Source organism: Myotis nattereri, assembly GCF_964212035.1.
Source record: "Myotis nattereri genome assembly, chromosome: 7".
Classification (NCBI taxonomy): domain Eukaryota; kingdom Metazoa; phylum Chordata; class Mammalia; order Chiroptera; family Vespertilionidae; genus Myotis; species Myotis nattereri.
Window position 1 is genome coordinate 93,894,497 of NC_138082.1, and position 144,179 is coordinate 94,038,675.

At 44.8% G+C, this 144,179-nt stretch overlaps 1 protein-coding gene across 1 annotated transcript; it reads right to left on the reverse strand.

The window, feature by feature from the left end:
* Positions 1-17,110: 17,110 nt before the first annotated feature.
* SAP130 (Sin3A associated protein 130) lies at positions 17,111-114,020 on the reverse strand (the record flags this gene model as incomplete). The annotated part of the gene is given in 22 exon segments (XM_081096303.1): positions 17,111-19,081; positions 19,310-19,423; positions 20,831-20,934; positions 38,492-38,617; positions 39,158-39,406; positions 43,757-44,112; positions 63,086-63,190; positions 64,014-64,191; positions 64,895-65,197; positions 71,786-71,907; positions 79,863-80,004; positions 84,729-84,833; positions 85,008-85,098; positions 85,261-85,408; positions 98,022-98,146; positions 100,071-100,195; positions 101,233-101,344; positions 103,175-103,333; positions 104,524-104,759; positions 113,141-113,258; positions 113,956-113,982; positions 113,985-114,020. Coding segments are annotated over 22 exon segments (3,240 nt in total). The 3' UTR covers positions 17,111-18,922.
* Between the last annotated feature and the right edge of the window lie 30,159 nt (positions 114,021-144,179).

The window sequence follows — 144,179 nt, forward strand, 5'->3', positions numbered from 1 at the left end:
TTATTCTTTATTTCAGTCAGTGTATGCTTAATTTCTAGTTGGTCCTTTTTCATGTCCTCCATGGTCTCACTATACTTATTGAGGGATTCATTAAATTTATCGGCGGTTTCCATAAAATTCTTGAAAAACCTTATAAAAGTGGCCTTGAATTCTATATCCAGTCATTTGCTTTCCTCCATTTCTGCTATTTGTGACCTGTTTCTTTGTCTCCGCATTTTGGCTGCTTCCCTGTGTTGATAGAGTGGCCCTGCGCGCCAGGTGTCCTGTAGGGCCCAGTGGCTCAGCCTCCCCAGTTACCTGCGGTGGACACTCTTGGTGCACTCTTGGTGCCTTGGTTGTTGTAGGATCACTGGGAGGAATTGACCTCCAGGCCAATTGGCTGTGAGAATCAGCTGTGTCTGAAGTGGGAGAACTTCTGTGCTGAAGACACCCTTCTGGGGCAAGACTTGCTTCAGTGGGGCTTTGGTGCTCACTGAGTCTGCTCCCTGAGTGTGTCCCTTATGGATCTGAGGAGTTGCAATCTGTATGGTCCCCCTCTGACCACTGGGTACAGTGGCTCCTGGATCTAAGGAGGTGCTAATTCAGCCTCTGCCTGAGTCCACACAGCAGGAGCCACGAAGAGGCTCAGCTGTGAAGCAGTGCAAGCCGCTGCGCGGCCTTGGGCCTTCTCTTGGAAGATCTGGGTCTGCCTGGCTCGGCTGCAGTTAGGTACATTCACATGCAAAAGCCTCTGCCGCAGCCTGGGTGGGGCGGGGTCTCAGGGAGTCAAAGGGCAGAGAAAGCAGCTATGGCTGATTCTCCTAAGGAGTCGCACGTCTCAGTGACCCGATAATTGCTGCAAGCACCTCTGAGGGAAAGCCGCACTCAAGTTTGCCTGCTGCCCGACAGACCAGCTTCTCCCCGTATGAGTCCTGGGTTCCCAGAGACTTCCCGGAACCGGAGTTCAGAGCAGTGGGGAGCTTGTGATTCAAAAAAAACAGCCGTGTCCTCAGGTGCCACCCCCTTTCCGCGAGCGCACGAGCCGCCGTACCTCTGCACTTCACCTCCGCAGCTCCTCTGGCTCTCAGCGTGCTTTTCTTTCCTTCTAGTTGTAGAATTTACACTCAGCCAGGCTTCCTGTTGGTCTGGGTGATGCCGCTCTGTCCTTTGTGGTATTTTTCAATTGTTGTGGGAGGCGACAGTTTCCCGGTGTTTATCTATGCCGCCATCTTAGTTTTCTCTTAAAAATTTTTTTTAGAATGGATAACATTGAACATAATTTTAAAAATTATTGATTCTGTAATTTGTGTTATTGTAATTTGTATAAAGCGTGCCATGTGATAGATCAGTGTTATCTTTGATGCAGAAAGGAAAAAAATCATTTTTTAGACATTATCCACAACATGGTACTCATGTCCACAACTCTTAGAAGGTGTACAGAGGATATAGGAAAGAATGAAACCTGACTTATTTATTTATTTATTTATCTATCTATCTATTTATTTTTATTGATTTTAGAGAGGAAGGGAGAGGGAGAGAGAGATAGAAACATCAGTGATGAGAGGAAATCATTGATCAGCTGCCTCCTGAAAGCTGCACACTGGGGATTGAGCCCGAAACCCAGGGAATGTGAACTGTGACCTCCTGGCTCTTTGGTCGATGCTCAACCACTAAGACACGTTGGCAGGGCCGAACTTTCATTATAAAAGGTGGTCTTCCCCTTTGTTTCACTGTCTGATGCTTTGTCTCCTGGCGACAGCTACTTTTTACTTAAATGATTTTTGTTTTTTTATTACTAAAATAATTTTGGTTTACATGTTCCAAAAGGTGGGAAAAACCCTTAATCCTGGTACCATGCACTGTATCAATTAGGGTCTAGGAAATAGAAACCACATGAGTCACTTCAAACCAAAGGGCTTTAATATGAGGAAGTGATTACACAGATGTTGTAAGCCTAAAGGAATGAAGCCGATGGCCCCCAAATTAGCAACTCCAGTGTGGGAACCATGCCAGAGTCGCCAGACAGCCAAGGCCAACTAGAGTGTGGAGGCCTTGTTGGTAGTATGCCGGATGGCCAAGGTCACTCTGAACATGAGACTCTTAATCAGGGTGTCCAAGGACTACACAGCTGCAAGGCCAAAGTGATCACACGGTACACTGTACCCTTCTGTAGCCCAAATGATTGTGTCACTGTTGGCAACCAGCCTCTGCAGTCTATGCAATATAACATGTTACTGACCAGCCAGTGTGCTGGTGCTGCTGCTGCGAGGACTGCAGGCAAGGCTGGAGAGGGGAGAGGCCAGAGGCCAGAGCAGAGCTCAGGGGCTGCTGCCATGTGAGAGTGGGTCTGGGGCAGGTGCGGTGGCCTGTTTTATGGACTGCTTGAAAAACCGTTTCATCCCATGGCTCAATGGCCATTGGCTTCTGCACTAAAGACTCATCCTTATACACCCACTTCTCATGGCTTCTCTAAGACCCAGCGTCCAAGGAGGCCCAGCCCTGGCAGAGGGGCTCTGCCCTGACAGTTGGTGCCATGGGCAGGGTTCGAGAAGGAACCTGGCCTGACGGTTAGTGTAGTGAGCAGAATCCAGAAGATACGGACTCAGAGCAGCTTTGCGTTGGCCGCTCTGACATCTAGCTGGCAGCTCTCACAGATAGGTTTCAAAAACAAAAGGGAAGACAATGTTACCAGAATCCAGGAACTGGAAGGATGGGCCTTGCTGGTGCTGGATGGAGTGACTGGTACATCTTGTGCTGGGATGTCGAAGAGGCTGCTGTGCCGCTGGTGCTGGGCGCTTTGAGGGGAGCCCTGGGCTGGCGCTCAGAGAGCCGGAGCAGTGGGGAGGGGCTTCCTGCAGCGCCTGAAATGGGAAGAGATGTTCTTATCTCTTTCCACCTTCCAGTCTTTCACCAGAACCTTCCATTGGGAGAACTTGAAAGGGAATCAGATGGCAAAGGCGTTTGGGAAAGTAGTTTGCAGACTCCCAGACCAGAAACCACAAAGCAGACTGGAGGAGGGCAGGCTTGGCCCTGGCAAGGATAGGTAAATAATGGCACGACCATCACTTCGAAGTTTTACCAAAGAAAGAAATTGCCCTCTGGTTTCACTGGGAACATGCCCCTAGCAACTTCTTAGGGTCTTGGTTGAAACCTTAAAAGTTCTGTGCCTTCGCCCAATGATGCTGAAAGCGGCCAGCACCTCTGAACTGTCTACACCCTAGAATTTGCTGAGCTCCTGCACTTTTAACTCCTAAAGCAATTTCAATTAGATACACACTGTTAGGTCGCTGAAGGAGGAATGCACGAGGCCGGAATGGTGAGGGATTACGATTTTATTTGGTCATCTGCACACCAGGTGGCTGAGCCAGGAAGGCTCCAGCCCCCAGTGACAGTTTTCTGAGTAGAGGTCTTTTACCTCTTTAGTTAAGTTTATTCCTAGGTATCTTAATTTTTTTGGTGCGATGGTAAATGGGATTTTTTTTTAGTCTTTTTTTAAAAAAAAACATATTTTATTGATTTTTTTACAGAGAGGAAGGGAGAGGAATAGAGAGTTAGAAACATTGATGAGAGAGAAACATCGATCAGCTGCCTCCTGCACACTCCCTACTGGGGATGTGCCCACAACCAAGGTACATACCCTTGACCAGAATCGAACCTGGGACCCTTTGGTCCGCAGGCCGAGGCTCTATCCACTGAGCCAAACCGGTTTCGGCAATTGGTATTTTTTTAATTCCATTGGTATTTTGATATGGATTGCATTGAATCTGTAGATCTCTTTGTGTAGGATGGACATTTTAATGATATTAATTCTACCAATCCATGAACACAATACTAGTATATTCTTCCACTTGTTTATATCTTCCTCTATCTCTTCTTTCAGTGTCCTATAGTTTTCCAAGTACAGGTCTTTTTCCTACTTGGTTAAGTTTATTCCTAAGTATTTTATTTTTTTGGTGCAATGGTAAATGAGATTTTGAAAAAGTTTCTCTGAGAGTTCATTATTGGTATATAAAAATGCCATCAATTTCTGGGTGATAATTTTGTATCCTACTAGAATGCTGAATTAGTTTATTAAATCTAGTAGTTTTAGGTGGTCTTTAGCATTTTCTATGTACAATATTATATCATTTGCAAATAATAACAGTTTTACTTTCTACTTGCCAATTTAGATGCCTTTTATTTTTTTTTCTTGTCTGATCACTGTTGCTAGGACTTCCAGTACTATATCGAACAGGAGTGGTGAGAGTAGGCATCCCTGTCTTGTTCCTGTTCTTAGGGGAATGGTGTTAGTTTTTGCCCATTGAGTGTGATGTTGGCTGTGGGTTTGTCACATGTGGCTTTTATTATGTTGAGGTATGATCCCTCTATTCCAGTGGTTCTCAACCTTCCGAATGCCGCGACCCTTTAATACAGTTCCTCATGTTGTGATGACCCCCAACCATAAAGTTATTTTCGTTGCTACTTCATAACTGTAATTTTGCTGTTATGAATCGTAATGTAAATATCTGATATGCAGGATGTATTTTCATTGTTACTAATTGAACATAATTAAAGCATAGTGATTAATCACAAAAACAATATGTAATTATATACGTGTTTTCCGATGGTCTTAGGCGACCCCTGTGAAAGGGTCCTTCGACCCCCAAAGGAGTTGTGACCCACAGGTTGAGAACCGCTGCTCTATTCCCACTTTGCTGAGAGTTTTTATAAAATGTCAGTGTTGGATTTTGTTGAGCGCTTTTTCTGTGTCTATTAATATAATCCTGTGATTTTTCTTTAAGTTTATGTGATGTAGCACATTTGTTGATTTTCAGATATTGTACCAGCCTTGCATCCCTGGAATAAATCCCACTTGAGCATGGTGTATGATCTTTTTAATATACTGCTGGATCCAATTTGCTAATATTTTATTGAGGATTTCAGCATCAGGGATATTGGCCTGAATTTTCTTTGTAGCATCTTTATCTGTTTTTAGAATTAGGTAATGCTGGCCTTGTAAAAGGAGCTTGGAAGTGTTCCTCTACCATTTTTTCTTGTTTTTTGAAATAGGCCTGTAGAGCTATAAACTTCCCCCTCAGGACTGCTTTCACTGTGTCCCATAGGTTTTGGATTGTTGTGTTTTCTTTGTCATTAGTTTCCAGGATGTTTTTAATTTCTTCTTTGATCTCATTGTTAACCCAATCAATATTTAATAACATGCTATTCAGCTTCCAAGTGTTTGAGTATTTGGGGTTGTTTTTATTGTAGTTTATTTCTAATATTATGCCATCGTGGTCTGAGAAGATGCTTGGTATTTCAATCTTCTTGAATTTGGGGAGACTTTGCTTGTGGCCCAATATGTGGTCTATTTTTGAATTGTCCCATGAGCATCTGAGTGGAATGTATATTCCGTGGCTTTGGGGTGAAGTGTTCTGAAGATGTCAATTAAGTCCATCTGATCTAGTGAGTCATTTGGGATTGCTGTTTCTTTGCTGATTGTTTGTCTAGAGGATTTATCCAGTGATGTCAATGGTGTATTAAGGTTCCCTACTATGATTGTATTGTTGTCGATCTCTCCTTTGATATCTTCCAGGAGTTTTTTAATGAATTTTGGTGCTCCTGCATTGGGTGCATATATGTTTACCAGAATTATATCTTCTTGTTGTATTGATCCCTTTAATATTATGAAGTGGCCTTCCTTATCTCTTGTTATGGCCTTCACTTTGAGGTCTATTTTGTCTGATATAAGTATTGCTACCCCAGCCTTCTTTTCATTTCCATTTGCCTGAAAGATATTTTTCCATCTCTTCACTTTCAGTTTGTGTGAGTCCCTTCTAATGAGGTGGGTCTCTTGTAGACAGCAAATGTATGGGTCATGATTTTTTATCGATTCAGCCACTCGATGTCTTTTGGTTGGAGCATTTAGTCCGTTTGCATTTAAAGTTATTATTGAAAGGTACTTGTTTGTAGCCATTTCTTTTTGTGTGTGGCTGTTTTCTTTCTGAGCTTTTTATTTCTTCTTTTTACACCAGTCCCTTTAGCATGTCTTGCATTGCTGGCTTGGTGGTGATAAACTCCCTTAGCCTTTTTTTGTCTGTGAAGCTTCTTATTTCCCCTTCAATTTTGAATGCTAGCCCTGGCTGGATAGAGTATTCTTCGATTCAGTCCTTTGCTTTGCATCACTTTGTAAATTTCTGTCCATTCTTTTCTGGCTTGATGTGTTTCTGTTGAGAAATCATTTGATAATCTAAAGGGAGATCCCTTGTATGTAACTTTCTGTCTCTCTCTTGCAGCCTGTAAGATTCTCTCTTTGTCCTGAACATTTGCCATGGTAATTATGATGTGTCTTGGTGTGGGTCTTTTCGGGTTCACCTTGTTTGGGACTCTCTGGGCTTGTGTGACTTTTTTCTTCCCCACCTCAGGGAAGTTTTCTGATATTATTTCTTCGAATAGGTTTTCTAATCCTTGTTCCTCTTTCTGTTGTTCTGGCACCCCTATTATTCGTATGTTGTTTCGTTTCATGTTGTCCCAAAGCTCCCTTAGACTCTCCTCCTGTCTTTTAATTTTTTTTCTCCAATTGCAGTACATTTTGGGTGTGTTTTGCTTCCTTGTCTTCTAATTCACCAATTCGGTCCTCCGCTTCTCCTAGTCTACTGTTGATACTTTCAATGGTGTTTTTTATTGCAGCTATATCGCTCTTCATTTCTTCTTGGGTCTTACTTAAGTTGTTGATTTTTTCACCTGTTTCTTCTTGCTTCTTGTATATGTTGTTGATTTTTTCCTCCATCCGGTTTATGCACTCTAGGACCCTTATTCTGAATTCTTTTTCTGTCATGTTGCGTGCCTCTGTATCACTTAGCTGCTTTTCTGGCGAGTCCTCCTTTTCATTCCTTTGGGGGTTTCTTTGTCTACCCATGTTTGATCTCTCCGACATATATAGATATTGAGTCATTCAGTGGCTGCTCCCTGGGTGGCAGTGGCTCCTCGGGCTGTGGTTGCTCCTTGGGCGGTTGTGTTAGCAGCTGCTCCTCCGTTGGTAGCAGGTCCTCTGGTGGGTGCTGTTCACAGCTGTGGTTGCTCTTCTGGCTGGTTGGGCGAGGCTTCACACACAGCAACTGTTCCTCAGACAGAGTGTGTGGTGATCAGGAGGCTGCTGTTGCTTGGATCTGCTGCGTTGATTTAAAGGCACAAAATACAACACAACAAGGCACAACGTACCAGGCACTGAACACAAATGTATTTACGGTATTAATAACCCCAAATAAAGGTGGCCACCCGAGCTAAGAGAGTTGGGGGATAAGGAAGAAAGAAGAGAAAAAGAAGAGAAAACAGAAAAAAAAAGTAAGAGCGAAAAGAGAATGAAGTAGAAGAGGGGAGGAGACTATTCATATGAGGTGAAAACTCCGATAGAACCTCCACTAATCCCAACAAATTCCAGCAACGGATCCCTGGAGATGAATACAAAGTACAAACAACCAATAATATCAAGTGAGGCAAGGGAAAACAGAAGCACAAAAATAACCAGGGGGTGGGGGTGGGAAACAGAAAAAGAAAAAGCAGAACCACCTCACAAACAATCCTTTAAAAAAACCCCAATATACTCAACAATCAAGCAAACAACAACAAAACAATAGAGAAAAGAAGAAAAAAAATTTGGATAGTGAAGAAAGATAAGGGAGAGGTATATAAGGATTTAGAGCAGGTGATTGGAAATAGGATATATAAATAGGGTGAAATTTAGACGGGGCGTAAAAAGAATAGGGAAAATCTAAAGCAGGAATAGGGTAAGAGAAACAGGACAGCAAAAGGGGAAAAGTGGGGAAGAGGGTTTTAGCACAGAGGCAAATTGAGGTAGAGAAAAATGATGCTAAAGGAACGATGAAAATAGAATGGAGAACACTAGTCCCAAAATAAAATAAAGAGAAAATAAAATGACACTTTAAAAAATGGTAAAATGGTAGCAGTAATAATACTGGTTAAAAATAAAAATGTAGTAATTAAAAGGGTAAAATCAGGTAATGAAAAAAGAAAAAAATGATTTCTTAGTTAAAAGGTGAAAAAATAATAAAAAAATAATTAAAAATGTGCAGTAATGAAGGTGCTTCAGATCTTCTACTCTTCTTTTTGGCACGCCAGGTATTCAGGAGAATGTTGAATTTCCCTCTGATACACTGTTCCTCCTGTTGTAAGCCACAGTCCTGATTTTAAGGCAGGCTGTATTGGTTTCCCAGACAGCCTTTATCTGTATTTACAGAAGAGTCAGTTCGTGGCTCTGCCTCTGTGTGGCAGTGTGTCGGGATTGACCTCTGAGGCTATAAGTCCTCTCTGACCAGGTGTTCGCTATTGTACCTGAAACTGGCTTGGGAAAGTCCTCCGCCCAGAGCTGGTTCCCCAGTCGTCACTCCCCGCTCTGTTTCCCAGGCTCCCCCAAAACAACCTTCCCTTACAGGCTCTGCAAGTGACCCCAACTGGGTAATCCCATGCACTGGGTTCAACAATCAAACACACAGATTTAAGAGTAAGTGTAAAAACAAGAGCCTGGGAAGCTGTGGGAACTCGCAGGGCTCCACCTTCCAGATCTGTGTGGAGTCTCTGCGCGCACTCTGGCCCCTGGCACCAAGTAGCTGGCAGACTGGCAAAATCTGAGCCTGCCGGTTTGCATCCAGTCCAACTGTGTGCTTATTTATAGCGTTCCCTTCTGCCAGCAGCCCTTCCACACTTGTGGGTCACGCTGGCCCCAACGGCCACGGACTTTTTGGGGCACAGAGTTCCCCCCTGCGCGCATTCCACTCTCCAACCTGAATTGCAAACCGCACCTTTGGGGGAAGTCTAACCTTTCTGTGGGGAGAAGCAGGGCTCCTCTGAGTTCACGTAGTCGCACTGCTTGAGAGCCGTTGTTTCCAGGTTAGTAGCCGATCTCTGGATGCCGGTAACAGCCACTCAAGATGGCGTGGTCTCTGTGGCTGAGCCGGCGCACCGGGAGAGGTTTCAGCCTCAGTCTCTAACCGTTCCCTTTTTCTAGGAGTTCTCTGTCTTTCCTGGCTGCAGACTGTCTCTCAGCTGAATCTTCTTTGCTTATTCGGGTTGTATGTTACCCGTTTCAACTGCTCGCTCTTATCTGCTCCAGGACAAGGCACCAACACGTCCATCTAAACCTCCACCATTTTTTTCTCCTGGGTTTCTGATCCCTTTAGCCTCCCAGCATTGCCTACCTTTATTTCTTTCTTGATCTCATTGGTAACCCACTCATTATGTAATAACATGCTATTTAACCTTCATGTGTTTAAATGTTTTGGGGTGTTTTTATTGTAGTTGATTTCTAGTTTCATGCCACTGTGATCTGAGAAGATGCTGGATATAATTTGAATGCTCTTGAACTTGTAGAGACTTAATTTGTATCCTAACATGTGTTGTATCCTTGAGAATGTCCCCTGTGCACTTGAGAGAAGAATGTATATTCTGTAGCTTTGGGTGGAAATGTTCTGTACATGTCAATTAAATCCAGGAGATATAGTGTGTCATTTAGGGTTGTTTCCTGTTTGCTTTTTTTGTCTAGAACTGTGGTCAGCAAACCGCGGCTTGTGAGCCACATGTGGCTCTTTGGCCCCTTGAGTGTGGCTCTTCCACAAAATACCATGTGCGGGCACGCACATACAGTGTGACTGAAACTTCGAGGCCCATGCGCAGAAGTTGGTTTTCGGCCTGGGCGAGTCTATTTTGAAGTGGCATTAGAAGAAGTGGGGGGTGTCGGTCAGTTGGGCAACGCGGTGAAGGCGGGCCGCAGGATATGCAGCGCGGGGGAGGCGCGTGTGATTCATGCACAAGTTGAGTGAGCCCGTCAGTCAGCAGTCGCATTGTGCAGTGGTTAGTGCTAATCACATCCGCAAATCGCGCGGGTGACAAGAGATAGACGAAACAAGTATACAAGATGAGTGTGGATGGGAGAGTTGGAAGGGGTTGACCTCAGCGAACGTACCTCAATCAGATTGAGGATGTTTTATTTTTTATTAAATATATATTTTATTTTTTACAGAGAGGAAGGGAGAGGGATAGAGAGCCAGAAACATCAAAGAGAGAGAAACATCGATCAGCCGCCCCCTGTACACCCCCCACTGGGGATGTGCCCGCAACCAAGGCACATGCCCCTGACCAGAATCGAACCTGGGACCCCTGAGTCTGCAGGCCGACGCTCTATCCACTGAGCCAAACTGGCCAGGGCTTGAGGATGTTTTTAGCAAAGGCCAGTTTAGGAGTACCCTAATTAAGTTAATAACAGTGTACCTACCTATATAGTTTAAGTTTAAAAAATTTGGCTCTCAAAATAAATTTCAATCGTTGTACTGTTGATATTTGGCTCTGCTGATTAATGAGTTTGTCGACCACTGGTCTAGAAGATCTATTTAGTGATGTCAGTCTATAGTATACAATAGCCAAAAGGTAAAAACAATCAAAGTGTCTATGAATTGATAAATGGATAAAATAAAAAGTGATACATACATGCATATAAGGAATTTATTAAGACAGAAAAGGGAATAAAGTTCTGATTCATGTTACAACCTGGATAAACCTAATAAAATCTTATGCAAAATGAAATAATACAGACATAAATGGACAAATATCGCATGAATCTACCTATATAAGTTACCTAAATTAGGCAAATACATAGAGACAGGAAATAGTTTAGAGATTATCAGGGGTTGGGTTAGGGAGAATGAGGAATTATTGCTCAATGATTACACAGGGGCAATAAAAACACTTTGGATATAGATACTGGTGATGTTTGCATAATGTAATTAATGCCACAAAATTGTATACTTAACGTGGTTAAAATGGCAAATTTTGTGTTATATATTTTTTACAATTTCAAAATTAATAATCTACACTAATAAAAGAGAAAAATGGTAATTGGCGTATGGCGCTACCCTTTTCATTGGCTAATCAGGGCTAAATGCAAATTAACTGCCAACTAAGATGGCAGTTAACTGCCAACAAAGATGGCGGCTAATTTGCATATGTAGGCACAATGCAGGGAGGCGAAAGGGAAAGCAGGAAGAAGCCCCCTGCCACTGACAGTGATCGGAAACCCAGGGGGGAGCTAAGAGCTGGGGGGCAGGGCAAAGGTGGCCCTGGGGCTGCCTTTGCCCTGCCCCCAGCCATGATCAGAGAATCAGGTGCCTTTGCCGCCCTGGCCAGTGATAGCAGGAAGTAGGGGTGGAGCCAGCGATGGGAGCTGGGCACGGTAGAAGCTGGCAGTCCCGGGAGCTAGGGGTCCCTTGCCTGGGCCTAAAGCGGAGCCCACGATCGTGGGGCCGCTGCCGCTGCGGGTCCCCGCTGCCCGGGCCGGACTCCTAGGCCAGAGGCGTTAGGCCTGGGCAGGGGCAGAGCGGGAGATCACGGAGCCTGCAACCGCGGGGAGCTGGGGATCCCCTGCCCAGGCCTGACACCTCTGCCGGAGGCCTCAGGCCTGGTCAAGGGGCTGATCCGGTGATTGGTGATTGGAGGGTGATGAGGGTCAACTCCTCTGGTCGAGGCATTAGGCCTGGGTGGGGGGCTAGGGGTCCCCTGCCCAGGCCTGGTGCCTGGGCCAGAGGCATCAGGCCTGGGTGGGGGTGGAGCCGGGGATTGGAGGGATATGATGGTCCCCTTGCCCAGGCCTGAAGCCTGGGTCAGAGGCGTCAGGCTTGGGCGGGGGGTGGAGCAAGCGATCAGAGGGAGATGGGGGTCCCCTGCCCAGGCATGATTCCTGGGCCAGAGGCCTCAGGCCTGGGTGGGGGTCAGAGCCAGTGATCGGGGGGAGATGGGGGTCCCCTGTCCAAGCCTGACACCTCTGGCGGAGGCGTCAGGCCTGGGCAAGGGGCCGATCAGGTGATCGGAGGATGATGGGGGTCTACGCCTCTGGCCGAGGCATCAGGCCTGGGCAAGGGGCAGAGCCAGCAATCAGAGGGGTCTGGGAGTCCCCTGCCCAGGCCTGACGCCTGGGCCAGAGGCATCAGGCCTGGGCTGGGGGCAGAACCAGTGATGGGGGGAAATGAGGGTTCCCTGCCCAGGCCTGACGCCTCTGTTAGAGGCGTCAGGCCTGGGCAAGGGGCCAATCCTGCAATTGGAGGGTGATGGGGGTCAACTCCTGAGGGCTCCCAGTATGTGAGAGGGGGCAGACTGGGCTGGGGGACACTCCCCCCCCAACCCAGTGCACGAATTTCGTGCACCGGGCCCCTAGTTTAATATATAAAAAAACATTAAATTATATACTTTAAATAGGTGAATTGTATTGGTTGTAAATTATATTTCAAACTGTTTCAAATAAATAAAAAATACAGTATTAAAAAATCAATTGTATGTGTACAGTAGTAATGAGTAAACAAAAATGAAATTAAGAAAACAATTTCAGTTACACCAGCATCAAAATAATAAAGTGAGGCCCTGGCCGGGCTCAGCTGATGACGGCGTCGTCCAAACATCAAGATTATGGAGTGACCCCGGTCAGGACACACACAACCAGCAACCAATGAAGGCATGACTAGGGAGAAAAACAAATCGATGTTTCTCTCTCTCTCCCTTCCTCTGTATCTAAAAATCAATCAATAAAAAAATAATAAAATTTAGGAATGAGTTGAACAAAAAGCTTTTACTCTGAATACTACAGAACCCTATTGAAAGGAATTAAATTAGTACTAAATTAGTAGAAAAACAAGCTATGATCATGGCCAGAAGACTATAATAAGGTGGAAAAATTTCCAAAATTTATAGACTCAATATATCTTCAGAATTTCCAATGACATTTTTGCAGAAATTGACAGGCAGATCCTAAAATTTGCCTGGAAATCTAAGGAATGCAGAACAGAACCATCTTTTAAAAAGTAACAAAATGGAGGGCTCACACTTCCAGTTTCACAACTAACTTAAAAGTTTCAGTAGATACGGTAGTGTGTGGTAGTGGAGGCTAGACATAGATGAGTGGAATATAATTGAGAGTCCAGACACAAGCTTTCACATAAATAGATTGCTGGGATAATTTACTGCAGAAAAGACTTTCCAACAGATTCTCATAGCAAAAAATAAATAAATCTTAACACAGACTTATCCTTTAACAAAAATTACCTCAAAGTGATGATCCATTTTGTAAATCACAAAACTATAAAAAAGCCTATAAGCCCTGGCTGTTGTGCTCAATGGTTAGAGCACCGTCAAGTGCACGGAAGGGTCACGGATTCCATTTCTGTTCAAGGACATGTACCTGGGTTGCGGGTTTGCTCCTGGGAGCATGCAGGAGGCAACCAGTCATTGTGTGTCTCTCTCACATTGATGTTTCTCTCTCTTCTCTCTCTCCCTCCCTCTCTCCGTCTCTCCTCACTCTCTCTGAAAAGCAATGGAAAAGTGTCCTCGGGTGAGGACTAACAACAACAAAGCCTGTAACAAAACACAGGTGATCATCTTGGTTTTGGTGATGAGTCATTAGGTGTAACTCAAAAGCACAACCCATGAAAGAAAAAACCTGATGTTGTAATTTATTAAAATAAAAAACTTATGCTCTTCAGAAGATAAGCCACAGACAATGAGCAAATATTTGCAAAACGCATCTGAAGGAGGACTGATATCCAAAATATATAAAGTACTCTCTTCAAACACAATCAGAAAACAAATATATAAAGAAACAATATAAAATTGGCCAAGGAACATATAAAATGCTTAACATCATATATCATTAGGGAATTACAAATAGAATCAGTGAGATGCCACTACACACCTTTAAAATGGATGAGCTACAAATCAAGGACAACACTAAACGTTGGCCAATGTGAGCAACAGAAACTCCTTACTGCTGGTGGGAAAGCAAAATGGGGCCGTCACTTTGGAAGGCAGTTTCTTTTCACCTATGACCCACAGTCCGGTTTTTACCCAACTGACTTGAAAATTTATTTCCACACAAGAACCTGCATGCAAATGTTTATAACAGCTTTATTCATAATAGTCGATACCTGGAAACAGTAGGTCCTTTAATAGGGAAATGAATAAACACATGGTTGCATAGTCTCACTCAGCAGTAAAAGGAAATTATAATACATAAAACAAATGTTTGAATCTCAGGTTATGTTGAGTATAAAAGCCAGACACAAATAAGTATGGATGGGATAATTCCATTTACATGAAGTGCAAGGACAGACAAACCCGTGAGAGACCAGTGTTGCCCTTGGGTGGGGCAGAGGTGTACTGACTACAAAGGGGCACTTCCTGGAGTTTTGGTGATGTCATGCGTCTTCACGCAGATGTTGGCTATGGGTATATATATTTGTCAAAATACATAAAGTGGTATACTTAAGACTTAGGTATTTTACTTCATGCAATATTATACCACAGTAAAATTGATTACTTAAAAAATGTCAAGATACTGGCTATTTTGGAGGGTCATAGGGGTTGTGATTGGGGTAGAGCAGTTTCAGGGCTTCTGAGGTGACTAATGTTGGCTGCGAAAAGACATCTGTGGTTAATTGGGCTCAAATTTGTAGCCAGATCTGGCAGCCATTGTTTACAGCGGTCCCTCGCCCAGGCTGCATTCCAGGGAAAACCCAGACTGGGCTGCCAGCCTCCTGGCCGCCTGCATGTGCTCCTGCGCTAGGAGTTGACCCTTAGAAAGCAGTTCCTAGGATAGAATTTGACCAATAGAACTTGGTCTGTCCTGTCCAATTGGTGCTGCACAGCTATATCCTTATTTGCATCTTCACCATCCAATCAGAGCAGTTCCATTCCTACCAATCAGGACAGTGCTATTTGGATTAATCAAGCTGTGAAGACTTGGAGTCCTCATTTGCATAGAAGTGGGCCAATCAGGGATGGGGGCAGGCACTCTGTGCTAGGTAAGTCAGTTTCACCTGGGTCTCAGCAGAGCACACTTCCAGTTCTGGCTGAGCTGGGCATGCCACTGGGTGCTGGAGCTGCCCCACCCGCGTGGGCAGGGCTGGCTCACTGGAGCTAAACTGTGACCCTCCCCAACCTTGGGCCCCTGGCCAGGCTGCTTCCCTGAGCTGCCCCACAGCCCTGCTACTAAACAGTGTGCTAATCCACAGTTAAGCCATTTTCACTGGAGTCTCCAATCACCACCCCCAAACTGGGGACTCCTCAGTACTGCATCCACAACGGTGGCTTTCCATGGACACCAGCAAAGTTCTGTCTTACGTTGGGGAGTAATTTCAAAATTGTTCTTTTAAGAATTTATGAAGCTATACATTTGTTTCATTTAGTTTTGTGGATCTGTGCTATACAACAAAAAAGTACAGAAAATGCCTTTCAAAGGTGTCAATTTCACCCCAGGCTCAGCTGGGTCAGATAGCCTCTAAATAATTTTTAAACTCTAAGTGGTGTCTACATTACTCTGACAAAGTAGCTGAAAATGAAATAGCATTTTAAAAACGAGCTTCTGAAATTCCTAGGTTTAAAAAAAATACAATTTTCTAATCCAAGCAGATGGATTAACACTTTTTTCCAGGTTTATTTTTCTTTTTCACTATAAACAGATGCCAAATCCAAGTCTTATCTCAAATACATTTCCAATTCTTTCTAATCTTCAAATAAGTATATGAGTGGTAGTTTTCTGGACCAACAGCCCTTAATATCTGGACTTCTCAGCACTACCTCCTGGTCATAAATTCCTGGAGAGCACAACTAACAGAATCACCAACTAAAAGCTTAGCTGGTGGCTACCATGAAGGAAGCTGCAGAGGATGTCGATGTTACTTTTGAAGATCAACAGAAGGTAAACAAGTCTGCACAGAATACAAATGGAATCAGAGCTGAAGGGAGAAATAGATGCATAAAAGATACAACCCCAAACGTGGAAGGTGCTTGTGAGGACATCCTGCAATGCTCAATGCCATCTTACCACATTGGTGGCTTCATAGCCATTCTCCAAAAGAAGCACAAGAAATGTTAGAAGATGCAAAGAAAATGTTCAAGAACCTGACACCTTAGAAGCCAGCTCAGCGGGTGTTGCAGTTTTGAAAGTTCAGTTTATATGAAAAATTTGGGGAACAACATAGACTTTGCAGCTGATGAAAGTTAAACATTTTGCCTGGCTGGTGTGGCTCAGGGGTTGAGCGTTGACCTATAAACCAGGTTACGGTTCAATCCTGTCAGGGCACATGCCCAGGGTTGCGGGCTCAATCCCCAATAGGAGGTGTGCAGGAGGCAGCTGATCAATGATTCTCATTATTGATGTTTCAATCTCTCCCTCTCTGAAATAAATTAAAAAATAAATACATATAAAAAGTTAAATATTGCCGAAACCGGTTTGGCTCGGTGGATAGAGCATCAGCCTGTGGACTGAAGGGTCCCGGGTTCGATTCCGGTCAAGGGCATGTACCTGGTTTACAGGCACATCCCCAGTGGGAGGTGTGCAGGAGGCGGCTGATCGATGTTTCTCTCTCATCGATGTTTCTAGCTCTCTATCTCTCTCCCTTCCTCTCTGTAAAAAATCAATAAAAATATATTTAAAAAAAAAAGTTAAATATTTTATAATACTTAAAAAACTTGCTTAACAAACTTGAATATTGTTTAAATGATTTCTCTTCTTCAAAGGATATGAAGCAAAATTTCCTTTTGTAAAAAAATTTTCATTTATTTTAATGGAAACCTGCCTATTTTCATGTCTTGCTTATTTATTTTATATTTTAAGACTATTCATCTGTGTATTTTGCATAATGATTATATCAAGTGTAGGGGTTTTAAGTCATACTATTAAAATCAGTTAAGGAAAAAAAAAGGCTATATGCAAGTCCTACCTGGTTTGGCTCAGCAGTTAGATCGACAGCCCTCAGACCAAAGGGTTGTAGGTTCGATTCTTGGTCAAGGGCACATATTCCCGTTGCTGGCTTGATCCTTGGCCCAGGTCTGGGTGCATGTGGAAGGTAACCAATTGATGTGTCTCTCCTAGATGTTTCTCTCTCTCCCTTCCTCCTCCCTCCCTTCCACTTTCTCTAAAAGTCAATAGGAAAATAACCTCGGGTGAAGGTTAAAACAGAGCAAAACGCGTGGACGGCTGAATCTGCAGTGACAACCACCGCCACAAGAGGGCCTTTCACTGGTGACGGGGAACCAAGCTGTGGGACAGCCATAAGATGGAATGCTCGCTAATCAGCAATAAAAAGCAATGAACAACGTCACCTCTATAAATTTAATTAAAAAAAGCAATGAGCTCTTGAAACTAGCAACATGAATATAACTCAGTAGAGCTTTCCATTACACTGTGTAAAAAAAGCCAGACTACTTCCCATAAAAAATAATATACTGGATGATCTCATTCATACTTCCCAGAAAATGCACACTAGAGCGACAGAAAGCACATTAGCCGAAATTGGGGAGGAAGGTAAGGGCGAGAGGAGTCACAGGTACAAGGAAACTTATGGGTCTCATAGACACGTTGACTATTTTGCTTTTGGTGCTTTCATGGGTATAAACAAATATCAAACCGAATTTCATAGCTTAAAATGTTTAGTTTATTGTATACCAGTTAGTTTTCAACAAAACTGTTTAATAACGTTGTGCACAAAGGCAAGACGCACCCCCGCTCTCCCAGCTTCTGACTGTGCTCCCTCAAAAGGTGGAGGCGAATGGACACTTGTTCTACCTGCGCTGACAGCGAGGCCTGCGCTGCCGGGCGTCCTTTGACAGGTGACCCAAGTCTTGTTTAAATGAAGGGGCTGATCCTTTGGAGGACAGGCTTGTGAAGCAGGGTCCCTAATACCCGAGACTGCCCTTCACTGGCCAGCACCCCCACCAGCCACAGGGCAATGTGCATGGAGCCGAGCCGAGCCGGGGAGCGCTCCTCAGCAGGCACACCAGCCGGTGCCGTAACAAGCAGCAGTGTTTTCCACGTGGGCTCCACGCCCCACAGAGCCCCAGGGGGGGCAGCTCGCCTGCTCCAAGGACTTCTCCCCAAGGTTGTGCAGGCCTGTGTCCGAACCAGAAGCCAAAAGCCTCTCTTTCAGCCCTCCTCAGGTGAGACCTTCCGGCTCCAGGTCTAGGAAGGCTGCTCAGGGAGGCCTGTCAGCATCGGCACCCGCGGTCTCAAGTCTGCTGAGATCAGGGCAAAGGGAGGAGTGCCAGCCCCAAGGCGGCAACTGGGACTACAGGTGTAGCCAGCAGAAACCAGGCTGGGCGGGAGACAGGGTGCTGGTGCCCAGGGAGGCCTGGGCTACCACACCCATCGAGCTAGTTACCAGGAAGCAGGTAACTATGACCACAAGACCAGGGGGTCAGCATGCCAGTGGCGTTCAGCGCAGCACTGACTCTAAAACCACTCAGATGCTCATGTACAAAACCCCGCGAGTCCTTTATTGACCTTGGGAGATGTGTGGTACATACAGCTGATGGCGTCACACCGGCCACAGCAGCACAGACAACCAAGAGCCACTTCAGAACGGGGCCATTCGTGGTGCTGCCTGCTCCGAGCCTCCACAAAACCCAATGGACACACACAGGACAGAATAGAATAGTTTCACTTTGAAATGGTTCTTAAAAATGACAATAATTGATAGTTCAAACCCCTTTGAGTGTGAGATGTGCCGTTCTCAGTGCCATGGCGCAGCTGAGAAAGGTGGACAGAATCAAGACAGTGGGAGGGGGGCTTCTGTGTGGATGAGAACAGCGGTCCAGGGGCTACTCCCAGCCCAGGCTCAGTACCGGCCGACAGGACTCGTCAGGTAAACAGTTTTAAACCGGAAAGCTGACAAAACCAGCCATCACCGTCCACTGATTCCAGTGGGCAGCCCTGGGCCCAGGAGTCCCTGATGACAGTGCACTGAGGAGTCAGATCAGCTCTGAGCCTCCGTGACACCGACGCCGGGCCCTCTGCCTGCGCGTGGGCATTAGGAACGCTGCCTTCATCTCAATGCTCCACCTGGAGATAGCCAAACCCTCCGCCGCCCCGCACCTTTCTTCACCAACTCCGTCTCTGCAGCCCTGACTCCTGGGTCTAGACTTTTTCCTTTCGCTTCAGTTTCGATACCTTCTTGACAGTCCCATTCTTGTTGAGAAGCTTCAGGACACGGTCTTTATGATCTAGAACCTTCAGCATGGAGTCTCTGGCCTCGCTGATCTGATCCATCACCAGCTTACACCTCTGCATGTTCCCCTGGAACAAAAGACAGGCCACTGTCAGTCAGTCATCGTGAGGTGCCTCGGCTTTAAAGCACGTCTCCATCTGTGGACTGAGACACTTTGAGGCTTTCACACAGAAAATGTCTGAGTGTTTCTTGGTAATGCAGGCTGAAGTGAATAAGCTTTTGATAAACTAAGGAGTGGCTGGAGGAGAGAAAGGAAGAAGCAAGCGGGTGAGGAGGAAGGAAGAGCTCGCTCCAACCTGGATGAGTTCGTTGATGCGGTGCAGGTCGTCGTCAGTCGCCGCTTTCTTCTTGGGGATGATCCCTTCCTGGAGGGTGGTGAGCCTTTCATAAACGTCGTGCTCTAGATTCGTCTGTAACACACAAGGCGGTGACAGTGCGACCTCAGAAATGCTTTTGCCTGAAAAGCTCAAGGAACACCGCCACGGCAAATAAACCACCTTGAACCACCTTTTTAAACTGGTGTGAGCTGTTTTCTCAATGACGAAAGTGATCAGTAACAACTTACAATACAATCTGCTATAATTCAGAGTTCATATTCAAGGGTAATTTTTTTTGGTTAATCCTCGCCCAGGGATACTTTACCCATTGATTTTTTGAGAGAGTGTGGAAGGGAGGAGGAGAGACAGAGAGAGAAACACTGATGTGAGAGACACATGGATTGGTTGCCTCTGCACAGGGATCAAGCCTGCAACAGAGGTACGTGCCATTGACCCAAATCGAACCCGGGACCCTTCTGTCCAAAGGCTCATGCTCTATCCACTGAACCAAACTGGCTAGGGTAAGGATAACTTTAAAAAAAAAAAAAGATATTTTTATTGATTTCAGAGAAGGAGAAAGAGATAGAAACATTAATAAGAGAGAATCACTGACTGGCTGCCTCCTGCACGCCCCCCATGGGGGATCGAGCCCCAAACCCGGGCATGCGCCCTGACTGGGAATCAAACTGTGACCTCCTGGTTTGTAGGTCACAGCTCACCCACTGATCCCTGTGGGCCGGCAAGGATTACACACTGCCCTGGATAAACTCTGGGAAACAAGTCCACATGGTGCACAGACACATGCTTCTCTGTGAAGTACAGAACTAGCCCCGCCCCATTTACACACAAAACCACAGTCGGGTCCCAGCTACTCCAGCGACGGAGAGACTCCTGAGACGGTTGCTTCCCTGCGCCCTTCCCTTGCTGGTGAAGAGGAGACCCCCGCCCCAGGGTTCTGGAAATGGCTGAAACTGCGACCCTCACCAACACCGGAGAGATGGGATCAAGAGCAGTTTACTAGCCAATACACTCCCAGCTCAGGGGGGAGGGCACCGCACCTCGCGGGGCCGCAGGGCCAGGAGGGTTGTCCTCAGGACCCAGTGTGCACGCAGCGGCTGCAGCAGGCAGGCTCTGTAGTGTCAGAAGGCTAGGGAGCTAGGGCTCCCACAGGGCAGTGAGCAGGGGGACCGTGCCTGGTGGCAGGGGAAGAGCAGAGCGGGGAGGGTGCACAGTGGGCTGTCTGAGGCCGTTTCAGGTCACTGAGCTGAACTGCAGGTCTCACACCAGAGGTGTGCATAGGCTTTGGTTCTGCGAACCAGAACTAAGATATAGTTAGAACATAATTACACGTATGAAGCAGACACAGGAATGGGCACGCCCTACCAATTATCTCAGCGCCATGCGATTGGAGACGCTTCGGATCGCTCAGGAGAACCTCGGCGGGAACACGCACCTGCAGCACCACACCCTCCTCGAAGGCCCAGCCCCACCCCCACCTACCAGCTGTAGCAACTGGGCAGCACAGAGGTGGACTTTCCAGCCTTGGGCACGACAGGACACTCCCTTTTGGCTGGCGATTTCCTGCAGCATGGCTTTCTTCTCCTCTGGAACATGAAAAAACAGAGCACAATCAATTTCCAGAAAGTAAAATCCTTAAGTGCAACTATTTTATCAAGAATTTCCTTGGGGGAGGGTTAGAGATCACCCAAAGGACTTGTATGCATGCAACTAGCAGAACCAAAGGACACAGACACTGGGTGGTGGGGGCTTGCCCTCCGGGATGGGAGTGGATGGGGGAGGCGGTCAATGGGAAGAAAAAAAAAGACATATGTAAAACTTTAGACAATAAGAAACAAAATAATTCCTTTACTTAAATGTCTTTAAATATAAATCCTTTGCATTTAAGCCATTAGGAATAGAGGTCACAACATGAGTAAGAGCTCTTTGTCCATCACTAAGAATGCTTGAAAGACAGGCTCTGCTGATCTAGTGAGTTCAAAATATGGCAAGTGATTATTCTACTTTCTTAAAAGAGGGAAATGGTCCTCAGTGGGCAGAAGCCTCGCTCATGTGTGATGCTCGCAAGCAGGTGGGGAGCTGGGCAAGATGTCCTCAGAGGCTCCACGGTGCTACCAGGTCTTGGAGAAATCACAGGAATCAAATCTGTATGACACTTAAATTCGGGTAGAAAAGTCCAGTAATCAGAATTGTGAAGTATGAAAAAAAGTATTTTTTAAAAATTTAAAATTTATTTAAAAAATTATTTAAAGAATTCCTAAAAAAACCCAAACACCCACTATGTGTTTGTCAAAACCCAAAGGATGCACACCACGAGCACTGAGCCCCGATGCACACAGTGAGCTGTGGTGACGACGGTGCCATGCAGGCCCCTCAGGCGAGCTGACGACGGTGCCGGTGCAGGCCACTCCGGGGAGCTGATGACGGTGCCGGTGCAGGCCCCTCTGGCGAGCTGACTACGGTGCCGGTGCAGGCCCCTCTGGCGAGCTGACAATGGTGCCAGTGCAGGCCGTCTGGCGAGCTGACGACGGTGCCAGTGCAGGCCCGCCTGGTGAGCTGTGGTGACAACGGTGCCCACGGTGGGGCTGCTAGTGGGAGGCTCTGCGTGGGGGGAAGGGGTGCATGGGAAATCTCTGCACTTTCTGTTTTTGTTGTGAACCTAAAACTGCTCTAGAAAGTTCGTCAATTAAAAAAAACCCAAAACCCTATGTAGCAGGCAAATATTAGCATGAATATGATTAAACAATTTTTAAACTTTTTGAGGTAATTGTAGATTCACATGCAGCTGTACGGAGTAACAGAGATACTGTGTCGTCTCACCCAGTTTTCCCCAATGCTTCGGAATTACCCAAAAGAATACTGTGCTGCAGTTTTGTACATCACAACCATAACGCTGACACAGAACTGACCCATAGGCACCACATTTGAGATGTGTTTATGGATCCCACTGTAAGCGTTTAAATACATTTTCAGTCTGAAATGAAGATTCACAGGAAATTGCAAAGATAGTAGAGATATATTTGATAAGGGACTTTTATGTAGAACACATGAAGAATTACAATTCAGAAATAAAATGACAAACCAATAAAAAAGGGCAAAAAAGAAGAGAAAAACCAAGATGGTGGCATAGGTAAACACCGGAGATTACTGCCTCGCATAACCACTTTAAGAATACAACTAAAAGACGGAACGGACATCGTCTAGAACCACAGGAAGGCTGGCTGAGTGGAAATTCTACAACTAGAAGGAAAGAGAAAAGCATACTGAGACTCAGAGGAGGTGCGGTGCGGAAGTAAAATACAGAGGTACGGAGGCGCACGCGGAGAGGGCTGGTGGCTGAGGACACGGTTGTCTTTTTCAACCGGTAGGGAGTCTCAAGCTCTGAGCTCCAGATCCGGGCGAGTCTCTGGGGACCCAGACTCATACGGGAGAAACTGGACTGTCTGGCATTGGTCGGAACTCGAGGGCAGCTTTCTCTCGGAGGTGCTGGCAGCAATTGCCGGGAGACTGAGAAGCGGGGCCTCTGAGGGCAGCCATAGCTGCTTGATCCGCCCTGTGGATCCCCTGGGACCCCCGCCCCACCCAAGCTGTGAGCCAGCTTTTGCATATGAAAGGCCTGGCCCTTTTCAATCTGAAAATTACCTAACAAACTTGCAGCTGGCCCAAGGCCCCAGGGCAACTTGCATTGCTTCATAGCTGAGCTCCTGCTGGGTAGCCTCAGGCAGAGGCTAGATTAGCACCTCCTTAGAGATCCAGGAGCCAGTGTGCCCAGTGGTCAGAGTGGGACCATCCAGATTGCAGCTCCTCGGACCCATAAAGGACACACTCAGGGGGCAGACTCAGTGAGCACCAAAGCCCCACTGAAGCAAGTCTTGTCCCGGAGGGGTGTCTCCAGCACAGAAGTTCTCCCACTGCAGACACAGCTGATTCTCACAGCCAATTGGCCTGGAGGTCAATTCCTTCCAGTGATACCTACAACAATCAAGGCTTAACTACAACAAGACTGTACACAAAGACCACAGGAGGTGCACCAAGAGTGTCCACCTCAGGTAATGGGGAGGCTGAGCCACTGGGCCCTATAAGACACCTAGCACACAAAGCCACCCTACCAACACAGGGAAGCAGCCAAAATGTGGAGTCAAAGAAACAGGTCACAAATGACAGAAATGGAGGAAAGCAAACTACTGGATATAGAGTTCAAAACCACACTTTTAAGGTTTTTCAAGAACTTTCTTGAAACCGCCAATAAATTTAGTAAGACCCTCAAAAAGTCTGGTGAGACCGCCGATAAATGTAGTGAGACCCTCAAGAAATCTAGTGAGACCCTCAAGGTTATGAAAAAGAACCAACTAGAAATTAAGCATACACTGACTGAAATAAAGGATATTATGCAGAGTTCCAACAACAGACTAGAGGATCGCAAGAATCAAGTCAAAGATTTGAAATACGAAGAAGCAAAAAACAACCAACCGGAAAGGCAAAATGAAAAAAGAATCCAAAAATACGAAGATAGTGTAAGGAGCCTCTGGGACAGCTTTAAGCGTACCAACATCCAAATTATAGGGGTGCCAGAAGAAGAGAGAGAGCAAGATATTGAAAACCTATTTAAAGAAATAATGACAGAAAACTTCCCTTACCTGGTGAAAGAAATAGCCGAAACCGGTTTGGCTCAGTGGATAGAGCGTCGGCCTGCGGACTGGAAGGTCCCAGGTTCGATTCCGGTCAAGGGCATGTACCTGGGAAGCGGGCACATCCCCGGTGGGGGATGTGCAGGAGGCGGCTGATCGATGTTTCTCTCTCATCGATGTTTCTGACTCTCTATCTCTCTCCCTTCCTCTCTGTAAAAAATCAATAAAATATACTTAAAAAAAAAACAACCAGAAAAAAGGAAATAGACTTACAAGTTAAAAGGAATCCAAAGCGTACCACTCCAAGACACATCATAATTAAAATGCCAAGAGCAAAAGACAAAGAGAGAATCTTAAAAGCAGCAAGAGAAAGAAAGTCAGTTACCTACAAGGGAGTACCCATATGACTGTCAGCTGATTTCTCAACAGAAACTTTGCAGGCCAGAAGGGAGTGGCAAGAAATATTCAAAGTGATGAATGCCAAGAACATACAACCAAGATTACTTTATCCAGCAAAGCTCTCATTCAGAATTGAAGGTCAGATAAAGAGCTTCACAGATAAGAAAAAGCTAAAGGAGTTCACCACCACCAAACCAGGATTATATGAAATGCTGAAAGGTACCCTTAAAGAAGAGGAAGAAGAAGGTAAAGGTAAAGATACAAATTATGAACAACAAATACACATCTATCAACAAGTGAATCTAAAAATCAAGTGAATAAATAATCTGATGAACAGAATAAACTGGTGATTATAATAGAATCAGGGGCATAGAAAGGGAGTGGACTGACTATTCTTGGGGGGGAAAGGGGTGAGGGGGATGCGGGAAGAGACTGGACAAAAATCGTGCACCTATGTATTAGGACAGTGGGGTGGGGGGGAGGTTGGTGGGTTGGGTGGGAACCAGGTGGAGGGGAGCTATGGGGGTTAAAAAGAGGAACAACTGTAATAATCTGAACAATAAAGACTTAATTAAAAAAAAAATAAAAAGGGCAAAAACATCCAAAAGGACATCTCTCCAGAAGAACACAAACGGTCAACAACTATATGATGTTCAACGTCACTAGGGAAATAGCAATCGGAACCACCCTGAGGGGCCCTGGCCGGGCGCAGTCACTGGAATGTTGTGGTGCACACCAGAAGGTTTTGAGTCCAATCCCCAGTCAAGGCACATGTGGGAGGCAACCGATTGATGCTTCTCACATCAATGTTTCTCTAAGCGATAAAAATATATCCTTGGGCGAGGATTAAAAAACACACAAAATCAAAACCAAGAAGCCCCAGTGCCCACCCACCAGCATGCCGCAATAAACAAGTCAGTAAGTTATGATAGGATATGGAGAAATCGGAAGGGCTCACACATATCTGATGGAAAAATAAAGTGTATTCACTTTGGAAAACAGTCTAGCAGTTATTAGAATGTTAAATACAAAGTTACTAAACAACCTAGAAATTCTATTCCTAATTATATAACCAAGCAAAATGAAAGGATACCCCACAAATTGGACCAATGTTCATAGCATCATTTTCATAATAAACAGTGGAAACAGCCCAAATGCCCACCAAGTGATGATGGATAAAACATGGTACATAAGGAATGAAATACTGATACATGCTACATGGATGACAGAAGATGGCATATTGTATGATTCCATGCATCTGACATGTGCAGCATTGGGAAACCTATAGAGGCGGAAAGTAGATCAGAGGTGGCCTTGGCGGAGGGGCAGGGAGTGAAGATGGCAGGACTGGGGGTGATGGCGAGCCAACAGCATGGCGTCTCTCTTTTTTTAAAAATATATTTTATTGCTGAAACTGGTTTGGCTCAGTGGATAGAGCGTCGGCCTGCGGACTGAAAGGTCCCAGGTTCGATTCCGGTCGAGGGCATGTACCTGGGTTGTGGGCACATCCCCAGTAGGAGATGTGCAGGAGGCAGCTGATCGATGTTTCTCTCTCATCGATGTTTCTAACTCTCTATCTCTCTCCTTTCCTCTCTGTAAAAAAAAAACCTCAATAAAATATATTAAAAAAATATTTTATTGATTTTTTACAGAGAGGAAGGGAGAGGGATAGAGTTAGAAACATCGATGAGAGAGAAACATTGATCAGCTGCCTCCAGCACGCCCTCTACTGGGGATGTGCCCACAACCAAGGTACATGCCCTCGACCAGAATGGAACCTGGGACCCTTCAGTCCGCAGGCCGACGCTCTATCCACTGAGCCAAACTGGTTAGGGCAAGCATGGAGTCTCTTACTGGCGTAAAGAAAATGTTTAAAGACTAACTGTAGTGATGGAGGCACAACTTTGTGGATATATGAAAAATCACTAAATTGTCCATTTTAATATGTGAATTATATCTCAATAAAGCTAATGAAAAATAGTAAAGAGGTCAAGTTCACCCCACTGGTTGCATGTGACGTCACCAGAGAACAGTATTAAACCCAGGAAATCACCGTGGACGGAAAGGGTGCACCTGCCGCTTCACAGGCCGGCGACTCCCGTGGCGCCCGCCCCTCCCCAAGACTCCAAACGGAGAGCCCCTCCTGCCGCACCGTGGGGTCACCCCCCTGCCCCACCGACTGCAAACACTGTCTGCACGACTGTCACTTTGAGAAGGTGACATAGATAGGAGTCCCTTCCACACGTCACACCACATGTGTCCCTTTAAAATCGGCATGACTGAGTCTTCCCTTTTCATTCCTATCTATCTAATAAGCCACAGCTTGTGTGACCACTGCCCACGGACATCGTCCGCCTTGTCTCCAGTTTTTGGTTATTACAAAACAGTTGCTATGAATATCTGGGCACAGATTTTTGTGTGGATATAGGTTTTCATTCTTCTGGGGTAAATGCTTAGAAGTGCAACTGTTGGGTCATACCAATGTTTATTTCATGTTTATGAAATTGCTCATTTATTTTCAGAGCAGCTCAGCATGTACGAGTGTGCTCTGCTAATCTGCTCCCGAGTGAGACTGGCAAACCGTGTTAAAATAACCATTGAACCCTCTGGAAAAGGTCCTGCCAATGTGGCAGGAAGAGCAGGTCTGCAGCCTCCGAACGACACCCCCGCCCCCTCGCTGCCACAAGCAGGCCCCACCCTGGGCAGGGCACCAGCACTCCCTGCCTGCCCTGCACCTGTTGCGGAGGTTAAGTCACAGGTGAGAACTGAGCTTTGGGGCTTCCTTGGGCTCAACCCCACCGTGGAACGGACTGTGCCTGGGAACGACGTGCTGAGGACAGCGGGAGGGGCCCCTCCCCGCGAGTGTGTGGTCCTGTGAGGTGAGGTGAGCCGAGGACCTACAGCTGCTCGGGCCTTCCCCCCACAGAGCGCACCGCCCAGAAAGCAGGTGTTCCTCTGGGTGCCCCCCACCCCCCGCCCCCAGCCCTCAGGAGAAAAAGTCTCTAAAGCAGGGAGCTGCTACTCTCTACCAAAAAGGAACTGACTCCATTTGTAAAGGGATAAGTTCTGACATAAAGGTGCCCCAGAAGGGGGTGTAGGGAAGGGCAGGGAGAGAACCCTGTAGGTCTAAGGGAGACGCAGCCGAGACCGTGGGCTCACTGTGGGCAGGAGAGACAGTGGCAGCCAACACTGACCTCAGACGCGATTCTGACATGAAGCTGCCAGTTCACTGGATTTGTTTGCAGAGGAATTGACCTTGTGCCGCAGGACAAATTCCAGCACGCCCTGTGTCCTAGCAGAGCAAAGGCAGGCGACCGTGGGCTTACCAGCTGGTGTCATCAGGAAGAGCAGAGAGCCCTAGCAGTGCTGCTCTCCTAGGAGCATGGGCACCCCAGAGCAGTGCCTCCCTGAGGAGCAGCAGCGGAGGCTCGACTCTGGGCAGCGGTGGTGGGGTAGGGGCAGCAGTTAGAGGTCACGAGAATAACCAGCCACCACACAGATAAGGAGCCAATAGCAGTAACACGGGTGGGGATGCAGTGCCCCAGGTGCTGCGTGATGGCATCTAAAAGCCCACTTTTCCACAAGGAACGATGCGTCATGCAAGAGAAACGGGAGAGTGTGACCTATCATGGGAGCGGGGGAGGCAGCAAACTGCTTTTTGAGAATGACCAGTGTCACTGACCAGAAAGAGATTCCAGAGCAGGGATTACACGTAAGCCCAGGAACTGAAAGAAGAGCGCGAGTGAAGCAGGACGGTATGATGAGCACGTCAGAGAGAAAGAAATTAAAAGAGAAAAGAAACAAGATAAAATCCTGGAGTTGAAAAGTACAAAAAATGAACATTTTAAAATCCACTAGTGGGAGCAACAGTAGATCTGAACTGTACAACAGAGAATCAGATCAAAATAGTATCCACGTTGTTGAGAGAAAAAAGAAGAGAGTGAGCAGTGCGTTGGAGAAGGTCTGTGTAAGGAGGCACAAGGGAAGGGGGAGGAGGAGGAGGAAGGCGCCAAGGAAAAGATGGCTGAAAGCTTCCAGGGGAAAAACATGTCAAACCCACAAAACCCCTCTATGCCCAGGAAGCTCAAGGAACACCACCAACAGGCACATTGCAGGAAAAACATTAAAAGTCAAAGTTTAGAAAATCTTCAAAGTAGCAAGAGAAAAACGAGGTGCCATTCTCCAGACAATCCGTCAGGTCAAAGCCACGGCCCAGGCAACAGGCAGCAGGCCACGCAGTGCAGGGGGGACAGGTCCTCGGCTCCCCGCACTTAGCACCCCACGACTCCCACGTCAGCTGTTCTGAAGGGTGTGTAGTGACATCTCAATGTACATTTCGCTAATGGCTAGTGATTGAACGTTTAAAAAAGTTGTTTTCTGTTCCAGGATCTAATCAGGATACCACATTCCACTCACTCATGTCTCCCTAGACGCCTCCTGGCTGATGGCTCCTGCTCCCCATGACCCCAGGCTGCCGATTCTGGCCAGAGCTGCAGGGTGCCCTTCCCTGCCAACAGGCCTGGCTCACAGGCTAGACGGGGTTCTGGGATTCTGAGGGGCCGTCACAGTCTACAGAGAACATACTATTAACCTGACTCAGTCGTGTTGCCACGGCCTTGGCCACCTCACTGAGGGGTGTTTGGCAGGTTCCTTTTCTGTGAAGCCACCTGCCCCGCCACTGCACCCCGTGGAGGTCTGTGACCTTACCCAACCTCCACCCACTCCCCGGCACAGCACCCTGGGGAAGCCTGTGACGTTACCCCCTCCCCCGTGGGCACAGCACCCTGTGGAGGTCTGTGACCTTATCCAATCCCCCTTCCCTGGCACAGCACCCTGGGGAAGTCCACACAGCCAACACTTAAGGACCTTCAGCATCTCCTGTGCTGGATCCTCTTTGGGGAAATGTATCTTCACGCTTGTGTTCTTTACGAGGTTTGTTAACATTCCCTCCCAGCTTATGGCTTGTCTTTTCATCTTCCTAAAGGGTCTTCACAGATATCAAGTTCTTATGAAGCTCAATTTCTTCAGTTTTCTTAATACACTAGAGGCCCGGTGCATAAAATTCCTGCACAGGTAGGGTCCCTAGGCCTGAATGGCGATCAGGGACGATCTGTGGGATGACCGGTGGGGCGATTGGGGGGGGGGGGGCGGTCTTCCGCTGGCACACACCTTGGCTGGCGGCCTAGCACTGCTGCTCGCCGGCCTGTCCCTTACTGCCGCCGCCACGGGTTGGAGCCTGTGGGCAGCTCCTGCATTGAGCATCTGCTCCCTGGTGGTCAGTGTGCATCATAGCGACCGGTCGTTCTGCTGTTCAGTCAATTTGCATATTAGGCTTTTATTATGTAGGATGGTGTTTTTACAATAGAGGCTGAAGGTAGCATATCTAAAATGTTCACAGGGATGTGCATCAGTCAGTCCTAAGAAGTGTTCACCACGCTCTAGGTGCAAAAGAATGTCTACCAGGTATTCTTCTAAAAGTTTTACATTTCAATGTTAAATCCATTTTGAGTAAATTCTTGTATAAATTAGGTTGAGGTTGTGTTTTTTTTAACTTATGAATGTCTAGGACTGTCTGTTAAAAAGACTTTACTTCCTCCACTGAATTGGTATTGCACTTCAGTAAAAAACAAAACAAAACAGCTGAGCATATCTGCGTGGACTTATTTCTGTGTTTTCTATACCATTACAGCATCTATATGTCTAGTCCTCTGCAAATACCACTGCTATAATTACTGTAGCTAAATTATAGGCTTTTTTCCCCAAGATTATTATTATTTTTTGAAATATATTTTATTGATTTTTTACAGAGAGGAAGGGAGAGGGATAGAGAGTTAGAAACATCACTGAGAGAGAGAAACATTGATCAGCTGCCTCCTGCACACCCCCAACTGGGGATGTGCCTGCAACCCCTGACCGGAATCAAACCTGGGACCTTTCAGTCCACAGGCTGATGCTCTATCCACTGAGCAAAACCAGTCAGGGCTTCAAGATTCTTTTAGCTATTCTACCTCCTATGCTTTTCAATGTCAAGTTTAAAATATCCTTTATTATGTCTATAAAAGCCTTTGTGTGATTTTGATAGGAACTATATTAAACCTATTGATCAACCCAGGGAGAACTGACATCTTTATAGAGCTTTCTAACCCATGAACATTGTATGTCCTCTCAAAATTCTCATAAGTTCATTACAAGTATCTAAAATTGTTGTGTGTGGATATTGGACCCTGTGATTTTGCTGAACTCATTGACTTAGGTCCAGGAGTTTTTGCAAAGAATCCTTTGAGATTTTCTACGCAGATGATGTCATCTGCAAATAGGGTTCATTTATTTCTCTCGAACCTGTATAGCTGTTTATTCTTTTTCTTGTCTTGAAGTGTGGCTATAACTTCCAGTTCTCTGTGGAGTAGTGCGACAGAACAGCATTGTCATTTTGCTCATCTCAGGTAAGGCTAATGTTTAAGTCGGTAATTCTGTATGGCCCATGAATGATGTTATAAATATCCAAATGGCCTTTGGCAGAAAAGTTTCCCACCCCTGTTGAAGACATTTTACTCAGTTGAGGGAAGTCTTTCTCTTTTCTCTTTTTATAAGTGTTGAATTTTGTCAAATAATTTTCAGCATCAATTAATATAATCATGTAATTTTTCTTTTGTAGCTTTTGTTGTGGGATGAATTGTGTTCCCCCGGAAAGACATGTTAAAGTCTTAAGCCCTGGTACCTAAAACTTGATGGTCTTTGCAGATGTAACGCAGTTATACTGAGGTAAGATGGACCCTAACTCCAATGATGAATGTCTTTCTGAAGAGAAAAGTCATATACCCAGGGAAGAACACTTGTGGTTCTGGAGGCGGAAACCGGAGGGAAGCAGCTGCACGCCCAGTGTTATCGAATGCTTGCTGGCCAGAAGCTAGACAGGCAAGGAGAATGGTCTTCTGCAGCCTTCAGAGAGGCTGGTCCTGCTGATGCCTTCATTTTGGACTTCTGGATTCCAGAGCTATGAGATAAATGTCTTATTTTAAGCTCTCTCGTTTGTGGTACTTTATGATTTTCAAATATTGAAGAAGTTTTGCATAGCTGTAACAAATCTCATTTGATAAACGTGTAAAATTCTATTTATATATTGCTGGATTGTAATTTACTAACAGTTTAAGTATTTTTGCTTCCATATTCATGAGAAATATCAATCTGTAGTTTTCTGTATTGATACCCTTTTTGGTTTTTCTATAAGGGAAATAATGACTTAAAAAAATGAATTTGAAACTGTTCCATCCTGTATTTTGGAAGAGATTGTAAAAAATTATGTTGATTGTTCATTTAAACATTTGAAGAGTTTCCCAGTAAAAGTAGCTGAGCTGTCCTATCCGGTTTGGCTCAGTGGATAGACCATTGGCCTGGGTCCCAGGTTTGATTTTGGTTAAGAACACATGCCTGGGTTATGGGCTCAGTCCCCAGTTGGGGGCATGCAGGAGGCAGCCAATCGATGACTCTCTCTCTATCCCTCTCCCTTCCTCTCTGAAATAAAAAAAAAATAGATTATATACAAAAAAAGTAGCTGAGCCTAGGGATTCTATTTGGAAGCTTTTGAATTACGGATTCAACTTATTTAATGGTTATAGGACTACTAAGATTTGTCTATTTATGGTGGCGTTTTGGTAATTTTTTTAAAAAAATAAAATCTTTATTGTTCAGATTATTACATTTGTTCCTCTTTTTTCCCCCCCATAACTCCCCTCCTCCCAGTTCCCGCCCCACCCTCCGCCCTCACTCCCCACCCACTGTCCTCATCCATAGGTGCACGATTTTTGTCCAGTCTCTTCCCGCATCTCCCACACCCCTTCCCCCTCCAAGAATAGTCAGTCCATTCCCTTTCTATGTCCCTGATTCTATTATAATCACCAGTTCATTCTGTTCATCAGATTATTTATTCACTTGATTCTTAGATTCACTTGTTGATAGATGCATATTTGTTGTTCATAATTTGTATCTTTACCTTTTCCTTCCTCTTCCTCTTCCTCTTCCTCTTCTTAAAGGATACCTTTCAGCATTTCATATAATCCTGGTTTGGTGGTGATGAACTCCTTTAGCTTTTCCTTATCTGTGAAGCTCTTTATTTGACCTTCAATTCTGAATGATAGCTTTGCTGGATAAAGTAATCTTGGTTGTAGGTTCTTGGTATTCATCACTTTGAATATTTCTTGCCACTCCCTTCTGGCCTGCAAAGTTTCTGTTGAGAAATCAGCTGACAGTCGTATGGGTATTCCCTTGTAGGTAACTGAGTTTCTTTCTATTGCTGCTTTTAAGATTCTCTCTTTATCTTTTGCTCTTGGCATTTTAATTATGATGTGTCTTGGTGTGGTTCTCTTTGGATTCCTTTTGTTTGGGGTTCTCCGCGCTTCTTGGACCTGTAAGTCCATTTCTTTCACCAGGTGGGGGAAGTTTTCTGTCATTATTTCTTCAAATAGGTTTTCAATATCTTGCTCTCTCTCATCTTCGGGCACCCCTATAATTCTGATGTTGGTACGCTTGAAGCTGTCCCAGAGGCTCCTTACACTATCCTCGCATTTTTGGATTCTTTTTTCATTTTGTTTTTCTGGTTGGGTGTTTTTTGCTTCCTCGCATTTCAAATCATTGACTTGATTCTTGCGCTCCTCTGGTCTGCTGTTGGGAGTCTGTATAATATTCGTTATTTCAGTCCGTGTATGCTTAATTTCTAGTTGGTTCCCCAATATAAGATCGAGGGTCTCATTAGTTTTCTTGTAGATCTCATTAAGTTTATCGGCGGCTTCTAAACAGTTCTTGAGAGACCTTAAAAGTGTGGTTCTGGCCAGAACCGGTTTGGCTCAGTGGATAGAGCGTCGGCCTGCGGACTGAAAGGTCCCAGGTTCGATTCCGGTGAAGGGCATGTACCTGGGTTGCGGGCACATCCCCAGTAGGAGATGTGCAAGAGGCAGCTGATTGATGTTTCTCTCTCATCGATGTTTCTAACTCTCTATCTCTCTCCCTTCCTCTCTGTGAAAAATCAATAAAATATATTAAAAAAAAAAAAGTGTGGTACTGAACTCTATATCTTCCATTGACAATTTTGTCCTGTTTCTTTGTCTCCGCATTTTGTTATGCTTCCTTGGTGCACCCCCTAGTGGTCTTTGTGCGCAGTCTTATAGTTAAACCTTGAGTGTTGTAGCTAATACCAGGGAGGGTTTGACCTCTAGGCCAAGTGGCTGTGAGAATCAGCTGTGCCTGCAGTGAGAGAACTTCTGTCCTCTAGGGAGGTGCTAATCTAGCCTTTGCCTGAGGCTATCCGGCAAATGCCTCTGTGCAGGGCTTGGGCGGGGCGGGTCGCACAGGATCAACAGGGTGGGCCGGAGAGAGCAGTTATGGCGGCTCTCAGTCCTGTCCCCAGGAGCTCTGCCTCTCTGAGTCCCAGCACCCACTGCAAACCTTGGAGAGAAAGCTGCACTCGCTCTGACCGAAGCCAGACAGTCCCGCTTCTCCCGTTTGAGTCTGGGTCCCTAAAGACTCGCCCGGATCTGGAGCTCAGAGTCTGTGACTCCCTCCCGATTGAAAACGCCAACCGCGCCCTCCGCCGCCAGCCCACTCCACGCACTCCACACCTCAGAATTTGACTTCAGCACTGCGCCTCCTCTGAGTGTCCGTATGCGTTTCTCTTTCCTCTTAGTTGTAGGACTTCCACTCAGCCAGCGTTTCTGTGGTTCTGGGTGATGTCTGTTCCGTTTTTTAGTTTCACTTTTGAAGTAGTTGTTCAAGGCAGCAAACTCCGGCGTTAACCTATGCCGCCATCTTGGTTCTCCCCGTTTTGGTAATTTATGGTTTTGAAGTTATCGGTTCATTTTATCTAAGACATTAGAGGACCAGTGCACAAATTCGTGCACCAGTGGGGTCCCTCGGCCTGGCCTGTGGGGTCCCAGATAGCAAGAGGGTGCAGGCCAGGTCAAGGGACCCCACTGGTACCCAATTGGGGCTGGGGAAGGACACGGGAGTTTGGCCAGCCAGGGAGGGACTGCGTAGTATTTTCTTACTAGAGGCCTGGTGCACGAAATTGGTACACTCGGGCACGGGAGGAGTGGTGGGGTGGGCTGGAGGTGGGGGGGGGGGGGAGTCCCTCAGCCTGGATTGTGAGAGGGTGCCGGCCAGGCTGAGGGACCCCACCAGTGCACGATTGGGGCTGGGGAGGGACCACAGGAGGGCTCCAGGGCATGTCCGGCCCGTCTTACTCAGTCCTGATTGGCCAGACCCCAGCAGCAAGCTAACCTACTGGTCGGAGCATCTGCCCCTGGTGGTCAGTGCACGTCATAGCAAGAGGTTGAGCGGCCTTAGCATATTATGCTTTGACTGGTTGAATAGCCAACCAAACACTTAGCATATTAAGCTTTTATTATATAGGATGCTTTTAATGGCTGCACAATATGTAGTAATATCCTGTTTCACTCCTGATAATCCCAATTTGCCTGTTTTCCTTTATCTTTTTCAGTTTTGCTAGAGATTTGATTATTGATCTTTTTCCAAAGAACCAGTTTTTGTTTTATTGATTTTATTAATTTCCTCTTTTAAAAAAATGTTACTTTTATTGATTTTAGAGAGCGAGGAATGGAAAGAGAGAAAAACATTGATGAGAAACATAAATCAGCTACCTCCTGCATGTCCCCTAGTGGGGACTGAGCCTGAACCCGGGCATGTGCCCTGAACGGAACCAGTGACCTTTTGGTGTATGGGACAACCCTCAACCGAGCCACACTGGCCAGGGCTTAATTTCCTCTTTTCAATTTCACTGATTTCTGCTGTCTTTACTATTTTCTTCCTTGTATTTGCTTTGAGTTTATGTTGCTCTTTTTACTGTTTTTGTTGTAGGAACTTTGCGATGCTCCCTCTTGTCTAATGTAGCATTTCGTGCTATAAATTTCCCTGTTGGCACTGCTTTAGTTGCCTCCCACATATTTTGATTACCCTTCATTTTATTTCTGTTCAGTTTATGTATTTTAAAAAATTTCGACACTTCCTCTTTGACCCATTGCTTAGAAGTGTGTTGTGTAATTTCCATGGTTTAGAGGTTTTTGGTTCTCATCGTTTTTGCTTTCCAATGTGATTCCATTATAGGAAATGAAGATAATCTATATAATTTCAATTCTGTTAAATCTGCTAAGATTTGCTTTCTGGTCCAGGACACTGCCTGTCTTTACATGCTCTGTGTGCACTTGAGAGAATGTGTATTTTCTGCCGCTGTTCAAGTGTGTATGAACGTTTCTTAGATGCTGGTGTATGGTGCTCAGCTCTACATCCTTGCTGACTCTGTCAAGCGCTCCTACCAGTCGCTGAGACCGAGGCGCTGAAGCTCTCAGGTCACCGCACACCTGCCAATCTCTCCTTCAGCTCCAGCGTTTTGCTTCAAGTATTCTGAGGCTCTTGGTTTTTGTTGCCTCTACATTTTTTAATAGCACACAATGCCCTTCTTTGTTTCCAGTAATTTTCTTTTCTCTGGTCTACTTTTATTTGATATTAATATAGCTACTTTTGCTTTTTAAAATTTTTCCATTGCATATATTTTCCATCTGTCAATCTACCTATGTCAATGTACTTGAAGTGAGTTTCTTATAGACAGAATATAGGTGGATCTTTTTCCCATCCATTCTGTCATTCTGTGTTTTAATTGGTATATTCAGACTATTCAGATTTAAGGTAATTATTGATATGTAAGGTTAAATCTGCCATGTTATTATTGCTTTCCTGTGCTGCTTCTATTTTTTAAATTCTTACTGAAGGGTATTTTTTCCACCAATTTTTTTTTTAGAGACAGTGGAAGGGAGGGAGGAAAGAGAAAGCGAGAGAAACACTGATGTGAGAGAGATACAGTGATTGGTTGCCTCCTGCATAAGCTTGCAACTGAGGTATGTGCCCTTGACTGGAAATTGAACCCATGACCTTTTGGTCCCTGGGCTGACACTCTAACCAGTTAGCCAAAGGGCCAGGGAATTTCTTGGGCTTCTTGATCCTCTATTTCTTTTCTTTCCTTCCTGTAAATGACCTGACCAGTTTTTAACATTTAATCTTGATTTATTTTAAGAATATGATTTTAAAACTTAGGCAAAACAGTTCAACTAGTTTAATAGTCAAGAGACTTGGCGCAAAGGTGATGAATATGGGCATGTTCAAACAGAAGATGTAGGAATCATAACATTTTCAGTCATCAAATTACCTTTCTTGATACAGTTATAGCGAGTCCCAAGAAGCAATAAGACTTTTAGTATGGCTTAAAATGTTACTAGGGAACCCTTTAAATGTTAACTTCTAGGCTGTGGAATTCTGGCATGAGGAGAGGTTTAGTGGTCCATACCCTGCTTCTATCACAGGCCAACATTCTCTACCTTTGGAAATCTTACCTGCTCTTCAAATCTCAGGGAACACTTGTGAGGAAGAAAACCTGGAATGTGTTGCCACTTCTATACTTCCATTTAGAGCAAGCATGTCAAACTCGTGGCCCCCAGGCCGTATGCAGTTCACAACAAATATTTTTGCAGCCTGGCCAATATAACAGTATGTAAGAAATGTTTTAATAAAAATTTCGTAACTTAATTTTTATAATATCCTGTTATACATAATTATTAATAATGAACTACACCGTTCACTAGTGACTGATTACTAGAATCGTGTCGCATTCATTTCCCTTATGTGCCTTCTGTGCAGGCGCACCATTTCTCTCCACTAATACCAGCAGTGAATATTTTAGCAGCCGATGTCCATGTCATTAATCTTATACTGATTTGTTTGGTGTGCACAACAGGAAATATTTCGCTTTTGGAGAACAAGAAAAATAGGTTTATTTGCATTACGCTTATTAATTTGTAAAGTTATTCAGTGTTTGGTAAGTTAATGTTCAAGAAAAAACATTAATTTTTATTAAAATGTTCTATTATTGCCAAAACCGGTTTGGCTCAGTGGATAGAGCGTCGGCCTGCGGACTGAAAGGTCCTAGGTTCGATTCCGGTCAAGGGCATGTACCTTGGTTGCGGGCACATCCCCAGTGGGAAGTGTGCAGGAGGCAGCTGGTCGATGTTTCTCTCATCGATGTTTCTAACTCTCTATCTCTCTCCTTTCCTCTCTGTAAAAACTCAATAAAATATATTTAAAAAAAAATTAAAATAAAATAAAATAAAATAAAATAAAATGTTCTATTATTTTATGTTAACAATGACTCATTTATTTCAGCCCTTTGTATTCAGCATTTCTCTATCGAAATAAACCTACGTTTCTAGGAAAATTGAAGCTTTTGTTGTTTATGGCCACGTACACGTACACCTTGTTTATTCGTCCCGTAAGCCTTTGAGTTTGACACGCTTGCTTTAGAGACTGAACTGCCAGGATCCTGATTCCTGCTCAGAGGTTAGTCAGGCCAGTCCAGCTCTGCTCACCTTGAGGCCACAGGAAGCCCTCAGAGAAGTGCCCAAGGAGACTTCCTCTAAGGAAATGGGGAAATGACCAACCCTCTGCTAACTTATACTTCTTTGTGCAATGACTATATCTGAGATTAAGGACACTTAAAGTCTATCAGCACAAATATTTACGAAGTACTATCAGCCATTTTTATTACATGTTGGTTTATCAAAATGTTACTCTTAAGTTCAACAACAAGAGTTAATGTTGACCACTGCAAGAGTTACACATGTTAAATAAAGGAGGTCCTTTGGGAAATAAAACTCCCTGAAGCCTATGATGCACGTGCATCTGAGCATCCGAGGAACTCAGATGGACTATGCCAAACACCCAGTATAGCTCCTTCCACAGCTCTGTGGGGCGGAGGAGTCATCTACCGCCACTTGAGCTGGGAATACATGAAATTTACTAAGAACAATGTTGTCACTTATTTATTAGACTGAGTTTCCAATAAAGTAGACATAGCTTTCTCAGGCAAAGAGTAATTTTCCAAATTTTATACCCAAATGTACATTCTGTCTAAGTTAAACATTAAAGTCTTCAGATTTTATAACAAAAACTTAAGGTTTTTTAGAAAGTGAAAACTTGTAAACCTGTCTGTTCTACTGTGATTGTAATCACAGTAAAAGACCAATTTCATGCATTAACACTGAAGTTCCTGGGGGAAGCTAACCTTTAACCCGGACATCACTGTATCGCTGAAAGTGGTGGTAAGCAGCTTTCCAGGGGTTCCGATAGTGACGGAGCAAAGTAATGGGAGGTCTTGGACGCACGGGGACATATCTCACTCCTTCTTCATCTGTTTAAAGGGAACAAAAAGAAGATGCTAAGTAGCTTATTACATACTAGAGGCCTAGTGCATGAAATCCATGCACTCGGGGGTGGGGGGACCCTCAGCCTGGCCTGCACCCTCTCACAGTCCAAGAGACCTTAGGGGTGTCCCACTGCTGGCTTAGGCACACTCCCTGCACCTAAGCTGGCAGTCGGACATCCTCAGTGCTGCTGAGGAGGCAGGAGAGGCTCCCGCCACTGCCGCTGCGCTCGCCAGACGTGAGCCTGGCTTCTGGCTGAGCAGCACTCCCCCTGTGAGAGTGCACTGACCACCAGGGGGCAGCTCCTGCATTGAGCGTCTGCCCCTGGTGGTCAGTGTGTGTCATAGCGACTGGTCATTCTGCTGTTCAGTCGATTTGCATATTAGCCTTTTACTATATAGGATTTGCCACAATCCTCAAGGTACAATTCCAGTAAGTGAGCCCTAGTGAGATTGGACTATGTAAACAGCTTTGGGATTGGTCCTGATTCAAGTGGGAAAGCTTCACATGACAGCAGATTCCATTACCAATGTACTCCTTGGGAGGAGACTTGCGCTTCTCTGCCTTCACCAGGAGACTCTTGGCTGTGGACTTCTCGTCATCAGTGCTGTTTGTCTCCATCATGTCCCCCTCTTCTGTGGAAATCACATGCTGTTGCTTCCGAGGCTTTTTCCTCGGGGAGGCACCAGGCGGTAGGTCACTTGTGGGCAGGGACAGGTTGTTAGCCAGCAATGCAAGAGATGGCGACACGGTGCTGGCAGCTAGTGGAGGAACTGCTACATGGGAGAGAGAGCGCACATGTGCATGAGAATCTGAGCATACGGACAGCGTCACCAGATGTCCACCAGTGAAAATAAGTAGAACAGAGAAACCCTTGTGTGCCCGGCAATGGGTAAGCACCAGTTGTGCAGAGGCGGCCAGGTGCTTCCTAACACCTCACACCTCCACTGTCCTTGCAGGAAGACGCAGGAGTGACAAAAGCACCAGTGTCAAGCCCCTGGGGTGGCAGGGCCGACCCTGAGGGCTTTCTGGGGCCCACATATCACCTCTGAGCGTCTGCCTGCCTCTGGGCTTCTTGTCCAAGGGGAACAAGAAACCCCATGGTCAAGCCACTATTTCAAGCTTTTGAGCATGAATTCTTAGAAGTTAACCTATTTAGTCACATACTCTTTTTTTTTTTTTAATATGGAACGCTTCACGAATTTGCGTGTCATCCTTGCGCAGGGGCCATGCTAATCTTCTCTGTATCGTTCCAATTTTTGTATATGTGCTGCCGAAGCGAGCACTAGTCACATACTCTTAAGATAATCTGAAGTAGTGGGCATATTTTATTACTCCCAATTTAAAGATGAGAAAACAAGGCACAGGTCACGGCAAGTGCAGGGGCGGTGCAGAGCTGGGCTGAGCTCAAGCTCTGGCACCCACGGCACACGGCCTCCTATCAAGCAGCCTCCACTGGGAGGGGAAGCACTTGCCTGGGCGTGCGTGAATCATACACCTGGGGCCTTACAAATCAGGACAAAAGCTTGCCTCCACCTTTATCCCATCTACCATATCCCTACGTCCCTGCCACCACCCTACCTCGGCGCACAGTCCCAACAGGCACACCCTGAACACTGTCATCACATCTTAATGTCTAGCATCTGATTCTCCAGCCAAAACCAACTATTTTTCCAGGTCACTCCTCTTAGCAACCAGTCTCCAACAACCTCTAGTTGAGGAGCTATTATCCATTAACAGGAACTAGGAACTATTACCCATTAATCCTACCCCTTTTTTTTTTTTTGCTATTGCTTATCCCTCTCCTATTACTTTCCTGCTTCGGGGCAATCCTAGGGTTATCTGCTAAGTCCACTCTCTCCACATGGCCATTTCACCCTTTTCCTTCCTTACACCTCCAGCACCTCTTTGCTCAGCCCTGCTCTTAGCTGATTACCTTGCTTTCAATCTTACTGCAAATACATACATACATACATATATACATACAATAAAAGGAACAATCAGAAAATGCTCATAAATTCCCCCACCACGTATACTGTCTTCCTTGCACTGGGACCACGTATTTCCTTATCTTTGTGTGTCCTGCCCTGACACTGCTCCAGGAATCCTCATCTTTCTCCACACCATCAATTCTTTCCTTGGACAGGATCATTCCCACATGGACTTGTAATGCCCCAGCTTAAAAGTCACTCCTCTTGGCATTACTTCCCTTCAGCTACTGCCCTTCCCTTTTCTACCCCTTTCTAACAAACTGCTCAAGGACTGTTCACACTTATTGGCTCCAATGCTCCTCTCCAGTTTTCTCTTGAACCCACAGCCAATCATCCTGGACTAATATCATTACATGAAAACAGCTCTTCTCAAGATCTCCACATGCTGTTAAATCCAGTGGTCGCAGCTCAGTCCTTACGTTTTTGAAAAATGTATGTTTTATTAAAAATTTTTTCAATTACAGTTTATTTTCATAATTACTTTGTATTAGTACAGCACAGTGGTTAGACAATCAAATACTTCACCAAGTGTTCCCACTGATACTTCTACCTGGCACCATACACAGTCACTGCAATCCTGCGGACACTATTCCTAGGCTGCACTTGGCGCCCTGCGACTATTCTGTAACTACCAATCTGTCCTTCTCAGTCCCTTCACCTTTTCCACAGTCCTCCAATCCCCCTCCTCTCTGGCAACCATCCGACTGTTCTCTGCACCTATGCATGTTTCTGTTTTTTCTTTTCTCTTGTTCTTTAGTTTCCACATATAAGTGAAATCATATGGCATTTGTCTCTCTCTGACTGACTGCTTTCAGTTAGCATAATACCCTTGAGGTTCATTCAGGAGTCCTTAACCTAATTGAGCTTTCAACAGCGTGTGACCCAGCTGATGACTCCACTTTCCCTGAAATATTTCTGCCCTGCTTCCAGGACATCACATACCCCAAGTTGATTCTCTCCACTCTGGCCCCTTCACTCAGTCTCCTGTTTGCTCTGCCTCTTCTTCCTCCACAGAACGGGCAGTGGCCTGGAGGAGCTCAGTGCACAGTGGCCTCTCTTTTTATTTGCACTCATTCCTTAAGGGATTTTATCCAGACTCATGGCTTTAAACACATTTTATACACGACAGCTCCCAGTCCATGCCTGCAATTCACTCTCTATTCCAAAAGCCAGGTTCACAGGCCCAAACGCCTACCTGATGTGTCTGTCTGGAGGCAGGTCTAGCAGATACCTCAAACTTACCAAATCAAAACCTCAGTCCCTCCCTATACAACAGCCGTGGGCAAACTACGGCCCGTGGGCCGGATCCGGCCTGTTCGGCTGTTCCATCCGGCCCGCGGAGCCGAAAGAGTGGAGGGTTCTCTTGCTCTCCCCTCCGCTCCTTCACCAGCAGCAGTGCTAACATGGCAACGTCGGGAAACACGGCCGCAGCTCCTTCTTCTGAGTCCAGTTTAAGAACCCACTGTGGCCCTCGAGTCAGAAAGTGTGCCCACCCCTGCTCTAGAATGTGCTCCTCCTGCAACCTTCCCTCTCTCAGCTGTTGGCAACTCTGTGCTCCCGGTTACTGAGACCTGACCTTGATGCTGCTCTCCCACACTCAACATCCAATCTTGAAAGAAGCCCTCAGCTCTCCTTTAACAATATACCTAATCCAAGCATCTCATACCACTTCTGTTGCTACTACCTTGGTTGAAGCCTTCATTGTTTCCTGCAATGTATGCAATAACCTCTGAACAGAGCTCCTAGATTCCATCCTTGCTCCCGTCTTTTCTGTACACGGCAGCCAGAGCGGCCTGTAAGAAATGCAAGGGACCTGCAGTCCCTCCTCTGCTCTAAACCCTCTCACAGCCCTCCCGTGCTCACAATGGTCCACAGCCCTCAGTTCGCCCCCGGTCCTCTGACCTGCCCTTTGACCCCTTCCTTGGCAGGAGGCTCCACCTGTGTGCCTCTGCTCCCTGCCACGGCTTGTTGCTGTCCCAGGCCCCCACCTCTCTAATGTCTCTACTCAAAGATACTTTCTCAGGAAGCCTTCCTTTAAGTCTTTAAATATCACAGCTCCAGCCCTAACTTTCCCTTATATTTTGTCCCTGCCTCTTTTTTTGACTGTTTGTCACATTTGCTAGATGACAGAGTTGTGCTTTTTTCACTTGGGCTTTGTCTGTTTTTTATAAATTTCTTAACAATGAATATTACCTTTGTAGCTATGAAAAACAAGATCCACAAAAAATTATTAAAAAACAAAATCAAACAGAAAGAAAACTTCCAGTCATCTGCCTTTTACAGAGAGTTTACAGACGAGAAGAGGAAAAAAGGGGTAATGTATAGTTTTAAGGATTTTACTAAACACATATTAAGTTTAACAAGAGAGTATTTTCAACAACATAAATCTTACTTTACTGTGTAACAAAAATGAGCAGGTAATAAATTGTAAATAGCAGAACTTAGCGACGATTGTATACTCTTACATGGCGATTTTTAATTCTTTTCTGGGGCAGTATTTTATTAATGAACTAGAGGCGTGGTGCAAGAAATTCATGCACTTGAGGTTGGTCCCTCAGCCCAGATTGTGAGAGGGCACAGGCCAGGCCGAGGGACTCCACCGGTGCACGTTCGGGGCTGGGGAGGTTGGCCAGCCAGGGAAGGATGACGGGAGGGCTCTAGGGCATGTGTGGCGTGTCTCGCTTAGTCCCCGATCGGCCAGACCCCAGCAGCAAGCTAACCTACTGGTCTGAGCGTCTGCCTCCTGGTGGTCAGTGCACATCATAGTGAGCAGTTGAGCCGCCTTAGCATATCATTAGTATATTACACTTTGGTTGAACGGACAACCAGACACTTAGCATATTAGGCTTTTATTAGGATACAAAAAGCTATCATGAAGAATATGTAAATATCTTTGGGGAAATATTAATCTTTTTCTTAATTTTGGTTAAGAAACAAAATTAAAGATAAAACCAGCAAAATGGTTTAGTTTTCAAAAGGAGCTTCCATTTATTAAAAAGTAATAAAGTGCAAATTTAAAATGAGAATGGAGGGGTCAGCATTCCTAGCAAAGGGTAACACAAGTTGGGACTCTGAGGAAAATCAGGAAAAGGGGAAGAAGCAACTGCCAACACTGTATTCTTTGAATGAACTTACCAGAAACTGGTCTCATGATATCCATTGGTTCCACTTCTTCTTTAACTTTTATCTCAGGTACAGGAGGGCCCAAAATCGAGGAGGGATTGCCACCTACAGATGCTGCAGGCAGGGGGGCAGCTGCGATGGTGGTGATAGGTGGAGTAATGGGAACGGCTCCAGGCATGGTGGAGAGGGCAGCCGCAGGCTGTGACGGGGGACTAGCTGCAATCATGGTTGGAATGGCTGGTGGAGGCTGCTGAGCAGTGGGAGGGACTGCAATGGTGGGTTGATCATTACTCTGATTGGACACAGTGTCCATGGACACAGTGACTGGAGTGGCCATTGATACATGGATTTCTGACTTAGGTTTGGCACTGAAATACAAAAGCAAAGATAATGTAGCAAACAACAGAAAATTTCCTTAACCTGCAACATCTTAGAGGATGGTATTTATCCAATTCGTTTTGTAAAACACAGCAAAACTAAAATATTTCTAAATTCTAATAGTTGAACTTTAAAGTTTGAAAGGGAATTGCAGTTTTAAAAATACACCTCCTTGCGCCACCCAACATGTTTTTATAAGCAGTAATAAAATTAATTTAGAAAACCAAGTCCATTGTAAAGAAATCAAAGTTATGTCATCAAAAACAACCAATTTTCATTAAGTTGTGCATTTTCCTCCCAGAATTCCTTAATGCATATGCTGTTTTAGGAGGTCTTTTGATTGATTACAATTGTATTCATACTTTATATGTGGTGTCTCTTTTAAAAGAGGAAACTCATGCACATGGCAAAGATAGGAAAAAATACAGATTAAAAGTAATTTCCCTCCACTTCAAACATGCAGACCTCTACTCAGAGGCACCAGTACAGTGAAACCTCAGTTCTCGAACTTAATTCACTATGGAAGGCTGTTCGAGAATCAATTTGTTTTAAAAACGCATCATTTTTTCCCCTTAGAAATAATGTAAATTGAATTAATGTGTTCCAGACCCCAAAAATAAATGTTTTAACTTTTCTTATGAAACAGTACATGTACTGTTTCATCTATAAGCAAACTCTTCCTTTCTTAAATTTATCGACGCACCCTCCTACTAGTCTTAAACAAATTTTTCATATGTCACTGCCTCAGAAATGCTTTCACCAGCTAACTGCTTTTCATTTATCCAATGAACAGCAGTTTTCCTTCCTCTTAAGTGCCCGTGGTTGTTGTTTTGTAAGCACTTCATACCCTTAGCAACACTGGCACTCTGGTCGGCCTCTTTATGTTTTAACATTGTGCTAATCATAGTTAGCAATAACAGAAGCATCTCTCCTTTGTTTGTTGCCTGAGAGACGCTTTTTGTCACACTGAGGTATCAGCATAAAAGGGTTCTCAGGTCCAGAACGGAAGTTTTGGTCGACAACCAAGACCTTTTTTCTGTGCACAACATGACTGTTTGGAGTGAGAGACATTGGAGAAACGAGACTTGACTGTATATGTTACCAGAGATACTTCAGACATCTAAAGTAGCTACAAATACAGTGTTTAAAAATGTACATCCTATTTTATCAGTTTTTAAAAATACATTTTTACTGATTTCAGAGAGAAAGGGAGAGGGAGATCAATGATGAGAGAATCACTGATCGGCTGCCTCCTGCACGACCCCTACTTTGGATCAAGCCTGCAACCCGGGCCTGTGCCCTTGACCGGTATCAAATCTGGGACAATTCAGTGTGCAGGCCGATGCTTTATCCACTGAGCCAAAGAAACGAGGGCTATTTTTTCAATTTTTTAAAAAATATTTTTATTTTTAGAGAGAGAGGAAGGGAGAGGGAGAGACAAAAAGAAACATCAATGTAAGAGGGAAACATTGATCGGCTGTCTCCTGCATGTCATCTACTGGGGATCGAGCCCACAACCCAGGCCTGTGTACTGAACCAGAACTAAACCAGCAACCTTTCGGTGCATGGGACGCTTGCCCAGCTGACTGCGTGAGAACTGAACCAGCACCTCCCAGTGCATGGGCGCCGCCCAGCCCACAGCCAGAGCCTGTTTTCTCAGGTTTATAAGAAGAACTCATACATGCCATTACAACCTCTTAAACATTATTATTTTTTTTATTAATTAAATCTTTATTGTTCAGATTATTACAGTTGTTCCTTTTTTTCCCCCCCGTAACTCCCCTCCACCCAGTTCCCACCCCACCCTCCTCCCTCACTCCCCATCCACTGTCCTCATCCATAGGTGCACGATTTTTGTCCAGTCTCTTCCCGCATCCCACTCACCCCTTTCCCCTCCAAGAATAGCCAGTCCACTCCCTTTGTATGTCCCTGATTCTATTATAATCACCAGTTCAATCTGTTCATCAGATTATTCACTTGATTTTCAGGTTCACTTGTTGATAGATGTGTATTTGTTGTTCATAATTTGTATCTTTACCTTTTTCTTCTACTTCCTCTTCTTAAAGGATACCTGTCAGCATTTCACATAATACTGGTTTGGTGGTGATGAACTCCTTTAGCTTTTTCTTATCTGTGAAGCTCTTTATCTGACCTTCAGTTCTGAATGATAGCTTTGCTGGATAAAGTAATCTTGGTTGTAGGTTCTTGGTATTCATCACTTTGAATATTTCTTGCCACTCCCTTCTGGCCTGCAAAGTTTCTGTTGAGAAATCAGCTGACAGTCGTATGGGTACTCCCTTGTAGGTAACTGACTTTCTTTCTCTTGCTGCTTTTAAGATTCTCTCTTTGTCTTTTGCTCTTGGCATTTTAATTATGATGTGTCTTGGTGTGGTCCTCTTTGGATTCCTTTTGTTTGGGGTTCTCTGTGCTTCCTGAACTTGTAAGTCTATTTCTTTCACCAGGTAGGGGAAGTTTTCTGTCGTTATTTCTTCAAATAGGTTTTCAATATCTTGTTCTCTCTCTTCTTCTGGCACCCCTATAATTCGGATGTTGGTACGCCTAAAGCTGTCCCAGAGGATCCTTACACTATCTTCATATTTTTGGATTCTTTTTTCATTTTGCTTTTCCGGTTGGGTGTTTTTTGCTTCTTCGAATTTCAAATCATTGACTTGATTCTTGCGATCCTCTAGTCTGCTGTTGGGAGTCTGAATAATATTCTTTATTTCAGTCAGTGTATGCTTAATTTCTAGTTGGTCCTTTATCATAACCTCGAGGGTCTCATTAGATTTCTTGTAGGTCTCATTAAGTTTATCGGCAGTTTCTAGAAAATTCTTGAAAAACCTTAGAAGTGTGGTTTTGAACTCTATATCCAGTAGTTTACTTTCCTCCATTTCTGTCATTTGTGTCCTTTTTCTTCGTCTCTGCATTTTTTATGCTTCCCTGTGTTGATAAAGTGCTTTTCTGTGCTGAGGGTCTTCTAGGACCCAGTGGTTCAGCCTCCCCAATTACCTGAGGACACTCTTGGTGCACCCCCTTGTGGTCTTTGTGCACACCCTTGTGTGGTCTTTGTTGTAGTTAAGCCTTGATTGTTGTGGTTATAACTGGGAGGAATTGACCTCCAGGCCAATTGGCTGTGAGAATCAACTGTGTCTGCAATGGGAGAAATTCTGTGCTGGAAACACCCCTCTGGGGCAAGACTTGCTTCAATGGGGCTTTGGTGCTCAGTGAGTCTGCCCCCTGAGTGTGTCCTTTATGGGTCTGAGGAGCTGCAAACTGGATGGTCCCACTCTGACCTCTGGGATTCCTGGCTCCTGGATTTCTAGGGAGGTGCTAATCTAGCCTTTGCCTGAGGCTATCCAGCAAAAGCCTCCCTGCAGGGCTTGGGTGGGGCAGGTCCCACGGGATCAACAAGGCGGGATTAGCGGTTATGGTTGGGCTCAGTCCAGCCCTCAGAGGCTCTGCTTCCCAGTGTCCCGGAAATTGTTGCAAGCCCCTCGGAGAGAAAGCTGCCCTCGAGTTCCGACCGATGCCGGACAGTCCTGCTTCTCCCGTATGAGTCTGGGTCCCTAGAGACTCGCCCGGAACTGGAGCTCAGAGCCTGAGACTCCCTCCCGATTGAAAACAACAACCGGACCCTCAGCCACCAGCCCGCTCCACACGCACTTCTGCATCTTAGTATTTTACTTCCGCACTGTGCCTCCTCTGAGTCTCAGTATGCTTTTCTCTTTCCTTCTAGTTGTAGAATTTCCACTCAGCCAGCCTTCCTGTGGTTCTGGATGCTGTCCGTTCCGTCTTTTAGTTGTGTTCTTGAAGTGGTTGTTCGAGGCAGCAAACTCCGGTGTTTACCTATGCCGCCATCTTGGTTTCTCTCTTAAACATTATTTTTAAGTAAAATATTTTATTTAATAGCTGCAAAGATTTACCTACTTATATTACTACTAGAGGCCCAGTTCACGGATTCGTGCACTAGTAGGGTCCGTTAGCCTGGCCTGCACCCTCTTCCAATCCAGGACCCCTCGGGGGATGTCAGATTGCTGGTTTTGGACCAATCCCTGCAGGCCAGCCTGCAGTCTGACATCAACCGAGGGATGTAGTGTGTGAAGCAGCAGGTGGCTAGGGAAGAGCCCTGAGCCCGGGCTGGGCGCCACACTGCTCCCGCTCATCCTGGCCCCACTGTGTCTGCTGCCCCCGCCACTCAATAGTGCTGTCACAGAGGCAGGAGGCTTGCGCCACCGCAGCTGCGCTCACCAGCTGTGAGCCTGGCATCTGGCACCCGTCAGTCAGCCGGGTGGTGCTCCCATTGTGGGAGTGCACTGACCACCAGGGGGCAGCTCCTGTGTTGAGCGTCTGCCCCCTGGTGGTCGGTATGTGTCATAGCGACTGGTCAAACAGTCATTTGGTTGCTTAAGCTTTATATATATAGATTGCTGAAAATTCAGGATATAAAAAACAACACAAAACGATACCTCTTAAGTTCAAACCGTAACCAAATGGGCTTCCATAGGCAAAAAATTCAACATCGGCCTATAAACCTCAGACCATATACAAAAATGAAGTCAACATGGTGCAAAACTCAATGCAAAATGTATATAAGAAAATACAAAAGAAAACCTAGACTTAGGTGAAGTTCTTAGACATGACACCAAAGCACAACCCATGAAAGAAAAAACTGATAAACGGAGCTTCATTAAAATGAAAAACGTTTCCTTTGCTTGTTTTCCTATTTTTGTACTAAAAATAGAGGGGGAGAGAGAAACATAGATGTGAGACACACACATTGATTGGTTGCTTCCCACAGGTACTCAGATCAGGGCCAGGGACTGGCCCTGCAACCCAGGTACATGCCTTGCCTGGAAATCGAACCCTCGACCCGGAGCACGGGCTAATGCTCTAACCACTGGGACACCTACCAGGCCAAACAACTGAATTTATTTAGCAAGGTTGTAGGATAAAAGAATCTCATATGTTGCAGGTAAGAATTTAAAATGGTAGAGCCACTCTGGAAAAATAGTTGGGAAGTTTTTTATAAAATTACAAATATATGCAACTCAGCTTGTGCACTCTTTGGATTTATCCTAGAGAAAGGAAAACGTGTTTCTACCAAGAAAACAATACAGGAATGTCCACAGAAGCTTCATTTGTAATAGTCCCCAACTAGCAACAACCTCAATATATTTCAATAAGCAAGTAAACAAATTCCGTACATTCCTATGATGCAACACTACCCACTCAAAAGAGAACTACTGATACAAGCTGCAACTTGAGTGGATCTCTAAAGAAAATGTTGAGTGGATATAAGCCAGTATCATTAGATTATTGTATGCAATATACATAATGTATGCAATACACATAGAATAATTACGAGATTCTGTTTACATAAAACTTTAAAAAAATATATATTTTTAATGATTTCAGAGAGGAAGGGAGAGGAAGAAATAGAAACATCAATGATGAGCGAGAACCATTGACTGGCTGCCTCCTGCATGCCCCCTACGTGGGATCGAGCCCACAACCTGGGCATATGCCAGACCAGAAATCAAATAGTGACCTCCTGATTCATCGGTCGATGCTAAATCACTGAGCTACTGGGCAAAATGACCTATTTTAAATAACTTCAAAGAACTAAAGGAGATCATGGCTAAAGAACATCATGAAAAAAAAAAAAAAAAAAGATCACGAAAATGATGTCTCAGCAAATTGAGAATGTCAATACAGAGAAATTATAAAATAGATAAAATTGAAAAATATAAAAGCCGAAAGGAAAGAAGTCAACGGAAGGCTCAAAAGCATTAACAGGCATAAGGAAAAGATCCACATACACGAAGACAGGTCAATTGAGATTCCCAGTCTGAACAGAAAACAAAATGGGAGAAAAAGAAACAGAGCCCCGAGATCTTCGGGACAGCAATGTGCGCCCCATGGGAGGCAAAGAGAGGAAGGGGCAAGAATATCTACAGAAATAATGGCCAATGACTCCCTAAATGTGATGAAAACCATTAGTCTATACACCTCAAAGTTCAACAATCTCTAAGTAGAATAAATGAAAAGAAACCCATAACTAGACACATCATAATTAAATGGTCAAAATGCACAAGGAAGTATTTAAAAGTGAAATTCTGTAACTTAATTGTACCAAAAAAGATAATATATGGTAAATTGTTACAAGTTAAATCCAGTTGAATATTTTCTTCTACATTTATAGATTTTCACATTAACAACTTAAAGGGGTGTACCAAGAGTGTCCACCTCAGGTAATTGGGGAGGCTGAGCCACTGGGCCCTATAAGACACCTAGCACACAAAGCCACCCTACCAACACAGGGAAGCAGCCAAAATGTGGAGTCAAAGAAACAGGTCACAAATGACAGAAATGGAGGAAAGCAAACTACTGGATATAGAGTTCAGAACCATGGTTATAAGGTTTTTCAAGAATTTTCTAGAAACCGCTGATAAATTTAGTGAGACCCTCGAGGATATGAAAAAAGACCAACTAGAAATTAAGCATACACTGACTGAAATAAAAATTATTATTCAGAGACCCAACAGCAGACTAGAGGATCCCAAGAATCAAGTCACAGATTTGAAATACAAAGAAGCAAAAAACGCCCAACCAGAAAAAAAGAAAGAAAAAAGAATCCAAAAACATGAAGATAGTGTAAAGAGCCTCTGGGACAACTTCAAGCGTGCCAACATCCGAATTATGGGGGTGCCAGAAGAAGAGAGCGAGCAAGATATTGAAAACCTACTTGAAGAAATAACGACAGAAAACTTCCCCCACCTGGTGAAAGAAATAGACTTACAAGTCCAGGATGCACAGAGAACCCCAAACAAAAGGAATCCAAAGAGGACCACACCAAGACACATCATAATTAAAATGCCAAGAGCAAAAGACAAAGAGAGAATCTTAAAAGCAGCAAGAGAAAAACAGTTAGTTACCTACAAGGGAGTACCCATACAACTGTCAGCTGATTTCTCAACAGAAACTATGCAGGCCAGAAGGGAGTGGCAAGAAATATTCAAAGTGATGAATGCCAAGAACCTACAACCAAGATTACTTTATCCAGCAAAGCTATCATTCAGAATTGAAGGTCAGATAAAGAGCTTCACAGATAAGAAAAAGCTAAAGGAGTTTATCACCACCAAACCAGTATTATATGAAATGCTGAAAGGTATCCTTTAAGAAGATAATTTGATGAACAGAATAAACTGGTGAATATAATAGAATCAGGGACATAGAAAGGGAGTGGACTAATAATTCTCATGGGGGAAGGGGTGTGGGGGGTTCGGGAAGAGACTGGACAAAAAACATACACCTATGGATGAGGACAGTGGGGGGGGGGGTAAGGGCAGAAGGTGGGGTGGGAACTGGGTGGAGGGGAGCTATGGGGAAAAAAAAAGAGGAACAAATGTAATAATCTGAATAATAAAGATTTAATTTAAAAAAGAAAAAAAAACAACTTAAAAAAAGAGAGTGCTGTAAAAAAAGTTGAAGATATGTAAAAAGAAAAAGATTTTCAATTTAAAATTTGCCTAGCCATTCTATCATTTAAGAGCACGGGCAGGACTTAGGACTTATGATTACAGGAAAATGGCATATACACATCTTCCTATACTACTGCTAAATACAGCTAAAAGTCACGGTTTATACATAAAACAGGCTGCTCAAAGGTGAAGAGCAGACAGACGTGGCAGGGCCCGCGGAACACCCCTGCAACCAATTCCTGGGGTTTCCATTGGCCTCGTGTCCCAGACTGAGGGCTAGTGAGCTGGCCAGCAAGAAATGTCAAAGGGTACTGACAAAGGATGTCCCAACAAGTCTCTTCTCTAGAGCCAAAGAGCCAAGGAGCCAAGAAGGGTAGCTTAGCAAGATGAGAACGTTTTAGACAGTGACTGCTCTACCCCAGTGACACAGGCATTAGAACTGCAGCGTGGCTGCCCTCTAGTGGAGCCTGCCAGGTGCCATGCGGCCCTACGTGCTGTCTCCCCCCCAGTACTATACAGTGCTGTGAGGAGATGCCATGTAGGGAGCCTGGACTTCACGCCTCAACTGGCCCTGAGGCCCTGCTCTCTGTGCCCCCCACCCTCGGGGGCTGCTGAAACAAAAGCTGTTATGTGAGTGTAGGTCTCAGAATGCCTACGATACCCAGGTACACACAGAAAACCACTATCTACTCAAGTCAGGAAAACCACACATAGAGAGATGATGTAGCAATCAGCTGGCTGGACACTAATGCAGACATCAACAAACAAAAAACAGAAAAGTATCAGTAAAGAAATCAAAGTTGTAAAAAAAAATGATGGAAATTATAGAACTGAGAAATATTATAATGGAACAAATAAGCTCCCGGAATATTCTCAGTAGTAGAGATGAGAGGGGCCTTGATCAGTCCTCTGAAGATACAGCAGGATAATTTACTAACCTCAACAAGAGAAAATAGAATGAAGAGCGAAGGCAGAATAAATACACTTTTTCTGATATAAGAAGTGTCAAAATTTGGCATCTTCTGTACTTCCTCTGCTACAAAAGGTGCTCTCACATTGAAGAAAGTAAACCAAGAAGAAGGAAGCGTGTAGGCTCAGTGGTGAGCCGCAGGGGAAGGAGAGCAGCACGGAGGAAGGGCACAGGAATGACGGCAGCAGGTCCAGGAAGCAAACCATGCAGCCTGCGGAGGAGGAGGCCAAGCTTCAAGGATCTCCCCCAGGAAAAATGGAACCCACAGAGATCTGGTAACATCTTCCTGTATTCAGCTCTATAGGTTTGGTGGAGTTTGAGGACTCATTAGTGATTGGCAGGGAAAACTTAGCAAACATTAGTAGTAGCCTTGTGACTGTTTTTAACCATTTGTACGCCATAAGCGCCTATAGATGCAAGCGGCGGACCTTTTAAAATTGAATTCAAAATATCATGGCAGTTAACTGGTTGAAATTCAGCTTTCGCCCTACCAGAGTGGCTCAGTTGGCTGGAGTGTCATCTTGTGCACCAGCAGGTTGCTGGTTCAATTCCCAGCCAGGGCACATACCTGGGTTGCGAGCCAATCCCATGAAAGGCAACTGATTGATGTTTCTCTCTTAAATCCATCTCTCTCTCTAAGCATGTATGTAAGTGAGGATTAAAAAAAAAAAATGAATGCAATTTTCAATTTTATTTTTACAGCTTTTGGATTTACTTTTTAAAATTTTAGTTTTCTATTTTAAAACACTTTAGTTTGTTTGTTTTAAATTAGTATTATTTTCAGATTTCAAAAATAGAGATCTCCCTCACTCCCTAAAACCATCTACTACCATCACATAATACCACTATTTCCTTATTTCATTGAATCGTAGTTGCCAACAATTATAGAACACACAAATATTTTGTGTATTACGTAAGGATACATTAATTAATGACAGAATATTAACATGCTATCAATTTTAAATCACATATTGATTTTAGAGATGTTGATGTTTGTATGTTGATCTTTTATCTTATGGTTTTTATCTTTCTTTTATACATTATTTTACTTTATTTTTTTTAATCCTCACCTGAGGGTATTTTTCCCATTGATTTTTAGAGAGAGACTAGAAGGGAGGGAAGGGGGGGTAAAGAGAGAGAACACTGATGTGAGACACATCGACTGGCTGCCTCCCACATCTGCCCCAACTGGAATCAAACACGAGACCCTTTAGTCCAGGGGCTGACACTCTAACCACTGAGCCAAACCAGGCAGGGCTATCTTACTTTTTAATTCTGGCTTTTTCTGTGATAGTTCCTTCCAGACCTTTAATGAGTTTTGTCAACTCATGTGTCATCTCTTTACACTTTATCATTTACTCTTGGAAGTCTCTGCATTTCATCTTTGCATTTTCCTTCATGGGGTTGTGGTTATTTCATTAGATAATAATATAAATTCAGTCAAATATTCTGCTATAGATTTCATCCCTTACTGGAAATTGAGTCCACAACCTGGGCATGTGCCCTGACTGGGAATTGAACTGTGACCTCCTGGTTCATGGATCAACATCCAACCACTGAACCACACCAGTCGGGCTCCATATGCTACTTAAAAAAAAGTATTTTAAACAATGAAAACTAGTATTTACCATTTATAAAATTTAATACCTAGTGTTGGCAAAAATGTGGAGAAATTTCACCTAGAATAAAATCTGAAGAATTTTGGAGAACTAATTCACGAGGATGTAAACAGGTGTAGCGACTGGAAATCAGAACTCACAGGGTGCGTTCCCTTTGCCCCAGCAATGAGACTTCTGGAGACAGACCCCAGAGAAATGCCTGCCAAGAGGCCCAAGGAAAAGAGATTCATGGCAACACTGATCACGACGGCAATAACTTAATTGTTCATTAATTGGGGGCTAATTATGGCACCAGCACATCTGGGAAAATCACACCGTACAGGAACAGTCTCCTTTCCTGGTTTCCGTGGCCTGACCTCTAAAGATGGCATGTCCTACATGGGGTTCTCGCACCACCTCTATTTCCTACTCCTGTGCATTGTCAATGGGTTCTCGTAGAAGCTCATGGTGTTCAAGATTTGTCTGCTTGTACTCCCAAATCTTAATCACCAGCATGGACCTTTATCTTCAAGTCTAAGACTGTATATACATCAGAATTTTACATCCACCAATGCAACCGACAGCTCCACTTGGGTATGTCCAACCACAAATGTTTAAAACCAAACTCTTGATTCCCCTGCCCCACGATGACTACAGCCACCCTCATTTAGAAAGAACCAGGCCGCGGCAGTAGCTGCCCTCACTCCTTCCTCTGCTCCCTCAGAGCGTCTGTCGGCTGTACCTTCCATGGTGCCCAGCGCCACGCTCTTCCTGAGGCGTTTCTCCCTCCATGCAGGTGCAGGACATGGAGACAGCCTGCGTTTCCATCATTGCCCACTGGCCTACCTCCTCCACTCTCGCCTACTTGAAGTCCACTTTCATTAGGAGCCAGAGTAACTCCTTTTTAAAAGAAGCCAAATCACACCACTCCTGTGTTTGCCCTCTGATGGCTCTCCATTTCACCCACAATAAAGTCCAAAGAATTCTGAATGGCACTAGCACTAAGTAATCCAGCCCTCAATGACATCTCTGAACCATCTTATACACGCTCTCCATGTTTTAGGACAGGCTCCCTTGCATATTCTCAACACTAAGTCCTTACCTCATATGATGCGGATATGTGTGAATTACACACACACCAAATACATACATACATGCTCACATATACACAAAACCATATCAGTCCCCCACCAACACTATTCATAGTTCAGTTGTAACAGTATATTAATTGCTCTGCATAAATTGCAAACCTTACTGCTAGCTTTGCTCTGCAGCCTGCAGATCACCATGTGGCCAATGTACCACATACCATGATCTGTGCCAATCACATCACTTCTTCTGGAGCATGCCACTCACTGGTCACTGCATGTCTGTTACTTAGCTCATGCAGACAGCAAAGCGTGTAGTTGTGCTATCTTTTGTTTCCCAGTGATAAGACCATGTGAAATTTTACAGAAATGGATGATTGGAAGAGAGAACAGGCAAAAAAAAAAAAAAAAAAAAAAAGAAAATGCTGGAAAAAAAGTGTTACTTCTGGAAATAAAATTGGGTCTGATTAGAAGACTGAAAATGGCAACAGCAAAGAGAAGACAGGAAGAGACCTAGCCTCTTACGAAGCTATGGAATGGACAAACTGAGAAAGCCCAATGAACATGAAGAAGGAAGGCAACGTACTTCATATCACCCTTTAGTTTAAACTGCTGTAGGAACACGAAGTCACCATGGTGAAATGAAGTATTCACTTCTACGTTGTATTGAGTACTATAAAAAAAATCCTAATAATACAAGCCAAAGTGTTGAACGTAGCTGCCACATTGAAAGAAAATGGCAATTACAAGGAACAAAGAGAAACCTTTTGCTACCGATAAAGGCTACTTTTATTGTTTCAAAAGCCTACCTGCAGAAGCTGCTAGCTCAGGTAAAGCAGCTGCTGTGAAATGTGCACTTAGGTTCCGTGATTAGTTAAGGCTGATGGTTTTGAAAAAAAGGATGAGGTTATTCCTAGAAATGATGCTGGCAAACACTCCCTGTGAAAGAAACTCTTGAAGACATTTCACCCCCAAAGCCAAAGGGTGACATGGCAGGCCAAAGGCGGTGCGAGCTGGCGGGGCAGGATGGCGAGCTGCCTCCTGCGAAGAGCACGCTGAAGGAATGTATGCCATATTTGGAGCAATTTCTCCCCAAGAGACAACTGATGGCCATTGAACAGCTTCTGCACAACAAACAAAAGAGAGAGACCACATAGAGAAGGCTGGCAAACCACAAAAGCTCTTTGGGAGCAGAGGGAACGCTCAGGACCACAGGAGCTGGGGAGCGCGCTGGCTGTCACCGCACTTGAACTGTGTGAGCCCACCCAGGTGCTCAGGCTGACCTGCAGGCCACTCTCCCTGGAGATCCTCCAGGAAGAACAGGGAAGCGAGAGAGTGACAGGCATGGGGTCTCTATATCCAATATTAACCAGGGTGCCCTTGGCACGGCCACTGGGATGCATGTGCACGTGGCTCCCTTGCCGGGAGAGTGAGGAGCCAGCAAAGCGTTATGTATGACGTCTGCACGTAGGGCTGCCGTGCCAGGAGAAACTGCAGAGATAGTGGGGAGCTTCTGCACGCACATGTGGGGCTGTGTCTTCCAGAGAAAGTGCAGAACTAGAGGGGGCTGCTGCAAGCATATGCAGAGCAGCCCCACCCAGCGCACATGTGAAACTAGTGGGGTACAGTGTGGGAGCACACAGGGCTGCTCCACCTGTAGAAAGTGGGGAGCATGTGGGGGGCTGCAACACGCACACTCAGGGGAGCCCCACTCAGACCTAATTTGGACAATAGACAAAGAGAAAATCAAACAGAAAACCCCAAAATTCAGGGACACCAGAAAGCTCCACTTGAATCAGAAGAGCAAGGAAGGTCACATGCATCAGACGCAACTCCATTCCGCCATGGACAGCCAGAACAGAACGCCACCGCCCGCTGTGCCCCAGGCTGTTCCACCCGGAACCCACTCTTAATGGCCAGGTAGAAAAAATGTACTAATTTTAGAATGTGTTTGAATTTACATGCCAATTAGCTTTAAACAGACTTCTATAGATATGGGTAGATATACATGAACCTCATGGTAACCACAATCCTACAAAAACTTACAAGAAATACATAAAAAGAAAGAGAAAGGAACCCAAGGACATCACTGAAGAAAACCAGCAAATCAAAAGAGAGCAACAGAATAAGGAACAGAGGAGAATAACAAAAACAACCAAAAAATGATGAATAAAATGTCAATCAATAAGTATTTTAATTGTAGATGAACTAAATGTTCCAATAAAAGATAGGGTGGCTTAAGGCAGTAGTTGCCAACCTTTCGGACCTCACAGATCACCAGTTGTCCGCGGACCATCAGTTGGCGACCACTGGCTTAATGGATAAAACAGTAAGAGCCACCTACAGTGGGGCCTTGACTTACGAGTGTCCCGACTAACGAGCTTTCGAGATACGAGCCGTCTCTCGGCCAATTTTTTGCTTTGAGTTGCGAGCTAAAATTCGGGTTACGAGCCAGCTTCAGATACCCCACCCCTCGCTGGCGCAGCGAACGTCACCGTGAACGCCACATCAGCCCAGCATCACGTGTCTCACTCGTTCACTTTAAGCAGTTGTGCTCACATTTGTGCTTGCAGTTATTTTGCAAAACTTCGTCTTTTCAACCATGGATCTGAAGAAAGTAAGTGTGAAGGACAGTGCTGAGAAGAAGCGGATGATGTGCATTGAATTAAAGAAAGAAATTAACGAGAAATATGACCAAGGTGTGCGCGGAATCGATTTGGCGAAGCAGTACGAGCGTAGCATTTCTACGATCTGCACCATACTGAGGCAGGAGGAGTCGATACAGGCTACAACTCCAGCCAAGGGCGTTAAAATAATTTCTAAACAGCGGACATCTATCCATGAAAATATGGAGAAGCTGCTAATGGTGTGGTTAACAGAGAAGCAGCTCGCTGCAGGAGATACAGTGACGAAGGCTATTATCTGCGAGAAGGCACGAGCTATTTACGCTGATTTGCTGCAGCAGACCCCAGGCACTTCAATGGACGAGGCATCGGGTGAGCCGTTTAGAGCCAATCGGGCTGGTTCGAAAATTTTAAAAAGAGGACCGGCATTCACTCCGTTGTCAGACATGGTGAGGCAGCGAGCGCGGATATAAAGGAAGGTGACATCAACGAGCTCATCGAGGAGCACTCCGAGGAACTGGCAACACAGGAGCTAAAGGAGCTACAGACGCAGCAGCACACGGAGGTTTTGCAGGAAATAGATGACACAGAGGAGGAGGAGGAGGTTATCGCTATAAGTGAGATAAAGGAAATGTTGGGGATGTGGGAGAAACTTCCAGACTTGATTCAGAAGAAACACCCAGAAAAAATTGCAACTGGGCTTGCGATGGAGCTATTTAATGACACTTACCTAACTCATTTCAGAAATATTCTGAAAGGGAGGATGAAACAGATCTCATTGGACAGGTTTTTATCGAAAACTCCTGTAGATGAAAGTGATGAAAGCGTGGCGGAAAGGGCAAAAATCAGCAAATAAGATTCAGTTATTCAGTTCAGCCTTTCTCCTCCAACTCCATCAGCATCTTTAAGTTGTTTGATCTCCAAGGTAAATGCTGTACATTAAACTTAATAAAACAAGCTTATTGCACTACATTCTATTGTTCAGTATTGTGTTTTTATACAATATTCGTTATTTTTAAATACATTTTTCTTATTTAAAAACATTTAACAAAACAATTGTGGTGTTTTTTGGGTGTCCGGAATGGATTAATGGCATTTCAATTCATTGTAATGATGAAAATTGATTTGACATATGAGTAATCTGAGTTACGAGCTCCGTCACGGAACGAATTAAACTCGTAAGTCAAGGCCCCACTGTATATGTTGCCTATGAGAGACTCAATTTAGATAAAAGACACACAGACAGAAGGTGAAGGGAGGGAAAAAAATTTTGTGCAGATAGAAACAAAAAGAAAGCTGTGGTAGTAACACTCAGACAAAAGAGACTGTGACAAGACAAAGGACATTACAGAATGCTAAAGGGGTCCAGCCAAGAGGAGGATATAAGTCCAAATACACGTGTACCCCACAGAGGAGCACCAAAGAACATAAAGCAAATATTAATGGACACAAAGGCAGAAGTTAACAGTTAATACATCAGCAGTTGGGGACCTAATACCTTACTTACCACAATGCATAGATCACCTACACAAGGCAGTTAATAAGGAAACAATGGCTTCAATGTCATATTAGAGCAGATTACTTAACAAACATTTATAGAATATTTCATCCCCAAACTGCAGGTACACATTTTTCTCACATGCACATGGACCATTTTCCAGGATAGACCATGTTAGGGCATTAAACAAGCCTCAAAGAATTCAAGATTGAAATTATATCAAATATATTTTCTGCCCAAACTGGCATAAAAACAGAAATCAACTACAGCAAGAAAACTAGAAAAAACACAAACATGTGGAGATTAAATAACATGCTACTACATAGCCCATGGATCAAACAATCAAACAGAAAACCCAAAAATACCTTGAAACAAAACACAAATTTCCAAAATTTATAGGATGCAGCAAAAACAGTTCTAAGAGGGAAGAGACATTTCTTCAAAGACATAGAGATGGCCAACAGACGTATGAAAACTTGCTCAACATTAGTAATCATCAGGGAAATGCAGTGCAAAACCAGCAGACCACCTCACACCTGCCGGAATGGCTCTGAGAAAAGGCAATGCACAGTCAGTGTGGGCGAGGATGTGGAGAGAAGGAACCCGCGGGCACTGTTGGCGGAAGTGTAACCTGGTATAACCACTGTGGAAAACAATACAGAGATTCCTCAAAACAATAAAGTACATCTACCAGATGACCCAGCAATTCCATTTCTAGGTTTTTATTAGAAGGAAATGAAAAACACCAGTTTTCCAGATTCCTGCCTCCTGCCAGCAGGGCTTGCACCACCAGGTCCTCCTGCCGCCACAGCAAGAGCTGGGTGCTGCAGCACTCGGCATGGCCGGCCAGCACAGGGCTGCCTGGGGTTCTTGCCCGTTCTGCCCTCCTCTGGCCAGATGACCTTGTTGGTGGGCTCTTTACCAGCCTATGCCATACAACTGTCACAGCACTTAGGTGAACTATTTTTTAAAAATGTTCATTTCAGCATTATCTAAAATAGCCAAGATGGAAGTAACTTAGGTATCCATCAATAGTTGAATGGTTAAGGAAGATGTGGCACATATATATAATGGAATATTACTCAGAAATAAAAAGGATTAAATCCTATTTGTGACAACATAAATGAACCTAAAGGGTTCTATGCTAAGTGAAATAAATCAGAGAAAGACAAATACTGAGTAATTTCAGTTATATGCAGCATTAAGAAAACCCCCAAACAAAAAGACTTACAGAAACAAATGATGGTTGCCAGAGAGGAGGGGCTGAGGCTGGGAGGAAAAGTTGAAGGGTATACAGTAAAGAATGTGGGGAAAGCATACCGTAAGATATATAAACGTCTAATCATCGTTTTACACCTAAAACTACTACAGTGGAATCTTGGTTCTCAAACCTAATTTGTTCCAGAAGGCAATTCAAGAAGCGATTTGTACAAAAACCGAATCATTATTTCCCTTGAGAATTAATTTAAATTGAATTAATCCATTCCAAACCCCCAAATGATTCCGTTTTAACCTTTTTTATATACACTACATGTCTAAGCTCTATTGTTGTTCTCACAACTTTCCTTTTCACTTTGCTGCTATGACTAACCTTCTTAGGACCCATAGTGGCTTACTGTATGTATTTAATAATAAGCAGCAGCAACAAAAGCAGAAAAAAGAAACCCACCAAAATATTCACAGCACAATTTCCTGAGACGTTACTGTGAGGTTTAGGGGTGACTGACTCACACTCGCACCCTCTCTCCTTTGTTGGATGCCTGAGAGAAGTGTGGCTGCTCCTACAGGTATCAGCATGAAAGGGAAGTGTTGGGTTGAGAACCGAAGTTTTGCTCAACAACTGAGACATTTTTTCTGTGAACAACTTGGTCGGGAACCAAACTGTTGAAGATGGGAGATAATCAAGGCCGAGGCTTGACTGTATAAGATTGTATGCCAACTGTGCTAAGAAAGTGGCAGAGCAGACCCAAACTCAGAGGGGCGATGCAGTTCATCATGGCAGACAAACTCCTGTCCTGCATTCAAGTCACACAATGTGAAGGTCAGCATGTTCCCAATATTTCTGAATCATTTTAAGAAAGAAAACATTTGAATTCTCAATATTTCTAATGTTTTGAATTACAGCATACTAAGTAAATATTAGTTTCACTATTTTGTCATTTCCTATCTATTGTAACTGATAGTTGTTAATATTTTCACAAATGTTTTTAAAGCTCATATAATGATTTTATTTTGCCCCACTGATTAAGACCACTTTGCAGTTTCAGTTTGCATTTTACTTTTTAACATTCCTGCATTAGTGTGCAAAGTTACGGCCCCAAAACCTTGATCCCTGCTCTTTCCTCTGCTCGACAGTCAAAGACCAGGGAGCATATGGCTGACTCCTTCACGCTCTTTAGCATCTGGTGAGATGAGCCTTTCTGTAAGACAGCATCTCTTCCTCCATCAGTTTATGTTCACTTTACATTTTCTTTTTATTATTTCTTTACACTCACTAGAAAGTAATTTTAGTCACTCTTATATAATTCCAGATTTTAAAACGACACTTGGCACATATTAGGCATTCATAATTATTTGGAATGAAGTAGATCTAAAAATATTAACATGGTAAGCTACTAGCAATAAGTAGAAAAAAGTAAGATACAGAAAAATCAATCAGTAAGATCTTGTTTTTGAGGAAGGATCCATCAATCTATCTATATGTGTATGTAGAAAAAGACATGGAAAGATACTTAATAAAACTATCACCAATCAATAATATTCTGAGGAATGGGATGAACAAGGTGGATGAAGAATAAAACAGTGATTTTGACTTTATACTTTAAATGTCTTTATATTGTCTCATTTTTATCCAAAATAATTTCACTTCTGGAACTAAGGTGACAAAAAATAAAGAAAAAAGGGTGAATGAACCATTGTCACAATGCCACCGATAACAGCAGAAATAACTGGGTGCTCACTCTGACACAGGTTCTAAGTACTTTCAATGAGTCATTTTATTTAAAAAGTTAAGTATCCCCCTAGCTGGTCTGGCTCTGTAGATGTGTCGGCCAGTAGGGGGGCCTGCAGGAGGCAGCCAATCAATGATTATCTCTCATCACTGATATTTTTATCTTTCTCTCCCTCTTCCTGCCTCTCTGAAATCAATAAAAATATATTTTAAAAAAACTCATTACAAAAAATAAAAAGATAAGTATCTGATGAGCTCAATGTTATATATATATGCCCATTTCATAAGTGAAGCAAATGAGGGTTAGGGAGGTTGAAAACTGTGTGCCGGCCATACAGCTAGAAATAGCACAGAAACAATGCACACAAGCAAATGAAGTGAAATTTGTCACATGTGTGAGACTCTTTGCTTCCCAATTACAGTGGGGCCTTGACTTAAGAATGTCCTGACTAATGAGTTTTTTGAGATACGAGCCGTCTCTCAGCCGATTTTTTGCTTTGAGTTGCGAGCTAAAATTCGGGTTACGAGCCAGCTTCAGATACCCCACCCCTCGCTGGCGCAGCGAACGTCACAGTGAACGCCACAATGTCAGCCCAGCACTTCAATTCATTGTAATGGTGAAAACGGATTTGACATATGAGTAATCTGAGTTACGAGCTCTGTCACGGAACGAATTAAACTCGTAAGTCAAGGCCCCACGGTATGTGCTATTGGAGGCCCGAGTGGAAGTTGGAGGCCTGAGTGACGTGCTCACCCTGCAGGCCTCGGGGACCCGGATGTGCTCCGCACGGAGCCCTCCACTCGAGGACTGGCTACTTCAGGAGGCTGAGGAGGAATGAGGGTTTTCCGAACTGCAATTCTGAAAGAGACAAACACAAAAAACAGCAGTTGAAGGAATTACAAGACGTACCAGGCACATTGCCTAGGCTACGGACAGCAAAATAAAAGCACTGCATTGGCTAAGTATTTTTCATGGATTTTAAAGAATTTTATCAAAGTAATACAGGCACGATATTATGAGAATAGTCAAATAGTACTACAAGACAGAATACAGCAAGTCCCTTCCCTGCCCTCCTCACTTCTAACCCAGCATGCTCTAGGAAGAAGGCACCGTGACTCTTCTAGCTGTTTTTCTAGCGCGCTTTATCTCCTTTCTATTTCACACTATAATTTAAATCCATGGTAAGTATTTATGATCATTATTGTGTCTGTGTATCTGTGCTGACCTAGCAAGTTCCTGGAAGACAAGTAACATACATGGATCAAGGTGATCAAAGACCAATACTTTTCAGACTGAGAACTAACCACTGGATTTAACAATGTGGAGTCCAGAGGGAGCTCGACACGTTCAGTTTCGCAGAGTGGGAGCAAATGTTAGACAAGAGTGGATCTGAGAGAAGGTGGCGACAACCAGAGTGTCTCGTGTTACGCCACCTAATAATCATCCAGACGCTGGTCCTCAAGACAGCTAACACCTCAAACCCACAAGCTCCGTGTCTCCTGGTAGCGATGAACGCAGTGATTCGCACAGCTGGTGAGGGTGTAAGTGGATATAAACACGTGAAAACACTATTGGCATGATCTACTAGAGCTGAACACAAGCACAGCCTACACCCCAATCACACCAATTATGTAAGTGGCACCAGAACCAGAGGGGTTACTGCACTACTGGGTTCACTCACCCATCTGTGGCAGGCTTCTTCCGAAGGATGCTCGGCCGGGGGGAGGAGCCCTGGGCGGGGGCGCTGGTGCTGGCGCTCTGGCTGTGGGTCTGCACCACAGTGGTTGCTGCTGGAGTAGCACTGAATGGGCTGCTAATAGGATTAGCTACGATTGTGGCTCCATCTGCCAACACCATTGCTGGGAGACAGGCAGGGGCGGGGCAGATAAGAACAATGAGGAGAGGGAAATGAAATGACATTACTAAAGTATCACATAAGATAAGTAGAAACAATCAGACCACCAGACTTAGTGTCTCCATGTTCTGACCATCAAATTTCAAGAAGATAAGAAATAGGAACATCATGCTCATGCGCCTAAAAGCAGAAGGCAAGTAGGAGGTTACTCACCTACTGATGCATGATCAATAACCATTTTCATTGGCTTACAATCGTAATTATTAATAAAATGAAAAAAATACATAATTGTATAGTATATTTCAGGAAATCTTCTCCCAGTTTTGGTAAAATACAACCACGTTCAATCCTAAAAATGGTGCCAAACATTCCAGTCTATCTTAATTTTACAGCGTTACATAAACTCTCCTAAAAAAACTCCTGCAAGGAATGAGAGTCCTCCTATTACAAGGTGAATCTGTTCTCTCAACTTAGAACTCTTTCCACGGAGTGCTCCTCACCTGTGCCAACGCTAGCTATAAGGCTGCTCATGCATTTCTAAAGCCACAATGACCCTGACAGATAGGTTCTAAGCATCTCATGTTACAAAGTGAAAACGAAAGCTTAGAGAAATGATGAGACCACAAGCCAGCAAGTGGCAGATCAGAATTGAAACCCAGGGTCTCTCTTTTCTCCACACCAAAGTTCACGCCCAACATGACAATTACCTGAAGTTTTGCCTTCAGGCGGAGGCTGCTGAGTCCCCACTGCTGCAGGCTGAAGTCCTTGGGTGCTGAGTGGGGTTGCTGAGTGAATGCTCTGTGTGCCAATTGGTGCTGGCTGTATTCCTGGGGTCCCAATGGGGGCTGGTTGGATCCCCTGTGTACTGATGGGTGCAGGCTGGATCCCCTGAATATGTCGAGCATGAGATGCATCCACTGTCATCAACTGCATGGGGTTTAGGTGAACTGTAGATGCCACCCCAACACCAGTCGGAGCTGTTATGGCAGAGTTTGGAGCCTGAGCTGAAACTGAAAATGATGCAAAAACTGACTACAATAGCAGCTTTGATTAGACACAGTCCACATAAGAAGAAATTATTAATAAGTGAAAACTGCACAACATCTAAATCCTAAAAAAAAAAAAAAAAAAAAAAAAAAAAGCCCGGCCGGTTGAGCTTTGACCTATGAACCAGGTCACGGTTTGATTCCCAGTCAGGGCACATGTGGGATTTCGGACTCTGTCTCCAGTGTGGGTTGTGCAGGAGGCAGCTGATGAATGACTCTCTCATCACTGATGTTTCTATCTTTCTCTCCCTCTCCCTTACTCTCTGAAAAAAATAAAAATAACTATAGCCCCAGCTGGTGTGCTTAGTGGTTAGAGCATCTGGTCCAATTCTCAGTCAAGGGCACACACCTGGGTTGTAGATTCGATCCCGACTAGGCCCTAGTCAGGGCCCATGTGGGAAGCAACTAAATGGATGTTTTCTCTTTCCCCCTTTCCCTCCCTTCCACTCTCTCTAAAAATCAATGAAAAATATCCTTGAGTGAGGATTAACAAATAAACAAAAAAACCACTACATGAAACCGTATATTAACACGTTAAGCGCCAGGCCTGTTCTGTCTTCCTTTCCGTTTAGCCCGCGATGTCCGATTTCACCGATATGCTGGCAGCCGGAGATCTGTGTAAGGTTGCAATAAGACTGCATGTACATCTTCAGATATATTTCTATATGTATTTATCGCAATCTGTACTCTGTATTCTTTTAGAAATGCTTTCTCTTCGGTCAGTTGTCTGTGGTTCGTGTTCCAGTGCAGTTTAAAAATTTTTCTTTACCCGTAACAGTGACAATGTCAGTAGAAGAAGCACGTGAAAGCGATTCAAGTGAAATTAGTTTTTCTAAGTAATGTCGTAAAGTCGTTCCTTTTTCTTTATCAGAGGATGAGGATAAGGATCTTGAAGAATGGCATGATCTGAGAGGTCATTAACCAAGGACTATGCCTTTCACCTATCTGTTTGGCTTTAGGATTGAAGACCTGAATGTAAAGTCATGTGCAACAGTAGAGAATTCTTATGAACTATTTGTGCCTAATGAATTGTTTGAGGATATTGCCAAACGAACTTATATGCATCGCAAAAATTAGGGGCTGAAAACTCGCAGCATTTGTGCAGGTGGACTGTGACAAACAGAAATGAAATGAAATGATTTTTTGGTTGATGCTATGGATGGGACTAGTTAGACTACCATCTTTACGTTTATACTGGTCCCATGATCCTGCATAAATGCAAACCTTCCCGAAAAAAATGTCAAGAAATAGATCTGAAATATTACAAATGCTGAATTTTTCAGACAATAGGGAGACAGATGTTTCCAATCGTTTATGCAAAATACAACTAATAGATAACATGAAATGTCAAAAAATATTATCCATCTGAAGCTGTATGTATTGATGAATCTCTAATACTATTTCGTGTCCACATAATATTTAGGCAATATTTAAAACAAAAACGCCATAAATATGGTATTAAATTATTTAAGTTGTGCTGAGGATCTGGGTACACGTATGCTTTTTGTGTATATGCAGGGAAAAGTTTAGAAAAAGAAAATATGACACCAACTAATGTTGTAATGTCTCTTTGCAGAGATGTATTCAATAAGGGACACACGTTGTACACACAACTGGTACACGAGTTTAGATTTAGCATATAAATTACTTGATAATAATACTCATTTAGTAGGAACATTACATTCAAATTGATGGGGAAATCCTCATGATGTAACGTCAAAGAAATTAAATCGGGGAGAAATTATAGCAAAAGAGAACAAAAAAGGAATAACCATTTTAAAATGGAAAGATAAGCGGGACATCTTACTTCTTTCAACAAAACATACGTCAGAGATGGTCATTGTTGAAAATAGATCAGGTCACTACTTGAAACTAAAAATTGTAGTGGATTATAATGCAGGAAAAGCAGTTGACATATCTGATCAAATGAGTGCCTATAATAATCCGTTATGGAAACCCATGAAATGGTATAAAAGCTAGCCTTTGAGCTCCTACTAAATACTGCTGTTCTCAATGCTCATATTTTATTTAAAAATATTAGCAAGAAGAATATGAGTATCACAGAATTTCAGAAAAAATTAGCTGTCCATCTAACAAATTGTCAGGATGAAGAAATTCCAAGTGGCAGTGCTGTAAATATACCTCAAATATCTCGTCACAAACTGCAACAAAAAACTGGAAGAGTGGCTAAAGTTCAAAGATATTGTAAAAAATGCTACAAAGATAATGCAGCACGATTTGGATGAGCTATTGCCATAAAGTTCACAAAACAAGTTATAACAGTCTGTGAAACCTGCACAGGACAACCATTTCTATGTAGACTGTGTTTTAATAATATTCATTAAAAATTTTTTTTGGTAACAAGTAATATTTAGGTACATTCTTTTATGATCTTCAAGTTATTTAAAATTTATGAATAGAAGAATATAATTTTTTAAATTGTATATCATCAGTCAACAGTGACTGACCGGCCTGAACCAGTAACTGATGAGGTCCGGATGTAAAGTATAGTGTCAGTCACCGGTGACTGACATGGCACTTAACGCGTTAAGGTGTTCTTCTTCACTCACTTCCTACCAATTTGATATGATTTTTTTGCAGATTAATAGAAATAGCATTAAAAAAAGCAAAAAAGCACTCTATTAAACTCCAAATGTGAGCCAGGCAATTGTGCTAAATAAGTAATCTAAAACTTCTGAGACACACCCATAACTCCCAAGTCAATAATTTTTGTTTTAATTTATAGAATCACTATATAGGCATTTCTGAAATACAATAATTATGAATTTTAAGTTCCATATACCCATTAAAAAGAGAGAACAAGCAAGTTTCCTTTTTCCTATCGGGCAAACACATCATCTATGTGTACATTAAAAAAAACTAAAAAACAACAAAACTGAAAATAAAAGCACTCCCAGGAAGCAACAAAAAAACCCCTTTCCCACTACTTGTGGAAAGAAAACGAACACAACTTTTCTCCCCAGTTATCAAAAAAAATCCAGAAGAAGGTATCTACACCCTCATCCTTTACAACAGCTGGGATATAGAAACAACCTCAGTGTCTGCTGACAGGTAAGTGGATAAAGAAAACGGGACACACACACGAATACTACTCAGCCATAAAGAGGAAGGGAATCTTGCCATCTGCAACATGGACAGATCTTGGGGTATTATGCTAGGTGAGTAATCCAGGAAGAGAAAGACAGATAATGATCAACTTACCTATCTGTGGCATATAGAAAAAAAAAAATACCAGTACACCACCTTCACAGACACAGACAACAGATTAACTGTTGCCAGAGGCTGGGCTGGGGGACGTAGGAGGGCTGGAAGGGGTAGGCAAAATGGATGAAGGGGTCAAAAGGTACAAACTTCCAGTTACAAAATAAGTCATAGGGATGTAACATATAGCATGGTGACTGAATTGCATATTTGAAAGCTGTTAAGAGAGATCTTAAAAGTTACTGCCCAGCTGGCATAGCTCAGTGGTTGAGCGTTGACTTATGAACCTGGAGGCCCGTTTCATTCCCGGTCAGGGCATATGCCCGGGTTTCGGGCTCGATCCCATGTGGGGCGTGCAGGAGGCAGCCAATCAATGATTCTCTCTCATCATTGATGTTTCTATCTCTCTTCCTCTCTCTGAAATCAATAAAAATATATTTTAAAAGCTATCACAGAAATTATCAAATCATTATATTGTACACCTGACACTAATGTCATATGTCAATTACACCTCAATTTAAAAAAAGATATAATTAAAAGTTTTATAAACCAGAGAAAAAAAAAGATAAATTTTTATTATGAATGAGAAAAGTATAGTGAAGTTAGTACACGTGTGAATTTCCAGCCATTGCTATATGTCATTCTTCCCTGCTGTAAAATAAATAACCCACAGAGCATTATTCGTGTCTCTGAGAAGTGAGCTTTGTTGTCTCTGTTCAGTGGTAGTTGGACTGTCTGCCTGGAGAGCATGCAATTAGTCACCGTTCCTCTCAAGGTCACTCACTGTGCTCAGCCCATACTGAACTGCCCTGCCACTGCCCTCTCCATTCTGAGCGAAGCTTTCCACTATTACTTCCCCGAGGAAGGTCATTCCTGACTTCCAGCCCTACTGTCTCATGTAGAAATCACATATCGAACGGCAGAAGCAGCATGGTTTTGCTCAAGCCTCTCTTCTGGGACCCCATACATTTGTCTATTGTAAGATCTCTTTAAGTCCTATTCTTCTTACTAGACTCTAAGCTCGCTGACAGCAAGATCTGTTTAAGAGTCAGCTTTACGTAGGTCTGTGAACTGAAGGGTCCTGGGTTCACTTCTGATTAAGGGTACATGCCCAGGTTGTGGGCTTGATCCCCAGCAGGGGGCGTGCAAGAGGCAGCTGATAAATGATTCTCTCTCATCATTGATATTTCTAACTCTCTCCCTCGCCCTTCCTCTCTGAAATCAATAAAAATATATTTTTTAAAAATAAATAAAATTTCTTTAAACAAAAAAAGTCAGCTTTACAAAGAAAGCCTGGCATAGGACCTTACATATAGTAGAGTGTCAATAAATATTTGTGGAATTAATAAATGCATGAACAAATAAATAAATGAATGAAATACACCTCTGAAACAAGTGAAATTTCAGGAACAATTTGAGAGGGATCAATCACTTACAAACTATATAGATTACGTATATATATTTATAATTATGTAGTCATATAAATATTCTACTAATATCTATTGGCCCAACAAGATTCCATCTTTATAAGCAACTGGAGACCTTGAACAATCCTATATAATAAAAGGCTAATATGCAAATTGTCCCCTCGGGAGTCTGACTGCTTGCTATGATGTCAGAGAAAGACATACCCCTCCCTCTCGTCTGCAGCACACTGGTGCACAGACTGGGATGGGAAGAAGCCCTGTGGCTTGTGCCACTCGTTTTCAGGTCTGCTGTAGTGGTAAGAGAAGATACTGGGAATAATAGTGTAGAAATACAGGTGACTGGCAGGATGCGCAACACTACTGACAGCGCTAGTATCACGGGTTGTGACAATAAATATTTATATACAATGACAATGTCAGCTTAAGAGATACTCTGCACATCCTTTCCAGTTGGCTCCTATCAGAGAAATGCATGTCGCTCACACGCTACCTTCTGGAGACAGGCACAATGACTGCACTGTGAGAGAGGGCCAAGGTGGTAGGAGGAGGTAAGTGCTGCCACTGAGAAAAAGACTTAAGACTTTGCATCAATAAGCTTAATACTTCTGGCAGCAATTAAGCATGACTTTACCTCTGTAAGATTGTTAATAAAGAACATGGTTATGAATGTCCTTTAAAAAGATATTAATTTGATGAACAGCAAAAAATGACAGAGATATTCAGGAAAATTCAGCTACTTTTTCACATTAGAGATAAAAATTAGAATAAAATGTGGAGGAATTTTTATTAAAAATAAAACAAACCAATATACAAAAACCAGTGCAGAGATGAAGGAACCGGTTTTTATAGAGATTTAAATACCATGTTTTCAAAGTTTTAGACCAGCATTCCAATTGAAATATACCATACATGCAATTTAAACATTTTCTGTAGCCAAATTCATAAAGTAAAGAGACGCAGGCCAGATTAATATTAGTATATGTTTAAGATATATTTTGTTTTTTTTAAAAAAAGATATATTTTGTTTAACCTAATGTATCCAAAATATTATCATTTCAAAATGTTATCACTATAAAATTTTTATTAAGTTATTTTACATTTTATTTCTATAGTATGTCTTCAAAATTCAGGGCATATTTTACTATTACAGCACATTCTCAATCCAGATAAAAAATTTTTATTAGAAATATTGGATTTGTATTTTGATTCCATAAAATCTACATTTTGAGAAAGTAGTTTCATATCAGTAAGTTTTTCCAAACATATTTGAAGTTTGTCTAGTTTTAATTAAGTAAAACAAAAAATTCAGTTCTTCATCTGTGCTGAGTCCCCCACCTCCCCCTTCAAATGCTCAAGGGCCACCTGTGGCCCTGGCTGCAGGCCTCGTTGGCACAGCACAAGGCAATGTCCACAGCGAGACAACCTGGCTTTCTCATCCCTAAAGTGAGCTGAGTCCCAAGGAACATATTATACAAACACTGACGTCTAAGAATTGTTTTCTGGATAAAGAAAACGTGCTATTTACAAGAAAGAATAGTGAGTGTTGAGCATAATTGGACTAACATTAAAAACAACAAACACCCCATAAAATGAAAGAAGCCCTGTAAGGGTGCAGCTTTATTCGTTTTAACTGCACTACCACTTTAAGGTGTAACAAAAATTGTTAACATAATTCTCCTCAGGTGGGACAAAAATCATGCAAATGTCACTAACAATACTAACACCTTTTTATTGAACAAAGAGATGGTAATTTAAAACATTAAAGCTTCACATTTTAGCCTGAAATGAAGTTGAACATAGAAGCTAGAGTAGTTAAAGCCACAGTAAATACCCAGTGATCAGTTTCTATCTCATTGCTTGAAAAAATGAAAATGTTAAGTCATCTTCACAGTGGGAATCATACCTGGATACTGTCGGATGGTGGACACAGAGCTGGTGATTGGGGTGTATGTGTGTGCCGTCAGTGGGTATGCAGAAGGTGGGTATGTTGGCAAAAAGTACTGGAACTGGACAGGAACAGACGGTCTATGGATGGAACACAAATAATAATGAACCAAAGCGGTCTATTGTCTTCTTAACCTAAAAATGAGCCTGTCCCCCAGGCCCTCTTCACACCCTTACTGCCATACCCACATCTCCCACTGGGTCTCAAACAGTCAGATCAAAGGACACAGATCTAAGGAGTAGTATCTATATTTCTTGCACCAGAGGCCTGGTGCACGAAATTCATGCATGAGTGCGGTCCCTAGGGCTGGCCAGTGATCAGGGCTTATTAGGGTGTCTCGCATAGTCCTGATTGGGGCCGGGCCGGCTGGGGCCAACCTCCTGGCTGGCCGGCCCCCCATCAGCCCTGATCAGGGGCAGGCTGGCAAACCTCCTGGGGTTTCTCACCCTGGTCGTATGGCCTCCACAATAGGCCTCAATCGCTGGCCAGGCTGAGGGATCCCATCTTTGCATGAATTTGTTTTAGAACTCTATTTTTAAAATAAATGAATATTATAAATAACTGTATCAATAAATATAAATATACATGGAATAATACTCAGCAAAACTGACTAAAAAGCCCGCATTAATAAAAGGTCTTCCCTGTTCAATTCCACTTGAAAGACCCTAAGCTCATACTGTTTTTACTGGCAAATTTTATCAAGTATACGTAAAACAGATAATCCAAACTTATACAAACTGATTCAGAGACCAGAAAAAGAAGAAAAGTGACCTTACTTACTTTTTTTTTTCTTAAATATATTTTATTGATTTTTTTACAGAGAGGAAGGAGAGGGACAGAGAGTTTGAAAGATCGATGAGAGAGAAACATCAATCAGCTGCCTCCTGCACACCCTCCACTGGAGATGTGCCCGCAACCACAGTACATGCCCTTGACCGGAATCGAACCTGGGACCCTTTAGTCCGCAGGCCGACGTTCTATCCACTAAGCCAAACCGGTTAGGGCCTTAGTTTACTTTTTGAGATTAAGATAGCCTCGATATCAAAACTGGACAAGGACAGTATGAGAAAGGATTATAAACAAATCTCACTCTCTACACTGACACAAAAGTTCCTAAACAAAACTGAACCAATCTATCCTACATAGTCCTATATAGTAAAAGGCTAATATGCAACTCGACTGAACAGCAGAACGACCGGTCGTTATGACATGCATTGACCAGCAGGGGCCAGAAGCTCAACACAGGAGCTGCCTCCTGGAGTGGTCAGTGAGCTCCCACAGGGGGAGCGCCGCTCAGCCAGAAGCCCTGAGCTGAGCTCACAGTTGGTGAGCACAGCAGCGATGGTGGGAGCCTCTCCCACTTCCAAGGCAGTCGGACATCCCCCAAGGGCTGCTGGACTGAGAGAGGGTGCAAGCCAGGCTGAGGGAATCCCCAAGTGCATGAATTTTGTGCACCGAGCTTCTAGTCCTATATAATAAAATAGAAACATGCAAATCAACCATCCCTCTGCTACACTCAAGTGATGCCCACAAACCACACCCATCAGCCAGACTGACTATGCAAATTAACCCAAAAAAGATGGAATTGGAGAGCATAAGGCTAAGTGAAATAAGCCAGTCAATGAAAGAAAAATACCACATGATCTCACTCATTTATAAGAATAACCAATGGACATAAGACACTGGGTAGTAAGGGAGGCCGGGGGCATGTCAAGGGGTGGGGGGAGAGAGGGAAAGGAGACATATGTAATACTCTCTGTAATACTTTAAGCAATAAAACAAAATTTAAAAAAACACAGAAAAACAAAAAACGATGGCAGTTAATTTGCATACGCAGGTGTCAAGCGCCCCAGGAGGTGACAGTGGCCGCAGCTGTGGGCTCCCGGGACCATTGCCGGCCCAGGAGGCGAGGCCTGCTGTGCCTAGCCACGCCCGCAGGCTCCCGGGACCTTGCCGGCAGAGAGCAGGAGGTTGGGAGGTTTGGAGGACTTGGCAGAGCAGGAGACCGCTGGACATAGAGCAGAGCGAGAGAGGGCGTGGCTCCCTCTGTCACCCCAGCTTCCTCATCACAGCTGTGGAAACTGACAGCAGGGAGGAGGAAGTCCCACCCCCCACAGAATGAGCCAGAATCAGCCATTGGTCAGACAGCTCTCAGCAGCCTGATAGCCAGGACTCTCATTCACCTGCATCTCAGACCGTGACAGTAGAGAGGTGGGACTATGTCTAAAGAACACCTGTTGATACAACGTAGCCCTGCAGCCAAAAGATGCCGTTATTGACAGAAAGTGTCTGCAGAGCAGCGTGCGTCTGATCTTGAAAGAAGGCGGCACCTGCAACAGGATGTATCTGAACACCAGCTACTGGAAAAACGTCGCCCTGATACCAAAAAAACACTGGCATCATCAACAGAAAATGTAAGACCAACGTGCCTTTGAAGCTGAAAGAAGGCGGTGGCGACGACAGAATATGTCTAGAGAACAGTCATCAACAAGTACTACCAATACCGGTAGGAACTGCCTTCTCAGCGAAAATGGAGTACCTGAGGATGCAATCCTCAAACGTAGTTGTGGTGGAATGACTGTTCGATGTGAATTTTGCCTATCACTAAATTTCTCTGTTGAAAAACCATCCGATGGGAAATTTACTCGCTGTTGTAGCAAAGGGAAAGTCTGTCCAAATGATATACATTTTCCAGATTACCCGGCATATTTAAAAAGATTAATGACAAATGAAGATTCTGACAGTAAGAATTTCATGGAAAATATTCATTCCATAATTAGTTCTTTTGCTTTTGCTTCCATGGGTGCAAATATTGCATCGCCATCAGGATATGGGCCATACTGTTTTAGAATACATGGACAAGTTTATCACCATACTGGAACTTTACATCCTTTGGATGGTGTTTCTCGGAAGTTTGCTTAACTCTATATATTGGCCAAAGCCAAAAGTAAAAGATTAGCAATGCCAGAAAACCAGGGCTGCTCAGAAAGACTCATGATCAACATCAACAACCTCATGCATGAAATAAATGAATTAACAAATCGTACAAGATGCTACATGAGGTAGAAAAGGAAGCCCAATCTGAAGCAGCAGCAAAAGGTATTGCTCCCACAGAGGTAGCAATGGCGATTAAATACAATCGTAACTGTGACCGAGGTAGATATAATTCTCCCCACATAACCGAGGTTGCTGTCATATTCAGAAATGAAGATGGAGAACCTCCTTTTGAAAGGGACTTGCTCATTCATTGTAAACCAGATCCCATTAATCCAAATGCCACTAAAATCAAACAAATCAATATCCTGTTTCCTACATTAGATGCAATGACATATCTTATTCTTTTTCCACATGGTGAAAAAGGCTGGGGAACGGATACTTCATTAAGACTCAGAGACAACAGTGTAATCGACAATAATACTAGACAAAATATGAGGACACGAGTCACACAAATGCAGTATTACGGATTTCATCTCTCTGTGTGGGACACGTTCAATCCTACTTTAAATGCAGGAAAATTAACTCAACAGTTTATCGTGGATTCATATTAAAAAATGGAGGCCAATTGGATAAACTTCATCAAAGCAAACCAATCTAGGTTGAGAGTTGAAAAATATAGCGGTTTGATGGATTATCTCAAATCTAGATCTGAAAATGACAATGTGCCGATTGGTAAAATGATAATACTTTCATCATCTTTGGAGGGTAGTCCCAGAAATATGCAGCAGTGATATCAGGATGCTATGGCAATTGTAACAAAGTATGGCAAGCCTGATTTATTCATAACCATGGCATGCAACCCCAAATGGGCAGATGTTGCAAACAATTTACAACGCTGGCAAAAAGTTGCAAACAGACCTGACTTGGTAGCCAGAGTTTTTAATATTAAGCTGAATGCTCTTTTAAATGATATATGTAAATTCCATTTCTTTGGCAAAGTAATAGCTAAAATTCATGTCATTGAATTTCAGAAATGCAGACTGCCTCACGCTCACATATTATTGATATTAGATAGTGAGTCCGAATTACGTTCCTCTAATTAATTCCCTTTCAATGTGCACGAATTTCGTGCACCGGGCTACTAGTCTAATCTAATAAAAGATAAACATGCAATTTGACCATACCTTCGCTACACCTTAAGCCACGCCCACCAGCCAATCAGAGCGACTATATGCAAACTGACCCAACCATAATGGTGGCCAGCAGCCACGGAGCTGGAGCGAGCAGGAGGCTTGGTTGCTCCAGTGATGGAGGAAGCCAAGCTTCCCTCCCGCCTGTCCTGGCTGGCTCTGAGCTCCACTAAAGGCAACAAACTTTCAATTACAGAAGGTAAATAAATCCCAGAACCAAAAAAGAGAAAATAAGGAGAGGCTGGGAGCTTCTGTCACCGGGCGACTTGGCCAGCCCAAAAATGGCCCTCAGCCCCTCACCCAGGCTGGCCAGGCACCCTAGTGGGGACCCACCACCCTAAAGGGGGTGCGGCCAGCCTGAAAATAGCCATCAGCCCCTCACCCAGGCTGGCCAAACCTCCATGGGGTGAGGGTCCCCACTGTGTGTGGGGGGCTTGACCAGCCAGCAAACAGCCATCAGCTCCTCACCCAGGCTGGCCAGGCACCCCAGTGGGGACCCCCACCCTGAAGGGGGTGTGAAGAGCTGCAAACAGCCATCAGCCCCTCACCCAGGCTGGCCAGGCACCCCAGCGGGATCCCCACCCTAATCCGGGACACCCTTCAGCGCAAACCAGCTGGCTCCCACCCGAGCACCAAGCCTCTATCCTATATAATAGAGGGGTAATATGCAAACTGACCCTAACAGCAGAAAGACTGGGAATGACTGGTCACTATGACACACTCTGACCACCAGGGGGCAGACGCTCAATGCAGGAACTGCCCCCTGGTGGTCAGTGCACTCCCACAGGAGGAGCTCTGCTCAGCCACAAGGCAGGCTGACGGCTGCCAGTACAGCGGTGGTGGTGGGAGCCTCTCCTGCCTCCTCAGCAGCACTAAGCATGTCAGACTGCAGCTTAGGCCTGCTCCCCGCTGGCAAGTGGACATCCCTCGAGGGCTCCTGGGCTGCCAGAGGGATGTCTGATTGCCAGCTTAGGCCCGCCTCCCCAGGGAGTGGGCCTAAGCCGGCAGGTGGTCATTCCCCCGAAGGGTCCTAGACTGCGAGAGGGCACAGGCCGGGCTGAGGGACCCCCACCAAGTGCACAAATTTTTGTGCACCGGGCCTCTAGTATATATATAAAAGGCTAAGTTCCCATCTGACTGGTAGCTATGACAAGCACTGACCACCAGGGGGAAGATGCTCAATGCATAAACTGACCAGCTGCAGTGACTTGGCAGTGGTGGTTCTTGGGTGATGCACCCTGGAACCAGAAAGGAGGGAGCCCGATTCCTCATGGGGCCAGGCGACTCCACCTTCGGCCATGGGTTATGTTGTTGCTGGGGCACTGCCAGCCCCGAATCTGGTTTACTGCACACTTGCGTTTGTGTTCCACACCCTGTACGACAGCAACTTTGCAGAGTGCCCTCTCACACTCGGGGACCCCTTGGTGGATGTTGGAGAGCCGGTTTCGGCCAGATCCCTGCAGGCCAGGCTGAGGGACCCCACCTGGCAGGGGGACCCACTCATTCCATAGAAGCCCTTTGAGTCACAGCACCACCTCTGGTGTGGCCGGCCGGGGAGGGACGGTGAGAGGTTGGCTCCAGGGCGTGTCTGGCCTGTCTCACCCAGTCCCGCCCTGTGGCCAACTTCTAATTAATTTCCTTTCAATGTGCACGAATCCGTGCACTGGGTCACTAGTTATTATATAAAATTAAATACATCATGATCAAATAAGATTTATCACAGGAAAGTAGGAATGATTCAATATCAGAATTTCTATTAATGTTTTAGATCATATTAAAAATGTACAAAAGAACAATCACTTGAAACTTTGCAAAAGATATAAAAATTGCTATTATATTAGCATTCAATACTTATTTATGACATAAATGTCTAAGAAAGTGGGACAGAAACAAAACTTTGTTCCTCAAACTGAAAACAATATCTACAAAAATTGATTATGAAATTTCAGAGACTTCCCATTTAGGTCAGGAACAAGACAAGGATGCTCACTATCTCTGCTACATTCAACATCACACTGGAAGTTTAGCCAACAAGACAAACATAAGTATACAAAATAGAAATGAAAAAAACTCCCTCATCCCGCAAAAACCTGTCCTTATTTGTAGATGAGATAAACATCTAAATAGGAAATCCAAAAGAACTTCGAACCTTTCAGAGCTAACAGTCATGCTCAGCAGAAAGGATGGACACGGGATATAGGAAAGGCTAGGAGCACCCCTATGCACCATAATGGGACAGGACAACTGAAAAGTGACCCGATGCTAAAGTGAGTTCCTGTGCAAGTACGCAATGGGGGAGGGGATGGGGTGGAATTAGACGTATAACCATGTGCTAAGTAAAGAGTTTTTAAAATGTTACATACTTTTTGCCTGCTGAAAGAGCCTAGAGAAAACGACAATAAACAGCTAATGCCTACATCTTGGTTTCTAAATGATGAAAGGAACCAGGCTCCTTGGAGAAATGGTGGACTCCAAGATGCTGACAAAGTTCAGGAGGGGTCTGATAATCTTACGGTGGTGGGAAGGGCTGGAATGACCAGGCCATGGCAAAACCACAGGAACTAGTCTGAAGGGGCTCCCATGGACCAACCCAGAGAGAATTTGAACATCAAAATAGATGATACTGAGACTGTAGTAATGAATAAAACCAAATCTATGAGCCTATTCTGTTTCTAAAAAAAAAAAAAAATACACAAAATAAATAAATGGGAGAAAATGAGAAAATATCTTTATATCAAAATGTCAACTGATAAATGTGAAACAATAGTTAGAAAAAGTCACTATTTTGCAACCAACATATTTTAACAAACCTCAACTGATTTAGCCAGGAAACAAACTATTGCGTGAAAGTTTATTGGGGGAAAGGATATTTATAGCCTCAAAGTATTTCCACACAGATTACTTAATTAAAAGAAAAACATCCCTTTATAGTAGGAAAATCTGGCAAACATCACATCTTCACTAAATAACTAATGTTGACCTAACTAATAATGAGACAAAAAAATAGCATGAGCTCTCTAATGTAATAGTAGTGATGAGAGCACATCAACCAAGTGGTATTCACTCCAAAAATGCATAGCTTGAATCTAACTATGAGAAAACAATCTGATAAGCCCAAACTGAGTATTCTACAAAAACTGGTCTATCCATATCCTTAAAAAATGTCAATGTATGAAAGAGGATAGAAAGCTAAAAAATTGTTTCAGGGGTAACTATACTTTCAAGATTAAGTAAGAATGCCTTTGTTCTTCAGCGATGAAAATGGAAATATTTAGAGTCATAATACTGCAACCTTTACTCTTAAAATAAATTATACAGAGAAACACACAAAACAAAACAATGGATCCTAAGAGATCAGCCATCAAAAGGTGAACGGCTGAATACAGATATTTTCATAAAACTAAAAGAGAAATAATACAATGTATTATTTTCAGGGAGAAAACCTATATAAATAAAAGGCTAATATGCTAAGTATCTGACTGTTGGACTGGTACCTATGATGTGCAGTGACCACCATGGAGCAGATACTCAATGCACACGCATGGAAACATGGAGCAGACTGATGAATCTAAGAGGGAAGGGAGGAGGGCAGGAAGAGATTAACCAAAGATCTTCTACGCATACTAGAGGCCCAGTGCACATATTTGTGCACTGGTGGGGTTCCTCGGCCTGGCCTGCGGGGATTGCGTCGAAACCGGCAGTCCCACATCCCCTGAAGGGTCCCAGATTGTGAGAGGGCACAGGCCAGCCGAGGGACCCCACTGGTGCATGAATCCGTGCACCGGGCCTCTAGTTTAAAAATAAGAATAAGTACATGCATGCCATATTTGTGGGACATTTTATAATATTGAAAAATCAAAACAATGAATGACACACTGAGGCAGGGTAACTGGCACGTTGCCTCCTACCTATTGTCACTGCGAGTCTCCATGGCCACAGGATTTGGAGAGGCCCGATGTCCTGAGATGGGAATCAGGCTGCTCCTCTCCGTGGGGTAATCAGGCTGGATCCTAGGAGAAGTGTGTGTGATCTGCTGAGGCACCACCTTAGCTACAAAAAGGAAAACCAATGACATCACTGTTCATATGCTTTCACTGTCAAGACAAATCATTCTTGCACAACAATCTTAATGCAAATAGTAATAAGAAGTCTGGATTTTAGTTTTAATCAAAATAAAAAATGAAAGATGAGTACACACGGTTCAACTAAATTATTTCAATCTAATCTATAAGAATAAAAGCGTAATATGCTTATTAGACCAGATAGCTGAACAACCTTCCAAACATCATTCCGGACATCCTTCCAGACAAAGCTGCGGCAGCGGGGGCCGAGGCAGAGGCGGTTAGGGATGATGAGGCAGGCAGGCAGGCCAGCAGCCCCGGATTGTGAGAGGGATGTCCGACTGCATCCCCCAAGGGGTCCCAGATTGTGAGAGGGTGCAGGCCGGGCTGAGGGACCCTGCCCCTGTGCACAAATTTTGGCAATTTAGATGAGATAAATATATATCTCATCTAAGCCTAAGCGACCGTTAAAACCAGATGGTCGCTATGATGCGCACTGACCACCAGAGGGCAGATGTCAATGCAGGAGCTGCCCCCTGGTGGTCAGTGTGCTCCCACAGCCAACCTCCCACAGCCAGCCAACCTCCTGTGACCCCTCCCCCTGGCCGGCTGGCCCCAGTCAGGACTGGGCGAGATGGCCCCGTTCGCAGTTCAGGCAGAAGGACCCCACCCGTGCACGAATTCATGCAACAGGCCTCTAGTCCACTAATATAATATATTCACACTGTCAAAGCAGGGTTCAGCATTATTCCTTTAACAAAAATATCAGCAACCAGGTCCCATTCCCCTGACCTGGCTTCTTCGATATCCTTTTTTGAGGAGAAAACTTTTTATTAAAAAAATCAAACAAACCATAAACAAATGAAAATATAGCTATAGAAATGACAAAGACCTTAGATTTTACTCCATAAGTAATTGGGTCCATAAGGAAGTAGCAATGTGGCTAATTAGTACTGAGTAGATCATTTTAATTTCTAAGTCCCAGCTTCCTCTAGATAATCATTTAATTTTGAATATCCTATGACTTTATCTAAAACCTTACAGCAAAGTCAAAATAAACAACAGAGTTTTCAAATTTAGTATCAGGCTCAAAATTTGCTCTCCTCTACAATTTACAATCAAATTTTGTTCCGAAGGTATAGCTGAACTGGGACATACTTTATGGTTCTTAAGAGACCTATCTGTTAACTCTATGCCTTGAAATTTGCAAATAAAAGCTGTGACCTCAGAGATATAGAGCAGGGGTGGGGAACCTTTTCTCTGCCAAGGGCCATTTGGATAGTTATAACATCATTCTCAGGCCATACAAAATTATTAACTTAAAAATCAGCCTACTAGGCTGGCTGGTGTGGCTCAGGGGTTGAGCATTGACCTATGAACCAGGAGGTCACGATTTGATCCCCAGTGGGTGGGGTGTACAGGAGGCAGTTGATCAATAATTTATCTCTATCTCCCTTTCCCTTCTTCTCTGAAATCAATAAAAATATATTTAAAAAATTAGTCTGCTATACTTGGTCAAACATAAACTCACCCCTAATGCTTTGGTAGGACCAGACCAAATGCTTTCTCAGGCCTTTATGGCCCATGGGCGGGACGTTCCCCACCCGCTCTAGAGGGACAAAGGTTCCATCTGTGTAAAGACACAAGTTACACCAGTGACAGGCACATAACCACTAGAGACTAGGATGATGCCCCACATTACCCACAGTGCAATGCATCGAACACCAAAGGTAAGCAGCACAAACCACCATGGATGCCCAGCCGTTTCCTGAGGGAGACAGCCAGAGAAGTTTCTGCAGGATGCCCTGGGTGCCCAATTGGAGCACTGATGATGGCATCTGCTGACTAAGGCAGAGAGGCACTGTAATGGCACATTCTCCATCAGTCGGAGATAGAGTATTGAGTGGAAAGCAACGAAGCCTTGTTTTTCACTCTTCCCATAAAAAGCAGGAAAAATAATACTTCCAAAGAATGCAGTTATCATTTGTAGGATAACTAAACAGTGGTTCATAAATGTAAACACATCCCAAATTTTAAATCTTTACTTTTTTCTAATTAAAAAAGCCATATTCTCTATTATTAAAAATAAATAAAATTTAAGGAAAAATATAATGCAGAAATCATAACTTGGCCATACTGCTACCTCCAAAGATAATTTCATTTTCTGAATGCTGTGACTGACTCTGCTTTGTATATTCTAAGACACTGGCATGTGTGGGCCAGAGAAGGAGAAAACCAGTATGGTCATCTACTGGAGATGAGCATTCATTAGAGGAGAAAACCCTATGTACATTGTTAATCATTTTTATTCCTGACCCAATATATTCTTATTAGAAACAATGGCTGAATTCAATATTTGATCTCACCTGGAAAAAACCACTTAGGTGATTTAATATATCCCCTAGACCTAAACTTGAAGATCAATGCTCTAGGTTTAATGTCAAGTTTTCCTTCTCAAGCTTTGTACAGGGATCCTATTATGATGTAACAAAAAAGTATTTGGGTTACTATAAAAGAGGAAAACAACTAGAGCATAAACCCACTTGAACTTAGATGAAACCAATCACATTAAGGTGGCAGATGTTAAATGTTCTGGTATTTATGTCAAATGATTTTCATATCTAGAATTCAGGAAATGGTTAAAATTAAAAAATAAATGAGCTGGGTAGATATAGAATATAGTAATACAGTAACTTAGGACAGGTGTAAAGTTGCTAGTTTTAGCAAAAATGTATGATCATAGTTCTGTCTCCTGGCACTTTTACTTAAAATTTTTATTTATTGATTTGAGAGAGTGTGGGAAGGAAGGGAGAAGAGAGAAAGGGTGGAAGGGAGATAGAGAAAGAGAGAGAGAAACATCAATTTTGTTGTTCCACTAACTCGTGCATTCATTGGTTGGTTCTTGTATATGCTATGACCAGGGATCGAACCCGCAACCTTGGTGTATTGGGACAATGCTCTAACCACTGAGATACCAGACCATCTCCTGGTACATTTATGAGGTGACTTCCACTGTGATTTCTTAGGAAGATACAGTGACATTAACAAGAACTAATCTCAAAATAATTTTTCAGAGGGATCAAGAGAAAACCAAAGCGCCCCTATAAGATACACTGCCCCCTCTTTACTGGTCTGATTTTCTTCACAGCTGCAGATTCTCTCGTGAGACTCTGGACTGAAAACATGAAAAGAACGGGCTGGGCTCTGATGTTACAGCTGAGGATAACTGCCGACAATGGCAAGTATAGCCAGACATTGGTTTGACACGAAAATATGGAATTATCAATGATCTTTTCAATAACAGTGCATTACTGCTGAAACCAGACACACATAACAAACTTCTTTTCACAGAAGAGAAGTGAACTCCAGAGGGAAATGAGAGAAGTGTGGTGGCAGGCTGGAGTGAGCAGTGATAGGAGTAAGAGCCAGCAGCAGTGTCCTCTCGGTTACCTGTCTTGGGAGGTAGGGGGGTGCTTAGTACCAATTTAGGGTGGGCACAGCCCAGTTACCTGAAAGAGGAGTGAGGGTTTCCTGGGTTACCATTATTCTGAAAAGTGTCCTCAAAGTTTGCTAGGAGGACGGTGCAGCTGCAGTCTGGCTCGCATGTGCAAAAGCAAGCAAGGACAAGAGCAGCCAGGTATTACATATACGGGTGGGCAGCCACATCGCTGGTCTGGCCACCAGACCCCAAGGCCTCAGGGCTCAGCTTGTGAGCATGCCATCTGAGAGGACACAGTCTTACTTTGGGGGGGCGGGGGGGGGGGGGCGGCACGCGATGGCATGCTCATCATTCTGGCCGGAGGCGAGGCTAACACTAGAGCTAAAACCTGCAGCCAGAGGACTAGCGAGAGCAGCCTCACAGGCCACAGTCTGTCTGGGAGCCCGTGAGAGTGAGAGCAGCCCCTAGGATAGAGGCTGGCAACCTGCGGCCCAAGAGCCGAATGCTGCCTGCTGCCCGCTTCCGTGAGGCCTGCGCTAAGCAAGGCATACGGATTGAAGTGGCTGAGGGAGAAGCATTTTGTGACACTTAAAAATTATACGAAATGCAAATGTCCATGTCCAGAAAGCCCCTGTGCACACTGGCCACTGGCGAGCGGCTGGGGCAGAGACCTAGGAGGCCTGCATCTACTATCTGGCCCTGCTATACGGAACGTTGGCCAGGCCCTGCTCCCAGTGACCAACGTCTGCTGGCAGAAACCTTTCAAAGATGTTTAAAATATTCAAAGTATACAATATTTAAAAGGGGGAATAATGAAGCCTAGAAGAAACTTTAAGACAGTTATCAAGTGTTTTGAGGCAGCACTTCAACGAAAGCCTACGTTTAGCTGTCTTCCCACTACTGTCACCCAAAGATTTCTTCTAAACAATCCATCAGTTCTCATTTCAGATCTCTGCTTCTTGCTGGCTTTCCCTGTTGTTTTCGTGTCAGTAAATTTAATTTATTTCTTTAAAAGGTACACATAAAAAGAGTAGTTTGATGCACAAGAAAGTTAAAAGTAGAGTTAAAGTTTACTTCGAGCTCTCAAAGATTATTCCTTTCTCCCTACTGTCATGCCAAATCTGTACAACAAATAATGTTAAAAGTTAAATTCACTGCTACTTTGAAAATCAACAACAACAAAAAAATCAATACTATCCATCTATAAGAAGAGTTGGTCAGAGGGGCTGAAAAATCCCTTTGAAACTCTTGTCTAAAGGGTATACCACACTTACCAACTGGGATGTTTGAGGTGGTCACAGCAGTAGCATGGGATGAATGGGAGGGCACTGTCATGGTAACAATTGTACTCGTGGGGGATTGTGTGTGTGACACAGATCCTAAAAAGGGAGAAAAAAGGAAAATCCTTCAACAATTGCCTCTCTGAACATTATAGATTCTCAAAAACCTGAGACAAGCTCTTGGGAAAAGTTAAGATAATTTTCATAGCCTACTCTTTCAGCGAGGAGTGAAAATGAACTGGGCAGAAAGCAACAGCAGGGCTGCTGACTCACCGGCTGTGGTCGCTGAAGAGATTGTGTTGGTTGCCAAAATAGGTGCCACTGTCGCCGCAGCCACTGGGGTGCCCGTGCTGAAGATGGTTTTCTGTGGGGAGACCCAGAACACAGAGTTACAGACGAGCATCTGCCACTCCGTCTAGTGCAGAAGCAACCACTGCCTTCAGTAGTGCATGAGCTTCGCGACTTTTGCACAGTCCTCACTTGAGCCATAGCAGAAGCACGCGGACGGTTCTCCCCCCTGGTTTACCTGAGCCATGGTGTGAAGCTGCTGCTTTGGTGTCCCTAAGGCAGGGTGTGAGGGCAGTGTGATTCTTGTTGCTGCATCCCGTGACTGGGGGGGGCGCTGAATGCTGATGGCTGCAGACGGTGGGTGCTGGATAGACAACGCTGGCCGACTGAGAAGACAGAGAGACGTGATCTTTAACTTGTCTCCAGACACAGCTCAGGCACTGATGCCACGTACTCCCTGGTACTTACTCCCGTGAATTTTAGAGAGAGTGGAAAGGAAGGGGGAGGAAGGAAAAAGGGGGGGGGGGGAAGAGAGAGACAAACATCGACCCAAGAGACACATGGACTGTTAGCCCCCCCTGTTGTGCCACGACCAGGGCTGGGGATTGAACCTGCAACCCAGGTGTGCACCCTTGACAGGGAATCAAACCCATGACCTTTTGGACGGTGGGCCAATGCTCTAACCACTCAAACACTAGCCAGGGAGAGTTGTATTTTTTCAGAAGTCTGTAGGGTCCATTGTCGAACCAGTAAAGTAAATGGCCCATCAAGTTTCTCTTCTGAAACTGTGAGCCCCATTTCAAAAGCAATCAATATGTAACATGACCTGAAGAAGTTAAACCTAGGTCATTCTCAGCACCCTCCATATAGTTAAATCAAAGCTCTATGACAATCTCAAGGAAGCATCTATATATATATGATAGGCTAATATGCTGTGTCCCTCCACCCGTCCGACCGGTTGCTATGGCGCACACCAACACCAGGGGCAGACACTCAACACAGGAGCTCCCGTGACACGCACTTGCCATTTATAGAAACGGCAGTGTGGACCTAGCTCTGACAAAGCAACACTTGGTTTCCTCTAAGTAGGACACAGGCCCAGCCACCACCTTGGAGTGAAAACCACCAACTCACAGCCGATGCTGCCGAGACCCACAAATTGTGGCCCACAGCGCAGCCCAGCCCGGAAACGGTCACTCTGGGCCCCACGTAGCAATGCCCGGCTTCCTCACCCTAGCAACTAGCCACCTTGCAGTTTCTTCAGCCCAGGAACATGACTTGTTTTATAGCCAGGTGCAAACATTTTACACTTTAACCAAATGTCTGTGAAGCATTTTCCTGTGCCTCATCTCATTTGATCCTCACAGAAGTCCTGGAGTAGGTAGATAGGAGACTCGGCAGAATCCAATTTTCTTTTCATTAGCCAGAAAACAGAGATTTAGAAAGCTTTTACCCTTTGTACTCCCTGCGTGATCTACAATAATAATCTGCTTCATGTTGATATTTACTGCTGTGCTGCTGACAACTACCTGAAAGAGAAGTTGGGGTGCTTCACTGGGCTGGAAGAAGTTTAGCTACATCAGAAAGCAGGTCTAATTAAGCAAGTTCGTTCTATATCTATAAAAGGCTAAGCTAAATCGCACATGCACAATACATATAACCCTTTGTGGTCGTATTAAATTTGGACATGGGTGTCGTACTGGTCGGAATTAATTTCCATTGAAAGAGCAGTGATACATAACATGCAAGATTATGAAGGATAGCCGAAACCGGTTTGGCTCAGTGGATAGAGCGTCGGCCTGCGGACTGAGAGGTCCTGGGTTCGATTCCGGTCAAGGGCATGTACCTGGGTTGCGGGCATATCCCCAGTGGGGGATGTGCAGGAGGCAGCTGATCGATGATTCTCTCTCATCGATGTTTCTAACTATCTCTCTCCCTTCCTCTCTGTAAAAAATCAATAAAATATATTTTAAAAAAAAAAGATTATGAAGGATAAACAAGATTTATTAATTCATTTTTGGAACTATGTCACTACTAGTAGAATCACTACAAACGTTATCACTTTCTACATCAGAGTCAGTATTCAAGGTGTCAAAATAAAACTCTTCATCGTTACTTTCAGATTCACAGTACACTTCTTTCGGTAACTTTATTTTTGCCATTTTGGAGTATTATTTTGAAATAACAAGCGAGAATGCCTAATTACAGTTAAACGTAATTTGTAAAGCTTTATTTGAAACTAGAGGCCCGGTGCACAAAAATTTGTGCACTCGGGGGGGAGGGGGGTCCCTCAGCCCGGACTGTGCCTTCTCGCAGTCTGGGACCCCTCAGGAGATAACGACCTGCTAGCTTAGGCCTGCTCCCAGGTGGCAGAGGGCAGGCCCAATCCCTAGGTGCAGCCCCTGGTCGGGCTCAGAGCAGGGCCGATTGGGGCGTTGGGAGCCGCCCCCTGTCATACACAGAGCAGGGCGATCGGGAGGTTGTGATTCCACCCTCAGTCACGCTCAGGGTAGGGCCGATTGGGGGGTTGGGGCACCATCCCGTCACACTCAAGGCAGGGTCGATGGGGAGGTTGCGGTGCCACCCCCCTTGTCATGCACAGAGCAGGGCCAATCAGGGGGTTGGGGTGCCGCCACTCTCACACTCAGGGCAGGGCCGATGGGGAGGTTATGGCTCTACCCCGTCATACACAGAGCAGGGCCTGGGGGGGAGGGGGGTTGGGCGCCGCACCCTGTCACACACAGAGCAGGGCCGATCAGGGGGTTGGGGCGCTGCACCCTGTCACACACAGAGCCGCAGGGCGATCAGGGGGTTTGGGCGCTGCCCCCTGTCACGCTGATCCCAGTGCCGGGAGGCCTCGCGGCTCCGCTGATCCCGGTGCTGGGAGGCATATTACCCTTTTGCTATATAGGGTAGAGGCCTGGTGCATGGGTGGGTGCTGGCTGGTTTGCCCTGAAGGGTGTCCTGGATCAGGGTGGGGGTCCCCACTGGGGTGCCTGGCCAGCTTGGGTGAGGGGATGATGGCTGTTTGCAGCTGGTCACACACCCTTCAGGGTGGGGGTCCCCACTGGGGTGCCTGGCCAGTCTGGGTGAGGGGCTGAGGGCTGTTTTCAGGCTGGCGGGTGATGGAAGCTCCCAACCGCTCCTATTTTTCTTTTCTTTTTTTTTTAATTCTGGGCCAGCTTTAGCTCTGAGGCTCCAGCTCTTAGGCCTCCGCTGCTGAAAGTAGGTAATCGAAACAATGTATAACTTCAGCTCTGACTCCAGCTCTGAGATCCCAGCTCGCTGAAAGCTGGTTTCTGGGTTTTTTTTTAGCTTTTATATGTTACAATGTTTCAAACTGCAGACTCAGAAGCCTGCAGCGGCAGGCAGGCGGGGAACGTTGGAGTCCTCCGTCACTGAAGCAAGCAAGCCTCATGTTAGTTTCAAGCTGCCTGGCTGCCGGCCGCCATCTAGGCTGACAGTTAATTTGCATATCTCCCTGATTAGCCAATGGGAAGGGTAGCGGTCGTACGCCAATTACCATGTTTCTCTTTTATTAGATTAGATTCTGCGAGGTATCTCCGAAGCTTGTCGATTTCTTCACTCTCAAAAGGCGACTGACTCGCCACGGTGTTTTGCATGGCGAGTGTGGAACAACCGCGTTTGTTTATATTGAGTTTCCATATCTCCGATTTGTCAGGGCAATGTTTTGGTTCGCGACAAGGTCACTTAGACACTTAAGAGCTTTCAGAGAAATTATGAACTGATACATGAATGAATAGAGTTAAGATTCATACAGTTCCTTGCTGTGGTGGCTGACAGCAGACATACAACCGGAACAGTAAAAAAGCTTTGGTGGCTGAGAGTAGACAAACGACTGCAAAGGGTTAAAGCTCTCGCTGGCATCAACTGCATGCGTGTGTTTCCATCTGTCATTGTCAATTGTGAATTTGCTTGACACTTCGATTATAGAGAAAGGGTGAAGAGCGATATTAAAATATTTCTTCTAATTAATTTCCTTTCAATGTGCACAAATTCGTGCACCGGGCCACAAGTTACTGTGATAAACACACTGTGCTCTATGGAGAAAGCTAAAGATACACACCAAGGTTTTCACTGTTATCAGGGAAGATTACAGACAACCTTGATTCAGAGCAGCTTAACCTGTGACACCTGAAGTACTGAAACGCCTGCCCCACAATTTTACACCATTTCATACAAAATGATAAAAAATTATTTGTGACTGTCTAATGCTTTAAAAGGTTACCAATGCAAATGTCAAATTAACTGGCAACAAGTGACTAAAACTCAACAACAGCAAGAACACTTAACAGGATACCAAAGTCAGCAAAAAGAGCGAGCAAAAATGTGGAGACAAAAAACCAAACACACCCAAAGGAAAGAAAAGGAGAAATTGCCAGAAAAATACTAAATGAAACAGAGGCATGCCAATATATCAGAAAAAGAATTCAGATTAAGGTCATATAATTCATGAACCAGATGGATGAGAAAATCAACAACCTATGCAAGAACCAGGAAGAAATAAAGAATGATATAGCTACAATAAAAACCTCCATGGAAGCGTTCAACAGTAGACTAGGAGAAGCAGAGGGCAGAATTAGCAAATTAGAAGACAGGGAAGCAAAATCCTCCCAATCTGAACTGAAATTGGAGAAAAAAATCAAAAGACAGGAGAGCCTGAGGGAGCTTTGGGACAACATGAAACAAATCAACAGATGTACAATAGGAGTGCCAGACCGACCGGAAGAGGAACAAGGGTTAGAAAACCTATTTGAAGAAATAATGTCAGAAAACTTCCCTGATGTGGGGAAGAAAAAAATTATACAAGTGCAGAGTCCCAAACAACATAAACCTCAAAAGACACACATCAAGACACGTAGTTACAATGGCCAACGTTAATGATAAAGAGAGAATCTTAAAGGCTGCAAGAGAAAGACAGAAAGTTAGGTACAAGGGATCTCTCTTTAGATTATCAAATGATTTCGCAACAGAAACACATCAGGCCACAAAGGAATGAAAGGAAGTATACAAAGTGATGCAACACAAGGGACTGACTACAAATACTTTATCCAGCAAGGCTATCATTCAAAATTGAAGGAGAAATAAGGAGCTTCACAGACAAAAAAAGGCTAAGGGAATTTATCACTACCAAGCCAGCAATACAAGAAATGCTAGAGGGACTGTTGTAAATAGAAGGAAAAAGGAGAAGGAAAGAACAAAAAATAAAAATGGCTACAAACAAATACCTATCAATATTAACTTTAAATGTAAACGGACTAAATGCTCCAATCTAAAGGCATAGAGTGGCTGAATGGATAAAAAAACATGACCCATATATATGCTGTCTACAAGAGACCCACCTCAGAACAAGAGACTCACACAGACTGAAAGTGAAGGGATGCAAAAATATCTTTCAGGCAAATGGAAATGAAAACAAAGCAGGGGTAGCAATACTTATATTTGACAAAGTAGACCTCAAAGTGAAGGCCATAACAACAGATAAAGAAGGGCACTTCATAATACTAAAGGGATCGATACAACAAGAGGATATAACCCTGGTAAACATATATGCACCTAATGCAGGAGCACCCAAATATATGAAACTTCTGGAAGATATGAAGGGAGAGATCAACAGTAATACAGTCATAGTACGGGACTTTAATAACCCACTGACATCACTAGATAAATCCTCTAGACAAAAAAAAAAAAGAAAAAAATTAAAGAAACAGCAATCCCAAATGACTCACTAGATCAGATGGACTTAATTGACATCTTCTGAACATTTCATCCCAAAGCTACAGAATATACATTTTTCTCGAGTGCACATGGGACAATTTCAAAGATACACCACATATTGGGTCACAGGCAAAGACTCTCCAAATTCTGGAAGATTGAAATCATATCAAGCATCTTCTCAGATCACAGTGGCATAATATTAGAAATCAACTACAAAAAAAAAAAAAAAAAAAAAAAAACAACAACCACAAAGATTCAAACACTAACATGCTATTAAACAATGATTGGGTTACCAAAGAGAACAAAGAAGAAATTAAAAACATCCTGGAAACGAATGACAACGAAAACACAACAATCCAAAACCTATGGGACACAGTGAAAGCAGTCCTGAAAGGGAAGTTCAACAGCATTACAGGCCTACCTCAAAAAACAAGAAAAAATGGTAATAAATTATCTAACCCTACAACTTAAAGAATTAGAAAGAGAGCAACAAGAAAAGTCCAGAGTGAGCAGAAGGAAGGAGATAATAAAGATTAGAGCAGAAATAAATGACATAGAGACCAAAAAAACAATACATAAAATCAATGAAACCAAGCGCTGGTTCTTTGAAAGGATAAACAAGATTGATGAACCTCTAGCCAGGCTCACCAAGAAACATAGAGGCCCCAAATAAACAAAATCAGAAATGAAAGAGGTGAAATAACAACACACCCAACAGAAATACAAAGGATTATAAAAAAAAAAATACTATGAACAACTCTACTCCAACCAACTAAACAACCTAGAGGAAATATTCCTAGAAAAATACAACCTTCCAAAACTCAATGAAGAAGAATAGAAAAATCTCAATAGGCAGATAAAGAGGAAATCGAAGCAGTCATCAAAAAGCTCCCAGCATGAGAAACTAAGATGGCGGCATAGATAAACACCGGGAAATAGTCGCCTCCCACAGCAATTGAAAATTATCCCAAAGGACGGAGCAAACATCGTCCAGAAAAACAGGAAGGCTGGCTGAGTGTAATTTCTACAACTAGAAGAAAAGAAAAGCACGCTGAGAGCCAGAGGAGCTGCGGAGGCTGAGTGCAGAGGTACGGCGGCGGCTCGCGTGCTCGCGCACGGAAAGGGGGTGGCACCTGAGGACGCGGCTGTCTTTTTGAATCACAAGCTCCCGACTGCTCTGATCTCCGGTTCTGGGAAGTCTCTGGGGACCCAGGTCACATACGGGGAGAGGCTGATCTCTCAGGCGGCAGCGGGCGAACTTGAGGGCGGATTTCCCTCAGAGGTGCTTGCAGCCGTTACCGGGACACTGAGACGCGCGACTGCGGGCTGCGGGCGCAGAGAATCAGCCATTGCTTCTTTCTCTGGCCTTTTGACTCCCTGAGGCCCCGCCCCACCCAGGCTGCGGCAGAGGCTTTTGCATGTGAATGGCCCGGCCCTTTGCAACCTGATAATTACCTAACTGCAGCCGGGCCAGCCAGACCCGGAACTTCCAAGAGAAGGCCCAAGGCCCCGCAGCGGCTTGCATTGCTTCACAGCTGAGCCTCTTCGTGGCCCGGCTGTGAGGCCTCAGGCAGGGGCTGAATTAGCACCTCCTTAGATCCAGGAGCCACTGTACCCAGTGGTCAGAGGGGGACCATTCTCCCACTTCAGACACAGCTGCTTCCCACAGCCAATTGGCCTGGAGGTCAATTCCTCCCAGTGATCCTACATCAACCAAGGCACCAAGAGTGTCCACCCCAGGTAACTGAGGAGGCTGAGCCACTGGGCCCTACAGGACACCTGGCGCGCAGGGCCACTCTATCAACACAGGGAAGCAGCCAAAATGCGGAGACAGAGAAACAGGTCACAATTGTCAGAAACGGAGGAGGACAGACGACTGGATATAGAGTTCAAGGCCACGTTTATAAGGTTTTTCAAGAATTTTATGGAAACTGCCGATAAATTTAATGAATCCCTCAAGGAGTATGGTGAGACCATGGAGGACATGAAAAAGGACCAACTAGAAATTAAGCATACACTGACTGAAATAAAGAATATTTTACAGAGATCCAACAGCAGACAAGAGGATCCCAAGAATCAAGTCAAAGATTTGAAATACAAAGAAACAAAAAATACCCAACCGAAAAAGAAAAAAGAAAAGAGATTCCAAAAATATGAAGATAGTGTAAGGAACCTCTGGGACAACTTCAAGCGTACCAACATCAGAATTATAGGGGTACCAGAAGGAGAGAGAGGGCAAGATATTGAAAACCTTTTTGAAGAAATAATGACAGAAAACTTCCCCCACCTGGTGAAAGAAATGGACCTACAAGTCCAAGAAGCGCAGAGAACCCCAAACAAAAGGAATCCAAAGAGGACCACACCAAGACACATCATAATTAAAATGCCAAGAGCAAAAGATAAAGAGAGAATCTTAAAAGCAGCAAGAGAAAGACAGTCAGTTACCTACAAGGGAGTACCCATCCGACTGTCAGCTGATTTCTCAACAGAAACCATGCAGGCCAGAAGAGAGTGGCAAGAAATATTCAAAGAGATGAATAGCAAGAGCCTGCAACCAAGATTACTTTATCCAGCAAAGCTATCATTCAGAATAGAAGGTCAGATAAAGAGCTTCACGGATAAGAAAAAGCTAAAGGAGTTCATCACCACCAAACCAGCATTATACGAAATGCTGAAAGGTATTCTTTAAGAAGAGGAAGAAGAAAAAGGAACTCTTACCATTTGCCACAGCATGGATGGAACTGGAGAGCGGATAAATACCACAAGATCTCACTTATTTGTGGAATATAATGAACAACATAAACTGATGAACAAGGACTGATCCAGAGACGGAGAGGCTTTGAATGGACTGTCGGGCCTTGGAGGGAAGGTGGGGGAGGGTGGGGGCAAGGGGGAAGGATCAACCAAAGGACTTATATGCAAGCATATAGGACTAACCAATGGACACGGACAACGGGGGGGGGAGGGGGGGTGAGGGGATGAGGGGGGGGGGGTAGAGGGTACACATATGTAATATCTTAATCAATAAAAAAAAAAAGAATAAAAGAGATTAAAAAAAAAAAAAAAAAGCTCCCAGCAAACAAAACTCCGGGGCCAGAGGGCTTCACAGGGGAGTTTTACTAAACATTCAAAGAGGAACTAAAACCTATTCTCCTTAGACTATTCCAAAAAATTCAAGAGGAAGGCATACTTCCAAGCTCTTTCTATGAAGCCAGCACTACCCTAATCCCCAAACCAGATAGACACTACAAAGAAAGAGAATTACAGGCCAATCCCTCCGATGAACATAGATCCTAAATTCCTCAACAAAATTCTAGCAAATGGGATCCAGCATTATATTAGAAAGATCATACACCATGACCAAGTGGGATTTATTCCAGGGATGCAAGGCTGGTACAATATCTGCAAAACAATAAATGTGATAAATCACATAAACTAACTGAGACACAAAAATCACATAATCATATCAATTGATGCAGAAAAGGCATTTGACAAAATTCAACACCCTTTCCTGATACTCTCAGCAAAATGTGAATAGAGGGATCATACCTCAACATAATAAAAACCTCGTATGACAAACCTTCAGCCAACATCATACTTAGTGGGCAAAACTAAAACCATTTCCCCTAAGAACAGGAACAAGACAGGGATGCCCCCTCTCACCACTCCTGTTCTACATAGTACTGAAGTGCTAGCCAGAGCAATCAGACAAGAAGAAGAAATAAAAGGCATCCAAATTGAAAAAGAAGTAAAATTGTCATTATCCACAGATGACATGATTTGTACATAGAAAACTCTAAAGACTCCATCAAAAAACTACTATAAATGAATTCGGCAATGTAACAAGATACAAAATTAACACCCAGAACCTATGGCTTTTTCATACATCAATAATGAACTTTACATAAAGAGAAACTAAAAAAACAATCCCATTTACCATTGCGACAAAAAAATTAAGATACCTAGGAATAAATTTAACCAAGGAGGTAAAGGACCTGTACTCAGAAAATTACAGGACACTGAAAAAAGAGATAGGGGAAGACATGAACAAATGGAAGAATATACCATGTTCATGGACTGGCAGAATCAACATCATTAAAATGTCCATACTACCCAAAGCAATCTATAGGTTCAATTCAATCCCCATTAAAATACCAACGGCGTACTTCAAAGACTTAGAACAAATTCTCCAAAAATTTATATGGAATAAAAAAGACCCCGAATAGCCACAGCAATCTTGGGAAAGGACAAAGTTGGAGGGATCACAATACCAGATATCAAGCTATAATATAAAGCCACTGTTCTCAAAACTGCCTGGTACTGGCACAAGAACAGACATATAGACCAATGGAACACAACAGAAAACCCAGAAATTGATCCTTTGGTTGATCTCTTACCCCCTCAACCACCGCCTTCCCATGCAGATGCTGAAGAAAAATTTCACACACCAAAAGGTCAGTCTGGAACCAGCTTTTGCCCCCCAGGCAGGGTAGAACAGGAACCCCAACCTGCTCCAAATTAGCGGTGGCTGTCCCTGTTCAACTCCACAGGATCCTATAAGCCCCTCTTTCTTTTAAAAAAAAAAGAAAATTATTGTTGGAAGTATTATATATATATCCCATTTTCCCCCACTGGTCCCCTTTTGCCTGCCCCAGGCCCTCACAGGCCCATTGTCTGTGTCCATGGGCCATACATATATGCAAACAAGGTCCTTGGTTGATTACCTCCCCTCTCCACCCTTCCCACCTTCCCTCTGAGATGACGCACTCTATTCCATGCCCATAAGCCCTTCTCGAAGAAAGTAAGAGAATTTCATTCCACCAAATAATGAAAAACAACAAAATAGTCAAATACTGATAGAAAAGATTGAATCATTTAACAGCCACCTACTGCTTAAATTTTTATTTTAACTTTCCTTCTTTTTCTGTCTTGAATCAGTTTAATCATCACTGGCTTATCTGCTCTTTGGGAATTTGGTAGAATTCAGTGAAATAATCTGGGCCTGTTGCTTTTCTGGGAGATAGTACTTCAAAATTTTATTCTATTCAGTCTATGGAAAATGGTCTGCTTAAATTTTCTATCTCCAGAATTCAAAGGAAGTTAGATACTAGAAATTTATCACATTTATGTAAGTAGAAAAATCATCTGATCATTAGGGTTTTTGTCTGTTTCACTAATGTATTTCCAGTGACTAGAGCACTGACTGGTACACAAATATTTGTTGTATGAATGAATGCTGAAACAATCTGACAAAATTCAATGTCCATTTTTTATTAAAAACTCAATATACTAGAAAAAATAGATGCTCCAATAACACGGGGAAAAAACCCCACTTTAACCCTAGTTTTCATTGTATACATATTTAGCCTTTGAGTTTCAACATACCATCTGAATCTATTAACTTTTTAAAGGTAATATAAAGTTAAAATGATTACACAGAGTCTATTTTACGTTGGGTAGTTGTGTCTCTTTGTACCTCAGGCAATATATTAAATTACTAAAGAAGTAATGTGTCCTCATTTTATTGAAGAGGGGACTAAAAATGAGGGAAGCTGAGAAGCTTGCCTTATGTCACACAGCTAGTAAATGATAGAGCTAATAGGCACTATCATTTACTGGCTGAGTTCTAGGCACTATTCTGCATTTAAATGTTATTTTCTTCAGTTTGGTTCTAGACCCTATCACTCTATTGATTTCTCCTGAATAGACTCAGATACCTCACACATTTAATTGTAGGTCAATGACTTCCAAATCCATTCTCTCTTCAACCACCTGTTCACCATAGCCATTTGATAGTCCCCGAGAAACCCAGTAACCTAAAATACAACCTTCTTTCTAAATGTGCTTTCTTGTCCTTGTTTCCTCTCAATGTACTCGGTCCGGCAAGAAGAAATTCAAGCAGAGTCCCAGACTCCCCGCTGTTCTAGTCTCTCCTGACTCCAGCTGGTGATGGAGTTTTATGGAGAGTCTCTAGTTCCTGACAGCTCTATTCCTCATACCTACTACTCTTTCTTTCCTTTAGTGAATCACTTGTGTTTCTATGCCAAAGGTTTTCCCTGGCATCCACAGAAGCAATGACAAATCAAGAAAGACCACCGGAACTTCATCTTTAGTAAAATCACATGTATGGTGGAGACCTCATCTCTCAATATATGGCCTTACCTTCCTGCTCTAATGAATCTTGGTTCTCCTGTGAACACTTCTTCCCCTACAGCTCTCTCAACTGGGAGCTATTTTTCCCTCATAAACCTCTTGCCAAACTATATTGTCACCCTAAATTTTCTACTCCAGAACTCCTCCCTGGCTCCAAAGTAGTATATTATCCTATCTCAGTATCTCCACTTGGATGCTCAGAAGTCAGTACAACCTTAAAATACCCAGAACCAAAGTCTGGACTTCTTCCCCAAAACTTATCCCCTCACTGTTCTCCATTTGAAGTTACTGCAACTCCATCCTCCTAGCCGCAAGCCCCACTAGTGCTGGCATAATCCTAACTCTTTTCTTTCTTCCACAGTTCTCTATGCAATTCCTCCAAAATCCTCTTGACTATCTTAAAAAATTCTATTCAGAATCTAAACCATGCCTTTTTATCCCCAACAATCATCTCTTGGATTTCTGCCATGCCCTTCTGAACAATTCCTGTTTCCAACTTTGCCTCTCTAAAGCCTCCTCTATCCAGCAACCAGGCTGATCCTACTAAAACTTCAGATCACACTCCACTAAGGCTCGCCACTGACGCCCAGCCAAGTCCAAACTGCAGTGTGGGCCATAATGCCCTACGTGGTTTGGGAACCCTGTAAACTACTAAAATAATCTCCTGCTGCTCCTTTTATGGGCAAACATATCCTGTCTCAGGGCCCCACCATAGAATGCTCTCAGCCCAACAGCCATATGGTTTACTTCATCACATCTTCTCAAATGTATTCAACAAAGCCCTCCCTGGTCACCTTATGAAAAATTAAGCCCCCGTAGTGCTTACTCTATCACTCCTAATGTCATTCACCCTACCTAATTTTCCCCAAAAACGTTTTTCATCATCTAAAGAAGTATACGTATGTATATATTTATTGTGTCTCCAAACCCTACAAATAGAAACTCTGAGGCAGGAATTTGTATTATCCTCAGTAATTAGAGCACCAAATAGCTCATTTTAAAAAGGACTCAGTAAGTATGGAGTCAGAAAAAGGCATTAAGGATGGAAAGGAAAAACGGAGAGAAGGAGAAGGAAGAATGGCTCGATCATCAAACCCCCAAACATACCTAAGTGCTGAATCAGTAGCATGTGCTGCCGTTGTAGTAATGACTGGAGACTGAGCTCTGGTGGCTGAGACAGTTGCTACCACAGCAGGAGGGATGGTATTAGAAGTCGTCACAGGTGGACGAGACTACCAAGGTAGAGAAAAAAATATTTCACTTAAAACAAAAATCAAAATAAAATATAGTAAGCCAAACACTAAAAGTACACTTTGAAACTTGGGCCTTCAAGTAAGTATGTTTATGTCCCATTCTTATTAAGGAATTCTCTTTTTGGATACGCTGTTATACAAGAGTCAGAATTATAAAAAACAAATCCAATTTTGGTTGGATAAAACACAAGTCCCTTCTTTCTAAGTACAACTAGATTAAAAATTCTGTCCTACTATCAGTGTCAGTACAAATTGGACTGAACCTTTCAGATCCAGATTTCCCACAGGTCTGCTGTTGGCCCTGGTGCAACCAGTGCTGTCCACAGAGGGCCTCCTCAGCCACTGGACAGAGCGGCTGACCCTAAGGGCATCCACATCAGCGTACTAAAGGCATTCTTGCTGGCCAAATTCAGTGCCCAGATGCTCTCTGGAGGCGTTCACATGGACACACTCCCCTTACCGCTACGTGTGTGTAAGACCTTCCATCTAACAACTGAGCTCCACACGGGCTTCCCCTGCTTGTCCACTGTCAATTCTTCCATTCATCTGAGCTCCTCTCGGCGTTACCTCTTTTTTGACCTTGTTACCTATACTAAAATCTGAAAACTCTGCCCATCATGATGAGAGAGAATCATTGATCAGCTGCCTCCTGCATGCCACCTCCTGGGGTTTGAGCCTGCAACCCAGGCATGTGCCCGTGACCGGAATCGAACCGTGACCTCCTGGCTCATGGGTCAATGCTCAACCACTGAGCCGCACAGCCAGGCAAACTCTGCCCATTCTTGATCTCTGTGCTTCACCTTCCAACCTCTTACCTATGTGCCTATGGTTACAGCTTGTCTTACACGAGAGCTGCTTCACTGTCTTCCCCATTTGGTTCTCCTCCTTCTCCAATCCTCCCTCTATGCCACATACCCTCCTGGGGGGCCTAATCAGTTTCCAAATGTTTTGTTAACCAGCAAGGTCTTTTATTTGTTTTAATTAGAAAGCTCTAGGCTGGACATGTACTACCCTGTGTCCTAATCAGCACTTTTCCTTATTGTTTTAAACCTGTTTTGATACATACATATTACCAATCTGGTCCCCAAAAGAATTTCAATTTCTACCTCCTACATGTAATTCAGCTATGTTAATCTTTCACAGATACTTGTCTGACCATACATTACTCTATTCAAAAAACTTAAGTAGCACTCTGCAGCGTACGAAATCAAGTTTTCACTCCATATCTTAAGAGTTCTGATTTGAGACATCACTTAATCATGCATTATACTTCAGTAGTACTGAGACTGCAAATTTCCTTGAAAAGAAGCTGAAAAGCATACATAGACTGTTTTCCTAAAAAAGTACACATATGTGCATAAAACATTCAGGGGCTCAAATGAGAGCCGCTCAGTTCTAACTGCCTTTACTAATAAGCGTTGTCTATAATCATCCCTGTCTTCCCTGCCACTGTTCATTGTGTTGCCCCCTCACTTCTCTGAATCCCCATGACCACACTCATCCTAACAGAAAGCCTTGCCCTGGCCAGTGTGGCTCAGCTGGTTGGAGTGTCATCTCGTGCACCAAAAGGTTTCAGGTTTGATCCTGGTCAGGCATATACGGGAGGCAACTGATGCATGTCTCTCTCACACTGATGTTTCTCTCTCTTTCTCCCTTCCTTTCTCTAAAATCAATAAAAACATAAATCCTCGGGTGATGATTTTTTTAAAAAAAAGCGAATTTTCTTTACTACCTCTTCTAAATTCTTACAGAGGATCAGACACTGTCTACAATTCAACCTACCCTACATCTTCCCAAGTAGACTGAAAGTCACTAAGGTCCAAGGACGCTCACTGTGCCGAGCAGGAGTGACTCCGAGGAGGCACTCACACTTCCTGGCTGACTCCCCACACCCTCCACGCACCTGGATTGGCTGGTGAATGATGTGCTGGACTGCTGATGGAGCTGCTGCAGCATTTGGCAACTGGGAAGTCGGCCTCAGGACTGTGGTTACTTTAGAACTAGACATCACAGCAGCAGCTGCTGCACCTGGAGAAAGTTTTTTTCATTAGTAGACTCAAAATTTAAATAGTTCTCATTATATTCCTTGGGAATATAATCAGAATATCTAAAACTCAATGTCAGTATTCAGTGGAAATTCTTCCTATTTTATCACATAGAAAACTAAGAAAATGTGCACTCAAGGGCTGAGATTTAACAAGCTTATTGATCTGTATTGCTTCTTGAAAGACATTCTTAAATGTAATTGGCTGCTTTTTTGTTATTTTTTAGCTGCAAGTATGTAGCAATGAAGCAGTGGGTAGCCTGGTTGGTGCCACTGCTGGTGCAGGCCAACGCTCCAACAGTTTAAGCACCAGACCGACAGGGAGCGTTCACTGGGTCCACCACTGCCTTTGCACCATCAGTGCAAATGCCAACACTGTGACAAGGCGGACGATGTCTTAGTATATTCATGAAAACAGCTTCCATCTTACACAGATGCCTTGCCATCTGTGAACCTCACCCTGTGACTTACTAAGTTACATTAAGACAGAGTAAACCTGATTTTTTATTTGTTAATCTAATTTTGCAAACAATGATTTTATACACTCCATTAGAAGGTAATAATTTTTGACCAAGTAGTTGAGAAAAATCATTAAATTTAGTAACTCATCACCGATTTGAACTTAACTGTAAGAATAAATTCATCTTACTGCTAAGGGAGTAGAAAATTTTGGTTAACTGTTATCACTAAACTTTAAACATATAGGAATTAGTATTTGCAACTAATCAGTATTTGTATTTGCAATTTATTAAAAATAAGACCATATTTAGGCTATCATAGCCTTGAGTTCATTAAAAAGGACATTTTTTAGACATTAAAAATCTAAATTGCTTTAAGTTTACACACACGTACACATACTTATTGTATCTATAACATGCACATACTGGACGATGCTAAAAACATGTACTGCACTAATTTCTGCTGTCTTGTAATGCGATTAAACTGATTCCGGATATGTTTTGTGTCTCCTACCAAACGTATACTGTATTTCAAGAATTTGAACAAAATGTGCAGACTTTACCTCGAGGTAAATGAGAAGCTCCAATGTGTAGAGGGGGCCCAGGAGCACTGCTGCGGATAATGGACATCTGCACATTGGTGGTCATGATGTGATGCAGGTTACTGGGATGGCCCTGCAACGGACAGGCTGCAATGTCATCTACCTGCTTAGTCGTAGCACCTGTTGCTTAGACGTTGCTTCTGGGAAGTCAGCTGTCTCCAAATGTGGACCAGGTTGCTCCTTTCAGATAGGGTATCGCCCAGGGAAAGGACAGTGAGCTCTTCCCCATAGCACACTGCACGGTGGCCTGTGCTGGCAGGCATGGTGAGTGACTGCAAGAACACACCCACTAGCTAGACCCTGGGACAGATGACACAACAGACTGGCCACTTTTGGACACTCTCATCTTCAGGATTAGTCTTTCAGGCTTGTTTTCTGTCTTGGCCAAAAGCTTATTTTTCCTGTTCTCACCATATCCTTCGCATGCCACTGTAGTCATCATTCTTTATGCTCTGTTTCTAAGTAAATGTCCATTAGCATCAAGCAAGCACTTCCCTACCAGTTCTCCAGCTCACCCTCAAACACCCCTTCCTCAAATCCTCCCACCCAAGCCAGTGCTTCTCAGGAGTGTGTGTGTGTGTGTGTGTGTGTGTATGTGCGCGCGCGCGCGTGCGCGACGGGGGGAGGGCTGTGCGGGGGGTGGAAGGGGTAACTTCTGGGTTCTGGGAGTACTCAGCAATGGGACAAAAGTAAAACACAATGCATCTTTTTGGAATACCAATTCTGTTTCTTAAAAACGTAAAGGGATAGTTTTGAGATTTAGTTTTTCTCCATTGGTAATTTAAAATATGTAAGTAAATCAAATACTGTATATATTATGTATAAGGATTACCTTTTCAAAAAAAAATTTAAGTTAAAACACAAGATTTCAAGCCCTGGCCGGTTTGGCTCAGTGGATAGAGAGTTCACCTGCAGACCAAAGGGTCCCAGGTTCGATTCCAGTCAAGGGCATGTACCTGGGTTGCAGGATCCTCCTGGCCCAGGCCCTGGTCAGGGCACATGCAGGAGGCAACAAATCGATGTGTTTCTCTCACATCAATATTTCTCTCTGTCTTTCCCTCTCTCTTCCAGGCTCTCTAAAATCAATGGAAAAATATCCTTGGGTGAGGATTAAAAAAAACACCAAAAACACACACATACCAAAAACCCCCCCAACAAGACTTAACCCCTCGAGTGCCGGGGAGCGTGATCCGTGCTCCTCCTGTCTTCCGCCAAAAGTGCTGGGAGCGCTATCAAAGCTTCGAAAAGGCGTCCAGTTGTAAGTCTGCCTTTATTAGTGATGATGATATTGCTAAATATGTCAATGTAGTAAAGGTTTCCTTAACTTTTTGAATATGTAACTTCATTTGCTTGCGATTCATAATTTTTTTCCTAAACTGCTATAAAATCAGCAAAAATGCCTTGGCAATTTTAGCATAGTTCCTAGGATATTGGTTGGCACTCAAAGGGTTAAAAATAAATAACTGTTTGTGATTGGTGGGCTCCTTGCAAGAACCCGCCAGTCACTCAAGAGATACACATTTGCTGTCCTCAGAGCAAAACCCAGAAAAGCACGACTGCTGTGGGAGTTTTCAACCCACCCAGATTCTGAGCTACAACCAAGCACAAGGGGCTCGGAGCACAAGGACATGGGCTGTCTTATCTAGATTTGTACCTCAGGGAAGGTAGTGCTTCACACACAGCAGATCTCAGTATCTACTGGCTAAATGACAAAGACCACTGTGCATACTGGTTTTATTCACGGTAGCTACTTCTCTCTCAAATCTACCGTCTTCCTATTGCAGATATAAATGACTTTATTTTTTACTTAGTACAGTGCCTAATATACTGCTGGCATTCAATAAATAATGATAAACAGTTGGGCATCTCAGTTTGAAAATCAGTAGATTAAGAAGGAAAAAACCTGTTGTCCACTGATTGTTGCCACGGGAATGGCTGAGGCCTGCGGGAGGCTGCTCTCCATGGTAACCGTGACCTGCCCTGGGGCCTTGGGGGGCAGTGACAAGGTAGAAGGTGGAGCAGGAGCAATGGGGCGGCTCGGCATCGTGGGCTTCGGAGGCGGCTGCCAACAGAAAAGCACATGAAACATGATCAGTGACATTTGACTAGCAATGTGTTTCCTTCTCAAGTTCAGAGTCCACAAGTCCACCCTGGAGAGTCCAGGAAGGATGCCAGAGCCTTGTATGTTTTCTCTCGCATCATCACAGCGTTTCCATCGGAGTATTAGCATTTCCACTGTACAGATGAGGAAACATGCAAAACAAGTCTAAGTCATTTGCTCAAAGCCACACACAGAGCAACAACTGGAACGGGGAATAAAGCTCAGATCTGTATGGCTCACAGCCTACATTCTTCTATACAATCCTGCCTCCCCCAAGGTTGAGCAGAAGTAAACAAAACTCACAGTAACTGAAACATAACTACAAGGCAATATTCTCCTATACCTCCAAATTAGCAAGCTATTAAAATAAAACCTTAGGCCCTAGCTGATTTGGCTCAGCAAATAGAGCATCGGCCTGGGAACTGAGGGGTCCCAGGGTTGATTCCAGTCAAGGGCACATGCCCGAGTTGTGGGCTCGATCCCCAGTGTGGGGCGTGCAGAAGGCAGCTGATCAATAATTCTCTCTCATCACTGATGTTTCTCTCTCTGTCCCCCTCTCTCTCTTCCTCTCTGAAATCAATAAAAATATATTTTAAAAAACAAACAAAAAAACCCTCACACACAAAAAATAAAACCTTGGCCCTGGCAGGTAGCTCAGTTGGCTTGGAGCACCCTCCCGTCCACTGAAAGGGTGTGGTTCCAATTCTCCATCAGAACGCACAACTAGGCTGTGGGTTTACTCCCCCGTCAGGACATGTATGGAAGGCAACCAAATGATGTTCCCTCTCACATGGATGTTTCTCTCTCTTTCTCTAAAAAAGATCAGTAACCATATCTTGGGTGAAGAATAAAACCAAACCAAACCTTGGAGAAGAGTGCCACTCCAAGATAAAAACTGAGTTAGCATGTCGGTAACGAATAAAATCAATGTCAAATGAGACTGGAAAAGTTCCTGTGATGCCAACTGCTCAGCCGCACAAGACTAGACACTGCAGAACAGCAGAACTCGGAGTTCCAGAGAAGAGCTGAACTGACAGGTCAAAACAAACTATGATACTAGGATACAGCCTAAAACTTTGTAAAAACTGTCAGCAATATTACAGCCAGTCTTTAGCTGTGGTTCAACGTGAAATTTTAAACCTCTCCATTACCTTCATGAGTCCCTCCGAAAATGAGAGTGGCACTGCAGGCGTCAAATGTGCTGGCGGGGCTGTCACAGTGACAGGGGTGCCCGATGCGACAGCATGGTGTGTCGACAGCATCTGCACCTGTGGGTAGGGCCTCACCACAACAGGCTCTTGCTTCTCTTCACGGGCCTGGAGGGAGCTGCTGGAACCCACGTGCTCCCTGGCAGTGACTTCAGCATCTCGAGTAGATTCATCGTTGACTAGTAAAGACATAAGGTAACACAGCATGTCACACCTTTCCAATAGTAGTTAACTTAACAGCATATGCAAGACTGGAACTTGCAGTTAATTTCAGTTCATAAACTGACAATTTCCTTGCAAGGTTTTCTTAAGAGAATTTGGGCATTAAGTTCCCCTGATGGAGAGCAAACCAAAAGTCACACCTGGGAGACACAGGACTTATTTTGGTTCCTGTGGCTTTCCCTTTCCTATGAACAAAGGACTTGACAACTACTAAAATGAGCTCAACTTATTGAAAGTGCAATACATGATATAATTTCATTTGAAATATTTATTTAAAGTATTATAAAAACTAACATTAAAAAGATAATCTAAGCCCTGGCCAGTGTGGCTCAATTGGTTGGAGCATCGTCCTAGACCAGCCGTGGGCAAACTACGGCCCGTTTGAAATGAATAAAACTAAAAATTTATATTAGTTCACACAAACACTCCATCCATGCTTTTGTTCCGGCCCTCCGATCCAGTTTAAGAACCCATTGTGGCCCTCGAGTCAAAAAGTTTGCCCACCCCTGTCCTAGACACTGAAGGGTTGAGGGTTCAATCCCGGTCAGGCACAAACCTAGGTTGTGGGTTTGATCCCTTGGTCTGGGGCAAATTATTATTACTCTGTTTTGTTTTTTAATGAAGGCTTTTTTTTTCCCACTCAGATTCTTTTTCTTTTAATCCTCACCAAAGGATATGTTTTCATTGATCTTAAGAGATGGATAGAAAGAGAAACATAGATGTGAGAGAGACACATTGATTGGTTGCCTCCTGCATAAACCCCGACTGGGGCCAGGGATGGAGCCTGCAACCGAGATACATGCCCTTGACCGGAATCGAACCCAAGACCCTTCAGTCTGCAGGTCGATGCTTATCCACTGAGCCAAATTGGCCAGGGCTATTTAACTTTTTAACTGAAGTAAAACCCTCATAAAGACTTGTGCACAAATGTTAATTGTACAGCTCAATGAACTTTCACAAACTGAATACACCTGAGTAACCAGCACCCCAAATCAAGAAACACAACAGCCCAGCCAGAGTGGCTCAGTGGTTGAGCGTCAACCTATGAACCAGGAGGTCATGGTTCGGTTCCCAGTTAGGGCACACGCCTGGGTTGTGGGATCTGTCCAGTGTAGGGCATATAGGATGCAACTGATCAATGATTCTCTCTCATCACTGATGTTTCTATCTCCCTTTCCCTCTCCCTTCCTCTCTGAAATTAATAAATATATATGTACTAGAGGCCCTGGTGCACGAAATTTTAATAAATATAATAAATATGTATGTACTAGAGGTCCCCCCTCAGCCCTGCCTGCGCCCTCTTGCAGTCCAGGACCCGTCACTCCTTACTGCCTACCTGCAGCAAAGATGGAGGCGGGAGCGTCTCCCACCACCGTGGCTGCACTCGCCAGCCTAAAGCTGGACTCGCTGCTCCTTAGCAATGCCTTGGAGGCTTCTGGCTGAGCGGTGCTCCCCGCTGTGGGAGCACACTGACTACCAGGGGCAGCTCCTGTATTGAGCATCTGCCCCCTGGTGGTCAGTGCGCATCATAGCGACCAGTCAGTCCACTTTTCGGTTGATCTGCAAATTAGGGTTTTATTATATACGATTTTTAAAAAGCAAAGCATTCCTGGTTTCCCAGAACCCCTATATCCAGCCCAATTCCAGTTCTTATTCCTCCAAGTATATTCATCAACTTCTAACACAATAGATTAATATTGTCTGTTTTTGGACTTTATATAGAATCAGAACCTATGTTATCCCACTGTGGTGTCTTGCTACTTTCACTCACAGGTATGAGATTCACCCATGTTATTTCACGTAGTTATAGATCTTTCAAACTCAGTGTAGTGTGCCATTTCATGAATAAACAAAAATTATCCATTTTACTGTTAATGGGCATTTAGCTAGATTTGTTTCCGCTATTGTGAATAATAGTGTTAGTTATATTCCTGCATGTCTTGGTGAACATGTGATCCATTTCTATTGGATATATACCTAGGAATGAAACTTCTGAGTGATAGAAAAAAATATTCTGCACCATCTTATTTTATTATTATTGTTATTTTATCCTCACCTGAGGATATGTTTATTGGTTTTAGGAGAGGAAAAGGGAGAAACATTGACATGAAAAAGAAACATCAATTGGTTGCCTCATATACACACACCAGGGGATCAAACCTGAAACCTAGGTATGTGCCCTGACCAGGAATCAAATCTTCAACCTTTTGGTGTACTGGACAATGCTCCAACCAACAGAGCCAGCCAGCCAGCCAGGGCTCTGCATCATTTTTAAAATGCTAAATGGAATTCCATTATATACCTTTTCTATAGCTTTTTTAACCATTATATCAATGATGGGTTTTTGTTATTTCCAAATTTTTGCTGTTAACAAATCTCTGGGATGAATATACATATGTACTTTTAAAAATATATTTTTATTGATTTCAGAGAGGAACGGAGAGGGAAAGGGAGATACAAACATCAATGATGAGAGAAAATCATTGATTGGCTGCCTCTTTGCACACCCACACTGGGGATCTAGCCCGCAACCAGGTTTGTGTACTGACCGGGAATAGAACTCTTGGTTCGTGGGTGGATGCTCAACCGCTGAGCCACACTGGCTGGGCTACATATGTACTTTGAGTCCTTATTCAATCATTTTGGGAAAAATTTTCCAAAAGTACAAGTGTTAGATGAAAAGATGGATATATATTTAATATTTTGCCATATATTGACTTATTCCCCAGATCATTCAGATTTTTCTAAATTTTGATTTTTAGAATTTTACTAAAGTGCAATCCTATCCTATATAATAAAAGCCTAATACGCTGTGTCCAGTCGTCCATTCAACCAATCAAAGCATAATATGCTAATGATATGCTAAGGCTGCTCAACCGCTCGCTATGACGTGCACTGACCACCAGGGGGCAGAAAGTCTACTGGTTGACCAGTTGCTATTTTGTTCCCACCAGCAGTGTGCTCTCATCCTTACCAATTCTTGATATAGACATTTTACTGGACATGCAGTGGGTATTTCACTGTGGTTTTGGAGCATTTCTATGGCGATTAGTAATGTTGAATTTTTATGTGATCATAGGCCATTCATATATATTTTCCTTTGTCAAGGATATGCTTTTATCTTTTTTCAATTGTTTAATGTTTTTATTGATTTTTTGAGAGAGGGAGAGGGATAGACAGAAACATCATCAATTGGCTGCCTCCTGCATGCCCCCTATAGGGGATCAAGCCTGCAACCTGGGCATGTGCCCTGACCAGGAATAGAACCAGCGACTTCTTGGTTCATGGGTTGACACTCAATCACTGAGCCACACCAGCCAGACTTTTTCCCCATTTTTTAAATCAGCCTTACTGAAGTACAACTTACACATAAAATCACGAATTCTTTGTTTAAAATTAGGTACATTTTTACAGGAGTACACATTACTGGAACACACCATAATCATGATATAGAACATTTCCCACCACTCTAACAAGTTCAACCATGGCCCTTTGCAGGGAATTCTCTTCCTCCCATTTATTCCTTAACCCCTACAGTGCCAGGGAGTGTGATTGCACTCCTCCTGTCTTTCACCAAGAGCACTATCGCGCTCCTCCTGCAGTGTTCATTTCTAAGTCTGCTTTTATTAGTGATGATGATATTGCTAAATGTCAATTCTTGCTGTGAAGATGACGATTTTGTGGAAGATATTGAATATGTAACTTCATTTACTTGCGATTCATAATTTTTTCCTAAACTGCTATAAAATCAGCAAAAATGCCTTGGCAATTTTAGCAGTTCCTAGGATATTGGTTGGCACTCAAAGGGTTAAAAGCCACTGATGTGTTTTCTATCACTACAGCTTTGTCTTTTCTGGAATTTCATATAAACAGAAATCATACAACACATGGTCCCTTGTGTCTAGATTTTCTATTATGTTTTTGAGGCTCATTCATATTGTATATACCAGTAAGTTTATTTATTTTTATGCTTACTATTCCATTAAATGGGTAAAGCAAACTTTGCTTATCTAGTCACCAGGTGAGAAAATTTGGGTTGTTTCCAGTTTTTGGCTATCCCATATAATAAAAGCCTAATATGCTAAGCGTCTGACCGGTCAACCAGTCGCTGTGACGTGCACTGACCACCAGGGGGCAGGCGCTCCAACCCGTAGATTAGCTCGCTGCTGGGGTCTGGCAGATTGGGCCTGGGAAAGACAGGTTGGACACACCCTGAAGCCCTCCCAGTCTCTTCCCAGTCAGCCAACCTCCTGCAGTCCCTCCCCGGCCCGCTGGCCCTGATTGGGACTGGGCGAGACAGGCTGGACACGAGCCGGACACGCCCTGGACAAACCCATGCATGGGGCTGGTGTCAGCCCGATCCCTGCAGGCCAGGCCAAGGGACCCCACCAGTGCATGAATCCCTGCACTAGGCCTCTAGTTATGAATAATGCTTTGATAAATATTGAAGGGTAAGTCTTTGTATGTATGGTATGTTTTCACTTGTCTTGGGTAAATACCTATGAATGGGACTGCTGGGTTGTATAGTAAATGTGTGTTTATGTAATTTTATAAGATACAAACTGTTTCCTAAAGTGGCTAGATTATTTTGCATTTCTACCAACAATGTATGAGTTCTACTTGCTCCACAGACACATGAAAGCTTGGTATTGGTGGTCTTTTTAGTGACTTCAGTGGATGATTGTGTTTCCCACTGGGGTTTTAATTTGCACTGCCCTGAGGGTTAATTCTGTTGAGTATCTTTTATGTGCTTATTTGACATTAAAAAAGAGCCTTTGGTAAAGTTTTTATTCAAATATTTGCCCATTAAAAAACAATCAGCGGAGTCCTGGGCACAGCCCAGCAGGATTCAGTGATTGTGGAAAAAGTGCGATAAAATGTGAAATGTGGGCCCTGTAAAAAAAACAACAACAAAAAACAAACAATCAGGATGTTTGTCTTTTTACTACTGAGTTACAAGAGTTCTTTATGAATTTAGAATATAAGTCCTTTGTAGATACATTTATTGCAAATTTTCTCTCAATCTGTGGCTTACCTTTTTATTTTATTAACAGTGTCTTGACAAGCAGTCATTTGTAATGTATTAGTTCCCTCTTTATACAGTGTTTTTTTTTGTGATGTAGGGCCATTTTTGCTTACTCAAAGGTTGCAAAGTTTCTCTAATGTTTTGTTTTAGAAAATTTAAGTTTTATATTAGATTCATGATGACACATTTGGTGTTATCTTTTGTGTATGGTGAAGGTAGAGGTCAAAGTTCATTTTTTTCCATGTGTATTTTGGTGTTCTGGCATTATTTTGTTGAAAAAAAACTATCACTTCCCTATTTTTTTTTATCACTTCCCTCTTGAATTACCTATGTACTTTTGTTAAAAATCAAGTGACCATTATGTGTGGATTTATTTCTACTTTGTTCCAATGATACATATTTCTATCTTTATGCCAAAACTACACTGTCTTGATTAGTGTAGCTATAAACAAGTCTTTGTAAGGTAGCAGAATCCTCCAAATTTCTCTTTTTAGTCAAAACTGCTTTGCCTATTTTATTTTAGGTCCTTAGGTTTCCACACAAATTTTACAGTTAGGCTGTCAATTTTTACACTGAGCCTGATGAAATTTTGATTAGAATTTCTTTAAATCTATAGATACCTCTGGTAGAAGTGATCCCTTAGAAATACTGAGTTTTCTGCCCTAGCCAGACTGAAGGGTCCTGGGTTCAATTCCAGTCAAGGGCACTTACCGGTTGCAGCTTGATTCCCGGCCCTGGTCAGGGCACCTGTGGGAGGCAACCAATCGGAAGTGTCTCTCTCACATAGATGTTTCTGTCTCTCCCGCTCCTTTCCACTCTCTCTAAAAATCAATGAAAAAAATATCCTCGGGTGAGGATTAACGAAAAAAATAAAATCCTGAGTTTTCCACCCTTGCTGGTGTGGCTCAGTTGGTTGTCCCATGCACTGAAAGGTTGCTAGCTTGATCTTGGGGGCGGGAGTTTTCCAATCCACGAACATGACAGATGTTTACATTAGTCTAGGTCTTTAATTTCTCTCATCCATGTTTCACGTATCTTTCTAATCTTAGGTCTTACACCTATTTTGTTAGCATGTCCCTAACTTTTCTGTGGCCTTTTTTTTTTTATACCACTGTAACTGACACTTAAAAAATTTCATTGTTCATTGCTAGTAAATAGAATTGCTTTTTGTATATTAAACATTTATACTGAAACCATTACTAATTTCATTTATTAGTTCTAACAGCTTGTTACAAACATTCTTTAGGATTTTTTGCATACACGATCATGTTGTTTGTGAATAAAAGCAGTTTTACTTCTGTCTCTCATTATCAATTTTTAACCTTCCCCACTGTCTAGACAGATTTTTTCCCCTAATTAAAATTTTATGGAAAATGGACAATTTCATAACTTTCTCCCAAATCTATTTGTTCAGGAAGACTTTGATTATTGACAATTTCATTAAGATATAATGTACTACCTGGCCAGCGTGGTCCGATGGTTGAGCATCGACCTATGAACCAGGAGGTCACGGTTTGATTTCAGGTTGGGGGGCATATTCCCAGATTATGGGTTCGATCCCTAGTGTGGAGCATACAGGAGGCAGCCGATCAATGATTCTCTCTCATCATTGATGTTTCCATCTCTCCCTCCCTCTCTGAAATCAATAAAAATATATATTTTTAAAAAGACATAATATACTGACCATCTACCATTAAGCTCTTTTTGGAACCATTTATCATTTCCTTCCAGACATCTGGAGTTCTCGATTTCAGTTTACTTTTTACCAGAAAAGAATCTTGAAGCAATAGAGAATTGTTGTAATCTATACGTCTGAACTTTGAAATTATAGACAACTTTGGTCTGAGTCAATGATTTCCTTCTCAACAAAATCTGAGTGCAATTATTGCTGACAGCTTTTAAAATGAGCAATATTATTCCATGTAAAGAAGAGATGTTCAAAAATATTCTTAGCTATGCTCTTTTAAATTATTCTGTTTGAACTTATACCAAAGACAAAATAGTGTAAAAATATTGAAGGAGTAAAGCACTTTTCAGTTGCTCTACAATAACTTGCTGACTACTACTCTGTGCCCTACACTGGTTAGCAAAAGTGCAGGAGACAGACATGGTCCTAAATCAATTGTTGTGGATCATGGGAGTCAGCAAAGGCTTCCTAGAGAAAGTGACATCTGACTCAAAACCTTAAGAACAGGAATGAGCCGGACAAAGAAGTGTGGAAAGGAAGAAGCAAGATTGTGGCAAAAGGAACAGAATGTTCAAATTCTCAAGGTCAAGAAAGCCTAGAATTTGCTATCATGAGTTCAGAAAATGTGATAGATACTATTATGCAGGAGGCACAGAGTTGCTCTGAGTTACTTCAAGAATAAACAGAACTAAAATAAATTTGTAACAAAAACTAAGTTGGCAGAGGGAAGTCAAGCAATGGAAAGGAGGCTGAAACATTAGACAAAAGGCCAGAGCTCATAGGCAAGAGACAAAGACAGCAATTAAAGATGATGCCTGAGTTCCTGGTTCCAGCGATGAGTAGACAGTGGTACCATTTACCATGATAAAGAACATAGCAATCAGGTAGCAAAGAAAAATAAACAGAAAAAGTGCTTCATTTCCCTTTGCAGCACCATCTTTTTACCTGATACCTAAAGAGAACTAGACTATCTGGAGTTCTTCATCTTCAGCGCTGTTAAGTCAACTGAATTCTTTGCTGTGGGGGACTGTCCTGCATATTGTAGAATGTTTAGCAGCATCTCAGACCTCTAAAACAAGGCCTATGCCCGACCCACCTTTGGGCTCTTATTACCATATCTCTGGGCCTTAGGAAAATGAGAAGGCATCAATACATCTATAAAAAGAGTTCTTGCAGGCATGCTTTACTATAACTTTCATGTATACACTAGTTAACAGCCGTGGGCAAACTATGGCCCGCGGGCCGGATACGGCCCGTTTGAAATGAATAAAACTAAAAAAAAAGACCGTACCCTTTTATGTAATGATGTTTACTTTGAATTTATATTAGTTCACACAAACACTCCATCCATGCTTTTGTTCCGGCCCTCCGGTCCAGTTTAAGAACCCATTGTGGCCCTCGAGTCAAAAAGTTTGCCCACCCCTGCACTAGTACATGAATGATGTGATTAAAACAGGAAAAAAAAGACTTGCTTAAATTTAAATTAGAATTGTAACATATCCTTTCTTTAAATTTGATAACCTAGTCTTTACTAAAATCCCAGAAGAAAATTGCTAATTTTTAATGAGAAAACTGGCAATATTCTTAAAACAGAAGCAATATAGAAAGAATATCACAGGTCTCACCTGTAGCTGCTGGGTTTATCAGTCCTGCAGAACCACTGCTGGCGATCTGCGAAGGAGCCTGGCTTAGCCCAGTGGAAGGAGTTCCTAACCGAGGAAACTGTTGAGAACTCATTTCCACCTGCAGTGCATACAGTCATATGGTTACTACTGGATTCTGAGATTAGAATCTATAATGAAAAATTAAAGTATCTTTAGTATCTATATCTCCCCTCAGAAACAATTACTGCAGCATTATTCATCTATAACAACTACTTGCGATCAATATACATACAGTGCGGAAATGAACTAAATTATGTAATTTTGGATGTACGTAAGTTTAATATGGTGTTGGGGGATACTGGTCCTCCACAAATATTTTTGAGGGTTGCCACACTAACACATCAACACTGAATCCTGCAAACAGCCACAACACGTTAACACAGCAGGTGTGCATCTGTAACCCGCACAAACAAGGGGCGCAGCAGGAGTCGGAGGGGAGATGCCCTGTCCTAAGAACCAGAAGCCTGGCAGGAGGACCCGATCCGAGAGGAATTCCCAAGAGCTTTCTTCTGCACCGGCTCCCGGCCGGATTGCCTCTGCTCGCTTTCACAGACCCCTCGGAGCCAGAGGGACCGGAGGCCTTCACGCCTTCTCTAAAATGCACCCTTTTCCTCCAAGCCCAGCTCTACGGACATCCCTGTTCGCCCTCGGCCCACTCCCCGCCCCAAGCCCCCCCCGCTGAGACGGGAGAACAGTTTCCAGACACCGAGGGCCTCCGAGGCTACGTGGAGCGGGAGCGGGCGTCCGGGAGCCCCAGGACAGCCGTGGGTCTCTACCTGCGGCCGCCGCCCGCCGCCCCCGCCTGCATCTCGCCGGGCTGGGGGCGCCGCGGAGGGCCCATCTCGGCGGCAGCGCTAAGCTCCGAGCCGCGGACCGGACTCCACGGAGTGCGCTTCGGCCCCGACGACGTCCAGCCCCTCCGCTCGCTCAGCCCGGCGCCGGGCCGCTCCGGGCCGCCAGGGTTCCAGCCCTCTCCCCGAACCCGCCCCCAAAACCCCTGCCCGTCCATTGGCCCCCGACGGCGCGTCACCGAGGCTGGCACCAATCCGCCGCGCCCTGCGCGTTCCGGTCCCTCCCGCCCTCCCGCCGACTGCCAGCCAATCAGGCGCGAGCCTGGCCGTGGCCGTCCCAGCCCTGCGAGGCGGAGCCAATGACAGGGGAAGACGGGCGCTCCGGAGCGGGAGGCGGAGAGCCGGAGGCCTCGCCTCCGCCGGGGTCTAAAAGCGGCGGGCGCAGGGCCCGGATGTGGAGAGTCACTTTAAACTGCTCCGGGAGCCAAACTCCCAGGCTGCCTGCCCGCCCGCCCGCCGCTCGCTTCCCCGCCAAAGCCCAGGCCCACCCGAAGCAACGCAGCGCCTCTCCCCTTCTGGCTGCAGGACGCCGGGTCCGCCCGCTGAGCCCAGCTCGCCATACAGCCTGGGTCCGAGCCACTGGGGACACGGCACCGCTGCCCTTCCCCGGGGACGCGCAGCGGGACGGACGTTGCAGACCGACTCGACCGCCCCGCCCCCTCGTCTCCTCCCCTCTTCTCCCCTCCATTCCCGGGCGCCCGTCCCGCCATTACTTGGGCGCTGCACCGAGTGGTCGCCACGCCGCCTCGAGCTCGTTCCCGTGCGCTCGCAGCTCGGGGGCCCACGTCCTCGGCTCCGGACCCTCCGCTGCAGCCGCCGCCCCCGCCGCCGCCGGGGCGCAAGCACTCTGTCCCCCACCACTTAGCCCAGCGCCGCTGCTTCCGCCGCCGTAACGAGCCCCTCATCTATTGGCTGGGGCAGGCCCCGCCCTCCTCCGGGGGGCCAGTCACCGCCAGTGTGAGCGGGAGAGAGGGCGGGTCTGCCCCTCGGGGCCGCGAAGACCGGCGGGAAATGTAGTCCCCGGCGCTGGGAGGCGGGCTTGGGCGGGGCCTCCCGGCGGTTCAGCTGAGGCAAAAGGCCCTCCTCGATGTTCAGGGTGGTTCTGGCCCTTCCCTTTGCGCGTTCAGAAGAGTGGGTCCCGCCCTTTTGCTTCTGCCGAGGGCGCTAGCTTTCACGTTCCCCAGGGGAGAGCGGCGCGGGAACCGGGTGAGGAGGCCTGCCGCAGCGGAGAAGGGGCCGGGAGGGTTCCCGAAGAGGCTGCCTTCCCCGCGCTGATAGTGGCACTGGACGCCGCCACCGGAGGCCACGGACGGCAGCGCCGATCGGGGCACAGTGCCGGCTTGAAGCCGCCGGCTCCGACAGCGCTTCCGGCACCGGCTCGGCGCTGCGCCTGCTGTCTTTCCCGATTCCGGGGAAGCGCAGGGGGATAGCACTGTTTGTGGGTCGGTGAGGGGGTGCAGGTGGGCGTTTATCCCGTGGGAAGGTCTGCGCCCGAGCCGCCGGGGCACAGCCGGGGGCTGGCAGTAACCAGGACGGCCCGCCTTCCCGGGTGGAAGTGGAGGCTGGAGCTTTGTGCCCGCTTCCTACCCGCACGCGCCGCCCGGAGGAGTCTCAGCGGCCCGCCTCCTTCCTCAGGCCTTTCCCCCGCTCGCACCTTCTCCCCTCATCACGTTTCTTCTGAAATAACTGCTGTAACACACTTTAGCCTCCTCTCCTTAGGCAGGCTCCACCCTTGATGGGTTCTGCTTCTGCCACCCTTCTTTAAATGCGCCCCAAACTCGCAGGTGCCTTGCTGGACTTCTCATTGTCCAGCTTAGGATAATCCTGCTTAAAACCTCCCCCCCCCCCCCCTCCGCCTCTGTAGCCACCCTTTTCCTGGTTCTCCTCTTATCCCTGTCCATCTCCACTATACCTTCTTCACAAAAACTGTAGCATTCCCAGCCCTCTTTACAATGCTGGACTATCTTCCTAGCTGGTTAAATGCACTCTCGGTTCCAAACATTGTTCTTGAAAATAATTCAAAATTTTACCTACATGGTAGTGAGTTTGACACCTACAGTTCCACCTGCTGCACCAATCAATACATGTGTCTTACAAGCTCCTGAAATTTAACATATCAATCACCTTTATTAATTTGCTTCATCCCTACTCCTCGTGATTTCTGGATTTGGTGAATGGCATCACCATTCTTTCTGCCTTTAGTTTTATCTTGTTTCTACTCTTTCATCTTCCAGAGTCACCATATGTACCTCTTTACCCGCTTTCCATCCCTTCCATAAGCCTTGGGTCACACTTTCTTTTCTTTTTTGTTTTTTTAAAAAATATACTTTTATTGGTTTCAGAGAGGAAAGGAGAGGAAAAGAGAGATAGAAACATCAATGATGAGAGAGAATCATTGATCGATGACCTCCTGCACATCCCCTGCTGGGGATCAAGCCCGCAACCCCAGGCATGTGCCCTTGACCTGAATCGAACCTGGGACCCTTTGGTCTGCAGGTCGACACTCTATCCACTGAGCCAGACCAGCTAGGGCTTGGGTCGCACTTTCATTATTGCTTGTGTGGATTACAGGAGTGCTGCCTCTACTCACTCTCTTCCTACCGACAATCTGCTCTCCACAGAGTTTTCTCTAAAGCATTAATCTGACTCCTTTTCATCCACGGTACTCTAATTTAGAATATATTCCAAATTTTGAATCCCAGTATTCAAAGGCTTAATAATTCAGTTTCTCTGACCTCTCCAAACATTGGATCTCAACAATAGTTCCACCAGTTCTCCACAGTCTGGCGCCAGGGTTTTGCCCACGCCTGAAGTGCCTTTTCTAGACCTCAGCCTTAAGCAGTCACCTGGCAGAGGGCTTCCAATTCCACAACGCCTACCTAGAGAGTGTCAAGCAATGGTCGTTAGCGCCAATTCCATGCCAAAAGGAATCCCCAATTTGGGGTGCAGTGAAGAAGGAAACTAGTGCAAAACAGGTCAATGTGATACAGCACAGCTGTGAGGCCACCCTGGGGCCAGGCCCCTCTCCAGCTAGAGAGCTCTGCTCCGTGCTGTCTGGTCTGCTCTCCGTGGGGCTGGTTTGCCTCACCAAGTCAGGGAGTCATAGTCTTCAGTGAAAAGGAACAGTGTACGCTCTGAGCCAGAGGGGAGCCGGCTTAGAGAGCCAATGTTTGGAGAGGTCAGAGGGACCAAATTATAGAGACAGAGTCTCTGCCCCTGCCCCCTGATTGGTCCATCCTCATGCAAGTGAGGATTCCAAATCCTAACCGTTTGATCCAAAAAGCACTGTACGGTTGGTTAGAAATGAGCTGCTTTGATTGGTCAGTGATGTAGCTCCAATTGGGTGGGAAAAGCCTCAGTCCTATTGGTTGAAATAGGATTACAGAAAGCCCTTTATAGGCTCAGGTGGCAGACAGGCAGCTGAGCACAGAAGCAGATGGTCCCTTCAGTGCAGGCTTTTCCCGGAAGTGCAGTGTGCATGACAGGCCCAGTGTGGGAATGGCTGGCCTTTTTTTTTTTTTTTTTTTTAATTTGAGCCTAGTTTGCCACCAGGAGCCCTTCTTAGTAGGTATCCTCTTTCTCAGGGTGCACAAAAGAAAATTATATTTTCTAAGAAAGCTTCCTTGAATTCCTTTCCACAACCTGCAGGATACTTCCATGGAACTTCTTCAGTATGTTACACCATTACTCTGTTTGTATCGCCCGTCAACAGGAAGGATTCACTAAGCGACTGAGTGTGATGACAAGCACATCATAGGATGTGGACAAAATCTGAGTTTACCTCAGTTCCTAGAGACAGCCTCTGCTGCTGTATTCACCCAGGCCTCAGGCCCTCCCACTGGCAGGAAGATCGAGGTTTCATCCACCAATCGGGGGCAGGGGCAGAGACTGTTGTGTTGGTAGGTTTAGAATTGCCATCCACTGAACGTGGTTTTCCGGAGACAGCCTCCTTGTGTCCTAGCCATGCTGAACCTTCCTTGCTTTTCAAGTTTCCAGCAAGTTTCAGGGGCTTATTAGTATTTTCGATTTTTGAAGAAAATGATGTTCACACAAGATAGTTTGGATGTATAGAGGAAAGCAAATAACTTTTGTGGTTTTTTTAAGTCCAGACACCCCCCTTGGCCAACTCCCTAGCCAGGGAAATACTAGTCTCTTCCTGATCACTTATTCATAAAATGAGAATATCGTTACTTACCTCAATTTGATTGTATCGGTTAAATGAGCGACACATATAAAGGATATGAAACTTTTGAACTTGCTTACATCTGCTGTGTTTATAACCTTCATCTGTTTATTACCCAGGACAAACTCAGCATCTGTCTCCTCTAAGCACCACATTCTGTCCCACTGTCCCTATCCCAAATGTACATATGCTAGTTGTGGCAACAGACCCTAGGATGACCTCCCATGATTCCTCTCCTGGTGTTCCTGCCTTGGTATAATTCCTTTTCCTTGAATATAGGCAGGACCTGTGATTTTATCTAACCAATAGACGGTGGCAAAAATGATGGGCTGTCACTGCCTGGACCATGTTATATTACATAAGACGGTCTTGCTGCCAGACTAGAGACACTCCTGCTTGGCCTGACGAAGCAGCTGTATGGCTCACATGGCAAGGACTGCAGGTGGCCTGTAGGAACTACAAGAAACCTCCACGAGTTAGAGTGGCTGGACCCTAAGTTTTACACACCAAGGAAATGAATTCTGCCAACAATCTGAGTGAACTTGGAAGCTGATTCTTTCATAGTTGAACTTCCAGAGGAAAACCTAGTCTAGCTGACACCGTAACTACAGCCTGTGATACCTGGGCAGAGGACTGAGCTAAGATAGGCCTGAACTCCTGAACACAGATATTGTGAAATAAGAAATGTGTGTGTTGCCCTAGCCAGCTTGGTTCAGTGGATAGAGCGTCGGCCTGCGGACTGAAGGGTCCCAGGTTCGACTCCGGCCAAGGGCACATGCCTGGGTTGCGGGCTCAATCCCCAGTGGGGGTGTGCAGGAGGCAGCTGATCAATGATTCTCTCTCATCATTGATGTTTCTATCTCTCTCTCCTTCTCCTTTCCTCTCTGAAACCAATAAAGAAGTATATATTTAAAAAAAGAAAAAGAAATGTGTGTGGTTTTAAGATGCTAATTTTGTGGTTATTGTTACACAGCAATAGCTAACAGATACACCAAGTGTGGGATGCCATCTGATGCTAGGGCAGCTATTCTATAGTCTGACTGAAAGGAAAGGTCTGTGCACAGTAAAAAGAATACAGCTAACCAACCTCACTTCTCTCCAGAATGTGAAAGTGATGTAGCGAGATTAGAAGGCTAACAAGCCTGAGCCCCATGACAGCCACGAGAAAGCTGAACCAAGACTAAGCTGAAGCCATGACAGAAAAGTGTAGCACGGAGTCCCCAGGGACAGTAAGCAATCGGGGACCGCTGTAGAAGCTGGAAATGTGGAGGGACCGATTCAATAGGCAGTGGGTGGGAGATGAACAAACACCTCTTAAGCCAGACTGACCAGCTACTCAGTCTCTAAACTTATCAGGAACCTCATGGGTCTTAACCTACGGCCTGCTCCTTATGACAGAACAAGCACCCATTTTTAAAACCATGCATAATTCTTTGATAAATTCACATTTACCTGAGTGAGTCTGATTGTGGTGGACAAAAGCTGAGAAGTTAAAGCATAGCATCTGAAGGTAGAGAGTGCAGAGTTGGTAAGGTGGCTGCATCTAGAAGGGTCCAGATGACTACCTTCTGCATTGCCAGATTTCATTCTCTGGCTCATGATCCAAGTTGGCAGCAACAGCTCTAACCATCTGGTCTAGCACTGAACTACAATTCAACTCTGACACTAACCACCCATTCAGCACAGGGTCCACAAGTTGAGGGCAGAGTTTCTCACAAAGCTGCTCTTACTTCAGACGCCAGCCATAAGTCTCAGGTGATCCCCCGGCCGCTTGCACTTCTGTCTGCTATAAATGTGGGGGCTCTCACAGATTTGTTCGATAATTAACTAGGATGACTCAGAACTCAGAAAGCACTCTACTTATGATTACAGTTTTATTACGAAGGATACACACAGGGTGAGGTCTGAGAGGGACCACAGAGCTTTCATGCCTTCCTCATAGAATTGGGGCAGGTCACCCTACCAGCATATCAGTATGTTCACCAACTAGGAAACTCCTCTGAACTCCAATGTCCGAATCTTTATTGGGGTTTAACTATGTAGGCATGATAAAGTAAATCATTGGCCACACAATTGAGCTCAATCTCCAGCCCCACTTCAAGCCCCCTTCTCATTCCCCCATCTAAACGTCCCTACGCTCCACCTCCACACTAAAATAAAGCTATTTAGAGGCTCAGAAGGAGTTACCTTTTTGCCCCCCTTCAGTGAATAGCATGTACCTTTATTTATAATGGCAGGGGACAAACATGAATAAAGCTTCAACTTGATGTGTTCACACTAATATCATTCCTTAAGGACTTGAGAACATAGAAGAGAATTGGACAAAAAAAGTCAAGTCATCTATGACTGCTTTTTATTTATTTATTTTTTTTTATATGACTGCTTTTTATTACCAAAATATATTAACCTTTCACCCTAGAGACTGCAAAAGGAAGTTAAGTTAATCTTGTAATTCTAGAACAAACTTCATAATGAGGGATTCTAAAGTTTTCACAGAGTGTGGAATAAAAGGTGATAAAATCACGTACCACAGTGTTTCTCAAATAGAGCTACTTTCACAGACATTCTTGGGAGGGGAGGTTGCCACATGATCACAGCATCTGCACATGTACCTCTGAGCCCTGCAGACCAAGTAAAGACCCACTTTGCTTAACATTTCATGTGGCCCTTCTCACATCGGCCCTCAGACCCTTCCCAGAATTGTTGAGCATTTCCTATGACCTCTGTGAGTTGTCAAGGTTAAGAACACAAGTTCAGAGCAGTGATTAAGATAGGATGGGGGAGACACATGGAGTTTGGAAAAGCACATTCAAAATACCTATTGATTTCAAAATACAAACTATAAATTCAAACTCCACAAAATAATTTTTGGGCAGTAGAATAAAATTAACTAGCAATTCATCCTAGGGAGCCTGGGATAATCTGGTTGGGAAACACTGGCTTAGCGGGAGGAGTCCTGGCACACGAACAATAGTAAGAGCCATGTGCAAAAGAGAAAGAACTTTTGTGGGTCAATGAGGGAACCCTGAGCCGTAACTTGTCACGGTCTATGGCAGCAGTTCTCCACCTTCTGGCCCTTTAAATACAGCTCCTCATGTTGTGACCCAACCATAACATTATTTCCGTTGCTACTTCATAACTGTAATGTTGCTACTGTTATGAATCGTCATGTAAATATCTGATATACAGGATGGTCTTAGGCGACCCCTGTGAAAGGGTCGTTCGACCGCCAAAGGGGTCGCGACCCACAGGTTGAGAACCGCTGGTCTATTGAAACCCAAGGGCCAATCCGGAAGAAACCCAAGATGTCCATCCACCATCTCAGACCTGTGGTTTGTGGCAAGTGGCTCCACTTTCAATAGCGTTGAAAGAAGAAAAGCCTGTTTTTGCTGAGAATGCTCCCATTTTTTGGTTTAGATATTTCAGAACATTAAGTAATCAGTTGCTGGGTAAAGGTCGCCCCAGATCCATCCACCAGAAGTGTTGCCACCGTCCAGTGCTCTCAAGGGAGACATCAGCCTGGGTCTGTAATTACGGCTGTAGAGCTCCCATTTCTATTAGCCGCACCATCAGTTCCCCACGTCTATCCATCTCTACTAGACCACTGTATCCACCTATACACTCTTTACTGATAAAGATTCGAGGTACTGTTCTGGCTTCTGTGAGGTGTTGCAAATAATCTTGAACCCTCTCTGTGTTCCTGGTGACTGTGATATCCACAAATACCAACGACTCTTTTCTGAAGGGGCAGGTGGGCTGCATGACCACCGCCGTCCTCCCAGGCTTGAGGTGGCTGTCCACAGACTCCTGGGCTGGGCAGGTGGGCTGCATGACCACCGCCGTCCTCCCAGGCTTGAGGTGGCTGTCCACAGACTCCTGGGCTGGGCAGGTGGGCTGCATGACCACCGCCGTCCTCCCAGGCTTGAGGTGGCTGTCCACAGACTCCTGGGCTGGGCAGGTGGGCTGCATGACCACCGCCGTCCTCCCAGGCTTGAGGTGGCTGTCCACAGACTCCTGGGCTGGGCAGGTGGGCTGCATGACCACCGCCGTCCTCCCAGGCTTGAGGTGGCTGTCCACAGACTCCTGGGCTGGGCAGGTGGGCTGCATGACCACCGCCGTCCTCCCAGGCTTGAGGTGGCTGTCCACAGACTCCTGGGCTGGGCAGGTGGGCTGCATGACCACCGCCGTCCTCCCAGGCTTGAGGTGGCTGTCCACAGACTCCTGGGCTGGGCAGGTGCGCTGCATCCTGGCGGGGAGCCTCCACGGCAGGTATCCCTCAGGAGTAAGAACCGCAAGGAGTTACCTTACTAGCACAACAAAGATGGACCTATCAGCCAGGAAGTTCCTGAAGCTGGGTGCCAGGAACCCAGCCCAAAGACTAGACAAAGTATTTACTACACCACGCCTTTACTCCTTCCTCTTGTCAGGAGCAAGCAGCAAAGAAGGCCCTGTTCTGTCTCCTTAAAGACACTTACTGGAAGCTGCATGGGGTATCTCACTTACAGCTCAATGACCAGGACAGAGCTGTGCTGCCAGGGAGGCTGGAAATGTAGTTTTGTTTACCTTGAAAGCAATGTGGCAATGTATCTAGCTAAAAATTGAAGAGACAATTTTTAAGAAAGAAGGGAAGCCTGGCTATTCAGTAACAATGAATGGTATTTGAAGAGAACTCATGCAAAGGATAAAGAGAAACACGAAAGGTAGAAAGTTCTTTCACTTCAGCCTCTTTGGAAAGTTGAAATTCAAGGAACCAATAACACAGTTGTGAGCAGTTTCCAAGGTAACAGATGCCAGGGTTGTGTCCTGAGCTCCTGGGGTCTGGCTGTTGCCGCCAGCAGCAGAGCTGAGCGCGCCCACATCAGAGCTTCCTGTCTGTCTGTGGGATCAGCAGAGACAGGAACGATCATCCTGCAGCTGTAACTGTGCAGAAACACTGCACAGAAACTTCATTTCTTCCATTTGAAATTTTCTCCTTCTTTCCTTTTGGTTCAAACTGGCCTTGTCCATCCTTAGCCACTTCCCTCTCCCTTGCACAACCAGTCCCTTAATCATCAAGACTTCAGGACAATAAGGTTTTGGTCAGTATCAAATAATCTTCTGAACAAAACCTCAGATCTGTTGACCACAGAAATTGAGTTTTAGTCAAGTTAAATATAATATGTAGGCATTGGTTGTGTTTCAGCTCCAGACCCAGAAAAGCAGACTGGCTTCACTGACCACACCCATGTGAAACCCAACAGAGCATTGCCTTGGCTGATATCAGAACCTCCCACCCTAGCACCAACCAATCAATAGAGACCATGAGCCTAACTCCCTTAGTCACCGTGATTAATGATTCCCCCTATATAGCCCATCCCCTGGAAGCTATAGGGAGCCAGGTCTTAGAGCAACAACTCATCTGTGACCCCAGGTTTGACATCATTTTTTATTTATTTATTTATTTATTTATTTATTTATTTATTTATTTATTTATTTTTATTGCTTAAAGTATTACAAAGAGTATTACATATGTCTCCTTTTTTCCCCCCAGCCCTTGACAATCCCCTGGCCTCTCCTACCCCCCAGTGTCTTATGTCCATTGGTTATGCTTATATGCAAGGCATCATTTTCTTAAAAAGAAACCTTTACTTTCTTTGCTGCAAACTCCCATTCTCATTTGATTGGGCTCTGATGAGTGCAGGTGAACAAAATTCTTTAGTTTGGTAGCATAGCCAGAGAAGACAATGGCGCACATCCAATGGAGCCAGCAGGAGGAATGGGCTACTCACTTCAACAGTAGACTGAGTGACAGCACTCCACAGAGGCTAAGCATGCAGGGAGTATTATGTAAATACACTAAAACTTCCCTACAGAGGAGTGGAGGCAGAGTCACAGGACTAATAATTTGCTCCCATTATTATGACAATATTTTTACGGTGAGGCCTATGTGGCAATGGAAGTCTCATTTAAGAACAGTTGTTCAAATGTTTTTAATAGGAGAACCACGATTGAACATTGTAGTAAGCAAATGTCCTTCCTTTTAGGAAATCCGTATCTTCCCAACCCTCTGAAATGATGACCATCCCAAGGCCTCTCCCCTGACCACAGGTTGGGTGTGGGCCCCACTGGAAGGTGAATCCTCTCCCATGAACTGGACACTTGTATGGAGACATGCGGAGACACGCGGTGCATGCAGCCCCGTCACTGTGACAGACAGTCCCTCAGAGTTCTGATAAGCCCTGGGCTCCTGCCCTTCTGAGACCTGCCCCTTCAGCTCTGCCTTGGTTCTGTGTGTTCTCTAGTATATATCGGGGGGGGGACCCCCACAAACTTTTAAAAATTGATTTCAGAAATGAAGGGAAAGGAAGAGAGAAAGAAACATCAATGATGAGTGAAAATCATTGATTGGCTGCCTCCCACATGTCCTCCCACTGGGGATTAAGCCCACAACCTGGGCATGTGCCCTGACTGGGAATCCAACCGTGACCTCCTGGTTCATAGGTCAATGCTCAAACATGGAGCCACACCGGCAAAACCCACAATTATTTTCTTACTGTTCTGCAGGTATCCATCTGATGTGATGAAGTATGGTAGCAATCATCTCAGGTAGAAACTATAGTTTAACTTTAACCCTGATGTTTGGCTTCTGTACCTATTTGCTTTGTTTAACAATAGAAAAGTTATTTTCATTTTCTGAATTGTATAAGTCATCCCATTTGATTGAATGCCTTATGTGATGTGAATATCCCATTGATTGTGAGCTTACTGATTTTATTATTTATTTATTTATTTATTTTTTTACCATGGGCATCCCCTATAACCCCCAGGGACAGGCAATTATTGAAAGACTACACAGGGAACTCAAGGCCCAACTGATTAAAGAAAAAGGGGGAGTGATAGGGAGAAATCCTCATACACTAACCCAAGCCATACTGCTAACCCAAGCCTTAACTACCCTCAATTATTTTCATTTTAATGAGCATGGATTAACCCCTATGTATAAACATTGGGGAGGACTCCGGGACATACCAACACCTCTTCCTTTGGTCCGGTGGAGAGACCCACTCACCGGAGCCTGGAAAGGCCCTGACCCACACTTAACCCAGGGGAGAGGGTTTGCTTGTATTTTTCCAGAAGGCGACAGAAGTTCCGCGTGGATCCCTGCTCGTGACGTCAAACCCTACACCACCAGCGATGAGCCGTAGATTGCCACCATCGCCCCCCGTGGAGGAAATGGAGGACCTGACCATAGAAGAGAACCAGCCCCGACGGTGGAGACGACCTAGACACCGACGAGCCCACCCCTTCACCTGGGGTGACATCAAGGCTCTACAAGACCAAGCCGCACGTATGGCGCCAGAGGGGAACCCGTCGGCAGGAATGTTATTCTTGTTGGTGTGTGCTGTCATCACAGCTAATAGCACGGGTGCACACAGATAAGGACTGTGGACTGTGATACCTCACCCTGGCGTTCTCATGCCAGTTGGTGTTCCCAGTTTCCAGTGGCACGTGCCTCTGCTACTCCTTTTACCCCTCTATAAGGCCACCCTTCTATCTCCTTCTGAGTAGTGACAACTCCTTTGCTTTGGTGCTAATTAGAAAGGAAGGGGGAGATGTAGTAGAGCTCGGGAAGTATGTCTCAGCGCTGCGGCTGATGCGATGGTGTGAGCACACTCCACCATGACATGCTTCCTCGGCACACCAGGAAGTAGCAATGCCCGCCTCTGATTGTGATCTTACTCGTTTTAGAAAGCAAATTCCTCTGTACCTGGGAAACAGGACAGCACAATTATCCCAAGACCTGAGGGTTCCAGATAATGTTTCCCTGTCAACTCAGTGGTCCCAAGACCAGGACAGCACAATTACTCTAAATTGCCTCGATGGCTCTAGATAATATGTTCCTGGCAACTCAGTGGTCTCAAGATCCGAGGGCTCTAGATAATGTGTTCCTGTCAACCCAGCGGCCCCAAATAATGTGTTTCAGTGATCCTGAGACCCAAAACTGTAATTAACATGCTTAATTCTGCTTCTGTAAACTGCTTTTTTGCAAACCAAGTTCCTCATTCCAAACCCTGGGATGTAATCAATACCTTTGTGATCTTTGCCTATATAACCCTGGAGTTGCGACCATCTTATTACTATGAGATTTGGGAATGACCCCTCATAGTCCTGGATTGCAATAAATATGACTCCTTAATTCGACTTCTTGAGGCGTCCCTCTGTGATTTGCGGGATACATTACAACAGTGAAACTTACCAGGTATCAAGTCAGCTGTTTTCTTTTCCGGAGAATCTAGGGGAGAACCCATTTCCTTGCTTATTTGGGCTATTGGCAGAATTCAGTTCCTTGTGGTTGTAGGACTGAGATGTGTGTTTTCCTGCTGATCTCAGCGGAGAGTTGTTTCTAGCTTCTAGAGGCCACCCACATTTCTTGGTCTTGTCCCCTTTCTCCACCTTTAAAGCCACCAATGCAAGTTAAGTCCCTCTCATATTTCAAATCTCCTCTCCTCCTTCTACCTCATCTCTCTGACCAACCCGGGAAAACTTCTATGCTTTTAGGATAATCCAGAATAATCTACTGAAGGTTCATAACCTTAATTACATCAACAAATTCCTTTTTCCATGTTAAGTCCAGGGATTAGGTTGAGGTCATCTGTGTTAAGCTGTTGAACTACATCTAATTAATGCTTGGGGCCAGGGGATCTGATTTCTGTCCCAACTTTGATTCTAGTTAGTTGTCTGACTCTAGGTCAGAAATTTATATATATATATATATATATATATATATATATATATATATATATATAATTGATTTTTTACAGAGGGTAAGGGAGAGGGAGAGGGATAGACAGCTAGAAACATCAATGAGAGAGAAACATCGATCACCTGCCTCCTGCACACCTCCCACTGGGGATGTGCCCGCAACCAAGGTACATGCCCTTGACTGGAATCGAACCTGGGACCCTTCAGTTCGCAGGCCGACACTCTATCCACTGAGCCAAATCAGGTAGGGCGGACCTAGAACTTTTTCTTTTAATCCTCACCAAGATAAAATCGCCAGATGTCCTCATAAACTCTGGGAAAAGCCACAACAATGTAAAAGGGGAACCTTGAAATCTAGTCTGTTGCCCAAGATATCCGGCAGGGGATCCTTGAAACCTATAGGGGAAAATCCCCACCTACTGGGTCGCTCAGACTAGCTGTTGCCTGCTTGTGCTTATGCCACGTGCATTCTTAATATATTGCTTGATTTGCTTCAATACTGCTTTCTGTCCTTGTCTGGATTCTTTCTCATGAGCGTGTCAAGAACCGGGGAGGGTTAAGGGATAAATATATTATTTTTATTTCTGAACTTGGAAGACATAAAATGATTCCAGAAAATAAAACATGAAATCAGCGTTGAAAAAAAAGAACTGAGCAGAGGAGAGTCCCTCTGACACAGGTAGCTCTCTGGTATCAGATGTACATGTGGGGGTGCCATGCTATCTAATAAAAGAGAAAGATGGTAATTGGCGTACGACCGCTACCCTTCCCATTGGCTAATCAGGGAGATATGCAAATTAACTGTCAGCCAAGATGGCGGCCGGCAGACAGGCAGCTGATTCGAACAGGGAGGCTTGCTTGCTTCAGTGACAGAGGACTCCAACGTTCCCCGCCTGACTTGCCGGCCTCTCAGCTGCAACTCTAAGCAACTATGTTGCAAATATAGAAGCTAAAAAACCCCAAGAAACCTGCTTTACTCAGCTGGGCTTCAACCAGCCGGACCGCAACATTGTATCAAATACAGACGGTAAACAAAGGCCAGAAACCTAAAGCTAAAGATGGCCCAGAATAAAAAAAAAAAGAAAAAAAGTAGCAGTTGGGAGCTTCAGTCACCCGTCAGCCTAAAAACGGCCCTCAGCCCCTCAGCCAGACTGGCCAGGCACCCCAGTGGGGACTCCCACCCTGATCCAGGACACCCTTCAGGGCAAACCAGCCGGCCCCACCTGTGCACCAGGCCTCTATCCTATATAGTAAAACGGTAATATGCCTTCTGGCACCAGGATCAGCATGACAGGGGGCAGTGCCCAAACCCCCTGATCGCCCTGCGGCTCTGTGTGTGACAGGGGGCGGGACCACAACCTCCCTATCCGCCCTGCTCTGTTCCTGACAGGTGAAGGCGCCCCAACCCCCTGATCAGCCCTGCTCTGTGCCTGATAGGAGGGAGCTCCCCAACCCCCTGATCGGCCCTGCTCTGTGTGTGACAGGGTGCGGCGCCCCAGCCCCCTGATCGGCCCTGCTCTGTGTGTGACAGGGGGTGGTGCCCCAACTCCCCTATTGGCCCTACTCTGTGCATGACAGGGGGGAGCTCCTCAACCCCCTGATCGGCCCTGCTCTGTGTGTGACAGGGTGCGGCGCCCCAACCCCCTGATCCGCCCTGCTCTGTGTATCACAGGGGGTGGTGCCCCAACTCCCCTATTGGCCCTACTCTGTGCATGACAGGGGGAGCTCCCCAACCCCCTGATCAACCCTGCTCTGTGTGTGACAGGGTACGGAGCCCCAACCCCCCTGATGGGCCCTGCTCTGTGCATGACAGGGGGCAGCGCCCCAACCCCCTGATCCGCCCTGCTCTGTGCATGACAGGGGGTGGTGCCGCAACTTCCCTATCGACCCTGCCTTGAGTGTGACAGGGGGCCGTGCCCCAACCCCCCAATCGGCCGTACCCGGAGCGTGACTAGGGGTGGCATCGCAACCTTAAGATCCACCCTGCTCTGTGCATGACAGGGGGCGGCGCCCCAACTCCCCAATCGACCCTGCTCTGAGCCCGACCAGGGGCTGCACCTAGGGATTGGGCCTGCCCTCTGCCACCCGGGAGCAGGCCTAAGCCAGCAGGTCATTATCTCCCGAGGGGTCCCAGACTGTGAGAGGGCACAGGCCGGGCTGAGGGACCCCTTCACCCCCCCCCCCCGAGTGCACAAATTTTTGTGCACCGGGCCTCTAGTGAGAATATGAGACCCAAAGACACTTTGGACAATTGAGGCTTCTATGCTATTTTGGACGAAGGAGAAGAAAGGCAGGGGTCTGAGATTTCAAAGGGAAAGCAGGCAATACATATGTAGACAAGACACAGCAAATGCAGTAAACAACATGCTGAGCCACCCAAAACAACAGGACAGAGAGGGCAGCTCCAGAAATAGCCTTTGCTAGATTTCTCCCTGTCTGCTATATTTAGTTTATATTATGATGCTAAGGTGGTAGCCCCTTCCTTTAAGCAGATTTTTCTACCTAGATTCCTTTGGTCAGGTAAAGGGGGAAGGTCAAAGATTCTTCATGAGTCTTTTGTTTCTTTTTTTCTTTTTTTTTTTTTAAATTAAATCTTTATTGTTCAGATTATTACAGTTGTTCCTCTTTTTTCCCTCCATAGCTCTCCTCCACCAGTTCCCACCCCACCCTCTGCCCTTACACCTCCCACTGTCCTCATACATAGGTGTACGATTTTTGTCCAGTCTCTTCCTGCACCCCAAAACCCCTTTTCCCCCAAGAATTGTCAGTCCACTCCCTTCCTATGCCCCTGGTTCTATTATATTCACCAGTTTACTCTGTTCATCAGATTCTTTATTCACTTGATTTTTAGATTCGCTTGTTGATAGATGTGTATTTGTTGTTCATAATTTGTATCTTTACCTTTTTCTTCTTCCTTTTCTTAAAGAATACCTTTCAGCATTTTATAATACTGGTTTGGTGGTGATGAACTCCTTTAGCTTTTTCTTATCTGTGAAGCTCTTTATCTGACCTTCAATTCTGAATGATAGCTTTGCTGGATAAAGTAATCTTGGTTGTAGGTTCTTGCTATTCATCACTTTGAATATTTCTTGCCACTCCCTTCTGGCCTGCATAGTTTCTGTTGAGAAATCAGCTGACAGTCGTATGGGTACTCCCTTGTAGGTAACTGACTTTCTTTCTCTTGCTGCTTTTAAGATTCTCTCTTTGTCTTTTGCTCTTGGCATTTTTAATTATGATGTGTCTTGGTGTGGTCCTCTTTGGATTCCTTTTGTTTGGGGTTCTCTGTGCATCCTGGACTTATAAGTCTATTTCTTTCACCAGGTAGGGGAAGTTTTCTGTCATTATTTCTTCAAGTAGGTTTTTAATATCTTGCTCTCTCTCTTCTTCTGGCACCCCTATAATTTGGATGTTGGTGGGCTTAAAGTTGTCCCAGAGGCTCCTTACACTATCTTCATTTTTTTGGATTCTTTTTTCATTTTGCTTTTCCGGTTGGGTATTTTTTGCTACTTTGTATTTCAAATCTTTGGCTTGATTCTTGGGATCCTTTTGTCTGCTGTTGGATCTCTGTATATTATTCTTTATTTGAGTCAGTGTATGCTTAATTTCTAGTTGGTCTTTTTTTCATATCCTCTAGGGTCTCACTAAATTTATCGGCGGTTTCTAGAAAATTCTTGAAAAACCTTAAAAGTATGGTTTTGAACTCTATATCCAGTCGTTTGCTTTCCTCCATTTCTGTCATTTGTGACCTGTTTCTTTGTCTCCGCATTTTTTATGCTTCCCTGTGTTGGTAGAGTGGCTTTGTGTGCTAGGTGTCCTATAGGGCCCAGTGGTTCAGCCTCCACAATTACCTGAGGTGGACACTCTTGGTGCACCCCTTTGTGGGCTTTGTGCACAGTCTTGTTGTAGTTAAGCCTTGATTATTATAGGGATCACTGGGAGGAATTGACCTCCAGGCCAATTGGCTGTGAGAATCAGCTGTGTCTAAGGTGGGAGAACTTCTGTGCTGAAGACACCCTTATGGGGCAAGACTTGCTTCAGTGAGGCTTTGGTGCTCACTGAGTCTGCCCCCTGAGTGTGTCCCTTATGGATTTGAGGAGTTGTAATCTGGATGGTCCCACTCTGACCACTGGGTACACTGGCTCTTGGATCTAAGGAGGTACTAACGTAGCCTCTGCCTGAGGCTACCCAGCAGGAGCTACGAAGAGATCTGCAGATTCCCCTTCCTTGTTTGGGGTTTTGAGGTGCCCAGATGAGGCCCAGCTGTGAAGCAATGCAAGCTGCTGTGGGGGCCTTGGGCCTTCCCTTGGAAGTTCTGGGTCTGTCCGGCCCAGCTGCAGTTTGTTAGGTAATTTTCAGATTGCAAAGTGCCAGGGCATTCATATGCAAAAGCCTCTGTCACAGCCTGGGTGGGGCGGGGTCTCAGGGTATCAACAGGGTGGAGCAAGTAGCTATGGCTGATCCTCAGTCCTGCCCTAAGAGGCCCCGCGTCTCAATGTCCTGGTAATCGCTGCAAGCAACTCTGAGAGAAAGCCACCCTCGAGTTCCAACCGATGCCAGACAGTCCAGTTTCTCCCCGAATGAGTCTGGGTCCCCAGAGACTCACCTGGAACTGGAGTTCAGAGCAGTCGGGAGTTTGTGACTCCCTCCTGATTCAAAAAGACAGCCATGTCCTCATTTGCCAGCCCTTGCCGCGTGCACCTCTGTACCTCTGCACTTTACTTCCGCAGCTCCTCTGAGTCTCAGTGTGCTTTTCTCTTTCCTTCTAGTTGTAGAATTTCCACTCAGCCAGCCTTCCTGTGGTTCTGGATGATATCTGTTTTGTCTTTTAGTTGTATTTTTGAAGTTGTTGTTGGAGGCAATATTTTCCAGTGTTTACCTATGCTGCCATCTTGGTTTCTCCCCAAGTACTCTCTTAATAGGCACTCCAGTCTTTGGCATCAGGTGCAGTGGGTACATCTAGAAAGCAACCAGTCAGGGACAAATCTATGTATTTATAGCACGTAGGCTACTATGTAGGAATAAACAAGGCTCTACATAATTTTTTTTTCTTTAAGCTGATTTTTTTAGAAACACTTTATCTTTTTATTTTATCTTTTATATATTTTTATTGCTTTTAGAAAAGAAGGGAGAGGGAGAGAGAAACCTCATGAGAGAGAATCATTGATTGGCTGCCTCCTGCACGCCCCCTACTGGGTATTGAGCCCTTGACCAGAATCAAACCTGGGACCCTTCAGTCCACAGGCTGACGCTCTATCCACTGAGCCAAACTGGCTAGGGCTAGAAACACTTTAATATATTATTCCTTTTCTCAACTTTTTAAAAAAATATATTTTATTGATTTTTTACAGAGAGGAAGGGAGAGAGATAGTTAGAAACATCGATGAGAGAGAAACATCGATCAGCCGCCTCCTGCACATCTCCTATTGGGGATGTGCCCACAGCCCAGGCACATGCCCCCGACCGAAATCGAACCTGGGGCCCTCCAGTCCGCAGGCCGACGCTCTATCCACTGAGCCAAACCGGTTTCAGCACTTTTCTCAACTTTTAATTTAGAAATATTTAATCTTCCCCAAGATTTGGAAGCGTTGTGCAATGAACAGCTATAGCTCACCACCTATACTTAACACATTTTAACACTGTGTTCTTTGTGCCCTCACACAGCCCTCCTATGTGTGTGATTGTGTTTGTGTACACGCATTTTCTCCCTGGACCATTGGAAAGTAAGTTCAGGCATCAAGATGCTTCGTCCTAAAACACTTCAGTGTGTGTCCCCTGAGAACAAGAACTTCCTCCTATAAAATTTCAATCCATAACCATTGCTCTGATTTGCTCTATGTCCCCGAGGTCCCTGGGCCTCTGCTGTGAAGTGGGGAGCTGGCCTTCTCAGCTGCGGCAACAGTGGCAGGCCAGGTGCAAGGCTGCTCCTGCAGGCTGTTCCCAAGGACCAGATGCTGGGCCTGCCTTCTGTGGCTCAGCGGGACCGATTTCTGATGGTGATGACAAAGCCTGACATTCAGGGTTTGGGCTTCCTGGCACAATAACCACCAGTCCTTTCATTTTATGTTTTAAATATTGTTCTTTTGAATAGGATGTACAGTGTGTGTACAAAAGGGGCCACATGCTAACCTGACAAGCTCAGGGGTGGCCTGCGTGGCAGCCTTGCAAACTCAGAGACCTAAAGTAACAACAAAGGATGGTCTGAAATGAAAACTTTTTAAACTAAAAAGCAGTTTATGGTGGGTAGTCATGTCCTAGGCCAGCATCTTTCCTGACAAGGTCGACCTTTACCTTAACTGAGCCTGTCTATTGTCCTTTTGCATCTACCATAACATATACTAATAGTTGGAATGTCAACATGATTTTCCTTTTCCCAAACCCCTCAAAGCTCAGGCACTGCTCTGTGGACACCACAAACCCCCTCATGGTTAGTGAGTTCATTGCTGGCTGTTAACTATCTTGCACCCACTCATGTAAAGGAAGTATGTGTCCATCATTTTACTTTTTATCCAATCCCAGAGGTTCTCCCCCTCTTTGCTTTCTCCCACCTCCCTAATCTGTCACCAATGGAGTTCATGTAACCCACTTACGTCTCCTCTTTTGATTGTAATGTATAAAGCAAGGCGAGAAACTGCCGTTACAGAATTACTAGCACATTATACACACGGTTTTTCACTGATTTCCATCAATACTTTAAGTTTAGAACTAAAATATAAGCAAAATCTTATATTTGAAACTGATGCTTACATTCAAACTGCTCTGCTGTAAACAAGCTTTGATCGCCAGCTTTAGATCCAAGGGCTAGAAGGTTCCTTTTCTTTAGGAAACAGTCTGGTGACTACAGAAACGGGTGTTTCCTGAGGGCACCTCTGCTCTTGCAAAGGGTTTCTCCAGAGACTCCTGCCATGAACTGCCCACTCTGTCTACCATGAAAGACCAACATATTCCCAACTCATCTGGCAGTGCCGCGGCCTGCTCCCAGCACTCTAATATGTAACTTAACATCCAAAAAGTAGTAGGTGGCCCCTACACCTTCATCTGCTGAAATTATTTCCATTTCCCAATCCTTAGCCTGCTTAGCCTTTGTCAGGGCCAGTAGCAAGAGCACCGCCCAGCCGGGCTGCCTGGTCCGAGTGGCGGTGCGTCCACGGATCCTCCCAACCCTCCCATCCAACTGTTCCCAGGCATGTCCTGCTCCAACTGGCCCACTGTGCTGACTGTGGGAACTTGGTCCAAGAGCCCAGTTCCTGCTCTGTCCTCTGCTCACAGTCACAGGTGACAGGTTTGAGCCCCTCTGCCTGGGGCTGGACTTCCTAGGACGCTGGGTCTTAGTCAGAGAAGCCACGAGAGGCTGTGGGTGTATAAGGATGAGGCCTTATTGCAGGAGCCAGTGGCCAAACAGCCCTCAGACAGAACAGTCTCCACAGCCAAGTCCATGCAGGCAGGCAGCGAACACCGGCTGGTGAGCATTTCTATTGCCCATGAAGCACCATCCTTCCCAAACACACAGCTTCAGCTGAGCAGCCACATGCTGCCTCCTACACTCACCACCTACATCGTAGCGGCACCTGAGCTCCAGCTCAGCAGCTTCTCCCATCTCTCCATCCCAGCTGCTCTCGCCAGCAGACTTCTTTTCCCCCATCCCAGCTGCTCTCTCCAGCAGACTTCTTCTCCCTCCATCCCGCTGCTCTGTCCAGCAGACTTCTTCTTCCCCCATCCCAGCTGCTCTCGCCAGCAGACTTCTTCTCCCCCCATCCCAGCTGCTCTGTCCAGCAGACTTCTTCTCTCCCCATCCCAGCTGCTCTGTCCAGCAGACTTCTCCCCCCATCCCAGCTGCTCTCTCCAGCAGACTTCTTCTCCCTCCATCCCAGCTACTCTCTCCAGCAGACTTCTTCTCCCCTCATCCCAGATGCTCTCTCCAGCAGACTTCTTCTCCCTCCATCCCAGCTGCTCTGTCCAGCAGACGTTTTCTCCCCCCATCCCAGCTGCTCTGTCCAGCAGACTTCTTCTCCCTTCATCCCAGCTGCTCTCTCCAGCAGACTTTTTCTCCCACATCCCAGCTGCTCTCTCCAGCAGACTTCTTCTCCCCTCATCCCAGATGCTCTGTCCAGCAGACTTCTTCTCTCTCCATCCCAGCTACTCTCTCCAGCAGACATCTTCTCCCTCCATCCCAGCTGCTCTCTCCAGCAGACTTTTTCTCCCCCCATCCCAGCTGCTCAGTCCAGCAGACTCCTTCTCCCTTCATCCCAGCTGCTCTCTCCAGCAGACTTCTTCTCCCTCCATCCCAGCTGCTCTCTCCAGCAGACTTCTCCCTCCATCCCAGCTGTTCTCTCCAGCAGACTTCATCTCCCTCCATCCCAGCTGCTCTATCCAGCAGACTTCTTCTCCCTCCATCCCAGCTGTTCTCTCCAGCAGACTTCTTCTCCCCTCAACCCAGCTGCTCTCTCCAGCAGACTTCTTCTGCCCTCATCCCAGCTACTCTCTCCAGCAGACTTCTTCTTCCCCCATCCCATCTGCTCTCTCCAGCAGACTTCTTCTCCCTCCATCCCAGCTGCTCTCTCCAGCAGACTTCTTCTTCCCCCATCCCAGCTGCTCTTTCCAGCAGACTTCTTCTCCCCCCATCCCAGCTGCTCTTTCCAGCAGACTTCTTCTCCCCCCATTCCAGCTGCTCTCTCCAGCAGACTTCTTCTCCCTCCATCCCAGCTGCTCTCTCCAGCAGACTTCTTCTCCCTCCATCCCAGCTGCTCTCCCCAGCAGACTTCTTCTCCCTCCATCCCAGCTGCTCTCTCCAGCAGACTTCTTCTCCCTCCATCCCAGCTGCTCTCTCCAGCAGACTTCTTCTTCCCCCATCCCAGCTGCTCTTTCCAGCAGACTTCTTCTCCCCCCATTCCAGCTGCTCTCTCCAGCAGACTTCTACTCCCTCCATCCCAGCTGCTCTCTCCAGCAGACTTCTTCTCCCTCCATCCCAGCTGCTCTCCCCAGCAGACTTCTTTTCCCCCCATCCCAGCTGCTCTATCCAGCAGACTTCTTCTCCCTCCAACCCAGCTGCTCTATCCAGCAGACTTCTTCTCCCTCCATCCCAGCTGCTCTGTCCAGCAGACTTCTTCTCCCTCCATCCCAGCTGCTCTCTCCAGCAGACTTCTTCTCCCTCCATCCCAGCTGCTCTCTCCAGCAGACTTCTTCTCCCTCCATCCCAGCTGCTCTCTCCAGCAGACTTCTTCTCCCTCCATCCCAGCTGCTCTCTCCAGCAGACTTCTTCTCCCTCCATCCCAGCTGCTGTCTCCTGCAGACTTCTTCTCCCTCCATCCCAGCTGCTCCCTCCAGCAGACTTCTTCTCCCTCCATCCCAGCTGCTCTGTCCAGCAGGCTTCTTCTCCCTCCATTCCACCTGCTCTCTCCAGCAGACTTCTTCTCCCTCCATCCCAGCTGCTCTGTCCAGCAGACTTCTTCTCCCCCCATTCCAGCTGCTCTGTCCAGCAGACTTCTTCTCCCCCCATCCCAGCTGCTCTCTCCAGCAGACTTCTTCTCCCCCCATTCCAGCTGCTCTGTCCAGCAGACTTCTTCTCCCCCCATCCGAAATGCTCTCTCCAGCAGACTTCTTCTCCCCCCATCCCATCTGCTCTCTCCAGTAGACTTCTTCTCCCTCCATCCCAGCTGCTCTCTCCAGTAGACTTCTTCTCCCTCCATCCCAGCTGCTCTGTCCAGCAGACTTCTTCTTCCTCCATCCCAGCTGCTCTCTCCAGCAGACTTCTTCTCCCTCCAACCTACTCCAGCAAACTAGCTGGGCAGTAACCTACTTTTACACCATTTACACAAAGAAGTCTTCGTGCCCTCAGTGACATCAATCCCACTGGCCGCTGACGGGCACAGTGTACCATGTGTCCTTGCATTTGCTCCTGGTATGTTGGTCTGTTGAGGATTCCCAGGCTCAGAGTCCTTGGACATTCCAATTAGGCTCCTCCCTGCTCGGCCTGTGGCCATTCTGGTGTGTGGACAAGGCCTCTCTGCTCCCACCAGCCTTGACTACCCGGAGACCAGGCTGGTTCCGGCAGCCCCTCTTCCTGCCTCACCCTGGAGGTCACAATCCCGTCTCTTGCCTGGTCTCCCTCCTGAGCCCTTGCTCGGTCCTGGGTCTCTGCGCGGCCTCCTGGTCACTGAGAAACCAACTATCTTGTCAATGGCAGATGTTTCCTGAGCTGCTGGCCTGGCCCTTTCACAGCAATCACGCAGCCCCTCCAGGAAGGCTAACCGTGGGAGCTAGGCGGGGGCGGGGGTCGGGGGGCGCGATGGCCGGCCGGCCGGCGCCAGGGCACAGTCCCAGCCCAAATGGCACAATGAGCTCTGAAGTCAATGGCGGGCGGTGAGCGGGGTGTAGAAGCCGAAGCGTTTTCAACGGCGCCGGGTGGCCTCTCCCGCGTCTGGGGCCGCAGCGCATCGGCCCAGGCGCCTGAGGTTTCTGAACAGAAATTGACTGCAGGCGCTCCGCCTCGGCCGCTGTTCAGAGGCGAGGAGGGCGGCTCGGCCGGGGCGGGGGAGGCCTTCGCGCGGACGCGGCGGGCGGGCGGCCGGTGCCCTCCCGCCGCTGCCCGCCCGGGCCGTGGTCTCGGTGCGTGCTGTCCGCGCTCGCGGCCGCCGGGCCGGCAGCCACACCCGGACGCCCTGCCCGCGCGGACGGACGGACGGGGTTACAGGCGCAGCGGAAGAGGAGTCCGCGGTCCAGCCCGCGGGGTCTGAAAAGGTGGAGCATCCGCTAAAGACGTGCAAATGAAAGCATGGGGAACAGCATTTTAACATTCTGTCCATCAAGGCAGAACGCATTTTCTGTTATGGCAAAATCATGACGTTTGCACAGAGAAAAGGTATAAAATCAGATGTAACTTTACTTAGCCAGAGCACAATCTATAAGATAAAGAACCCTGCAGAGCTTACTGCAGTAAATAAATTTTTAAAAACGTGTTGTTGCTCGAGCTGCTGTGGCTCGGTGACAAGAGCGCCGCCCTGTGGACTGAAGGGTCCCAAGTTCGATTCTGGTCAAGGGCCTGGACCTCGGTGGAGGGCTGGATCCCCGGCTCTGGTCCGGGTGCATGCATGTGGGAGGCAACCAATCGTGTCTCTCTCACATCCATGTTTCTCTTTCTGTCTCTCCCTCTCCCTTCCACTCTCTCTAAAAACCAATGGAAAAATATCCTCGGGTGGAGATTAGCAAAAAGATTATTGCTGACAGTGTTACAGGTGTCCCCGGGTGCCACCTCTTTTCTCCCCTCCACACAGCCCCAACTCGCCCAGACCTTTCCCACTGTTGTCTGTGTTCACGGGTTACACATACATGAATATATGTCCTTTGTTTAGTCTCTTCCCTTCGCCACCCCCCTCCCTATGAGATTCGTCAGTCTCTTCCATGTTTCCATGCTTCTGGTCCTATTTCATTTGTCAGTTTACTTTGTTCATTAGAGTCCACATGTAAGTGAGATCATATGATATTTTTCTTTTTTAAAATCTATCTTTATCATTGAAAGTATTATAGATGTCCCTTTTGTCCCTCCATGGACCCTTTCCATGCACTATTGTCTATGTCCATGGGTTATGCATATGCGCTTATAAGTCCACTAGAGGCCTGTTGCAGGAAGATTCCTGCAAGAATAGGGCTTCCTGTGGCCGGAGCAAAGCTTCCCTCCTGCCTCCCCCGCCCGCTTGCTTCTCCGCAGCTCCGCTCCCTTCTGCGGCGCTGGGCTTCCTTCTAGTTGTCTTTAGTCTTAGATCCACGCCTCTGTATGCAAATTAACTGCCATCTTTGTTGGGTTAATTTGCATACTCATCTGATTGGCTGGTGGGCATAGCAGTGTGACATCAATTTGCATGTTTCTTTTATTAGTGTAGATTGGTTCATCTCTTTCCACCCCTCCCCCTTTCCTCTGAAAAAAGTCAGTATGTTCCATGCTTCAATGTCTCCAGATCTTTTTTGTTCATCAGCTTATTTCATTCAACAGATTCTACATATGAGTGAGACCATGTGATACTTGCCTTTCTCTGACTGGCTTATTTCACTTAGCATAATAATCTCCTGGTCTGTCCATGCTGTTGCAAAGGGTAAGAGATCCTTCTTTTTTATAGCTGCACTAGAGGCCTGGTGCACGGATTTGGGTCCTTTGGCCTGGCCTGTGGGGACCGGGCCAAAACTGGTTCTCCAACATCCCCTGAGGGGTCCCAGATTGTGATAGGGTGCAGGCCAGGCCAAGGAACCCCACCATGCACGAATCAGTGCACTGACCTCTAGTTTATAATAAGAATTAAAAAGGGGTTAATTTTTATATTTTAAAAGATTTGGGAACATCACTGTTATAGATGCAATATAATCTTCTTCTAGGCCTAAATATCTGGGGAGATGGGGCTTAATTTCCTTTCTTAGTAAGATACTGCTCTTCACTTCTTCGGTTTTGTAGTGTCTGTTTTTTGCATCTTTATGCATAAATACACAATCATTTTATAATACATATAAATGTAAGGAAAAGCTTTATTAGACTATTAGCAGTTGTGTCAATTTTATCTTATGTTTTTATGTGGAAACATAAAAGGAGAGTTACTGTCAGAAATTATGTTGATTCTTTGTAATGAAAAAACATATCTATATATATTTAATATGTTTTTATTGATTTCAGAAAGAGGTATGTGGGGGGGGGAGAGAGAGAGAAAGAGAGAGAGAAACATCGATGAGGGACATCAACATTGATTAGCTGCCTCTTGTACATGCCTTTCTGCTGGGGATCAAGCCCAAAACCTGGGTATGTGCCCTGATCAGGAATCAAACTGTTGACCTCTTGGTGCATGGGTCAACACTCAACCACTGAGCCACACTGGCCGATCTGGAATATATTTTTACATGCAAGTCAGTAGGACTTAGTCTTTTTTTTTTTTTAATATATTTCTTTATTGATTTCAGAGAGAAAGGGAGAAGGAGAGAGAGAGATAGAAACATCAATGATGAGAGAGAATCATAGATTGGCTGCCTCCTGCACACCCCCCACTGCGGATCGAGCCTGCAACCCAGGCGTGTGCCCTTGGCCAGAATCGAACCCGGGACTGTTCAGTCTGCAGGCCGACGCTCTATCTACTGAGCCAAGCCAGCTAGGGCAGGACTTAGTCTTAAGCAAACAAAGTATTTCATTAGTGGTCTTGGTGATTTTTAGAAGTGATTGAGTTCATCAATTCAAATATTTATTAAATATAAAATGCCTGGTGCATGGATTTGTGCACTGGTAGCGTCCCTTGGCGTGGCCTGTGGGGATCGGGCCACACCCAGCAGCCCAACGCCGCCTGCCACCCCTGCTCATCCTGGCCCCGCTGTGCCAGCTGCCACCGCTGCTCGGTAGGCTCATTGCTTCTCTGCTGTGGTCTCCAGGCTAAGGCGGCCAGCCATGAGCCCTGCGTCTGGCACCTATTGGTCAGCTGAGCGGCGCTTCTGCTGTGGGAGCACACTGGTCAAAAGCACACTCCTGCATTGAGCGTCTGCCCCCTGGTGGTCAGTGTGCATCATAGTGACTGGTTGACCGGTTGACCAGTCGACTGGTCCAATGGCCGCTTAGGCTTTTATATATATAGATAATATTCCATTGTGTAAATGTATCACCAATTTTTTATCCACTCATCTGCTGATGGGCACTTGGGCTGTTTCCAGATCTTAGCTATTGTAAGCAACTCTGCTTTGAACATAGAGGTGTGTATGTTCTTTCTGATTGGTATTACAGGATTCCTAGGATATATTCCCAGAAGTGGGACAAACGGCAGTTCATTTTTAAGTTGTTTTGTTGTTGTTGTTGTTGTTGTTGTTGTAATTTCAGGGAGAGGAAGAGAGTGGGAAATAGAGAAAGAAACATCAATGATGAGAAAGAGTCATCAATCACCTGCCTCCAACTATCCCCCTACTGGGGATTGAGCCTGAAACCCATCATGTGCCCTGACGAGGTAATCAAACTGTGACCTCCTGGTTCATGGGTCAATGCTCAACCATTGAACAACACTGGCTGCGCCAATTTTAAGGTTTTGACAAAACTCTATACTGTTTCCACAGTGGCTGCACCAGTCTGCATTCCCACCAACAGTGTACTAAGGTTCCCTTTTCTCCACATCCTCACCAGTACTTGTTTGTTGATTTGTTGCCAGTAGCCATTCTGACAGGTGTTCGCTGATACCTCCTTGTCGTTTTAATTTGCATCTCTCTGATGATTAGTGACTTTGAGCATTTTTCCATGTCTCTTGGCCTTCTGTGTGTCCTCTTTGGAAAGTGTCTATTCAGGCCCTTTACCCATTTTTTATTTTTTTTAAAAAAATATATTTCTTTATTGATTTCAGAGAGGAAGGGAGAAGGAGAGAGAGATAGAAACATCAATGATGAGAGAGAATCATTGATCAGCTGCCTCCTGCACACACCCCCTATTGAGGATTGAGCCCGCAACCAGGCATGTGCCCTTGGCCGGAATCAAACCTGGGACCCTTCAATTCGCAGGCTGACGCTCTATCCACTGAGCCAAGCCGGATAGGGCCCTTTACCCATTTTTTAATTGGGTTGTTTGTCTTCCTAATGCTGAATTGTATGAGTTCTTTGTATATTTTGGAAATTAACCATTCACCAAATGCATCATTAGCGAATATGTTCTCCTGTACAGTGGGCTCCCATCTTTTTGTTGGTGGTGGGGGTTTCCTTCACTGTGCAGAAGCTTTTGAGTTTGATGTCGTTCCATTTGTTTATTGTTCCTTTGTTCCTCTTGCCCTATGAAATGTATTGATGAATATACTGCTACATGAGATGTCTGAGATTTTACTGCCTATAGTTTCTTATAGGATTTTATGGTTTTGTGAGTAACATTTAAATCTTTTATTATTGTGTATGGTGTCAATTGGTGGTCTACTTTCATTTTTTTTTTTGCATGTACCTGTCCAATTTTCACGCCACCATTTAATTTTTATTTTTTAAAAGACTTTTATTTTTTTATTATTTTTTTAATTCTCACCCAAAGATATCTTTTTCCATTGATTTTTAGAGAAAGTGGAAGGGAGAGAGAGACACAGAGAGAAACACCGATGCGAGAGACACATCGATTGGTTTCCTCCCGCATGCCCCCAACCAGGGCTGGTAGACTGCAACTGAGGTATGTGCCCTTGACCAGAATCGAACCTGGGACCCTTCAGTCTGCAGGCGGACACTCTGTCCACTGAACCAAACTGGCTAGGCGCAACACCATTTACTGAAGAGACTGTCTTTACTCCTTTGTATGCTCTTGCCTCCTTTGTCAAATATTAATTGGGCATAATGGCTTGGGTCGATTTCTGGGGTCTCTGTTCTGTTCCATTGATCTATATGCCTGTTCTTGTGCCAATTCCAGGCTATCTTGTTTACAATGGCTTTGTAGTATAAATTGAAATCTGGTATTGTGGTCCCTCCAACTTTGTTTTTCTTTCTCAAGACACTATCTTCCTATTTTTGGATTCTTTTTTCATTTTGCTTTTCCGGTTGGGTGTTTTTTGCTTCTTCATATTTCAAATCTTTGACTTGATTCTTGTGATCCTCTCGTCTGCTGTTGGGGGTCTGTATAATATTCTTTATTTCAGTCAGTGTATGCTTAATTTCTAGTTGGTCCTTTATCACAACCTTGAGGGTCTCATTAGATTTCTTGAGGGTCTCACTAAGTTTATCGGCAGTTTCTAGAAAATTCTTGAAAAACCTTAAAAGTGTGGTTTTGAACTCTATATCTAGTAGTTTGCTTTCCTCCATTTCTGTCATTTGTGTCCTGTTTCTTTGTCTCCGCATTTTTTACACTTCCCTGTGTTGATCGAGTGACTTTCTCTGCTAGGTGTCCTATAGGGCCCAGTGGCTCAGCCTCCCCAATTACCTGAGGTGGACACTCTTGGTGCACCCCTTTGTGGGCTTTGTGCACAGTCTTGTTGTAGTTAAGCCTTGATTGTTGTAGGTAACTCTGGGAGGGATTGACCTCCAGGTCAATTGGCTGTGAGAATCAGCTGTGTCTGCAGTGGGAGGACTTCTGTGCTGGAGACACCCCTTCGGGGAAAGACTTGCTTCAGTGGGGCTTTGGTGCTCACTGAGTCTGCCCCCTGAGTGTGTCCTTTATGGGTCCGAGGAACTGCAATCTGGATGGTCCCACTCTGACCACCGGGCACACTGGCTCCTAGATCTCAAAGGAGGTGCTAATCTAGCCTCTGCCTGAGGCTATCCAGCAGAAGCCAGCTGTGATGCAATGCAAGTTGCCCTGGGGCCTTGGGCCAGCTGCAGTTTGTTAGGTAATTATCAGATTGTAAAGGGCCAGGCCTTTCATATGCAAAAGCCTTCATGCACAGCTTGGGCGGGGCAGGGTCCCAGGTAATCAACAGGGCCGAGCAAGCGAGCAGTTATGTCTGCTCTCAGTCCTGCCCTCAGTGGCCCTGCTTCTCAGTGTCCCAACAATCGCTGCAAGCGCCCCCGAGAGAAAGCTGCCCTCAAGTTCCAACCGATGCCAGACAGTCCATTTTCTCCCATATGAGTCTGGGTCCCCAGACTTGCCCGGAACTGGAGCTCAGAGCTTGAGACTCCCTCCTGATTGAAAAAGACAACCATGTCCTCAGCCGCCAGCCCTCTCCGCGTGCGCCTCCGTACCTCTGTACTTTACTTCCACACCACACCTCCTCTGAGTCTCGGTATGCTTTTCTCTTTCCTTCTAGTTGTAGAATTTTCACTCAGCCAGCCTTCCTGTGGTTCTGTATGAAGTCTGTTCTGTCTTTTAGGTGGATTTTTGAAGTGATTGTGTGAGGCAGCAATCTCCAGTGTTTACCCAGGCTGCCATCTTGGTTTCTCTGAATGTTTTTAAGATTATTTTTATTGTAGTTGATTTCTAGTTTCATGCCATTGTGATCTGAAAGGATGCTTGATATGATTTTAATGTTCTTGAATTTGTTGATACTTATTTTGTGTTCTAACATATGATCTATCTTTGAGAATGTTCCATGTGTTGCCATTTTGTTATGAAATGTTCTGTAAATATCAATCAAATCCATCTGATCTAGTGTGTCATTTAAGGTCACTGTTTCCTTGAATATTTGTCTGGAAGATCTATCCAGTTATGACAATGGGGTGTCAAAGTCCCTTAATATGACTGTGTTGTTATTGATCTCTCCCCTAAAATCCTCCAAAAGTTTAAAACATATATTTACCTGCCCCTATGCTGGGTTTCTATATGTTTATA